The sequence below is a fragment of the Muntiacus reevesi genome, chromosome 1 (assembly GCF_963930625.1).
Source record: "Muntiacus reevesi chromosome 1, mMunRee1.1, whole genome shotgun sequence".
Classification (NCBI taxonomy): domain Eukaryota; kingdom Metazoa; phylum Chordata; class Mammalia; order Artiodactyla; family Cervidae; genus Muntiacus; species Muntiacus reevesi.
In genome coordinates, this window is record NC_089249.1 from 20602636 (window position 1) to 20737836 (window position 135201).

Here is a 135201-nt window from a genome sequence, read left to right on the forward strand (position 1 = left end):
CTCTAGGGCTCAATAGTTGTGATGCACCAGCTTAGTGGCTTCACAGTGTGTGGGATCTTCCCAGATCAGGTACTGAACCTGTGTCTCCTGCATTGGCAGGCAGATTCTTTACCACTGAGCCACTCTCTATGATGAGCATAGAGAGTCAAGGGAGGGACCCATAGGATTTGACCCCACACTCCAGCTTTCTTTTGCTTTCCATTTGCATGGAATACCTTTTTCCATCCCCTCACTTTCAGTCTATATGTATGTGTCTGTAGATCTGACATCGGTCTCTTATAGACAGCATAAATATGGGTCTTATTTTTTAATCCATTCAGCCAATCTGTGTCTATTGGTGGAGCATTTAATCGGTTTACATTCAAGGTAATTATTGAGATGAGCATTCCTATTTTGTTGTTTTGAATTTAATAGGTCTTTCTTTCCCCTTTTCCTCTTTTGTTCTCTTATGATTTGATGACTATCTTCAGTGTTATGTTTTGATTCTTTTTTCTTTTTTGTGTGTAAACTCATTATAGATTTTTGATTTGTTACCCTTAGGTTTTGGTATAACAGTCTATATATATATAGAATCATTTTAAGGTGGTCTCTTAATTTCAAATTCATTTAAATACCTTGCATTTGTACCCTTCTCCTATCATGATTATTTGTTTTGATATCATATTTGTATGTGAATAGTTTCCTGCCTTTACGGTATTTTGGCAGTTACCAGTGAGCTTTTCCATTTCATATTTTTTCTTGATTCTTAATTGTGGTCTTTTTTTTTTTCCCTTGAGAAATTCTTTAGTATTTGTTGTAAAGCTGGATTGTTGGTATAAATCCTTTTAGCTTTTGCTTGTTTGTGAAGATTTTTACTTCTCCAACAAATCTGAATCCGAGCCTTGCTGGGAGGAGTATCCTTGGTTGTAGGTTTTCCCTATCATAACTTTAAATATACAGTGCCACTCCCATCTGGCCTGTAGGGTGTCTGCTAAAATATTAGCTGATAGTCTTATGAATATTCCCTAGTATACACATATTCTTTCTCATAGTGATGCATCCTGAAACAGGTCTGTCTCTCCCCTGTGGCTCCTTGACAGCGGGGCTGTGCTTTCTTTTTTAAACTTTATTATTGTTGTTGTTTTGGCTGCACTGGGTCTTTGTTGTTGCGTGCAGGCTTTCTCCAGTCGCAGCGAGAAGGGCTACTCTCCATTGTGGTGTGTGGGCTTCCCATCGCCGTGGCTTCTATTGTTGCAGAGCGCGGGCTGAGTGCTTGTGGGGCACGGGCTCAGTGCCTCACAGCAAGTGGAATCTTCCCAGATCGGGGATTGAATCCACGTCCCCTGCATGGGAAAGCAGATACCAAACTATGGAACCATCGGGGATGTCCTCCTTGTGTATTATTTGTAGCTTTTAATATTTTCTCTTTGTTTTTCATTTTTTTCAGTGTAACTATTATGTGTCTCAGCATGTTCCTCCTTGGTTAATCCTGTATGGGACTGTCTATTTCTAAATTTCTGAAATTTGTATTTTTATGTATATAGTGGGTGACTTATGTTTCACTCTGAACTTGAGTAACTGTTACCTTTCCCATGTTAGGGAAGTTTTCAGCTGTTATCTCTTCAAATATTTTCTGAGGCCCTTTCTCTTCTCCTTCTGGGACCCTACAATGCAAATGTCGGTCCATCTGATATGGTCCTAAAAGTCCATTAAACTCTCATTTCTTTTCATTCTTTATTCTGCTTCACAACAGGGTTTCTACCACTCTTCCAGCTCACTGATTCATTTTTTTTTGCCTTATTCTGCTATTGATTCTTTCTAGTGTATTTTTCATTTCAGCTATCTTATTCTTCAACTCTGGTTGTTTTTTATCTTTTCTAATTCTTTGCTAAAAATTTCTTGTAACTTCTCATTCTCTTCATCCATTTTTTTCCCCAAGTTCTTGGATCATCTTTACAATCATCACCCTGAACTCTTTCTTGGATGGATTGCCTATCTTCACATCACTTCGTTCTTCTGGGATTTTATCTTGTTCCTTCATCTGGAACGTATTTCTTTGCCATCTCATTTTGTTTCAATTTCTACTTGTATGTAGTGGGTGAGTTATGCTTCTCAGCTTTGGAGAATTGGCCCTTTGAGGATGTCCGGAGTCCCAGCAGTACACTCCCCTCTCGTCACCCAAGGGCCAGGAACCAGTTGGTGCAGGTAGTTCTGACCTGCGTTTGCACACTCACTTACAAGATCTGTTTTCTTGCTTCTGGTGTCTGCCCCCTGGTGGGTGAGGCTTGTGCAGGGTTCTTGCAGGGAGGGGCCAGTGTCTGCCCCCTGATGAGTGGAGCCGGGTCTAGGCCCTCCGGTGGGCAGGGCTGTGTCAAGAGGTGGCTGTGGGCTCAGGAAGTCTGGGAAACCTATGTGCTGATGGGTGGGCCTGTGTTCCCACCCTATTGGTTGTCTGGCCTGATGATTTCTAGTAGCAGGGTAAGATCAGGTGCCAAGGACCCAAGATACCTGCCTGCAGCGAGTTCACATAGGTGAACACTCCCTGCTATGTGCACCACCAGATTTTATGACCCCAGAGAGAGCCACAACTTCCCCCACCTCCCCAGGAGATCCTCCAAGATCAGCAGGTAGGTCTGGCCCAGGCTCCTATGGAGTCACTGCTTTTGCCCTGGGTCCTGGTGTGTGACATCTTGTGTGCATCCTCCAAGAGTGGAGTCTTTCCCTCAGTCCTGTGGAGCTCCTACAATCAAGCCCCACTGACCTTGAAAGCCAAAAGATCTGGAGGTTCTTCCTCCTGATGCCAGACCCCCATGCTGGGGAGACTGGTGTAGGGCTCAGAGCTCTCGCTCCTGTAGGAGGACTTCTCCAATATAATTACTCTCCAGTTTGTGACGTGCTCACCTGGGTGAGATGGGATTTGACTATATTGTAAGTGCACACCTTCTACTGTCTCGTGATTTCTCCTAATTTAGGTCTTTGGGTGTATAATTTTTTTTTTTTTCTGGTAGATTCCAGTCTTTTTTTTATCAATAGTTGTTCAGCAGTTAGACGTGATTTTTGGTGTGCTCCTGAGAGGAGGTGAGTTCAAGGTCATTCTACTTTACCAACTTGTCTCCCTTCCAGCGGTTCATCGATTTTAATTATCCACATGCCCATCCTTTCATTTCCATTAGTAGTCAAGATTTAACTGATAAACTAATTTCCAAAAACAGATTCTTCCAATACCAGAAATCACCAGTATCACTGGAAAAGCCCACTAGGGTCCCCAGGAAAAATAAGATGGAATCTAGGTGATAAGGTCTACCGTCTTCTTTTGTGATTCGTGGTTTCACTTGTGTGCAGAGGGCCCGGTGCAGTGTATTGCACTTAACACATTGGATTCACATTCTCAGCACAGAACCACTGAGCCAGACACTTGCCAGCCATGTGCAGAAGCCGGCTTTTGTGCTCATAACCATAGTCAGGATGCAAGATCTGGAATTTTCTGGAAAAAATAAGCAACTGAGCAGAGTTAGGGATGAAGTCTCTAACACCAGCAGAGACCAGTGGGAAAGTTGATGGATCAGTGGAGGCAAATGAAGAGGTGAGCACTTGTGGGAACCAGGGTGGACGGTCCACTTCAAGGGCCAGCAGTGAGGAGGGATGCGCAGGGGGAACAAGAGAGGCTGGATGAGGGGCGGCATTAGCATGCTTTAGGCTCCACAGACACACGTGCATGCCTGGAGAGGGAGCAAGGACCCCTCCCTTCCACAGGGGACTTTGGAATCTGTAGACCCTGGGCTCTCATGCTCGGGCATGGGTGGTCAGGCAGCCCTGGGGCCTGCTCCCTCCCCTTGATGTGCAGAGGAGGGCACCATCCAGTACTTCCCATGCACAAGGAGAACAGCCAATCCACAGGACCTTAAGGGGAGAACTAACATTTGTGGGTCCTGTAGTGAGTTACATGGCGGCTCCCCAAAAAGTATGTCCACGACCTAATCTCTGCAACTGTGTATTGACCTTAGGTGGAAAAAGGTCTCTGAAAATCCTTTAGGTGAAATATCTTGAGATCAACATTGATTACCTAAATCCAGTAACTAGCATCCTTATAAGAGACACAAAGAGTCAGTGGAGAAGGCCATGAACAGACAGGGGTAGGATGGAGGCGTGCAGCCACAGCCAAGGAACGCTGCAGCCTCCACAAGCTGGGAGAGGCAGGGAGGAACCCCAGAACTTCTATGGAAGTGGGCCCCGCTGACAGGAAGGGCCCCAGACACCAGTGCTGGCCCCCACCCACCTCTCCCGTCACCTCCTGCCACTCCCTTCCCAGGGCCTGAAAGTACACCTGCTCAGAGGCTGGACAGGTCAGCTGCTGGAGGCCTAGCAAGCATCCGGTCTAGGAGCCTGCAGCTCTCCTGAGCAACCAGGCCGGCCAAACAGTGACCTGGGTTGGGGGAGAGAGGGGGCCTGCATGCAGATAGGCTGCTAGAGTCCACACCTTAAATCAAGTGCAAGCCCAATCCCTTCTCTAAGGAGAGCCTTTTTCTCCCTCCCCTCTTGCCTGCAACTGCAGGGACATCTGTCTTTACTGCCCTCACACTCCCAGTGCCTGGTGACGGGCCTGGTTTATACCCAGCCTTTGTTGAAAGAATGAAGGAACAAAAGCTTCAGTCCTATGGATAGCCTCTGCCCCAGCACCCACAGGCTTAGGCACCAACTCCCTCATTTCTGCTTCTACAGCCCCCAGGACGAACCTCCAAAGGGCAGGCTTTGCCTTGTCTGATGACTAAGGAACCTCCTAGAAGCTGGCATCTCTATCCCCTGAGGCAGCTCAGTGTCCAGCACATAGTAGGTGCTTAGTAACTGAAAGGAGCCAAGATTTATAAGACATTCGTAGCATCCTTGAATCTGGCCAGCCTGCCTTTCTGCATGACCACTACCCCCTACCGTGCTGCACTCCTGGAAGCTTCCAGAAATTGCACAAAGGAGGTTACCTGCTGCAGAACCAAAGCATAGTCCCCCCAGGGGCCCAGACACAGTGCCTTCTAGGCCACCTGCTCCGGCGCACAGACAGCCCCCAGACACGTGGCTCGTAGCACAAGGATCTCTTTATTGTGACGCTCAGTGGAAAACATCTGTAAACCAGCTCACTGTAGTGGTGACAGCTGCAACCATGCTAAGGCACTTTCATTATATAAAAAAGGGCGGGGGTGGGAGTTCTGTCCACTCCTTTGTGACAGCGACTGGGACCTGAATTCAGAGCTTTTTAGGCATATGTAGCTTTAATATATCTTCATGATTTCTTGAGAGTTTGTTTCCTTAAAAGAAAAAAAAAAAAAAAAAATGCCTTCTTTGCCATAAGTCTAAATGCAGCATATACAAAATAGTTAGGAATACAAGGAAATTCAGCCACCAGTGTAGACCAGTGTAGGACAAGCTATTCTCTTCTAGACGTGCTTCTGAAGGAAAGGCAGTGATAAAGATTGGGAATTTTATCACTTATTACAGTGAGAGGGAGAAGAGACAACAATGTTTTCTTTCTCTTTTAAAAATGTCTGTGCAGACGGCAGCGTCTTGAGTTATACTGAGTCAACGGTGCTGATCAACTACCCTCGGGCCCAGTCCTGGCCCTTTCCACTGCTCTGGCTGTCAGACTCGGGACAAGTCCCTTAACCATTAAATATATTTGGTCCCCAAGAGTGTTGGGAGAGGCCACTGCTGGCCTTTCCAGCCTGGCCCCTAGGCCCTGCCTGCTCGGCCCAACAGCCCCGCTGCGGCAGGGATGGCTTGCCCCGGGCCAAGGAGGGGAAGGGGTCATCATTGCACTTGAGACGTTAGAGAAGCAGGAAGGGGACAGTGGTGCTGCCCGGCGGGGTGGGGAGGAAGGCCCTTCGCTCCCCGCCCCCGGCATCCTTGCCCTGCACAGAGGTGGGCCCCCTGGGTCCGCTCATGTTGGACCACCCAGAGTCCACGGGAGCAGGGGGCCGGTGGGGCAGAGGGTGTGAGGTCACCGAGTGTGATTGCCAACAGCAAAGGAGAGAGGGGAGAGCTGGTGGCGGAGGCGGCGGGAGGTGACAACTCTTCTGGGGCGCTGGGCTAGCAAAACTCCTTAGTCTGAAGAAAAATAGATTCATAGAAAACTCTCTTGCCCATCCCCGGAGGCCTGCTCCTGCCCTCCTCGCCTCACCATCCCGTGCTCTGTGGCGAGAGGGCGGGAGATCCGGCTGGTCGCTCTGTCCCTGGGCCCGGGCCCAGGACCCTGACTCTTTGGTATCAGATTCGGGGCGGGGGTGGGAGGGGAGCAGGGGGGGCTGCAGCAGAGGAGGCCGAACGCCCTCAGGGAGGCCTGGGGGACGGGCGGGGTGGCGAGGTGGGCCTGAGGTCCCCGGCCTGGGGGGACGAGGTGGGGTCACAGTCACAGCAGTCCCGAGAGGGAGGAGGGGGTGCTGTGGGGGCTGAGGAGGGGAGGAGGAGTCGCTGATGTCCGTCTCCGGGCAGCAGGAGGAGAAGAGCCGGTTACTCGGCAGCTCTGGCCTCGGCAGCTTTGGCCTCAGCCCCGTCGGCTTTGCCATCCACCTCATCGTCCGAGCAGTCGCTGGCACCTTTCCGGGCCATTCGGCGGGGCACAACGAATGGCAGGTCCCCACGCCTGGGGGCAGAAGCAGAGGTTAGCAGGGCCGGCCTGGCGGCCACAGCACAACTCATGTGTTGCAAAGCAACCTCAGATGAAGACTAGCTCCTGACATCCCACGGGGAGAAGCAATGGGGGGCCTCGGGGGCGGGGCAAGAGGGCTCATGATAAGGGGGTGACTGAAGCTTCCTGCTTTCAGCCCAAACACCAGCAAAAAACTGTCAGGTAGTAAAGGCTGATTAAAAGGAGGCACAGTGGTAAAGAATCCATCTGCCAATGCAGGAAATATGGGAGACACGGGTTGGATCCCTGGATGGGGAAGATTCCCCGGAGAAGGAAATGGCAACCCTCTCCAGCATTCTTGCCTGGAGAATCCCACGGACAGAGGAGCCTGGTGGGCTACAGTCCATGGGGTCACAAAGAGTCGGGCACGACTGAGTGACTGAACAACAGAAGGAGGCGCAAGAGCAGACGGAGCCAGCTCTGCAAAACACCACCCCTGGTCACACTTGGTACCAAACAGGGGAGACCAGGAGCCACTGGCTGACAGTGCAATGTATACAAGCAGGCATCTCCTCCAGTCCCAGACAGGAGAACCAGCAACATACACACAGACTAGACTGTTGCTTTTATGTTTTAAAAAAAAAGAAAGGATCACTGGGAAAAGGAGGTCAGCAATGAGAATCTCGACCAAAAAGGCCCTCTGCCTCAGCCATTTCATGCTGCCTGATCAGGACACTCCTTGGAGAAGCGCCAAGCAGCCCTCTCCACCTGATCAGGGTTGGAAGATTGACCTGAGCTGTACCAGGGACGAGCTGGGTGGCCTTGAGCAACTTCTAGTTCACAAAACCTGAGAATGTTCTCATCGGGTTTAAGGACTGTGACAGGAGCAGACTTTTCAGACAGGATGGGAATCAATCACCCAGAGAGATTATTAAAAAGGCTGGGCTGCAGCCTAGGAGGCCAGAGAACCAGGAAGGGCTCTCTGCAAAGCACCTTTCTGGCGTCACAAAGTGCCCTGCCCACTGACAGGGCTGAGAAAGGGGACTGAGTTTACAAGAGCCTCATGGTCAGAATTCTGCTTCTCAGGACAAAGGAACTTTTTGGAGGAGAAAAGGTCACGTGGCAGGATGGGTGTGGGTGAGGGGGGTGGGACGGGGAGCGGTTGGCGGGGCTCACCTGAGCTTGTTCTTGAGGGAGCTGACCTCGCGGTTCATGGCATCCGCTGTCTCAGTGGCATCTTCCAGCTCACGCTGCAGTTTCCGGCGGGAGGCGTTGGCCCGCTGGGCCTCCTCCTCCGCCTCCTCCAGCTGCCGCTTGAGCTGTTTCAGGCGGGTGGACGCCTTGTCCGCCTGGGGAGATGCAAGGCCAGGGGCCCAGGTCAGGACTCCACATACCGGTGGCATATCCCGCTCTTAGCTGCCTCGGGGCAGGGCCCTGCTCCACCCCAGCTCACCTGGTCCTTATACTGCTCGGCATTCCTCCGCTCGTCATCCACCTGCAGCAGCACATCCTTCAGCTTCTTCTCGGCCCGACGCACCTGCTTGCAGGCTGCCTGGCGCTCCCTGCAAGGCACGAATACAGTGACTCAGGGGGACACGCTCTTTTGGAGGGTCTGGTGTACAAATCCACAAACTGGGCCACCCATGTCTGGGTCTCACTGGCCTGTCCCCTGTAGGGAGGCCCCGATCACTGCTCTTATAAAGGCATTAGAATTAGCCCCATTTCACAGATGAGGAGGAAACTGAGGTTCAAGAAAGTGACACATCTCAGAAAGCATATATAAAGCTAGAAAAAAAGAATGACGCCCATTATGACCCGGGTTCGATCCCTGGGTTGGGAAGGTCCCTTGGAGAAGGGAATGGCAACCCACTCCAATATTCTTGCCTGGAGAATCCCATGGACAGAAGAGCCTGGTGGGCTACAATCCATGGGGTCGCAAAGGGTCGGACACGACTGAGCGACTTTCACTTCCCCTCTAAAGAAGTCTGTCTTGCTGAGCCCATAGGTGGGCTGCCCAGGGAGTGAGAACCACCACCTCTCTCTGATTCAGCCCTGAGAGAGTCACCAGGCCCAACTTTAGAAATGGGTCATGGGCTCCTCTTCAAACTCCAAAGCCCTAGCAAAAGGCCCCAGGGAAAAAGATGAGAGCCCTGTTAGGATGGGGGGAAACAGCGTCAGGGATGGACACACAGAGGGCCCGCAGATGGTGCTGGGTGGGGGGCGAGGGGCACCCACTTGGTCTCGTTGTCCAACTGTTCCTCCAGCTGTGCGATCTTGGCCTCCAGGGCAGCGATGGAGGCCTTGTACTTGGACTTGACGGTGCCCTCCATCTCCTGCAGCTTGACCTTGAGTTCCTTGTTCTGGCGCTCCAACTGCTGCCTCGCGTTCTCGTTCTTCTGGGTGTGGCTGCGCTCCAGGTTCAGGTCGGTGTTGAGCTGGTCGATCTGTGGGAAGAAGGGCTGGTGACCTCAAGGAAGGCGGGGACCCTCATCACCAGACCCTCCTGGAAGAGGGAGCTGCCCAGCGGGAAGGGTTCAGAAGCATCGGATGGCTTCTGCTGGGGGGCCCGTGTGGAGTGAGGCCTGGCTGCCCACCTGCAGGTTCGCCTTCTTCAGCCTGTCGTTCACCAGCTCCGTGTTGCCCTGCTCCTCCTCCAGCTCCTCCTCCAGCTGTGCGATGCGGGCCTCCAGCCGCCGCTTCTCCTCCAACGCCAGGGCACTGGGGAGGGTGGAGAAAGGTAAGAGTGGCTAAGCTAGAGCAGGGAGCCCCCACACCCGCCACCTGCCCCAGTGGAACACGCCACGCTTGCCCCGGCTCACCCCTTGCCGCTGCTGTTGGCTATCTCGTCGGCCAGCTCGTCCCGTTCCTGCTGGGCTTGGCGCTTGGCGCGCTCGGCGGCTGCCAGCTCCTGCCGTGGGAACCCGGAACGTGACCCACGGGGGCCCCCACAGCCGACAGCGCCCCCTCTCCGTTCCCAGTACTGAGCCCCTGGCCTCCTCTTCTCAAACCTCTTTCCCAGGCCTGCCTCCTCCATGACGCCCATTCTCATGAGCCCCTCGCCCCTCTGAAGTCACAGCTTAGGCACCATATGTTTACACAGCCCCCATATCTAAGGCTAAAAACTAAGCCAGAGGTGTTGTAGTAAATAAGAAATCACCCTGGCCTGATGGAATGCTAGTCCCTCTGCTTTCCGAGACAGGAAGCAGGGGCAACAGGACAGAGACGTGAGTTAAGGCCAGGGAGCCAGGGCTCTGAAAGCCAGAAGGGGAGAGGGCTTCACCCTGAGGCTGAGGCGGCCTCGCCAGAAACCCACATGTGCAGGAGGGCACAGCCAGTCGTGACAGGAAGCCTGGCTACCTGGCCCAGCCAGGAGCAGAACTCAGTTGCCAGCACCCTCTCTGCAGAAGACGGCATAGAGCCTGGGGAATGCTTTCACAACCAGCCTCGCATGAGGCAAGAGGCCGCCAGGGGACGTTCAGTGCAGCAAGCCTCTGGGAGGGCCCCCTGCTCGCCAGGCGCCAGGTCAGAGTGGGCAGAGGCGGTTACCACAGAGCCCCGTCTTGTGCAAGGGAGTCGGCCCCAAATGGTGACAGTTTAATTCACACACAATTTAATCCCACCAGGGAGCCTTCCAACTTAATGAAACCTTGCAGGGCTACCTTTCAGAAAACAAGAACCAGCCCTGCCCACGCCTGGAGCTTGGCACAGGCCTTCCCGGGTGACTCGGGCTGGTGCGTGGAGGCTCTGGGCTGCCCCCTGCTGGTCAGAGGGCGCACTGCACCCGGCCCACCTCCTGCAGCTGGATCATCTCGGCCTCCATGCCCTTCAGCTTCTTCTCGTTCTCCTTGGCCTGCGCCAGAATCTCCTCGCGGGAGGCACGTGTGTCGTCCAGCTCCCGCATGTAGTCCTTCATCTGGGCCTGGGGGCGGGAAGGAGAGGCTTGGCACCACCCCCCACACACCAGAGGATGCCACACCAGCAGGGACTGGGGGCTGGTTCTCGGCCTGCGCCCACATTCAGCTCAGTTATCACAGGGCAGGATGAAGACAAAGCGTCTCTGTCCTACACCACTGACAGTATTCCGATCGTTAGGATTTACAAAGGACACCTGTGGCAGCGTCAGGCCCTGGGTGTGTGTTAGTCCAGCTGCATTCCTGTTTACTTTCTCCACTTCTGGTTGACTTGGATCCCAAGCTCCAGGTCAAGGGCCGCCTGCCAGATTAGCCCCAACCACAAGACATAAGCCTATGTCCTTTGTTCTCCTGTGATTCATTTTAACTCTAAAGATCTTGGGAAATACTTTTCCCCTCCTCCTTTTCTTTTGTAGGTAAATCCCAAACTGGGATTCCCCAGGCCCAAGGGTACAAGCCTTGTTGTGTGTGGCCAGGTGGTATGAGCTAAACTACCACCACTAATGCATCTATGGCCCACCGCCTTGCCAGCACCAGATGCTGACATGTGTTATTGTTGCTGGTTTGCGGGGTATAATGAGGCATCTCAGAGTTGGTTGCTTTTTTTTTTTTAACTTGTTATTTTTAATTACTGACAAGGCCAAGCAGGTGTTCTGTTTCTGGACTGCTGCACTGATTCATCAGCTTGGAACCTTCTGTCACTGTCCATTAAGGCTGGACTGAGTCATGTTTGGCTTATTCTAGAAAACTGCCACTAAGTTACTAAGTGACTATAACGCCATTGCACTTTTAGCTTCACATTTGTTTCTTCGTTTAAGGTGAAGTCAACAATCTTTGACTACTGCAAGTATGCTTCTGATTATAATATTTTGTCTCCACTCAGCCTCTGGTTCTCCATCTGCGTAGTAGCAGTAGTGTTAGCCTCTCAGTCGTGTCCGACTCTTTGTGACCCCATGGACTGTAGCCCGCCAGGCTCCTCTGTCCATGGAATTCTCCAGGCAAGAATACTGCAGTGGGTAGCCATTCCCTTCTCCAGAGGATCTTTCCCACCCAGGGATCGAACACAGGTCTCCCGCCTTGCAGGCAGATTCATTGCTCCACACTTCAAGGTGGCACTTCCCAGCACTCACAGGCCAGCCCAGCAGCGTCCAGCCCCGTGCTGGGCCCAATGCTGCCGCATGTGGCTGGATCAGACCAGCCTGAGCTCACCTGCAGCTTCCGCAGCTGCTTGATGGCTTCGTCCCGGTTCTTGTTGGCCGAGTCAATGTGGGCCTCCAGGTCCTTCAAGTCCAACTCCAGCTTCTTCCGAGCGGCCACAGCTATCGAGCGCTGCTTCCTCTCATCCTCCAGCTCGGCCTCCATCTCCCGCACCTGGGGAGGTGCTGACAGCTCAGGGGGCCGGATGGACCCAAAGATACCGCCTTAGCTCGGGGCCCAGGTGGGGCTTGGTCCAGTCCCAGGGAGTCCACAGGGCCTCCAAGGAAAGTGAGGATTACTGACCAAAAAACCCTGGTAGAGGGGGGTCACCAACCTCCAGGCAGAGAATTAGGACTCGAGGACGTGGAGGACACTCCCACAGACCAGTGGAAGGAGAAAGGAGCCCCCAAACTCTGGGGCACTCCTGCCCGCTTCTGCCCAGGGAGTGGGCAGGCCCTCCGCACCTGTTTGACCAGCTGCTTTTTCTTCTCCTCGCTCTGCTCGTCACGGCCCTGCAGGTCCCGCTCGAACTGGGCCTTCATGGCCTGCAGGTTGACCTCCAGCCGAAGCTTGGCATCCTCGGTGGCCTGCAGCTCGTCCTCCAGTTCCTCAAGCTGCGTCTTCATCTCCTCCACCTGCTGCTCCAGGGCCCGCTTGGACTTCTCCAGCTCATGGACCTGTCACCAGGGGCCCCGGTCAGGACCAGAGGAGTGCGAGGCCCCTAGGTCCCCAGCTCCAGTGTCTGTGAAGCCCTAACTCTTGGTATTCAGAGGCCGCCCCCCACCCCAAGAGCCGGCCGCAGGCTTTGGGACTCACGCTCTTGCCCACGTCATCCTTGGAGCTCATGAGGTCTTCCATCTCGGCGCGGAACTGCTTGTTGAGCCGCTCCAGTTCTGCCTTCTGCTCCATGGCCTCCTCCAGCGCCCGGGCCAGAGACAGTGCCTTGGTCTCCTTCTCCCGGGCCTCCGCCTCCGCCCGGTCACGCTCCTCCGCATACTTGGCAGAGATGGTCTTCTCCTCGGCCAGGAGCTGGGGGGACAGGCGGGCACCATGAGTGCAAGCAATGGGCTCCCGGAAAGGGTCAGAGCCTGACAGACAACAGCCTCTGCCCGAGGCAGGGCGTCTGCAGATTGACGGGAGGATGGACGGATGTGCTGATGACTGGCACCCACCTGGTCGAACTTCTTCTGCTTCTTCTCCAGGTTGGAGACGCTCTGCCGCTGGTGGTCGAGATCCACGAGCAGGTCGTCCAGCTCCTGCTGCAGCCGCGTCTTGGTCTTCTCCAGCTTGTCGTAGGCAGCCACCTTCTCCTCGTAGCGCTGGCTCAGCCCCTCCAGGTCCTTCTGCAGCTTCCTCTTGGCCTCCTCCGCCGTCTCCAGGCACCCCACGCTGTCATCCATCTTCTTCCTCATGTCGGTGACCTGGGTGGGAGCAAGGAGTAAGGAGGACCCAGTTGGCACCTGCTCCGGGAGCTGGGCTGCCACTGCGAGCAGAGTTATGGGGTGCCAACTCAGTTATGGAAACAGCTTCCCAGCCGCTTCTCTATTCCTCTGGGGCCAGGGAAATGGGACATTCCACAGAGCGCAGGTGTCTAGCACACGGAGTCCAAGGCAGGTAGACGTCGCAGGTCAGCTTGCAAAGGCCACCCAACCCTGACCTGACCAGTCACTTGTACCAAGACTGAGGCCCAGAGTAGGGAGCCTCCACCCGTCCCCTCTCCCAGGCAGCAGCCTGGCATCCCCCACCCACAGGGGTCCACCCTGCAGCCCCCTCCTCCCACCTGCCGCCGCAGAAACCTGCTCCCCGTCCCCACCCAGGTGTGGACCCGACTCCGCGCCCTCCCCTGAGCTGGTGCAGATCTTCGGCACATTTAAGTCCTAAGACAGAATCCCCAAGAGGGCTCTCTATCTATCTTTGGCCCCAGATCCTTTCAGGGTCTAGAAAAGACCATGGCCTCCTTTCCATGAGGATGTTTTAACAAGCATAAAGCAAAATATGTAGGACTACCAAGAAACCACTGTAACAGAGAACAGTTGTCAGGTGTTTTTTTAAGACCAGTGTGCTTCTTTAGCGCAGCAGAGAGCAGGCTCTTGAGTAGCGAGGAGCACAGTGACCTTCCCAAAGCCTGGCCTCAGCTCAGACACAATGACCAGCGGTTTCCACTGAATAGGCCACAGGCACTGCTACCATCACGGCTTGTTGCCTACATTCATAAGGGAACAGAATGCTGAGGGTCAGCTGGAGACTGGAGAAATGAAGAGGAACTCCAGCCAAGTTCATGGATCCCTGAATTCTCCTCGGGGACCCCAGGAGTAAGCCCTGTTCTGGAGAGGGCAGGAGCTCTCTGAGGGAGGGCAGCCAGTTCGGGAAGGCCTGGCTGTGCTTCCAGGTCCAGGTGGCTACCCAGCCAGAAGCTCCCCAGCCCACAGGCTCTGACCACCGTTTCTGGGGTGATCTGAGGATGCTCCAAACCTGGGCATGGAGGGTGGAGATCTGCTTCTCCAGGTTCCGCTTGGCCTCCTCCTCCTCCTCCAGCTGCTCCTTGAGAGAGTTCTTCTCATCCTCCACCTGCTTTAGCTTGGTGCTCAGACTCAGCTTCTGCCGGTTCTCCTCCTGCAGCAGCTCCTGCTCAGCAGACAAGGGGGGCCAGGGCTCAGGACCCACACTGTCGAGGCTTTGTGGTCCCCATGCTCTCAGTGGGAGAGAGGAACAGGCCCCAGATTCAGGGGGCAGCTGGCAAAGATCTGGCGGGGAGTCAGGAGGTCCCAGAGAGCCTGGGGAGGACACTGTGAGGAAGACCCAGAGGCCTGGCAGCTAACGCCGTGTGGGCACAAGGTCCTCCCGGGATAGGAACAGCTGCAGGGGGCCCATCGCTCCCTTACCTGTGTGTCCTGCAGCTGTGACTCCAGAGCAGAGAAGTCCTTGGTGAGCTTGCTAGACTTGCTGTCCGACTGGGTGAGAAGACCCGTCACATTGTCCAGCTCGACCTGCGCGTGGACGGGAGACAAAGCCCCGTGAGTTTGACCAGGATTGCTCGGGGCCCACCTCAGCTCTCTCAGCCATGCTGGACCTGAGCCACAGGCTGAACCTGGGGGGACTCACAGATGAGCTGGGTCATGGAGAGAGAGAGAGAGAGAGAAGAGCAGGGGCCCTGGCAGCAGGGGCCAGGACCCAGGCAGTCCAGTGGGGGCCTCACCTGCAGCTTGGAGACCTTGTCAGCGAGCTCCGTGCGCACGCGCTCCCCCTCAGTGAACTTGACCTGCAGCTCCTGCAGCTGGGCCTCCACCTTCTTACGCTTGTGCTCCGTGTCCGCTTTGCCCTGTTGCAGCACCTTCACCTCGTTGGCCAGCTCCCCTCGCTCATTCTCCAGGGTCTGCTTGGCCTTCTCAAGGTTGGCTTTCACCTGAGGAGCAGAAAGCAAAGACATGAAAGGGGGAGCCTGGGACGTGAGGCTGGTTTTCTCAACATCATCAAAGAGCCGGTGGAGCCAGTCCCAGAATCTGCTGCCCTGCAGCAAAAGTGACACCGGGCAAGTCCGGGGGCAGCGAGCTGGCGAGGGTCATGGACTTGGAGGGCTCAGGCCTGATGTGGACTCATCACCCAGCTGGAACAGGATGCCTGGTGCATGGCCTCACCTCTGAGGACCACGGCTCCCCTGGCTCTCAAACCATCCCTGCCTGGCCTCCTGCACAGGGTGCACGGAATGTCCAAGGGCAAGACATCGTCATTGCTGATGTTAAGATTTTAGCATTATTAATATAGGCTGAGGGAAATTATAAGTGTCCATAGTTAGACTATATAAGTCCATATAAGTCCAAGTTAGACTTCCAGGAAAGCCTCTTAGAAATTTGATGTTCACCATAACACTGAAATGTTCTTCCAAAAAATATAAAAGCCAAGTTTACAGAACAAACACAATCCCAATCTATTCTATATCAAGTCAGTCACAATATCGAAGATAAGTTCAAGGGTAAACCGGACCCTGAGTGCATGCAAAAGCTCTTTGGGTGAAAAACGCTAGAGGAACAGGCAAGGCTTCAATCTGCCTAGAACCAGAAGGAAGTCAAAGGGAAACAGAAGGACAGGCATGTTTCTGAAAATATTGTACAGGCTGCCACGCAGAAGAGCCTCTCTCCTCTCGGGCTGCCAACAAGGGTGGCCGTGAGCTGGAAACCACAGGAGGCAGGACTGGTCTTGCTCAGTAACTGCCTGATCACAGTCCCCTGGCTGAGAAACCAGTCAGGTCAACATCCCCAGGGTTCTCCCCAAAGATTCCAGCTGACCATGTGTTGGAGGTGTTCTAGAGAAGGGCTGGGCTTCAGGAAAGGGACCCAGTGGCCCTCTGAAACTTCAGTTTCAGAGTCACTCCAATTCCATGAAACATTCTGGTCTGGCAGGTTGTTGAACAGGATAATAATGGAGATAATAAGACTAGAACAACTCACTGAGCCCTTACTGACTATGCACTGTCACAAGTTACCAACTCAACTCTCACGTAATTGTGTGCAACAGACTCTCACTAGCCTCCCTCACAGAAGAGGACACTGGAGCACAGATGGACCTGTACGCTCCCCCAAAGTCACAGTCAGGAAGGGCTGGAGCCTGGACTACGCGAGGGTCCCCCAGCCCTCCCGCCGGCCCACAGTGGCTGAGCCTCGCGGAGCCAGTCCCGGGGTGGGGGGCCACACACCCGTTTCGTCTGCTCCAGTTGCTCAGCCAGCTCCTCCACGGCCTGCGAGTGCTTCTGCCTCATGTCCTGGATCTGGGCCTCATGGGTCCTGGCCTCCTCCTCTAGGGTCTTCTTCAGGATGTTCACTTCTTGTTCACGTTTGGACCTGAACAGAGAAACGCCTTCAGAAGGGAGGCCAGGGCCCAGGAGCAACGCTGCCCTGGTGGCACAGAGTCTGGTGGGGAGCCCTGGCCACCCCAGGCAGCCTTCTGCCTGCTGGCTTCCCTCCTCAGCTGTCCATCCTAGAGCACAGGCTCACAGACACACCTTTTTTCCTCTCCTTTAAAAAAAGTAACATAGGCCTTTTAGCCAAGGAATTGAGTTTTATTCTAAATATGGGGAGCCAGGAGTAATTTGTAAGATTTTTATTTTTTTGGCTGCACCACAAAGCATTCTGGATCTTAGTTCCCCTACCAGGGATTGAACCCATGCCCCTCTGCAGTGGAAGCACTGAGCCCTAACCACTAGAGAGCCAGGAAGTCCCCACAGACATGCCTTGTAGGGACTTCTGTAGCCTTTCAGCCTTAAAGCACACCCTTGCCTCAGCCCAACTCCAAGCCAGGTTCTTCAACCCTAGGGAGAAGCTGCTGAGGCACCATCAGCTTCCATCTGTTCTTGTTCAGTCACTAAGTCGTGTCTGACTCTTTGCAACTACATGGACTGTGTCACACCAGGCCTCCCTGTCCCTCACTATCTCCCGGAGCTTCCAAGCTCCATGACAACAGGCCACACTGTGTGGCCTGTGGTGGTCCGCCCCCCCCCCCCCCCCACCCAGGCCAGAGCCTCTGTCTCCCTGCAGCACCCCGCCCTCCTCAGTGACCAGGCGGTCAGCCACCAGGCACACCTGAGCTCCTGCTGTGCAGCCGTGGAATCCAGGGTGTCCTCTAGCTCCGTTTTCAGAGCCTCCAGCTCCTCCCCGAGGTCTCGTTTCTGCTTCTCGGCTTTATTCCTAGCAGCACGCTCAGACTCCAGGTCTTCTTGGAGTTCCGAAATCTGAGATTCCAGCTCCCGGATCTTCTTCAGGGCCATGTTCTTCTGGGTGGTTTCTTCTTCCACTCTGCCAAAGAGAGCACCAACGTCAGGATGAGGTCTCTGTCACCTTCAGAGAGCAGGGTCTGCAGAAAAGGCTTAGAGAGGTGCGGCCAAAGCCACTCCTGGTGGTGACAATCACAGCCCCTTAGGAGCTCTTCTTGGCACAGACACTGAGGCATCTGGAAGACTTAAGGGCTATTCCACTTGGAGAATTCAAAAACCTCATAGAGGAAAAATTTTGTTTTCCAAATTAGGCTTCAGTGCTTTAAACATTTTTTAAAAATTGAAATGTTAAATTAAAAAAAAAAAGGAAATAAAATGCTATAGTCCATGATTACAACAACAAAGTAGAAACACAAAGGTGCTCTGGACTTACTGTGATAAATGAACTTCACAGCAGATTCATGAGTTGTAACAAATGTATCACTCTTGTGGGGGCAGTTGCTAATGGCGGGTTCTTGGGAAATCACTACAACTTTTGCTCAATTTTCTTATGAATTTAAAAATGCAACCCCAAATAAAATCTATTTTTAAAAAGCATACTTGTAGCCATGAAATTTTATAAAAGAAAGAACTACTGTGATTGGATGACTAGGCTTGTAGATGACTTCTGGGAGGGATTACAGATGACCAAGAAGCCCAGACCGCACTTTCAGGGAACAGGAAACACTTTGCTATAAACTAGCTTCCCAGACAACAGTGGAGCGCATGCCCGAAGTTAACTGACGCACCAAGAACCACAGCAGGAAGCCTGCCGAGAATGCAGGCGTTGGCCATCCGGCCTGACGCTCTGACCCTCACCTGGCCAGGGCGGCCTGGAGCTCCTCCTCCTTCTTGGCCAGCTGCATCTTGAGCTCGGCGATCTGAGCCTGCAGCTCGGCGATCTGGTCATTGAGGTCGGTGGAGTCTCCTTCCAGCTTCCGGCGGGTCTTCTCCAGCTCCTGGCGCTGCTTCTCCTCTCTTCGCAGGCGTTCTGAGAAGGAAGAGTGGAGAGATGCCAACAGAGTCCTCAGTGGCTTCTCTTTGTCTTCAATCTTACATAAAATACCAGGCTTCAGAGGGAGCGGCTGCCGTGTCTCAGGTCTGGAGGGCAGTGGCTGGATGCCACAGGCCCCGGGAGACCTGCTCGCCACCCCAGCTCCTGGCAGCGAGGCCCATGCTGGTCCTCGAGCGGTGGGTGCCCCAGCAACCCCAAGTCCAACAGTCCCTGTGCCCCGCCTTTACCCTCCAGGTCGGTGATCATCGCCTCATGCTTGTTCTTGAGTTTGGCGAGGCTCTTCGATTTCTCCTCCTCTTCCATGAGGTTGGTGGTGAACTCGGCTATTCTGTCTTCCAGCAGCTTCTTCTCCTGGGGGGCGAGGTTGGGTCAGAGCTAGAAGTTAGTTGAATGCAGAAGGCACTGGGTCTCCTCAAGCACGACTCTCCCAGACACTGAGGTCTGGATGGAGGGGTAGGACCTTAAACACCTGGTCAAGTGCATTAGGATTTCCCAGATCAAAGGGGTCATTGTGAAAGTCACTAGCTCCTCTGAAACAGCTGGGTAAGCTTCCTTGGGACCCATAAACAGGGTGTCCAAGCCCTTTCCTAGGTCTGCATTATCCCTTTCTGCTCAGGTAAAAAGACCTTCCAGGTGATGGTGAGCATCAGTGAGAGAATTGGGGGAGGAAGGTGCTACCTTCTCTATGCCTGTGACCTCACCCTTCCTCATCCCCTAAAGTGACCCTGCTCTTCTCACTTTCTGCTTTGTGTGGCCACCACTGGAGTCCTGATTCCACAACAGCGACCACAGAGCCCGCTTACTCCCCACGTCGCAGGCTTCCAGACAGCCGTCCTGCCCTGCAAAGCTGGCCACCCCATCCTCCAGAGATGAAGGTCAGCATCCCGACGGTGTCTCTCCCACTCCTCTAACGTGATTCCCAGCTCTCATCTGTGGCCTGGCAGACGCTGACAGGGGCCCGGCCACCGGCCTCACCTTGGCCAGCTTGCAGTTCTGGTCCTCCATGATGATCTGGTCCTCCTCCAGCTTCTTCAGCTTGGCCTCGGTGGTCACCTTCTCCAGTTGAAGCTTCTGCCGGGCGCTCTCCTCCTCCTCCAGCTGCTCCTCCAGCTCCTGCCGTGAAGCCAGGGCGACCGTGAGCAGACGGGACAGGGCCCAGTGCCCACGTGTAGGGTCATATATTTAAAACTGGGGTGCAGGGATGAGAATCCCAGGTCCTGGTTCCAACACAGGGTCATGTGTTCTGAGGGGCCTCCTCTAGTGAGAGTTCACCCTCCGCTCCTCAGACCAGCCGGAGTGATCACAGAGGAGGGGAATTAAATCGGATTCAATGCTCAGCGGAGCAGGGCTCACGGACACCTGACATGTGTGTCAGAAATAATGAGCCAGGGAATTCCCTGGCGGTCCAGTGGTTAGAACTCTAAGCTCACTGCCAAGCGCCAGGGTTCAATCCCTGGTCAGGGAACTAAGATCTCACAAGCCACAGAGCATAGCAAACAAACAAACAAAATGCCTCAAAAATAACACCTCCCCAAGGCTGCCCCCAGGACAGAAACTGTCCTCCCACAGCACTTGGGATGTCCCTGCTCCCCGTCCGCCCCATCCCCCCTCCCCTCCTGGGTCCGGCCCGGCCCCTCCTCTGGGCACCTGGATGTTCTGCTGCATCTTTTTCTTCTCGGCCTGCAGGTGCTGGCAGCGCTCCTCCTCCTCCTCCACCCGAGCCTCCAGGTCATGGCAGATCTCTTCCAGCTCCTGCTTCTTGGCCGTCAGACGGGCGCGGAGCTCCTCAGCCTCAGCACACAGTTCCGTTTCTGCCTGGAGCTGCTCTTGGAGCTGCAGCTTCTCAGCCATGAGCTGCGGGAACACGGGGGAAATGTGAACCCTGACAGCTGCTTGCGGGCTGCCTGTCCCCATGGGAGAGCTGGTCCCCAGCGAAGGCTCCATCTCAGCATACTTAAGCTGCCAGGCATGTCTAAACATCACATCCTGCATCGAGGAAATTACCCCCCAATTTTCCTTCCCCCCAATGCCAAGTTTATGCTTTGTCTACTGGGGCTTCCCTGGTGGCTCAGTGATAAAGAATCTGCCTGCAATGCAGGAAACCCGGGTTCGAGTCCTCGGTTGGGAAGATCCCCTGGAGGAGGGCATGGCAACCCACTCTGGTATTCTTGCTCAGAGAATCCCATGGACAGAGGAGTCTGGCAGGCTGTAGTCCGTAGGGTTGCACAGAGTCAGACACAAATGAAGCGACTAAGCAGCAGCCCCGGTGGCCAGCAGGAGGCAGCACCGCACAGGCAGAGTCTGCAGGCACTCACCTGGGACTGGAGGGTCTCCATCTCTGAGAGCCTGTTCTCAGCAGCCAGCTGCTTCTCCCGCACCTTCACCAGCTCCTCCTCCTTGGCCATCATCTCCTCCTCCTGTCGGCTCACCTGCAGCAGCGGTTTGACCTAGGAGAGGAGGTGGAGGAGACAGCTCAGGGAAAGAGGCCAGTCCAGGCTGAGAGTTGGGGGTTTTCCCCTCACTTGGGGAAGCACCAGGGCACAAGAGCGAGGGGCAGGCAGGACACCGGGCAGAGCAGGTGCCCCCAGGTACAGCTTTTCAGGAAATCAATCTGGTGCTGTGCGCCATAGGCCACTGACCCACTAATTACATTTCGGGAAAACTAGCCCTGTATGTGCATGAAGACATTCAAGACAGCATTGTTTACAACAGTGAAAATTTAGCAAAGAGATAAAGATCCACCGCCCAAAAAGTAGCTAGATAAGTTATGAAACATCTCTAGGGAACAGTATGCTGACTTTTAAAAAATTATGCTTATGAAAAAATTTTAAATGGAAAATGCAAAAAAAAAAAAGACTGTTTACACAAGTCAAAAAGCTCAGCTATGTAAGAAGGTGTATGGTTTACATAGCAGAGATTTAATGGGAGTGTTTAAAAAAAAACGGAATAAATATTGAAACATCTATTCAATATTGATGCTGGCTCAAGGTTGAAGGGATTATAGGTGAATTTTTACTTTCTTATTTATCCTTTTTGTTAGTATAGTGTTTTGCAGTTACCACAAATTACATACCATAAACAAAAGTAGCTTGACCAACTTTAAAATACAAGAGAATTTTTTTGTAAAGGCTAGGGAGGATGGAGCCACCGGGTACAGACCGCAGTCTCCTGGGTGGGCGGCACTGCTATCACATGGGACCGTGGTGGGCAGGCGGGGCCCTGACATCCCAGAGCTGCCCTCGGAGCCGCCCCAGCCCAGCCCCACAGCACCTCGGCCGTCCACACTGGACACACGCCCCAGCTCACACCCCTCGAGACCCCTCAGGGCAGGACCATCCCCGGCTCAAGTTCTGGGCCCGGGGACACAGGGGCAAAGTGCCAACCCGGGGCCCGAGCCCCGCAGGAGGCCGGCGTGCGGCCCGCTGGTCCCTCTGCTGCACGGAGCCCCCCCAGACCCACCTTGGTGAAGAGCCGCCACCACTGCCAGTTGCGCAGCTTGAGGTAGGCGGCGCAGTTCCTCTGCAGGACCTTCATGGCCGTCAGCTGCTGTTGCCTCTTGGCGAAGGCCCTGTGGGGCGAGGGTCACGGTCAGCGCCTCCAGGCGGGGCGGGCCGGCCAGCCTCCCTGCCCGCAGTCCAGACCTCGCTCCTGAGGGCTTTACTGGAGGGACCGACCCCTGCTGGGAGCACTTCAAAACAGATGTGGGGGGAAGGAGGCCGGCTTGGGGTTGAGTCCTACAGGTGAGCTCGCAGAGGTGACCAGGACAAGGTCACAACCACCTTTCTTCACTAAAGGGTGAGTGAGGTCGCTACAGAGTCAAGTGTAACCCCTGGTCATTAAGGCCACCTGTCAACTGCTGCTCCCCACCCTCATGCCACCCACAATCTTGGGGCTTTTGTTGGGGGGAGAACGTCAGCAGCTCATGTCCTACAAACGTCCATCTATCCAAACACTCATGCTCTTCCCACAACGCTCAGAACTCAGGCTGGAACAGAAGCCCCAGAGCCCAGACACAGAGGAGTCAAGGGGCAAATGTGTAGCTGCCCCGCCCACTGTCCTGCACAAGCCTGCCCCTGACCCCACAGGAGCTGCTGGGACTCAAGGGCGCCTCCTCCCCGGAGTTCAGGGTCCTCTGGGTGTTACCCCTACAGGAGGGACACAGGGAGGAACAGTGGGAGGCAGGGGTTTCCTTGGAGGGAAAATCTGAACACAGTCACCCCTCCCGCCTACTCACTTTAAACCTCAGGCAGAAATCCAGGAAGCAGGGGGCAGGGAAAGCCACGTGGCCTCCCCAGGGGACACCTGCCGGCATGAGGGCACTCAGGCCCTGCTTTCTCAGTGCCCTCTGCTACAGGAGAGCTGGGGGATCCCGAGCAAGGTGTGGGCATTCCAGGACTCACTTCCTAGCCAGGTAGCCCCTGCAGCAGGCCTGGAAGCCGATGATGACGTCCGTGATCTTCAGGTCCCGCTCCTCCTCCAGGTGGGCCAGCACGCCGGCCCGGAAGAAGACCTTGCTCTGGCCGATCCGGTACAGGTTGCTGTCAAGCTCCAGGGCTTTGATCTGGAGGACGAGAGCCGGCAGCTGACCATGGGGCACCCTGGCCACCACAGAGCCCTGGAGCAAGGCCAAGGCCGGGGGAGGGGCCTGGAGCCAGGATCTGCCCTGCTGCTCCGCGGGCAGCCTTCTGCTGGTGCAGGGAGAGTGGGGCTGGGGAAATGCCGGGCGAGGGCAGGTGGGGGCCAGCAAGGGGCACGTAAGGAATCAGACTTGCAGAGAAACACAGGATCTCAGCCCTGAGGGGACCCTGTAGGTCTCCTCTTTCTTCTCTGCCCGACCCCCTCACTACAGGTGCCTGTTCTACAGGCACCCAGTCAGGTCACCCTCTTAGCAGAGGTGGTCATGCATCACTGCTTTGTCCAAGCCCAGCACCAACTCCAGCTCAGACCAGGATCAAATACTGACTAGGTTACCCCAGGCCTTAACCTCTGTGGGCCCACGTTTCCTGGGCTGTAAAACGGAAATAATGGTTTCTTTAACTAAAAGGTAAGTTAACAAAGCAAATAAATAGCACTTCCTTCCTAGCAGAGCTGTGGGAATGAACCAGAGAAGGCACAGAAGGCGCTGAGCATGGGTCACACGTGGGACCACTGCTGAATGAGCTTTAGGCAACATGTCATTACCGTCCCAGGGCTGTTTCGGTACAGTACCAAGGCTCTCTTATTAAGCCCACTGGCAAGGGTCTGTCTGTCCATCTGTCTGCCTGGGAGAGGGGGGATTTAGAACAAGCTCCAAGAGGCAGAGCCTTGAATAGGGTAGAGGAATCTAGGGCCCTTGATGCCCAATGAAAGGCCCTGCAGGTCTGGGAAGAGGCCCTGGGAGAAGGGCAGGCCAGGGAGGGCAGAGCCATCGCCGGTGCCCCACCTCCCGTCATGACGAGCCTGGCCAACGGTCTTCCCTACAGGGCTGGACGGAGGGGACCTGCTTATGTCTAAAGGAGGGACAGCCCTCACTGGCCAGCAGCTGAGTCTCCGGACAAACAGTGGCCCAGACATGAGCTAGGGGCGCACCTCTGTCCTTCACACCTCCCTTCCACCGGGTGACAAGCATCGCAGAGCAGGGACCCGTGTCTCCTCCCTCCTTCTCTAGGCTCCACCTCCCTGTCCCTTACAGGGCAGCTCTGACCAAGGGTGGTATTGAATTATTCTTCCCTTTTCTCTTTCCTCCCTGATGCCCACCCCAGCCCATCCTCTGCTGACTCTGGCAAAGATGCAAAGTATAGAAAGCAAGGGGCGCTGGCTGCTGACATGAGACCCAGCTGGATGTCTGTCTGCAAAGCAGAAAAATGACCAAATGGGCATAGCCCCAGCGTGGCCACCTCGGGGCCTTCATTCACTAAGCACAATCCAGGGCCCATTGCCCGTCAAACACTGGCCAGTGGTGGGAAAGAGAGAAAAGGGCCAGAAACTCGGCCTCTGCTAGCTTTGGGCCGGTCGTGGGGCCCTGGCGGTGAGCTGCCCCATGTGAAGGTGAGAGGAGATGGGAGCAACAAAGAACCAGATGTGGCCAGAAGGAAGGGTCTCTGCCTCACACCACAGCCTTGCTATCTGAGCCCTGGCCTCCTCCTCCCCACACACCATCCTGACCACCTGATGCTCAGTGCCCCTGGCAGAACCAGAACAGGCTCACTGGAGGAACAGGAGAGCACAGGCATTGACAGATCCAAAGGGGCCTGACCAGGCACGTGGGCGCTGGCCCCTCGGGTATGCAGACCAGCCACACGTCACCCACCAAAACAGCCCACTCACCATGAGCACACACGCCTGCTTCCCGTCCATGAAGCCCTTAGGAATGGAATTTGGAGTCAGGATCTCGTATCTGAGGAGGAAAAGGGCGGCAGGTCAGTACAGCCCTCGTTCGGATTCTACGTGGCCTGGAATATCCCGTGAGACGAGGGCCATCCCTACAGTGGAGCAGGTGTAGGATTCTTTCCACAGAGTGTCCGAGGGAAAGGGGACACTCGGTGAATCACATCCTGCTCTTTCCTGAGGCTGAATGGCATGAGGAAGGCCTGACGTTTTCCAGAAAGTGAATGGAAGCTTGTGTCAGACTGTTTCATTCACTTATGGGTGAGCTCTGAAGTAGGCTTACTAACTGCTAACCAGCACCTGCGTCCTTAGCCCCAGAAGTTTTTTAAATTAAATGTCTAGTTTTACAAATGTCATCTGATACAAATCAGAAAATGTCTCATGACCTCATGATTAGAAAGATGTGTGGAGTTCAGGCATTATTAGAAAAAAAATCAAGTCATGATATGTCTAAAGCCACTGTTTCCCACTTCCAAACATGTCCTCCATATTTGTTACCAAAAAAAAAAAAAAAAAAAACCGAAATAAATGGCATATATTGAGTACAAAGAGAAAACCATTTGCTACAGAACGTTTTCCTAACAATCTCTATGTAACAGACCACAACTGGTGAACACAGCCAGGCCCGTCTCTGCTGAGATGCTGCAGAGAACCACTAATCAATGGGGTGGTACAAGAAATTAACCAGAGTGCTGCGATAGACAGCAACCAGGGCTAAACACGTCATTAGGTAAATAGGCCGGTGTCACGACTGTCCCCCCTCTGCACACACAGCAGACATCCAATTCCGCTGACTTTTTTAATACTCGAGGCTCCAGCTGATCCTCCTTTAATGTCTTTTCAGAGCTCCTCTAATTATAGCAAACAGCACCAGGCCCCCACAGTGACTGGGAATAGAAGCCAACAAGATAACTTTCATTTTAGCAACAAAACAGGAAGTCCTTCCTCATGTGGAGGGTGGCACAGAGGACCCCAGCTCAGTGTGGATGAGGAAATGGCTCCCCCACTAAAGGCTCTGCACTCACCTCTGACGGAACTCCTGGAAGACCACGCGGTTGGGGAAGCCCTGGCGGCAGATCCGGATGCCTTCGAGAACCCCGTTGCAACGCAGCTGATCCAGCACCAGATGGGGGTCCAGCTTGCCAGCCTAGGGAAGAAATCCATGCATGTGCTCTTCCTGTATGCCCAGGGACTGATGGAGAGAGGGCGGGCCCCTCTGGATGCAACAGGGCAAACACCCGCCCAAGAAGGAGCAGTCACTGCCCGCCCACCCCTAGTACTGACAGCTCAGTTACATGATAGAGGTCTGAGAGGCAGAAACGGAGGCTACATGGGCAGGCTGAACAATAAGAGTGCCTGAACCACCCTGCAGGGTGACTGAACCACGGGCTCTGTGTGCCACGGGCGAGGGGTTTCCGCTCAGGGAGACAGACAAGGCCTGGGCGGCCTGCGTCCCACTACCGAGCAGCCGCACCTTCTTCTCGTGGTTGGGGATGATGCAGCGGACGAAGTTGGGGTTGGTGTTCCTCAGCGTGGCCATGAGTTTGGCCAGCTGCTCCTTGTACAGCTGGCCCACCGTGCGGAACATGCCCTTGCGCGTCTTGAAGGCCCCGGGCATTGCCGTCTCTGACATGCCAGCCACTTGGTCCAGGCCGATGATGCGGTCCACTGGAGAGAGCAGGCAAGAGCACGTGAGTACCCGGCAGTCCGGGCCAGGGCAGAGGGGCGGGACAGACAGACAGGCCAATCTGGTCAGAAAAAGAGGAGACTACAGAATGCAGACCGTTTCTACTTGGAGCATACATACAAAGCAGGCTAAGGTCATTTCCAAGGGTTGGCAGCAAAGGTGACCTTGTGAGCAGGGAGGAGGGAGGAGGAAAAGGTTTGGAAAGATTGCAGAGCCACGAAGTGGGGAAGCACATTCGTGAAGGCTGGCTCCCCGTTGTCACTTATCTCAGCCACCCTGGGACGCTCCTAACCCAGAGACACAAGAGCTGACAATGCCTCCTGGAGGAGCGAGCTGAGCTGGTCCACTAGCCTGGCTCTGAGGAGGTGTTCAGACTTGACTGACAGGAACCCGATAGTCCATTCAGTCATTGAAAAAAGCAGACCAGTATCCTGAACTCACACTGACCATTACCTGAAAGCACTGGGCTAGGTCAGAAGGCAGGAGCTCTAAAGCTACTCGGCCACCACCTGCAGGAGTCTGGCCCACGCTCTCTCTGTCAGCAATCCCCCCATGCAGAGCTCTCTACATCAGGGGCCTAGAGCAACATGCACGGTGCCAGGGCAGAGTTCCAGAGAACCACCACTACCCATAGCTACCCCGAAGGCTGAGGATCCTTCTCCCTCTCCGGTCTCGCTTGGTCTCCAAGATCACAGGTCTTTCTCATCTAAACCAACCCTCCACGGAAGCAGCCCTCATCACCGTGACTCCCGCCCAGAACAATGAAATGAACCTCCTCCTCCCAGGCAAAAAGCAAATGATGAACAAGCCCAACCTAAGTGGCCAGTGATCTGAGGTCAGGCTTACACCAGAGCCAGTATTAAACTTGAAGACTTCCATCGCTGGATGCAAAAGTTAAGAATTCTACGACAAAGTCAGGTTCTTGTTCCTTTGTGGCCAGACCTCTCTTATTTATTTGAAAGCCACAGAAAAGATAGCTGCTCAAGAGGGAAGCCAAGAGTGAGGATAGACCCAATGAACCCCTCAGTTAAAACGGGAGGCAACTATAGCTCTTGCAGCCCCCACAGGGCCCCTCTGGCCACCAAAGGTGTCCTGGGACTGGGTGGCTTGTGAAAGTCACTCACGTTGCCCAAGGGAAGGTTGAACATGCCCCAAAACAACTGGTCATTTCATGTGAGGGGATCCTGGCCCCAGAAAACCCTGCCCAGGAGGAGAGGTAACTGCTGCATAGACACACAGGTGCCCTTGTCAGCACTGAAGTGTCTGGGCCCACACACGCACACGCACACACACGGCAGTGCACACAGCCCCCTGTGCTGGGACACAGCAGCCATCACACACATGCACGCATGCACACGCACACACACACATGCACACACGCACGCACATACACACAGCAGTGCACACAGCACCCTGTGCTGGGACACAGCAGCCATCACACGCACGCACACACATGCACACACGCACACACACACACACACAGCAGTGCACACAGCACCCTGTGCTGAGACACAGCAGGCATCACACACACACACACACACACACACACACACACACACACACACACGCACGCACACACACACACAGCAGTGCACACAGCACCTTGTGCTGAAACATAGCAGTCATCACACACACACACACGCATGCACACATGCACACACACAGCAGTGCACACAGCACCTTGTGCTGAGACACAGCAGCCATCACACACACGCATGCACACACATGCACACACACAGCACCCTCTGCTGAGACACAGCAGCCATCACATACACATGCACGCACACACACGCACACACACGCACGCTCGCACACACACAGCAGTGCACACAGCACCCTGTGCTGAGACACAGCAGCCATCACACACACGCATGCACACACACACACGCATGCTCGCACACACACAGCAGTGCACACAGCACCCTGTGCTGAGACACAGCAGGCATCCAAGCGGTGAGATGCCGCCTTCACAAGGGGAGTTCTGAAGGGGACATGGACTGTGAAACAATTTTTTTTTCTCCTTTTAAGATCTATAACATGAAGCTGTCAATATCAAACCACAGCCCAGTTGTGCCTGGCTTTCTACTGGAGGCCTGTGATGGGGAGGGGACCGGAGCCTGCACATAAGCCCAGGGCAGAGACCAGGGAAGGAGCACAGGCAGGCAGGAGCAGCCAGGCAGAGCAGGCAAGCTCAGCAGAAGCACCAGTCACGCAGCCCGGGGTGCAGCACACATTGGCGCCGCGCCAGGCGGCCAGTCACCTGGTTCTAGGTGGAGGATAGGAAAGCGCTGATAGAAATAGGCTCTCTGGGTGCTCTGCATCTCTGCAACAGAGAGGTTAAAGCAAAACCCAGGCAGAGAGAAGGAGAAACTGACAGAAACAAGGAAAAGAACAGCTTCCAGAGGTACTGGCTATCAAGGAGATGCAAGAAGGCAGTGAGGAGTTGGACAGAACCCGGGTGGCCTGGTGCTGGGCCACCACACCACCCCCTACAAGGGAAAGGTCTGTGGCCTCAGAGCCTGGAGAAGCCTCTGCCCCAGAGGAAGTGACTGTGTGCCATGTTCAAAGGATGCTTGGGGCTCATGCACACCAGGATTCAGGGACAGGGTGACCCTCGGGGCTGGAGGAGCCCACGCTCCTGGGAGCCAAGTGGACACAAACCCTCTGGCCTGAGCCCTGCCCTCAGCCAGTGGCCAGGAAGGGAAGGGGCCTAGCTGTGGGCACGGGGAGGCAGGCTGAGGGCCAAGGGCGTACCATCCTTCCACAGCTCCGAGACAAACTTGTCAGAGGACTGGTGCAGCAGCGTGGCGATGTTGTCGTTCAGCGGGTCCATGTTCTTCATCAGCCACTCATCGGCTTTGTAATCCACCTGTAAGATCGGGCCTTGAGTCACAGGCTGCTCAGGGCACACTGGTGCACGCAGCCTCTATGGCAGCAGGCTGACCCCATGGGCGGAAACATCAAAAACAGCGAAGACCCTCAATCTGCTATTTTCATCCCCAAGAAGGAAATAACGAGTGACCAGGGTGGAAACCTCCACGAGATGTTCTCTGCAGAGTTACGTGACGGCAAAATATTTAAACGGCACCAACGTCTGGCTGCAGGGAACAGGCTAAGAATTAAGTTGCAGCTACATAGTAGAATATTCTGTTTTTAAAGATGTTTAAGGTAATATGAACATTGGGGGGAAAATCCTAATAATTCTTTTTAGCAACAGGACAAGTAGTTTTTGTTAGTTTTTTTTTTCCAGGATATTCAGGTTTTCTCACAGCATATATTCTTCTCACCTTTTTTGAAATATGTTCTCAATAACAAGAGTAATAAAACATCATATATTGTAACAATACAAACAGAGCGACTGGCCACCACAGCCTGCTTCTTAACCAACACAGCGTAACTCAGCCCATGATTCCCTCCTGGCCCCCTTCTGCAGGTTTCCCCACATGCAAGGCTGTCAATGATGAGGTGCAAGATGGTGGCGTCTTTCTCCCTAGAGGCAGAATGACCTCCTGGGAGAGGACAAACCCTAGAGTTGGGTGTCTTGGCATCTGTCTCCCTCGGCACGACCAGCATCCTTGTCCTCTGAGCTGCTGCAGTGCAGGCTGGATGAGGACGCACAAAGGCAGTTTCACCATTCAGCCCTTCATGGGCTTGCAAGGGTGCCCAGGTTTTGCATCACCTACAACAGTGCAACAAAAGCCTGCCTGCGTTTCTAACAAAGGTGGCGGGAGACATCAGCATTCGGGGGGGCATGACCTTAGGTAACTAGAGAAAAAGAGATCTCCCTAACAATTAGTTTAAAATCAAGAGTGGCTTCAACAGCCTTAGGAGACAAAGGAGATAAGCAGGGGAGGCCGAACAGTACAGGGCCACGTGCAGAAGGGTGGGAGAGGACCACGGGTGGCTTGGGAGCACCACTGTGACAGCACAAGTTTCTCATCACCAATCCTCACTGATGGCGAGGCTGAGGACCAGCTCACCACACATCCAAGTCAGACATTCTGTGCAAGCAATACAACTTCCTGAGAAGAACCAGCTTTAGTCTAAGCTTGGACCTCTGCAGACTCAGGACACCCCTGTTCGTCCGAGCCCTGGGATCAAGCCAACTGGAGGATGTCTGACAGCTGGAATGAAGACAGCTCTGCTACTTCCTGGCTGTTGATCTTGGCAATAACAAAGCCAACAACACCTACAGGCATGGCTCTCACCCAGGGGACAATGTTACCCTCCAATCCCACCCAGCAGATGTTCCAGGATGTTTGGAGACACTTCTGGTCGTCACATGTAGGAAGGGCGCTACTGACCTCTGGTGGGGAGAAGATAGGTCTGCTGCTAAATATCCTACAAGAAGCAGGAGTGTCCCTGACAATAAAGACTGACCTGGCCACTGAGGTAGGCAGTGTGGAAGCTGAGAGGCCCTGCCCCAGAGCACTGACTGCCCAGCACTGGGCTTTGTGAGCTCCTTTAACACACATTCCCCAGGACAGTGGTGGTCACGCCCATTTTCCAGATGAGGCAACCAAGGCTCAGAGAGGTGAAGTAACTGGCCCAAAGCCACACAGGAGCAGAGCTCTAATTCAGACTGCAGAGTCCATGACTTTAGCACAAACAGCATGTCTACGCCTGGAAAACGCACTCAATAATAACACACCGCATGACACCAGGGTGTGCGCTCCTCACCTTGCCAGCGTAGTGGATGATGCAGAAATCTGCCTTGTCCTTCAGCTGCTTGGGCTTCTGGAACTTGGGGTGGGTGCCCTGCTCCTGCATCACCTTCTCCACAAAACTCTTGTCCGTGGCTTTGGGGAACCAGCACTCCTCGTCCAGCAGGGCCAGGATGCCAGGAGGGCCTGCCTGGAGGGAGCACAGCATCGCGCGGGTCAGCTTGACCTGGAAACCCACCAACTCTCACCCTCGTAAAGTCACAGCCTGGTTTTCAGAAACTCAAGAATCTCACCAGAAGATGGACAGTGCTTTCCTCACACAAGAAAAAAATAAGGAGCATGACTGAAAGCACTCCAATTACAAGTTCTAGCTGAAAAAGAATTTCTGAGGTCTAGGCTATGTGGAACACACCTTAACCCAACGATCCATTGCAAGATTCTCCCATGAGAACAATGGAAATCAGCTGGTGGCTTGATGGGCCATGCAGACCCCTGACCCACGTCCAGAGGATGCCCCTCAACAGGGGTCCTAGCCCCTGGAGCCCCTCTCGGACCCCACTCGACACACAGTGTGTCCACACAACGATGTGGTGAGTGGGGACATTTAGGATAAGGTTCCTGAGGAAGAGGAAGCACCCAAGAGCCCCAAAGCCTTCCGAACACTGAGTTTATAAGACAGCAGACTCGGCCACTGTAGGACTGGTTGACAGGCCTGGGAACCAAACACCATCTTATTTGTTGGAAAACAAAACTGATTTAAACAAAAAACTCATCATCAAAGTAAAACATTCGGTATGAGGATCACAGATGGTTCCATCCCCAGAGGGGTGGAGCGAGGGGTGGGGCGAGGGGCGGGGCGAAGGGCGGGGCGAGGGGCAGAGCGAGGCGAAGCCACGGGGCTCTTACCGGCTTCTCGATGAGGTCGATGCAGGGTTGCAGGTCGAGGCCGAAGTCGATGAAGTTCCACTCGATGCCCTCGCGCTGGTACTCCTCCTGCTCCAGGATGAACATCGTGTGGTTGAAGAGCTGCTGCAGCTTCTCGTTGGTGTAGTTGATGCAGAGTTGCTCGAAGGAGTTCAGCTGCAAGAGGGAGATGGGGTCAGACAGATCCCTGTTGCTGCCGGCAAGCCCCCAGGAAGGACCGGAGGGGTGTTTGGGCGGAATCTCCTGGGGCCCCACCGTGACGCCCTCTGTGGGCCTTCCCTCATCACACCCACAGCAGGGGCTGCACTGCTGGGGCCTGCGGACCCCGCCAGCAGTCTGGTGGAGCCTCTGTATCAAGATGATGTTTTCAAATGCACAAAATTGATCAAAAGAGAAAGAAGTTATCTTGAAATGTAATTATCAAACATGGTAACATAGAAATCCATAGTGCTTCTTAATTAACAAGCACAAGTTCAAGCTGTCGGCTTTGTAACACCTAGAATCTGAAGTAGAGGTGAATGCAACCAGTATGCATTTATGCCAAGTTGCTCAGTCATGTCCGACTCTTTGCGACCCCATGGGCTGTAGCCCACCAGGTTCCTCTGTCCATAGGATTCTCCAGGCAAGCATACTGGAGTGGGTTGCCATTCCCTTCTCCAGGGTAACTTTCCTAACCAGGGATCAAAACATCTCTTAAGCCTCCTGCGTTGGCAGGCAGGCTCTTTACCACTAGTGCCACCTGGGAACCAAAGAATACAACAACACGCAATGACTGCTATGACGTGAAAATATCTGATTTCTACTAGAGACAGAACAGCCGTAGTTGGTGTACTCTGCTGAATACACGACTGAAAAAACTGCATCATATAATGAGAGGTTAGTGAAAATAAAGAGGTAATTCTTCCCCCACCCAAGTTCACGGCTCCTCTGAAAACAGCCATGGACCCTACGTTGAAGAATATCTGAGCTCCTGTAATTACCAGTTTTTGCTACCTGATCTCAAAGTCTTTATGGGCAGGGACAAAGTCATGTCACAATGAGAAAACATAAACAATAAATGAACAGGAAGCCCCTGCCTGTGAGGCCTCCTAGAACACCATCTAGATGGTACCAGTCTCACCAGCATTTCTCGTTGGGAAAGGGCACTTTGTTTAAGCTTTAAATGCACTCAACTCTTGTCTCCACACAAGCAAGGAGGTTGCCAGCTCAAATGGCTGTGGGACCAGGTGAGACAGGACCCCGGCCCAAGGAGACCCCGGAGGCTCGGGAGGTGGGAGGGGGCTCGAGGGAGAAGCTCACATCAAAGATCTCGAAGCCAGCGATGTCCAGGATCCCGATGAACGAGGCGCCCTGCCTCTTGGTCTTGTCCAGAGCTTTGTTGATGCGCAGGACCAGCCAGCGGAACATGCGCTCGTAGGTGGCCTTGGCCAAGGCCTCGATGGCAAAGTCAGCCTGCGGGGACACGGGGTGGGGCGGGGGGAAGGTCAGACACAGGAAGCCTTTAAGCTCTCATTCCCTTTACCCCAACAATGTCACCTGCAGGGCCCACCCCCAGAAAAACAGCCCCAAAGATGAGGAAAAACCTTCAAGCACAGATATGTTCACTGCAGTGTTATTATAATGAAGGAAGTTGCAAGAACCTAAACTTTCAACATTACATGCCAAATGAACTTGTGTGCGTGCATGCTAAGTCGCTTCAGTTGTGTCTGACTCTTTGCAACCCAACGGACTATGCCCTGCCAGGTTCCTTTGTGCATGGCAGGAATACCTGAGCGGGTTGCCATGTCCTCCTCTAGGGGATCTTCCCCACTCAGGGATCAAACCTGGGTCTCCTGCATTGGCATGCATGTTCTTTGTCACTAGTGCTACCTGGGAAGCCCCAGAATGAACTTAGAGCTTTGCAAAGACTTAAATAAATGGATATGAACTGAGGTATCTACAGAAGAAATGACATCTGAGATGTACTTCAAATAACACAGCTAGGGGTGTGGAGACCAGACTAACCAGGAGCCAAGACCAGCCATGAGTCAGTGACTCCTGAAGCCTGGACCCTGGGCCCAGCTTCCTCCTGCTCTCAGTGGGGGTGACACCACCTGCTCTCCAGGGTACCGTGAGGACTCAGAGAGGTGACAGTGCTGATACAGGGGACGTCCCAGGGCAGGCCTCAGCGTGGCCTCTGCAATAGTCCTCTCCAAGGAGGTGGCCCAACCCCCCAGCCGGAGGGCTCACCTGCTCCTTCGTCTGCGCCTTCTGGACGTAATCCCGTCCCACCTTGATGCGCGGGGTGAGGATTCCTCGGGTGAAATCGGTCACATTGATACCCAACAGGTGGGATACTTTCTGGGCAGCTAATATTTTTCAAAGAGTAAGGAAGGAAGGGGTAAAAAGGTTTTAATTAAACCCAAGAGAACAAGTCCCTCTGCTCAACCTACGAAAGGTGTGGTAACTGAGTGATCGTTACCAGGACAATCAACCCAGGCCCAGCCCTTCCTCCACAGGGCACAGAACAGTCGGCTCTCCCCTTAGACAGGCCAGCAGGCATGGCTCCCAACTCAGGGCCCCACATCGGGACCTCTGCACACCCTTGGCCACATCCTGAGTGTGAAAGAGGGTCCTGAACACAAACAGCACCGCCCTAGACATAGGGACAGAACAGGACAACTCACAGACCCATGCATTAAATTCTTTTGAAAGCCCCTCAGAAGCACATGTTGAGGCTAACTTAAGGAGGGCTGCTTGCAATAACCTGAGAATTAGCAATGGCTGAAGAGCTAGGGTGAGGACAGTGTTTCATGTCCTCCCAAGTTCACAGGCAAGTTGAAAGACAGCAGAAATGACTGTTTTACAAACGGAGACAATCAGTCTGGTCTCAGCATAAATGAGAGAAACTCGGGGCCACAGATCATGGGTTTTCTAGCTCATTCTGACACTCACTCCGTCAAGGAGCAGCAGGGTCATGTTCACGAGAGTTTTACAAAAATACGGAGTGACAGGCAGCCACAAACACATGTGCAGTAAAAAAGAAGAGTGTCTAAGATCTCTCCAAGACTCCTTCTCCTGAGCCATCCCACCCAGGCCCCTACCCGCATAGTCAGGTGAGAGGCCCACGGGGTTACCTGTGTTGTCGGGCATGGAGGCCTGGTCGCTGTTACGCTCCTTCTTGAAGACAATGTTGCCGAGCTGGAGGACCCCCGAGATGACTCGCAGCAAGCCTTGGGGTGCAATGAAAGGCAGCTCAGAACCAGTTGGGGTGTCACCCGTCAGAGGCCCTCACGTAAGACAGCCATGTGAGGCACCAGGCCTTGGCCTAAACCACATCTCCAGGGCCTCTGGTCAACCTCCACTGGGGCAGTCTTGTGCTTAGATACAAGCTCTGTTAATGCTTCTAAGTTCAGATGTGCCTCTACCTAGAGCCCTCTGTCTGTTTTTATAAATAAAGTTTTATTGGAACACAGCCAGGCCTGTCCATGAACATGCTGTCAGTGGGAGAGCAAAAGTGACCCTGACTCTAATGCTGGAGAAGAGGGTACACATGCCCCAGCCCCTAATCTTCCTGAAATACAGCAGCAAGGCCCCCCTCACCTCCCTCTAGAGAAACGAGAAGACACAGGCAAGCTCCACACCACTGTCACCCTGGGCGTCACCAGTGCAGAAACCCCAGCCCCTTCCACACTCCGCTCAGACAAAGCAGGAATATTCCACTTCCAGCAAATGGCAAGGACAGGAGCAGTAGACCCAGGCCCTGGGCATTTAGGAACCTGTCCTCTGTCCTCGTATGTCCCCAGGCGATATGACCAGGAAGAAATAACCCTGAACCTCAAACCTGCGGGCCCACCTCCCACCACGCAGCCTTCCTTCGGTCTCTATGAACTACCTAACGGCCAGTGCCAACAGGAAGTCCTCCCCAGCCTCCCCGGGAAGGGCCGGCCCATACCCATCTGCTCTTCCTCTGGGATGCCCATAATCCGAAAAGCCTCCATGGTCTCCTGGAACATGTCCTTGTCCTGTTGCCCGGGAATGGTGACATGCCCGTTGGACAGGAAGCGGTATTTGTTGTATGACTCCAGCAGGAGATCAGCTGTAGAGGGCAGAGGGCAAAGTTCAGTGAGGGTCAGGAGGCTCCAGTCAACCCTGTGACCTCAAAGGTATGGGAGATGGGGAAGCATCCCAAAACACCCCAGGAATGCTGACTCTCCCCAGCATGTGAGACGGGCACACACAGAGGCCCCCACCCAAGAGCATCAAGGCCCAGAAGTCTGCAGCTGCAGTGACCTGCCCAGGCTCCCTCTGGCCTAGTTGGAAATAGGGGCCAAGCCCGCAGCCGGCCCAGGAACAGAAGTCAGGCTTGCCTTGCCTGCCCCCAGGCCGAGATTTCATTTCCCGACTGCAGTGTGTGGCCTGACTGCAGGGGGATCCCCTAGGTGGGCCCACGACTCACACTTGAGGTGCTCCCCAGCCCCAGACAGCAGGTAGTAGAAGATGTGGAAGGTCCGCTCTTCCTTGGCTTGGCGGATGGCACGAGATTTCTCCAGGAGATCTTCAAGAACATTAAGGAACTGTGCATACTGTTGGGAAGGCAGCCCCCCACATTCCCCCATTCAAAAGCCATGGAACTTCACCAGCAGAAAACGGCAAAACAAAACAAAGGCAAACTACCCCGGCTGTGTCCCTCATGGCGTGCAGCCTGTCCAAACAGCAGCCCCCACACATAGGAGCCAACACCTCCCCAGGCTATTAACATAAAGGAGCATCCACTCAACTCTACCCTCAGGGAACCACACTGGATGACCTTCTATAGCTCCATCCTATTCGAAGATCAACTTTGCACGCATGCTCAGTCGTGTCCAACCCCCTGGACTGTAGCCTGCCAGGCTCCTCTGTCCATGGAATTCTCCAGGCAAGAATACTGGAGTGGGTTGCCATTTCCTTCTCCAGGGGATCTTTCCAACTCAGGGATCAAACTCATGTCTCCTATGTCTCCTGCATTGGCAGGCGGATACTTTACCACTGAGCCACCTGGGAAAACCCTAAGCTCAACTTTATCCCTCCTATGAAGAAAAATCAACTTATCCTGGTCCTCTCCCTGGTGCCATAGACGAGGTGTCGTAAGAGGCCAGTAAAAGGGAAACCGCAGGAATCAGGGAGCAGCCTCTTCTCCATCAAGGTCACTTCCCCCACCCCCAGACCCAGAACACTTTTTACAGTTAACCACAAGGATACAAGTCTCAATGTTGGCTCCCACGATGTAGCCATTGACATCAAAGTTGATGCGGATGAACTTGCCCTGAGGAAAGACGGATGAAGAGATGAGATCCCCATCGTCCAGCCCCTCCCCCAGTGGCACAGCCTGGAGGCAGGAAACCAAGAGACTGAGCCTGCATCTGGCAGCCAGGGACCCGGCACCCCAACTGCACAGGAACTCAGGACTCAGAAGGGCCACACAGCTAAGCCTGAGCCAGGACCAGCCCCAAGGATGCCCAAATTCCTCCAGAGGGGAGGAGAGAAGCATTTATCTGGAGGCGCTCCTCCTGTTTGGTCTGACTGGGTTCTAACTGGCTGGGGTTACAGCCCGACAAGCAGGGGACCGGTAGGGACTCCCCGCTGCCTGTCTTCGTCACCTGAGCTAAGGAAGCTCCTTACGCAGGTACGTGACCCCGTCTGCTGCCTGCAACAGGCCCAGAGACACCAAGTCTGACCCTTCTCTGCGTCTGGGGAACCCAGTGGGAAGGTGCCCGTGAGCACCACCACTCACAAATCGAGAGGAGTTGTCGTTCTTGACAGTCTTGGCATTCCCGAAGGCCTCCAGGATGGGGTTGGCCTGCAGCAGCTGCCGCTCCAGCTCACCCTGGAAAGAAACCCAGAGGCATGGTGAGGGCCAGGCAGTGGCACGGCTGCCAGACCTGCTCTGCCAGGCGGAGGGGAGGCGGCAGAACCGTGTCCACACGCCCCACGTGCCAGGGATGGGGGCTTCTGGACTCTGACCACGCTGGCCTTGGCCTGGTCCCCATCGTCACTCCAGAGCAACTTTCCTGCCAGACGTCTGGAAACGCTGCCTGACTTGAACTTGCTTCCTGAGCTAACCAACCAGCGGCCCTAGAGAGAGAAAGGAGGCTGCCCATCCAGCTCGGGGACCTGACGGGACGGCCTGGATCAGCCCTGGAGGATGCACTGGAAGCAGCACTTGAAACAAGAGATACAGAGGCATCAATCCTTCCCCTGGATCATGTCCATCCAGGACGCCGCCCTTCCTCTGCCCCCCGGGCCTCTGCTCCCCACCCAACAGCCCACAAAAAAATTTTCCCTCTTCATAGGACAAGGAGAGAGGGAACTAGATCCGCAAGACACCACCTTGTCACATCTGTGTCCTCATAAACTCTGCATTTTCCCTGCGGGTCCCCTGTCCTGCGGGTCCCCTGTCCTGCGGGTCCCCCGTCCTGCCGCTCCCCAAGCCACCCCCACCCCCCTAAACCTGCTCCCAGCAAGTCAGGTGTCTGAGCATGGGATCAGCAAGGCCCACTTTGAGTTCTAATTATTCACTGATAACATCAATAAGCCCTACTACAGTCTCATGATACTGGGTGGTTGGCAAAAATGTCCTCTTATTTACGCCCTCTTATCCCTGGGTCCTCGTGATATTTAGAGTAGGAAAGACAAGAGTAGCCCCATTTCCGAGAAGAGAAAACTGAAGTTGAGGGGAGGGGAATGAATTGCCCGGGGTCATGGAATCCAAGGCTTCTACCTCACACCTGTCAGTCACACTGTCTCTCGCCACGCCCCAGCCCTACCTGGGGCTCCCTGCCAGCAGGTGGGCAGGCCTTCGGAAGCAGTTATCATCCTCCTGGCAGGCCAGGTAATAACTGACGCTGCCTGAGGAAAAGACGGCGCTTGTTCACCTTACTACCTGGGCACTCTAGGGAGACAGACAGCACACAAGGGCCAGGTGGGGTTTTCTATTTATCGGCAGGGCTGGAGTCAAGCCAGGACTTTCTGAGAATAAAGGCTGCCTGTAATCTGTGATGAAAGGGAGAACAGGCGGCAGGCGCTCCACAAAGGCCAAGAACTGCAGCCTCCCAAGGACGCCTGCGGCACACAAGGCCGCTCAGGCACACCATTCTGTACGTAAGTCTACAGAACACCAAGGATGCTCCCGGGTCTGGAAAGGCCCCCAGAGACTGGAGGCGCCCCACGACAGCCATCCCTGGTCAGGGATCCTCGCAGGGCTGGAGAGTCTTGACTTTGGACTGTAGAGATTAAGTGGAGGAGGGTCAGTGCAGCCAGGTCAAGGGGCAGAGGTCAAGCCCACAGTGCAGGCCCTACAGGGGTGCAGGGCACCAGCAGTCACAGGACATTGGCATCCATCCCCCAGGCTCAGACGGGCTGGGAAGACAGCGAGCAGCCCACCGACCCAGAGTTGGTTGAGCGCTGCTCCCCCACCCACTAAAACACCTTCTCCAGGCACAGGCCAGGCTGCCAGGCTGGCCGAGCCACTCCTGTCCCCACAGTCAGATGGGAGCTGGGTCCCCACCAGAGCAGGCAGCCTGCTTAGAGGCAAAGCTAAGGCCTCTGTTGGGAACACAGGCTGCTGCCGTGGAAACGTAGGGCCACCAGGCCAACCCAGGAGCAACCAGCTCAGATTCCCGAGCTGAACTCAGCTGAACCGAGTGATGGCAGCTAACCTACAGGTTTCTCTTCACTGACGCCTAACTAGGCACAGGAGAGACCTTTATTTGTCAATGAAACCTGCATACCGTGAAATTACGAGGCACTGCTATAGGCAGCGTGTGCTCGTGAGATTTGGGATTATCTGTGTGGTCTCTGAAGGGCTTCCCTGGGTGGAATTTTTGCCAGGGGCTTCCAACCAGTACACAAAAACCAGAGTGAGGAAGAGCATCAGAGCTCACTGTTCAGACTCTGGAAGTCCATCTGAAAAGACCCTTCACTCAGCGCCGCTTTGCCAACTTGCCGTCTGGCCAAAGCCTGGCCCCCCTTAAGGTGAGGTTTGGAGTATCCCAATGGGGGGTCTTGGGATGAGCACTTGGGTCCTTGCGGGGAGTGAGCTCCCCAGCGAATGCAGTGACAGGCCTAGAACACAAGGCACAAACCAAATTCAAGAGTGTCTCGTGGCCTAGCTGTGTGTGGAAAATCACTGCAGAGCTTCAGGCAAGGAAATCAAACAAACCGGTCAGTAGCCTGTACAACTGAGGGCCTGGACGGTCGTGGGAAGCCAAGGGCAGCCTATTCAATCATTCGAGTTGAACTTGGAGCTGGGTACCGGGTGCCCATCACACAGTAGCCTGAGAAATAGGACGTGACAAGTTGGCCTCCACTTGTCACAGCTCTCACATGCCGTCCTGAGTGCTGGGGGCCTGCCTCTCCCCACACCTGCAGATGGATCAGCCCCAGACATAACGCACGTGGGTCAACGTCACTGCTCTCTAACTGTGGTTCCCTCTCCTGTCCTACAGGGCAAGGACACCAAGGCCACCCTCTGGAGATCCAGACACATACTAGGCATTCAACCAGTAGTTGGGAAATGGATTTTCCTGCAAACCCAGAGATGGAAAACCGCAGTGAGAGAACTCCTAACCTCCCCAGCCCTGTTTTTAAAATAGGTCCCTTAAAAAGAATGGAAAATGGGGGAAGGGGTGCGTAGAGAGAGAGAGCAAAAGAAAACTTTACTCGTTTCTAAATATAACTCCTGACACCCCTTGGAAAAAGATTCAGAGTGTCTGGTGAAGTCTGGTGCATGAAAAGTTACTTCTGGTTTGATTCCAGAAGACTATACTCTTTAGAACATTCTGCAGGACACACCCCCGGGTCTGCATGCAAGAAGACACACACCGCTACTTACTTACATACGCTGCACACGGCGCCCTGGGGGGGCGCCCAGATGGCTGCAGGGGACACCAGTGGCACTTAGATTTCATAGGGAAATTCAAGAGTGTGTACTTGAGAGACAGAGAGAGAGCACCACACGGGCATGCTTCAGACTAACCACACCCCGCTCTGGGGAAGCCCAGTGAGCAGATTCCTGGCACGGCTTCCGGCCAGTGCGGTAAAGGCCGCCCACCCCACCTGGTCCAGGACGCTGAGCGTGTGGGGGTCTGGTCAGGCAGACACTCACTCCGCTGTGCCTCGGTCAGGGCTCCGCACGGGGACTTCTGGCCCTCATGCGCATGGGAACTCTGAGCTTCTGACAACAGCTAGGTGGTGAGAATGGTCCCCTTCCTGCCGGGGCGTCATTGCAGAGTGCCCGTGAGATCACCATGTGTCACAACCCAGCCCCTCCTCCCAAGACAGTCAGTGAACCGAGCCTATAAGAAGAGGTCTAGCTGCAGAGAGTGACCAATGGTGTGGAGTGAAAAGCTGCTTAGAGAAAAATCGTAATTCAAGGGCACACGATGGGCAGAACACGCATTCCTGGTGTGCAACGTGCAGTAAACGTGCAGCTCACCTAGCGAGGACACTGCTGGGTTCGACCACAGGCCACCAAGGGGGAGAGGGGGAGAAAAAGGGAAGTGAGATGACTTTGCAGCTGCCTGTTTTCTCTTCGCTGGGGGCTGTCCACCCAGAGGCATGAAAACACCAGGGAACAGAAGCAGGGGTTCCAGTGCCGGCCTGCCCGAGATCGTTCAAGTCTCCGTTGACTTGAGAGCCAAGCTTTGGAATCTGCCTTCCAACCTCAGAGGTTGAAGCCATACAGCACAGGCTGCAAACTTCCGGCAGTCTCCAGTTTCCACAGCAACGCAGAGTTAGGGCCGGTCAAGCAGGAAATGGGCTGGCTAGCGCCAGACCCACTCCCAGGATGGCCAGGACGCAGTCTCAAGGAAAGTGGGCCTGGCCTCTACTTCAGTCCCCCAAACGCCAAGCCATGGATCACTAAGTGCTCTTCCTTGGGGAGACCAGGCACGTCGTGGGGAGGAAGGTCACACTCACCTGGTCCTTCTTGCTCTTGTGTGATGAGGCCACGTGAGCCAGGTACTGAATGACTTTCTTGGTGTTCTCCGTCTTGCCAGCTCCAGACTCACCCCTGCCAGGAGAGCCAGAGATATTCTCAGGGGAAAAGTGGCCAAATCTTTGGTGTCTCCCCTTTCCCACTGCAGGCTCTACTGTCTCCCATTCTGTGGGTGCCCATGCGGGACACCCCACCCCGACAACAGCCCGTGGCAGGAAAGGGACAGGTTAAACTCTGGACTCCTCACTGGGGCCCTTTCCCACAGCCCTGCAGAGGCGTGACGAGAGTAAACTTCAGTCCATTGCCTGCCCTGGTCACTGGGCAGCCTTTGCTTCCAAAAGTCTCAGGAGTCAGTTTGCAGCAGCTGTTGACTCAGGGGTCAAAGGCACTTATACATCTTCCCTTGAAACTTCACTCGAAGGAATGTTCTGTACCGTTAACTTCCTCGGCAGTGGGTTGATTTATCAGCTCCTGGTTAGGTCCAGAGGACGGAGGTGAGAAGCCCAAGTAAAGAAAGCTAAGGTTCAAAGCAGGAGAATGCATTCTGGGGGCCATCAGCTCCCAACCCTGCCTTGTTGAGAAAATGCTTGCTTTTCTTCTTGGCTATAAATCCCAGCTCCTCCCCCTCCTTTGAGGAAGGAGATTAAAGAAGGAGATTGAAGAAGGAGATTGGCCATGAAATAAAGCTCATTCATACTGTGGGACCACTGAGTAGCAAACATTAAGCCTGTTCCTTGGGGAAGTGGGGGCTTCCCTCGTGGCTCAGACAGTAAAGAATCTGCCTGCAATGCAGGAGACCGGGGTTCAATCCCTGGGTCAGGAAGATCCCCTGGAGAAGGCAAGGGCAACCCACTCCAATATGCTTGCTTGAAGAATTCCATGGACAGAGGAGCCTAGCAGGCTACAGTCCATGGGGTCACAAAGAGTCAGACATGACTGAGCAACTAACTTTCACTTTTCACTTTTTGAGGAAGGGGTAGGGGATTGACTTGGGAATGGATCTCATGGACCGAGGTTTTGGTAGGAGTTCCCCAAGAGTAAGAACAGAACAGAGTGACCAAGGCCCCACCACCCAGACAGAAACACTTACGTGCACAAAATGGACTGGTCCTCTCGGTCTGAAACAAGAGAGATATGAGGTTAACCTCCAGGACACATAAAGCATCCCCCTCCAGTTTCTGAAGAGCTGCCCACTGCCCCCACTCCCACCTTCCAGAAGCAGAAAGCCTCAGACACTGGCCTTGCAGGGGGATTGGGGGTTCCACACCATCAACACACGCTGACCCCCTGCCTCAATGCGAGGAGGGACATTCCCCGGTGGCAGCTGCTCCCTCCTCCAGGGGCTCAGACTGCCCACCCTGACTGTCCACCCAGCCCCAGTTCCGTCTGTCCACCTCTGAGGAAGCCAACCTCTGGAAGGCTCCCTGGAAATCTACTTTCCTGAGTGCTAAGGTGGGGCCTGCCCTGTGCATTTCTAACTTGGGGTCGTTGGAAACAAGGTCTGCGGCAGATGTTTAAAACACTGTCCCCATCCAGGAAAGAGGCACAAGAAAGATGCTGGGTAAAAGGTGGGGTCAAGACTGGCTTTGCAGTGAGACAGCCCTGGGCTAAGATGCTGCCTTGCCATGGCCTTCCCAGAGCCCAGCCTCCAACCATGATGGGGGATAAGAGTGTATGTGGAAATTACATGCGTGAAAGCATCAGTGTGGTGTCTGGCATGGGGAAAGTGCTCAGTAATGTGAGTTCAGAGGCAGGTCGGAAAGAACAGAAGCTCTTCAGAATCAGCTCCTAACCAGTTTCTGTGACAACTGGGGTCTCCCCGCCTGGGGGTCAGGAACTCTCAGCCACTCTCCTAGCTCTGTGAGCAACTCAGCCAGCCAGGATGTAAACAATGCTCTCCCCTTGGGGGCAGGCAGAACAGTAATGTTCAGCTCTGAAAGCAAAGTTTGACAGAAATGCTTTATTTAAGTTATCAGGGTTGGCCTGGCTCAGTCCTGAGTGTGCAATTTTAAGCAACAGCTAAAAATAAAAACTTTTTTTTTCCCATTTTATCCCATCGCAAGGAACACCCCACCCACCTCCTTGAGGTCAAGTCAGCCTGAATCCAGGACCAGGCTACTAACAGACACTTGGCCGCAGTGAGGTCTGTGGTTCCCAAGTCCTGGTTTCCTCATCCATCCGTAAACATGCTACTAACTCCCTGACAGGATTAGTTTGAAAAACAGAAAGAATGTGCAAAGGACCCAGCCTGGAAGCCTGCGCAAGGAATGGACTCCACAGGCAGTTGCTGTCCATCTACGTCCCCATCAAGAAGCCACCATGATGGGTGGTGCTGACTCGGTCAGGGAGGTGGAAGAGCTTGTTGAGAAGTAACCAGGGTTCCAGCAGTTGTCAGTAGTGCTGGAGAGAAACTGACATCAGCCATCTGGAAGAACACCCCCACAGGCTCGACTGCCCAGCCAGGACCCTGCAGGACAGGGCATCTCGAGGCAGACTCAGGGCGGCCTGTGTGTTTGGCCTGGAGAGATGGATTTAGCTGTTGGGGACCAGCAGATACTGCGCAGCGAGGTCACCTGCCTCTCCGCGAGGGGACCCTCCTGCATGCTGATCCCAACAGCCCACTCGGCTGCTCATTTCTGACGACCACCTCTTCTCCTGTCTCGGGAGGGAGAAAAGGAGTCCAGCCAGGGAGGAGCAACAAGAAAGCTCGCATCCAACACAAGCTGCAGCTGCCCCTCCAGCCCTGAGAAATATCAGCAGTACGGGGGTGTGGAAGGAACCCGGCCACTCACATGGACACAGCCCGCACCCCGCCCCCCACTGGGCAAGGGTTCAGAGCAGACCCGGAGGGTGACCTTGCTTCCAGCTCTCGACTTTCCCAAAGAACAGGGTCCTTCAAGGCTGCGCAGCAGGGTCTGAGACAGACCCGGCAGGGTCCCCGATAAGGCATCAGGGAAGGGAAGGCAGGGGGAGGGGCGGGAGGGAGGTGCTAAAGGTGGGAGAAGCCAGGGCAGAATAAGAGAATAAGGGGGCTGGGAGGGTGGCACAGAACAGAAAAAACACAGCTGTGATGGGGTCAGGCCTCCCTCCCCCAACCCCCGCTGCATCTCAGAGGTTGCCCAGCAGCTAGCTTGTTCGGTCCCGCTCCCTGGGAGCAGGCAAGAATGTACCTGCACGGCGCGGCAAGTCGGCAGGCAGTGGCGGCTGAGGCTACCATAAAAGGAAACATTCCCATCCCTTCCAGCGGAACCGTTTTCCCAGGGCTGTCCAGGCCTGGTTCCTGGGACGGCTGGAATTCCTCTGATTGTGTAAGGGGGAGTCAGACGCTGAACGGCTGAACAACAGGAAGCAGAGGCCCCAAACACACACGTGTGGGCACGCACACACAGTCACACTGTGCACACTGACCCACACGCACACACACAGGGCTCTGGACGAGCTGCATGTGGACACGCATACACATGAATGCAGAGACCAGACGCGCCTGGGCGCACGTGCAGGGCCATGAGTGTGCACACAGGCACACGTACACGTAGACGTGCACAGCCGTGGGTGCACACACACAGACAGAGGTAATCACACAGAGGCCTGCACACACTTCACATCCCACTCCCAGAAACAAATGCTTCATGGCTTCATCCGCTCCCCCGTCTCCAGCTCTCCCTGCTCGCTGACCTTTCACCTCCAACTCCTGAAGCCAAGGTACCACTGTCAACACAGCCTAAAAGGAAACCCTCCAATCCTCGAATTTTACACTTTAAAGAAATCTTAATTTCCTTCACCAGAACATTCGCTGAGGCAAATACTTTTGCAGAGGAAACCTGACAGGAGGCGTTTCTGACTTCCTCAACTCTTGCCACTAAATCCACCTGCCCATCATCCCCCAGAACCTGTCGATTTCTCTCTTTTTACAAAAGAGAAAGGTCTGCAGAAGAGGCAGGTGAGGTAGGCAAGCCTGTCTTACCACATTTGGCTCTGTTGCGGCACTCAGAAGCATCTCTTCTGGGTAGGGCTATTGTTTCTGTTTAGTCACTTCTGTTTAGTCGTGCCCAACTCTTTGCGACTCTCTGGACCATAGCCCACCAGGCTCCTCTGTCCGTGGGATTTTCCAGGCAAGAATACTGGAGTATTCTGGAATACTGGAATGCCATTTCCTTCTCCAGGGGATCTTCCTGAGCCAGAGATCAAACCCAGGGCTACTGCATTGGCAGACAGATTCTTTACTGCTGAGCCACCAGGGGTCGGGCAGGAGATGGGGGAAGTGGAAGGAATTCTCAGCGGCTCTCCCCCTGGCTCAGTTTACTGTGCCAGAGATCCAGTGCATTCCGGACAGAACCCTCCTGAACACACACTCCATAAGCTCTCCCCATACGGTCCTCTCTAGGGACACGGACCCTTGAGAGTCCAGCCCACTCCATTGTTTGCTCAAGTCTCTATTTGAGCCTATGTGGAATGAAGGCTTATTTGAAAACACCCTTCCTTCCTCCACTACAGAGACAGACAGACAGACAGACAGATAGGAATCCGACAGCCCAGAACCAGGGAAGTGAATCCACCAGAGAAAATCCTGTTCTGGGAAACAGGCTCCCACAGGATGAAGACAGTAGCCTGACTTAGGGCCCCTGAACCCCTCCTGCCCTGGTCCTGCCTCGGCAGGAACGGGGTAGAGGCAGGAACACGAATCTCTGCAGTGATTTTCAACTCTCTTAAAAGCCACAGCAGGGACTTTCCTGGCGATCAAGTGGTGAGACTCTGCCTTCCAATGCAGGGGTTTCTGGTTCAATCCCTGGTGAAGAGTTAGGATCTCACATACCAAAAAGCCAAAATGTTGAAACAATATTGTAACAAATTCAATACAGACTTTAAAAGCAGCAGCAGCCTTTCCTCAGAAAAAAAAAATCTCCCTGAGTCCCCCATATGAAAAGTAGGAGATAACAACCAGAGCTGCTTGGGAGGTGGAGACAGGGTTCCTGGGAACACACTTTACAACTACTGGTCCATGTGTCTGGAGCCACAGGAGAGAGAAGAAAGCCGCTGGCTGGGTGCCCTAGAGGCCGGGGCAGCACCTTCGTTCTGCACGTCCCCATGGGATGCCTGGCCCCCAGCCTCCGGGCAATCGGAGGGCAGGGTTCCCTGGCAGCACCGCTCCAAGGATCAAATGAGGCGGGTGCCTAAAGCCGGAAACACAGGGCAGGGTTTGGAGACTGACCGCAATGACCCCCGTCCTCTGCACCTCCCGGCTCTCCCAAATGCATGGTGTCCTCACAACAACAACAATGAGAAAGGTTTTAAGTTACATATCCATTATGAGGCCAGTCCCTCCCCAGATTTTATTTTAAACCCCAAATGCCCTGAGGCCTTTTGGAGCCGATTCTGATGTGCACATGCACAGGTGTTTCCAGCCAGCTCAGGAGGTCCCGGCGCAGGTGGGCGGTGGGGGGGAAGCCCCAACCACAGGTATTTCAGACCAGGTAGATGCTTTGCAGGCTTCTGTGAGGGGCCTTCTCGCTCACTTCCTCTGAAAGAGGAGCTGCCGATTCTTGTCCATAAAAGGCCACGCGGCTCGCTCAGCCGTGATGTGACATCAGCCCCAACAGGAAGTACGGGAGGAAGGGAACAGGTCTGGTTCACCCACTGCGGGCTGCCCGGGGCTGACTCATCCGACGCTCACTCAGATAACGCCTGCTGGCCTTCCGCGGGGCTGCCCCCTGGGGACACCTGGAACAGGTTTCTGCCTGCAGGGCCCATCTTCAGATCAACAGGGTTTTTCTCCAGAACCGACTGAGATGCAGATACAGCCCAAGCAAAAGTGAATGCACAGGGCAACTGCAGCTTGAGACAGCCCAGCTGAATGGGTGAGAGATGGCACAGCCAGTGGGCCTGCAACTGTCCACACCAAGGGGGCTGGTTTTGCTAAAACTGCATAGCAGACCCCCGTGTTGCCCGCTGTTGGACCCCTGCTCGGAGTTGCCTGGGACAGAAGCCTCGAGATGCAGGGACAAATTCCAGGGCTGCAGGTTACTTCTCCCGAGACCCTCTCAGGGACAGCATTTTGGTCCCAGTGGGTGAAAACACCAGGCACTCTGCCAGGTGTAAAATGTGGAGAGACTTGTGGGTTTGAGCTCAGACGTGGGGGCTGGGAAGGTTCTAGACAACAGGTGGTTCCATCACCTGCATCTAGAAGTCAGGACACCGAGTCCTGAGAAACCCAACGACTTGGTCAAAGCACGTAAGCTGGGCCAAGAAGCCAGGCCTCCAGATTCTTCCCCATGCTGCTCCCATAGGCCAGAACCTCAGAGCTGCACGTGACGGGATATTCCCACTCACGAAGGGTCATGCCAGCCTTGCAAGCTGTCTGCTACTTTTTCGAAAGCCAGCCCAAGTCATGAGCTTGGGTTATTTAAGTGCATGGGAAGCAGACAGAGGTGAGGAAGAGAGGGGGCAAAATAATGCCTCCTGTTAACTGGTTACTGCCAAGCCTCGGCGGCCTTGCATCATGGCACCCAGGGGAACCTACCTGCACCCCACTGCAGTCAGTGAGCAGGAAAAAAACCCACTGGTGGCTCCCAAGCACATGGCAGTGCCACCAGCCGTGTTCTCTCCAGGAACAAAGGTGGGCCCAGACCAAGCAGACACTCAAACCAGAAGCCAGGGGACCCCCCCCCCCAGTGCCTCTGCCCAGGCTCTCCCCCTGTAGGGTCGGGGTGTGAACCCTGCAGAGGCCCTAGTCCCCAGGCACAGGGGCAGAGGTCTGGTAGGCCTCCCCCACCAGCACCCCTGTCAATTAGGAAGAAACTCAAGGGACTGCTCTTTCATTCTGTTAGGAGGCCCCAGACAAGCCCCCTCTTGGTCAAAATGCATCCGGTGGTTCACGCAGGTAAGCTCCTAGTGCACAGATAAACCTGCCAAAACCACTGCTTCTGGCGGGCAGGGCTGGGAGCAAGAACTTCTCAGAGTGGGGCTGCTGCTGAGGCAGCTCTCAAGGGTCTGCCAGGATGGAGGGAGACTCAAAAGCCACATGTGGGTACAGACGGCCCACAGCAAAGGTCATGAAGACATCTGGAGAGACCTAACAACCCCTGAGGCCAGTTTTACCCTCTGAAATAACCCCTCATGGAAAAGGAAAGAAGGCAGGAGTCCTGGACAGAGAGCACTAAGCCACGGGTCACAGCTCGGCCGCCGAGAGGACAGGCGGGAAAGACAAAGGGACAGAGACAGGGGATGAGATGGACACCACTAGGCAAGCTCAGGACAAACCCGGCTTCAAGTTGGAGCACAAACACCCCTCCCAGGAGACAGTGGGCTTTGCGAATGTCCCATTGATGGGTTCGGTCCAACTTAGAGAACCAGGAACACCAGTGCCAGGGAGACAAACCGCAGTGGCACATGAAGATGCGCCCCGCAGAAGCCAGGGGATAAAATGTCTCGAGAAGGACAATCAAATGAAATAAAAGATGGGCTGGGACTGTGGGGCCAGCACTTGCCCCCAGAACATGGCTTCTGCACTTGGCTTTCAGTTTAGAGGTCTGCCCTATTGTGTTTGCAGTCCATCTTGGGTTGGAGAGACCAGCTCTTCAATAAGAGTTAGGAAGTCCAGTTGGAATGACACCTGAGCCCCAATCAGCACCAACTGTTTGCCAGAAGCACGGGGTTATTACAAAGGTCGACACTGGGCCATTAGCCTTGGTCAAGACTAGAGGAATTTTACAGAAGCCACTGAAGTTATCCTGAGTTTTATGCCTGCAGACTCTCGGCTCCCTTATCTCTTTAGTTTGGAGGAATTTATCTTGTTCTCCTCTGATAGCTTAATTCCAGAAATCAGGCAGGCAAAGGAAAGCAATCCTCTCTCCAAGCGCACCAGGGTCCACCCCTGACATATCAGGACACATTCTCTCAAGTTAAGAATTTGAGAAAACAGTAACAACGAGCTTGTAGGCAGCGGAGAGGTTAAAAGCACAATGCAGGTTAGCCATTAGAGACGCTGCAGGTGAGTTTTTGTTGTTTGCATGTTGCGGGGAGGGAGATGTGAAGGAACAGAGATATGGGGCCAAGTTCTCGGCCACCCGCAAAGTTTCAGGTTCCAAGAGGTCACTTTTTTCTTCTCTCCCACTTCAGTCGGCCCAGAGCAAAGCAAAGTCAGGCTGCTGGGTTGAATCAAAAACAAAACAAAAAAGCAAGCCAAGAGCTGAATCCTTGAAAAGGACCCATTAACCACAGATTCCTCTTCTAGAAAGAACATTTTATAGAAATGAGACTGACAGGCGTGACCACATTGTAAGTAGGCAGCCTCATTCCAGGAGCTGACTTTCCTTCTGGGGGGCCTGACCAAGCAGCCTCTATGTGGGGACTCTGGTGTTGGGGTGGCAGGCCCAGGGCTGCCTGTTACGATGCCCCTCTGGTAGCTCCCCAGCACATAAACAGAGAATTGCTCCAGAGCCAGGGAGGAACTGCCTCTCGTGTGCACAACACCCTCCTGAAGACCCATCCTCAAGGCCTTGCCAACCCCAAGGCCCAAGGACCAGGTCAGACAAGCCGGAGGCTGCGTCTGCCAGCACACGCCTGTGAGTCACGTGGTGGCTGCGGGGATGGCAGCTAGATGAGCCACTTCCTTTGTGTGCCGGTCCCCAGAGCCTAGCCCCTCGGAGGAGGCTCACCGAGGAGACTTTAAGAAGCCATCTGAGGAAGCCTTTGCTTATCACCTTCTTCAAGCAAGTGGGAGAGTGTGTGATGAGCAGTTCTCACAGAAGGCAGGGACTGCTCATTCAAGACATGGCATCTCCAGGCCCCACTGCTACCTTCTATCAGACATTCGTCACAGGACACGGTGTCTTGTTTGATCCTTGGGGTAACTCTGCCAAGTTCGTTCATCCAGTCAAGAGGCAGACTAGAAAATGAAGGCCCAGAATCGACCCCGGTCGGTCAGGACACAACAGGGCCAGACTCCAACTAGTCCAAACCCCGTGCTCTCTTCTCCACACACCTTCTGCTCAGAAGGTAAGTATCTCCTTCAAGCTGAGGCCAAGAGAGACCCAGCAGACTAGACCCCCCCCCCCCATGACCTGCTCCAGAAGCGCTGTGTCATCTGTCAAAGCTGGACCCCCCCCACCCTCCTGCTGTGGTGTATCTGCCAGCCTCTCAGGCCACCAACCCCAGCAGGGCTGCATCCAACACAGCCGGCTGGCAGGGGTGACCGTATGGCGGCAGGGGCGACAGAGTGCGGCCCTAGGGTAAGCCGCTGCCTCCGGGCCTCCCTGCAGACAGCAGGGCCTTTGTGTGCAGCCGGCTGGCGGGGCTCCCTGGCGGGCCCGAGCCTCCTGGCCGGCACATTCCTGCCTAAGTGGAATCGTCATATCTGCGGCTTCCTAGGCTGCCTGTCCTGTAGAAGTCTGCTTTATGCAGGGGCCACTGAAGCACTTCTGAGCGCCTCCCCGACACAGCGCTTTCCCTCTGGAAGACCTTAGAGGGTAGACAGCTTCACGGGAACAACAGTCACCAAGGCCAGGTAAAGGTGGAGAGAGGGTCCTAACCAGCCAAGCCAACAGGGAGCATCCCTCCAACTCCAGCCAGGGAGGAGGACCAGCGGTGAGCCCTGGAGGACGGGCACCAGGGTGGGAGTGGGAGAACTGGTTTCTGGGGCTGGTCTCTGGGGGCCTTTGGACAACAGTCAGTTAACATTTCTGGGCCTGTCCTTCTACTTGTGAGGCAGGAGGATCATCCTCAAATGTGAAGAGAATGATCAAATTCGACCCTTCTTTGCTTACCCAGAAAGGCTACTCAAGCCCCGAGAGGCAGGTGGACACTCACCCAGCCCTTGGTGACCAGCCACCCTGGGGCAGCCAGCACTGAGCAGCAGAGGTGGGACTAACGTGGAGCAAAGGGTTAAATCGTTCTCGGATTAGTTCAGGTCTGGAAAGAGAGCAGACCCTGCTGCCCCTCCCCCAGCAACACTGGGAGCTCATTAAAATACCAGAGTCACCAAAAGTGAACCAAACCTGGTATTCTAACTAATTAACATAGAAGAGAGTCCTTTTCTTCTCCTAGGGGAGATAACTGGCTCTCTAACTGGCTGGGTCTCCTGTGAAAATATAGGCAGTCTTTCCCACAGAGGGAGACCCCCAAATTCCCTGGGGCAGCCCCTGGTACCCTGTCCCCGAGAGCGGACACATGCCTTCAGTCTTCTGTCATCTTCCCAGCCTCAGATCATTCAGAGCCTTCTGCTTTTCACAGAATCCTTAGGAATGCGTCAACCACAAGGTAGGAAGACCCAGTAATGCCCAGGACAACAAATTAACCCAACGGGAAAGCCACGGTTGGGAGGGTGAACCTACCAAGTCACCACAACTTTAATTAAACCCAAGGCTGAGGATTAACACAAACAAAACTGGGCCCGGCAGTCTGGGCTGTGCCATAACCGTTTATTGACACACACCTGCCGTTTCCACAGGATTCGACCTCCGCAGGCTGTTCCGCGGCGACTTTCTACCACCCCAGGCCCCGGGGGCAACACCTTCTTCTAAACTCTCAAGACACCTGACACTTGCTGCAGTCATGTTGACACCAGGTATAGGTGGCATCTCATCCTGTTACACAGCTTTGGCCACAGATCTCTGTCTACAAACATGTCTGTCTCTCCACCCAGATTGTCAGCGCTTCCAGTGCCGGAGTAAGGTACTCAAGTATTCTGGCACTTTCCTTCTCCTACCTCCACAGCCTCATCTTGTGCCCATGGCCGACAGCGCTAATCTATCCCAGCATTCTCTGGCACAGACTTTCACATCCTTGCCAACACAGAGCTAGGCAAGGCAGTACTGATTGATCGGAGCTGACACTTAGAATAAAACCCATCTGCAATACTTAGTCCAATCGTTCTGAAGTAAGTGGGGGCACTTTTGCCCCCCAGGGAACATTCAGTAGCAATGTCTGGGGGCATTTTTGATTGTCACAACTGGAGAGGGAGGGTGCTATTGGAGTCGAGTGGGCAGAAGCCAGGATGCTGCTAAGCATCCCATAATAGTCAGGATATTATACTCAGGTCCCATCCCCACCCAGCCTGCAACAACAGAGTATCCAGCCCAAATGTCAGTGGTGCCAGTTTGAGAAACGCTGGCTTAGTCTAACAAATAGACAGAGAAACCATATAATTTATCATCCAAACTGGGGAGTTTCTGAAAGTAAGAGAGCAGTGTCAATACTAACTGCAAGACAGCAGGCATAAATCAGGACTTACAGGCAGACCAGAGCATTTAAGAGATGAAAGCAAGGGAGGCCCCCAGGAGAAGTCAAAGAGCTCCTCTCATAAAAGTCCCCAGACAAAGCCACCAACTCCCCTATTTGGCAGAATAAATGCCAGTATGTCAAAAGCCACAGCCAGCTCAGGGACGAAATCTTTTTCTAGTTCTCATTTAAAGAAAAAGCAAAAAGGAACCGTCTGGCTGTGTCTTTTAGGATGTGTGTGTCAGAGAACAGATTTGTGTTTCTCAAAGCCAGTGGGGCTGCGTGTACTAAGTAGAACACTCTCTCCAAAAGAGAGAAGCTGATTCTAACAACCTGAGGACCCCAGTGCTCCACTGTTATTACCTGACTTAGGGCAAGAACCAAAGACTCCTCCTGGGAACTTTCTTTACTGGTGAACCATCTTGTCATAACAGGGCTACTTCTGTTAATTAACTTCCTCCCTGTTGTCTCAAGAATGAGAAATCTGTTGCCAATTGCTTTGCTGGTCAACTATGTGCAACAAGACGGAACTTGGAAATGTCCCTGGTTAACATGGGGACTGAAGAGCTGCACCGAGTCCAGCATGAGGCAGAGAGTGGGTGAACACTTCTCAGTTTGAGGTTCAGAAAATACACGGACCCAGCACCTACACAGATCATTAAAGAGAAGCACTAAGACCCTAGGTTCCTCGTGCCTGCAGATGTATTTCCTATCCCTGTTCTCCAAAAGATGAAAACACCCACCCGTTTGCCCTCATAATTTGAGGCAGCTCCTTGGTTCCTGTCAAGGCCATTTCATTACAGCCAAGACTTCCTGCTCAACACAAAGGAAAGCTCCAGTCCTCTGCAAGTTCCCTTTTCCTTTTTCCCCCAACTGTCTCCAACCTATAGAGCTGACTTTTGTCCCTCAAAATTATCATGGTTGAACACATATAACTTGGGCAAATCTCTTTGGGAAGAAGTCCCACAGGTTGTTAGAAAAAAGGCTAGCAGTCTAATTTCAGAAATTCCAATTCCTGGAGCCATGCTATGGTATATCACTACGTTGTTCTTATCATAATGGCTTGATGAGAAGTGAAAAAGCCCACTTGCTAGAAAAAAACCTTTTGGGTTCAGGATCCAAGTGTGGGAACAGCTCTAAGCAGTGCAGAGCTCAAGAAGACTCCAGCCTGCAAGAGGCCAATTATGAGAGCCAGGAGAAAACTGACTCATAACCTCTGGAGACAGACTCAGGCTCTTCTGGAATCCCACAGAATGTTCTCCCACCAGACTCTTCTAGTTAGCACTCTGAAACCGACATCCTACTTTAAAACTAAAAGGCTGGCTTCCTCAAGGAATTTTGATAGACGTGAACAAGAGCCAAAGGGGAGGTCAAACTTGTACATCCTACATAATTCACCAAGTTTGGGGATGAAACACGTTCCACAGCACTGTGTGGAGGGTACAAGACAGGCCCACATGTTGCCATTTTAAACCACTAAACCAGGGATAAAGTTAATGCAAGACTTATCACCACCACTGCCTGGATTGACTATTAAGTTTAAAGAAAAAAAAAAAAAAAAACAGGATGCCCATGTAATAAGACATGAAAAACCACTATCAATATAAGATATGAGAACATAACCCTATGCTAAATAGTTGACTAAGCTTTGAGAATATAAAAGCAACATGAGCCTGGTTCACACCTGGTAATAACAAAGTATTACCAGGGTTAGCCCAGACATCCTCCCTAGCTGGCAGTAACACTTCAGTCACATCTTTAACAAAAGAGTAGAAACTGGTCAGCTATTGCAAGGCAGATGAAACAGGCATGGTGATTTGAATCAAAAAGGTCTATTGGAGAAATATAAGGAGTTCCATGCAGCCAAGAAGTTGGAGAGGTAGGCAGCAGGCCAATTAAAAAAGGGACAGTGTAAGATGACTCAGGTTCCAGGCTTGGGTGATTGGGTGGATGGAGAAATACCATCTGGGAGCAGTGGGCTGGCGGCAATCAACTAAGAGAGCTGGTCCTCAGCTGGAAAGTGATGGCAAAGCCACTCAAGTGGGTGGGGCCACAGTACAGAGGATGAGACCTTGAGGAGCAACAGGTGTTAACAGGGGAGAAGACGTGAATGGGGCTGAAGAGATTAGGGAACCATAAAATCACAGGAAGGAAGGGCTTTCAAAAGGAAGTGGTCAAGACTGTCCAATCCTAGGAGAAGTTAAGTAAGATAAGAACCCAGAGCTCCACAGAAGGGAGGGTGGCCTTTACCAGACAGTCTGGGCGGGCAGCAAATGATGCGCAGGGGCAGGAGTATCGCTAAGAAGTGCTTAATGGAGGCAGGGAGCGTGGATACTTCCTCTAAAGAGTTTCACTGTGACGGAGGAGAGCAGAGACAACCCACAGAGGGCACAGAATCCAGAAGAGACTTTGTTTTTTTTCAAAGATGTAAAAACTCACACATGTTTCCAAATTGTGGAGATGAGAGTAAGAGGTTAAAATCATGGAGGAAAGGGAATAACAGGTAGAAGAGGCAGCCTGGAAGCCAGAGGATGGGCACAGGAGCTCTTGATCAGAATGAGAAGTTGGGAAAATAATTAGGAAAGGCACTTTTTTTTTTTTAAAGCTTCTACAATATTCTATCAACATATAAACATCTCCTTTGACAGTCACCAGCCTTGGCTCTCATGAAATGGCTTACAGACTTTGATGCACAGCCCCCTCACCAGTACCACTGATACCAATCCACAGGATCACCAGGGCAATGAACATGAAGGAGCACCTGCAAAGTTACCAATGAGGCTGCAGCTAAGGACAGACCCTTGGAAGGCTGAGGGACTCACCTTGCATCATACTCCTATAGGCGGTGTCTGTGATAGCGTAAATGTGGGGGGGCATCTCATGCCTCTTCTTGCCCTTGTACATTTCCACGATCTCTTCAGAATAGATGGGCAGGTTCTTATAGGGGTTGATGACCACACAGAACAGGCCTGAATAGGTCTGAAAAGAGTGACAAATGGGAATGGGTTAGGAAGTTTAACTCACAAAGTCATGGAAACTGTGGCAAAATGCCTGCTGCCTCCAAGGATCCCAAGTCAGCCTGATGTGAAAGCACCTCCTGGAGCCCCTGGTTTTCCAGGTCCTGCTCCAGCAGACCTGCTGAGGCATGGGGGCACCACCAGCATTTCTGCTCTTTCAGTGGGGGGCCTCCCCTGACTGCAAGACTGCTGCCAGCCGTGTGTGTCAACAAGCATGGGCTTTGGGCAAGATACGGGGCGAGCTCCATGGACAGTAAGAGTCCAGTCATGAAACTGAGATGTAAGGACAATAAGAGCCGTGTCTGCCTTCATGAGAAAGGGAAAAGGATGAAGGGGAAAAGGATGAAAGGGAAAAGGATGCGGCTGCAGCAAGCCCACTGTGTGAAGATACAAATTATTCCATCCTGAAGGACTTTCCAAGATAGTCAAGCCGAAACTTTTCCAGCATTGGGAAAGACTCATTATGCTCCTCAACCATCTACATCCTTTGTGGGAGAGTAGATCACTGATAGATACCCCCTCCCTGGAATCTTCCAGAGACACTCACATGAAGATCTCTTTAAAAAAAAACACCAAAACTTAAAGACCACCGTCCTACTGTTCGCCATGAGCTTTCTCCAAGACTCGGGTCTCCTCTGAAGAGGAACTCAATTCGTCAGCGCTCACAGTGAGACTCCTGGGAACACACCTGACACCCCAAGTCTGAGTTCACCATGTTAAATCAGACCCCAGAGTCAAATCCCAACAAAGGCAAGTTTCTTAACTGCCCCCTCCACTTCTCAATCTGTAAGATGGGCACATGCAGGCTCGCTGATCCTCATTGTGTGAGGGGCTCAGAATAGTTCAGGGAAGCAGTTTCCAGTGGCAACAGTCTAGGCAGACCTGTCTTTCTTTGTTGTCTTCTTTTTCTAGTAATTTCCCTGCTATTTTTTTTTCTTCCAGGACCCCCCCCCCCTCACTCCCTGCAAAACACACACAAAAAAGTATTCTAATACCTGGATAAGACTCCCAAGACCACCTAGGGGACATGGGTACTCACTGAGGGACACAGCTCTCTTTAGGCAGCTGGACCAACACAAGCACCTTCTCCCAAGAAAAACAGGCCAGAGGTCCCAAAGAAGCCAGACGAAGCGAGGTCCACAAGCCATGACTCACACACACCTGCAGCCCCCGACTCTGTTGAGTGACAGCTGAAGACCGCGGGGCAGGTTCCCGGCAGAGTTGGGAGCAGACCCAGGTCCCACAACCCCCCTCCCCACCCCCAGCCAGTGCAGACCTCCTTGGCTGTGGAGGCCAACTCTCCAAGCTCCTCATATCTTTTTGTTTCCCTCGCTACAAGTGCCCTTGACCCTCACTGTCCACAGTGTTGCCTCTGGATCCACAGCAGCCCACATCCGAGGGGCTGTGGATGTATCAGTCCATTCCCTTCCACTCCTGCCTTCTCCAGTCTCGCCAAAAATGAGAGTGGATCTTGTAGCTAAATCCAAACACAGGATCCACATGGGAACGGGTCGTGAGGACAAAGCCCGTTCCCAGCACTGGCCAAGGGCTACAGGTCTTGAACTTTCCAAGCAGCAGTTAGGCTGAAAGCAGAACTCCAGAGGGACCCAACAACCTCGCGCTGGCCCGCATGCAAAAGAGCAGCTGAGCTTGGGACATGAACAAGTGTGTTTGGCTGCCTCTTCTGCTTGGAGGAGGGGATGCAACGCCCTTAATTTCCTTTCTTCCTGGGATAATCAGTCAATTGTTTTCCTTCCAACTACTCTTTTCAGGAGGGACCAGGAAAGCTCTAAAGAAAAGCCGTCTGCACATGGTATCAGCAAGCTCTGGCTCGGGTACTACGAGAAGACAGGAGTGCCTTGGGGAACCTCTGGTTTTCCCTCCACTACTGTTGGGTGGGGAGGAGATGGCAGACCAGGCAGCAGCCAAGTCATCCCAGGAGCTCAGAAACAAGTGCGCTTTGTTCCTGGGGTTTGAGAAAACCCACACTCTAGGAAATCCAGCCTGATGAAAGTGAAGGACACGTGGCCACACATTTAGGGCACGCCATGGGGCCAGATGTTTGAAAACAGCTGGTGGTGACAGCAGAAGGAGCCTGGGGTTTACTAGGACAAGTCGTTCTGACAGCTGGGTGGGCAGATGGTCCTGAGGGGGGTTCAAGAGGACCTCAAAATTCTCAGGGCTAATCCCATCAAATCAGTGAACTATCAAACTAAGCCCCATGGAATGAGCACTGCTGCTCAGGTGGGAGGCAGGGGGCTGTACCTCGAGCCCATGGCTCTGGTAGCCCGTGGAGGCAGACATTGAGCAAGTGGCTCTGTTCCCACCCGGCCACGCCAGGGAGCTGCTCCATTCACGAGCCACAGAGGCTCTTTGTGCCCAACCGCCCCCTGTCCCCAGGCCTCCCCCCACTGAAGAAACAGACAGAGCAGCTGTGGCGCAGAATTACCCCACGCCGCCCACAACGCCAGGCAAACACACCACACAAAGGCTCCCAGGGTCGCAATTTGGAACCTTGTGTGCAGGGGGCGGGGGGGGGGGGGGGGGGGGGGGGGGGGCGGGCCTGTGAATGAGGTGGCGCCCCCTTGCCCAGGCAGCCCACCAAGCAGCTTTGATCTTCCCGAAAGCCTGCACCTGCTGGAGTCTCCATTAGGGCAAATGCACAGACAATCAGCTTCCTTCTGGTGAGGATGCTGAGGAGGAGGCCAGCCAGATGGAGGCAGGAGGGTCTGTGCCCGGGAGAGGCCAGCAAAGATGCAAAAATAGGAGTTAACGCCTGATGCCTACAACTGAAGAGTTTCAGAAAAAAGGCTCAGATTCTACTCCTGAGCTTATAGACGTGGGTCCATGCCTGCCTAGAGAGCAAAACACATGCTCTGGGAGATGAAGCAACTAACATACTTTCATAACTAATGTTCCCATTTGCAGTATGCTGATAGGCAAGTGAGGCCACCAATTTGTTTCATACTCAGCGGTTCTCTAACAGGACCCAAGCTTAACTGCAACACACAAAAGGCCAAGCAGAGGGTCGGAGTTACCTTCGCCTACAACAAATGGCAGCAGCTACAGAGCCCAAGCCAGAATGAGCCCAGGATTGGCTGGTGCTTTACAACATTCTCACAACTCCTTGCAGGTGGGGAAGTGAGGGCCCACATAGCCATGTCAAATGTTTGGGGAGGGCCAAGATGCAAACCATGTCCTCGAGGCTCCAATTCGCATGACTTGAATCACTCTGCTTTACTGAGTAGGACCACTTCTTAGAGGCCAGCAGAGTGGTTCTAACATAAGTCACCAAGGATACCAAACGGAGAGTCCCCTGCCCAGACAATAGCACTTATTCCCATCCTCCCTCCATAGACAAGGAATGCTTCCTTAAGGCCATTTGTTTCTCTGCAAGTCACTAATTCTGAATTTCAACATTAATACCCCAAGAGAAGGGGGCTTTAATTTGGTCCATACAATATTTTCATCAAGAACTCCTGACTTCCAATCTCAGGTCTGCCAACACCTGGCCGTGTGTGTAAATCCCTTGCCCTCTCTAGGCCTCAATCCTTCCCACCTGCCATATTACATATTAGAAAGCTGGGAGAAGCTGGTCCATTAAGGACTTTTCCACTTAGACAGGTCAATGTATCTCCTTATCCTACCAACTGCGAACACTGCCCGCTAATGTAGATAAGTCCTGGAACCACCCACTCGTGCAGAGCCCCCGCCTACTTATGTAGATAATCCTGGGACCGCCCACCCACGCAGAGCCCCGCCCACTTACGTAGATGAGCCCTGAGTAGTAGCGCTCCTTGAGGTTGTGAAGCACGGAGGCTTCGTTGAGGCACGTGAGCTCCGCCATGTCTTCCACTTTGGAGAACTTGGGTGGATTCATCTTCTGGATATCATCCTTGTTTACCTTCACCTTCTTCCCGTTCTCCACCAGCTCCACAATGGCCTCCTCACCCATCTCTTCCTTGAGGCTGGCGGGCTCAAAGCCACTCTTGTCAGAAGGCACCCATACCAACTTCTTGGCAGCCCAGTCGGCTTGGGCCAGGGGGTTATTGATGAAGTTTTTATCCACATAGAGATACTTATCGGCAGCTTGCTGCGCCATGGTGACTTACAGCCAGGACCTAAGGGAGAAAAAAAGGATAAAAGGTTAGCTGTGCACCACACCAGCCACATAAAGATTACTCATCTCATATCTTTGCAAACTGTACAGCATTATAATAAGTAAATTATAGATAACCAGGTTGTACAATTTGTCAAAATTTTCTCACTCTCTACTTGGCTGGAGAAAGATGTATGTTGCTAAAGAAAAAAGTGATCAAGGATTCTGTAAGGAATTAATGGTAAGATGTATCCTAGGGTAAATGCATAATCAAATCTATAAACAATTGTGCCAAACGATGAGCATAATAAGAATCTTGGACATATGTAATTATAGTCACACTAGGCTACACCTACTAAGGCCAGGAAAGTGACCACACAGTTTAAGAAGACTTCCAACAACAACAGATTTCTAGTTAGCCCAAAACATACAACTGACTCCAAGTGCACAGAGTGTAAGTCTCCAGTTTAAAAAACTTTCTTATTTCATGGAGTCAACCAAGAGAAGAAAACACAACACCAGTATATTGCCAACAGATTTTAATTCCATTGCCCCAAGAAATAAGGTGAAAAGGAAAGAAGTCAGGTTCCAGGAAACGTGGAGAGTAAGTAACGACTGCTTCCCTTTTGGGGCCTAATGTGAAAACTTAACCCTCACAAATTCATAGCCCAGGAGAACTTAAGCCCATGTATGTTTGCTTTTTCTGAAGCTCATTTGCAAAACAAAGAAGATAAAATAAGAACCCCTCACATCTGAGTGGTTTTATAGTTTATGAAATACTATCACACACACTTCTCTATCTCAGAAGATCCTCATCCTAACAACTCTGTAAGCTGGATAAGGTAAGTGTTATTATCCCATTTTACAGATGGGGAAACACAAGCTCTGGAGGTAAGGGGCTTTGTGCAAAGTTACCTAGGAAGGACTCATGCTCCCTGGTCTAACTCCTGCTTCCCACGGCCTAACCACAGTACTTATTCCTGCTCAGAGGCTCAGCTGGGATCAGCTGGGAGGACAGCTGTTTTGAGTGAATCAAAAACAGGACTTAGAAGCCCTGATCTAGAACAGAACCACCTGAGGAATAGCCCAGAAGCTCACTGCCTAGCTTACTACACAGATAGGTTTTTCCCTTGTGAGATCAAGACCCCCACCCCAGGTCTAGGAAGCCAGGAGGACCCCAGATCCACATCTAGAGTCACACAGTCTTTCATGCTTCCAGGTCTCAGCAGGAACTGGAATGCCAGGGAGGCTTGAAATGGAGAAAACAAAAGGAAAAGTCTGGGCCATCCAGGCCTTCTTATCTGGGCTCATTAAATGGTTTCCAGATCAAGGCTGAGGGGCTCCCTTGGACTTGCTCCAGGAGAGGCTGTTTTCCAGGAAATCTGCTAGCTCCCCACCACCCCCACCCCCAACAAAGAGAAGACAAGTCCAAGGAGCAGAGCCTGGCAACCTCCCCAGCAAGCTCAGTCAGTGGCTTTGTTTACATTCCCAGCAAACCCCGGCAGCCCCTCTCAGGGGACCAAGGGGCACCATCCACCTGCAAGGACCACCCCCAGAAGAAGCAAGCAGAGCCCAGAGTTAGGCAGCAGCGAACAATGCAGGAATGGGAGGACTGCAAACCACCTGGCTAGCCTCATCTTGTCTGTGGGGCTGGAGGATGGGGGGCTGACAGGCCCACTTCCAGCTGTCCTTGCTTCTACACTGGCCAGTCCATTCAAGCAAATCAGAGGTTTCTCTCTGCCAGAGCAAATACCAATTGTCCTCTGCCTCTCTGCTGTCCATCTGACCACAGGCCAGTCGTCCTCCACAAAACCCTAGCAATCAGCCTCCCCAAACCAACCTCCCCATCACATCACCATGAGGCTCAAGAACCTGCAACAATCACTGGGCACAGGCCTCACTGGCTGCTGGTTCTTAGCCTTTTCTCAGCCCTCAAATAGGTAAGGGATGAGACTGTCTCCCACCAATATGCAAACAGGGATTCACTTCAACCCTTTCCCCCCAACCCCAAGCCCACTGCTTGTTAAAGAGTTCCACCAATCCAGCCCAGTGAAGGGGGAACCATTAAGTACCTACCCACCAACATCGAGCTCAGTTTATTCACAACCTCACTTAACCATCAATCACCCTGGGGAAAAAAAACCTCTTAGTACCCCCATTTTACAAATGAGGAAACAGCCCAGAGAGGGCAAGTCACTCACCCACAGTTGCCCAACCTCATCATGAGCTAACCCAGATCCGCCTGATCCCTAGGTTTGGGCTCTTCCCAATACACTTGTGCTTGGGGTCTTGCAAAAGAAATCCGTCCAACATTTTAGTGGGGCTAAAACTGGCAGTAAATTAAGTAGAATACCAGGAGTACAGGGGGACACATTCCACAACATTCATCAGATATCTACTGGGCGTTAGCAGGCAGGTGGGGAGGCTGAGAATGAGCCTTCCTATGTGGACCGTGTAGCCTGTCAAAAACAGAGCAGGTTGAAACAGCATTCTCGTTCCCTAGGCCTGTGACTTTCAACAGCCAGCAGCCCATCAGTGATGGCAGAATGACTCCTGGCTCTCATCAAACTCCAGTTCACCCCAGCAATTCCAACCCTGGGGCAGCAACAAGCCAGCTACCTAGGCTGCAGGCTGTGGGCACATGACCTTCCCTGGGAATGTGGGTAAACTGGCCTTTCTTCAGTGAGCCTGGAGGCCACGAACTTACAGCAGGCAGCAGAGAACGACTCCACCCAACCCCTCCACCTTAAGCTCCTGGTTCTGCCCTACCTTCAGGCCTCAGTGGGAGGGCAGGGGGCAGGTATAGGTTTGCACTGTCTACCTCTGACAGCCATCAGAGACCTGCAGGCCAAGCATACACTTCCTGTAAGAGAGAGGGGTACACCCCGCGCCCTCAGACCTCAGCCTCCAAGGGGGGCCAAGCCCCCATGAATGGTGAGCTTGAGGAGGCCCCACTGGCCTCAGCACCTCAGAAGTTTTTATCACTCCTGCTTGGCCAGGCCAAGGACAGAGCTGTTTGGTTTCAGCAACTCTGCTGGAATGATATGCATTACCAGCAGAGCCAAGATCAATACATGGGCCTGACCGGTGGGGAGGGCCGCAGAGGTCATGATAAACAATGGAGTTTCTATTCAAGCCCTCCCACTTAGACCTGGAAGGGAACCTGCACATCTGAGGATTTAGGGGGGGATGGGACTGCAGCTGAGCTCCTGTTTTCACCTGTGTTAGGTGGAGGCTCCTGGGCCCCAGTGCCCAGAGGGGGAGCCAGCTGCAGACAGGTTAACACTCACCTCTAAGGATGCAGCTGGAGCAAGCCACCCCTGTCCAGAGCCATGAGCAGTGAAATAAGGACTGTTACAGAAAGGACGCTAGGGAGGGACTGCCTCATGGCAGCAGCCAGCACACTGCCATTTATTTCTCCCTGCCCTGTCCTGGGACCATGCTAAATGACCTCTGAAATTTTTTTAAAACTCCATGGAACAGAACAGTTTACAGAATGAAAGAAAAATATATCCCTTCCCCCACTTAAATTCCTGACATTGTCCCCACAAAAATTAGTTTTCTGTTTTAATGGTCCCTTCTAGTCCTGGTTCACAGAAACACTTGGTTTTTAATTGTCACAGGCAGAGCAGGGAATTCCACATTTTGTATTTTCCCTTCTGACTCTGACCACTTCCCCACAGCGCCCCACAGAGCCTGCTTGTTGATGACTTTTATCCAAATGCTTCATTGTTACAGGTGATGACACAGAAGCTCTGAGAGGGAAGTAACCACCCCTTCACACAGCTGGGGGAGTAAGGACTTGGACTTAGGACCTCTGACTCCAAAGCCTTACTGGCAACACTTTTAATGGCTGCATAATATTTCAAAGTGGTGGGGGGGGGGGGGTTGTTGTTGTTGTTTTTAAGGAAAAAAAGAAAACCACCACTTACTAGGTTTTTCCTCTTATCTATTGGACCACCTTGAGATAAATTCTCAAATGGACTTATGTGAGCCGAGGAACATCCAAGTGTTTTTATGGTCGCCAGATGTATTATCAACATGTTTTCCACAAGAGTAGACTGATGTGCTCGGCCACTTAGGGTACTCACACGCAGCATGCACACCAGCGCTAAGAGAACTGTCTGCAGGAAAGAGTCAGATTAGGGAACCTAAGAAGTCCTGGGAAGCAGCAGGACCAGGCCAGCAAGGGGTTAAGGAGAAAGGAGGCGGCTCTGGCGCACTGCGGATCGGATCAGGCCGAGGCCAGCCCTTCCCAGGCCGGCTTCCTGCGGGTGCCAGTCCAGCTCCAAGAAACCCAAGGAGTTGCCTTTTTAGGCCATAATCGAGAGGACACAACCAGAGGCTAAATTAGGATTCTCAGGAAATGATGAAACTGAAAGTAAATAGGTTGACCAAAAACCTCTGCTTTCAACCCAAAATGTCATTCCTCGATTATTTGCCTTCTCCCCTTCCCCCTAAAGACCCATTTGGATCTATTACTCCTTCCTGTTTTCCCAAGGAACCCTTTCTCTCCCTCCTTCCCTCCCTCCCTCCAGCTGGTTCTCTTTTTGTTTTACTTGTTTGTGTGTTTGCTAGGAAAAGAAACTGCCTGCCCCTTGAAGACAGAATTTATTGTACTAGGACAGATCAGTGGTCCAAACACAGTGAACTTTTCCATTCCTAGACAGTAGGATTTATGTAAGCCTTCCATGGACCAAGTTCTAGGCTTGAGCTTTCAAAGTCATCGCAATTCATCTGAAAGCTACCATCTTAACTCACTGTAAAGTACTGCAGGCCTGCTACTAAGGTCTTCATTTTCTCAAGCCTCATAATCATTTCATAAGGGGTATGTTACCATAGGGCTTCCCAGGTGGTGCTAGTGGTGAAGAATCCATCTCCAATGCAGGAGAGAGTCGGGTTTGGTCCCTGGGTCGGAAAGACACCCTAGAGGAGGGCATGGCAACCCACTCCAGTATTCTTGCCTGGAGAACTCCATGGACAGAGGAGCCTGGTGGGCTACAGTCCATGGGGTCACAAAGAGCCGGACACGACTGAAGCGACTGAACACACACGCATGTGCATCATAATGGTCATTTGATGGTGGGGGAAGTGAGGTTGAGACAAGGCACAAAACCCAAGTTCAAACTCAGAGCCACTCAGCAGCAATGCCCTGCTCAGCTGCTACTCAGACTGCCCCTCCCGGGAGCTCTCTGGGGAGAACATGACCTGAGAACCCACCCTGGGGAAGCAAACCAGTAAAACAGACATTATTACCAACTCAAGGCTGCAAGCCCCATCTCTCCCACCTTAAATTGGTGGAGCTAAAAGTAAGATGAAGGCCTTGGAGGAGCCATTCAAATTCTCTAAGCCAAGGTTCCAGTTCAGAGACCCAGGCAGCCTCAACCCAGACCAGAGTCCTGTTCCAGCTTAGTCACCGATGTCTGCAAGCAGGCCCCTTGGATTTCTTTCAATCCCCACCCACATCCCAGAGAACACCGGTAAACAGGCCCCTTCTCTTTCTCCTTATAGCCACTGCTGAGTGAAGGAAGGGTCTGTGAAAGTAGCTGCTGAAATAATACAGAAATTTTCCAACCCACGAGATTTATTCAATCAACTAATACATACTGAGGCTCTACGTGCAAAAATATTGTGACAAAGGTGCAAAGGACCCAAGGAGCTTTAATGTAGTGAGATGACAGGACAGACATGTACCACTCGGAACAGTGCCAATCTGAGACTTTACAGAGTACAGAGTGGATAGACAGTGAGCTCCCTGGTTTTCTCTCCCTTTCACTGCTGTGATGACGTCACTCAGCCGTGTCCGACTCTTTGCGACCCCGTAGATTGTAGCCTACCATGCTCCTCCGTCCATGGGATTTTCCAGGCAAGAGTACTGCAGTGGGTTGCCATCTCCTTCTCCAGAGGATCTTCCCAACCCAGGGATTGAACCCATGTCTCCCGCATCGTAGGCAGACACTTTACCGTCTGAGCTACGAGGGAAGTCCAGCATCAAATATGGTGATCGTCTAAAAGACAGGTTGGTCATATGGATGAAGAGGACGTAGAGCCAGTCCTCTGAATCTGCGGATTCCACCACCATGGATCAAGACTCCGTGAAGGAAGACAGAGGAACAGCAACTTGTTTACAGGAAAAGAGAAAGAGGTAAGTCATTGGAAAACTTGGAAGCTCAAGGGAGTTTCATGGAGGAGATAACATTCAAGCTGGATTGTGGCAGATGGGTAAAATATTGATGGGGGAGGGGAGAGGTCAGAAAGTATTCCAGGCCAAGGGAGAAGAAGGTATAGTTTCACATGAACTGTGAAATTATGTGACCACATAAGGCAGGGCTTCTCAGCCTCAGGACTGTGAACATTTTGGGCCCGATAATTCTTTGCTGCGAGGGCTGTCCTGTGCATTGGAAGATGTTTAGTAGCATCTATGACCTATACACACTAGATGCCAGGGGAACTTGGTCCCCAGTTTTGACACCAAAGATATCTCCAGACATTGCCAAAGGTAGGGAGCGGTGGAGGGGGACTACCCCCAGTTGAGAACTGCTGAGTTAAGGGATAAACATGAATAAATGTTGCATCAAGGACCCAGACCTCTCCTTGGTAAACTTTCTCCCAACTCTTAAGTGCACAAGCCAACTTTTCCTTGAAACTGAAGTCCTCAGCAAAATGATTCCCAGGATCCAAACAATTACCATCATAGATGGCATCATCACCAAGGAAGGACGGTCCCTTTTAATACACTGTAAATTAAGGGATATGACCACTACTGGACTGTACTTTAAAGGCTCCTAAATGCCCAATTAAAAAAAGAAAAAACTCAGGCAACAGAGGCTGAGGTGTCAGTACCCACCCTGGCAGGACACAAATCTCCCTTGGAGTCTCCAGCATGGCAGTTCAGCCCGTGACTCATAAGCAAAGTTCACCAGCATCAGGAGGCCCAGGTAATTAACAGAAGACAGGAAGCCAGCCATGCTGGGGAGCGCTCCCAGGGCTGGGCCAGCTCACTCCATCACATCCTGGGAAATCCACCAAATGCTATTTATTGGATGGTTTTGGCAAATCAGGATCAGTCCCAGGGATGATACCCAGGGTGAATGTTTCCCACCCACCACAGGGATATCTCCACCTGGAGGAACCACAACCATCATCACACCTGAACTCTCCCCAAATCTGCACTCCCTTCTGGGTCTCCATCTCTGGGTAAGACGCTGGCCCTCTGGCCACCCAAGACAGTCACTGTAAACTCTTCCCTGGTGGATGAGCAGGCCCTCTGCCAACCTCATGACCGGCACCCCTTCCTTCCAGACCGTGCCTGCCTCCCCTCCTTTCTGGGCTGTCATAGCCGCCTCCTTACTGGCTCTTCTTCCCCTGAGTCTTCTACCTCCTTCAAATCCAGCCTCCTCACTGCCTTCATGATGACTCAGCAGCTCCATCTCTATGCATGCTCCCTTCTTATTTTATTGATATTACTCGCCCATTCAAAATAGTTCAAGACTTTCCTAGAATCTAATCATCTTTGCACAGTGAGTAGACCCCTTGTGATCCCCATTAATCTCCCCCATGCTCCCAGCCCTTCTCCCCCATATGCCCTTTCTCACTCAGCCTAAGCCATTCCCAGCTCCTCAGAAACAATTCCTACACATCCCACTCAGCTTACGCCTCCAGGCCTTTGAAGAAGAGGTGCCCTCTGCACCAGGAACCCTCTCTCAAATAGCTCCATGCTCCGTTCTCTGCTGAGATATACTTCCCTCGTGTCCCTCCTTTCTGGGCTCTGTCCCTGTCTCCACTGCAGTAAACAAGCAGCTAGACCATCATGAGGATGGGGACCAGCTTTCGTTCATCTCAATTTCAAACAGCGCAAGGCCCAATTCTGGGCAGGTGCTCAATTAAAGTTTCCAGAATGAATGAACATGAAACAAGGTGAAGAGGAGGCAGGAGTAATGGGGAAGGTTTCAAGGTGGCTGGAGAATCCCCTTGAGCTGTGTAAAGAAGCCAGAGAGTAAGAGAGCTGAAGTGACAGGGAAAGCCAAGCTGCAAGCACACATCAGGGTCACAGCTACCTAATCTGTTACAAAACCCAAGCCATTTGTGGACTAATTTTTATATTCTTCCCAAACAAAAAGGGAAAGAAAGCATTTCAGGGCTTTCAGTCCACAAAGAGAGAGTACTAAAGCTAAGTTACTGTTCCCCAAGAAGCTCTGCATACAGTTGAATAAACCATCACAGTTTTCTGGAACCACGTAGCACCCCCTGATTAACCAAAGTGGAGGTGCCTACCATCTACCACCAGAGGTAGCAGAAAGGACTTCAGTTGGGGTGGCGTGGCCTCTACCCTCATGGGGACCCAGGAAAAGGCCTGAGTCACCCTTCCTGCCTCTCTCGGCCCTCGGTCTGCATCTGCTGAGCAAACGCTGTAGGCATGTTCTCTGGTACCAATTCAGACAGAGACAGGACTTGGAGAAACCACTGCCACGCAGGGCACCAACTCTGCAGATCCTGAGATGTGTTTATAATGCACTGTGATGGAATGCACTGGAATGGGCGCGAACTTGGAGCCAGATAGCCCTGGGTCTGAATCCTCCAGTTGTCACTCCTGTGATCTTGAAGCTGTGAACACCTCAATTTCCTCACTTTAGAAAGAGGAAAAATATACTGACCATGGACAATTGGAGGAACTGTAACTCAACTCCCGAGCAAAGAAAACACTCTGACACTTACTAGGAACTCCCCTCCTAACTCCTCTATCTTGTCCTCTTGATCTGATTAATCCTAATCCTTCCTGGAAAGATATCGGGGCTTACGAAAACCTTGCAGAAGCTTGGTGACTCTCTCTGGGTTACGCTAGTCCACAGAGAACATAGTACAATCTGGTGACCCCCAGACAGTGACTGCATGAGGGGACCGGGCAGGTTGGAAATGCTCCGCCCCATGGCCCTCCTGCTGAGAGGCATTGGACACCCAGATTCTGAGATGCCTGCAGTAAGGAAGCCCACTGCATTTTGTCCCCTCGGGCTTTGTTGTTATTGCTGTTGTTGTTTAGTCCTGTATCCTTCAAGAAAAATATGTCTCAGTGCTGGCCTGGGATATGCTGGTCTGGGGGGATGTGTGCACGAGGCAGGTGGCAGAAGAGCTGGCCTTTGAGTCTGGCGTGGCCCTGACCAGCTGGGTGTGACCCTGTGGACATCACTTTGCTGGGCAGCTGTGATCAGGCTCAAACAAGATAGTGGACACAGAAGCCTCCCAGTATAAACAGGGCAATTCAGCCTCTCCGCCACCCAGGGCCACCCTCACAGCAGCCCCCCACCCTGAGGTGCCTGCTCACTCTCCCCAGGCTATGAAGTGGGGAGGGGCCCCTCCCCTCCCCGCCTCAGGAATGTTGTTTGCTTACAGAAGAAGCTGGGACTTGTTTCCATTAGCAGTATTCCAAGCCAGGCCTGTGTTGATGCTCAGCAGATAAGAAAACCAGACCAGAGACAGGCCAGAGAGGAATTTAGCACCAGAGCCCCAGAACCCTCCCCCTTTGACCTTCTCTCCTCAGAGGCCATCTGGAGGGGACTCCCAGGACTCCTGAGTTCCCCAGGGAACACCAAGACGCAGGGCCTGCACCCAAGGGACCCAGACCCTCAACAGTGGCACCAGAAAGGAGTATGTAGATGCCCTCCTCCTGAGTGAGGAAAGGGGGTGGGGGCGGGGGCGGGGGAGGGAGTAGAGATAGGCAGTGGGGGCAGGGGATGCACAGTTGCTCACCAGTATCTTATCAGCCATTGAGGAATGTGGACTTTATTCTAGAGCAAGGGGAAGCGGGAGAGGGTGACATCATCAGATTTGTATTTTAAAGAGATCACCTTCCCTGACCTCCATTTAAGAGGGCAGCAAGAGAAGTCAGCAGTTGAAAAAATGCCATGGACCAGCCAGGAGAGGGGCTTCCAACCTGAGAGAAGGCTGGGGAGAAAGGGACCCCAGGCCACATGAGGGGGACAAAGGGAGGTGACCTCACCCTGTGAGCTACCACTTGGAACAGCCCGGCTGGGGGGGGCGGGGGGACCTTGGCAGCCCTGCCCAGCTCCATCAGTTCGTCCTAAGTGAGAGGTGGCCCAGAATCCCAGGATCTCTGCAGTGAGTGTTACTAAAGTATCCTGGGCATAGATCTGTATCAGGTGTCACAGAGACCAATGCAACCAGGTGAGTCTCCACCGAGATCCCATCCTGTCCTCAGGGCCATGAGGTCCATTTTTAATGAATGAATCAAACGGCTAATCAGGGCAGAAGCAGTTGGTGCTTAAAGACAACTCCACTGTTAAGAATCTCAGGGACTGCCCTGGTGGTCCAGTGGCTAAGACGCCAAGCTCGCAATGCAAGGGGCCTGGGTTTGATCCCTGGTCAGGGAACCAGATCCCACATCAGTTCAGTTCAGTTCAGTCGCTCATGCTGCAACTTAAATAAAATAAAAAGAATTTCCACCATTCAGAATGACAGCCCTTCTCACCTAAAGAGAAAGATCCCCATGACCTTGACAGCTTAACCAACTCCCTCAACCAATGCCTCCATTTTTCCAGCCCCATCTGTCTTGTCCCCTGCCAGACACTCATTCTAACCATGGCTCCCCAGAGGACAGTCTTCGCACCATCACAACCCTCCACTCACCCAAGTAGCCTTTCCTAACACCCATACATTGCTGCTCTTTCTCCTCTCCCCAGGCCTGCTCCAGCACAGCCTGCCTTATTCTGGAACCGCCAGAACCTCTCTCTGCCTGCCGCCGCTGTCCCCAGAACTCCTTCAGGCGCTGACTGAACCCAAGGTTCAGACAGCGAGTCCTCCCCAGTCAGTCAGCGCTTGTGGACATGACCTTGGCTCTTCAGAAGGCTTGGGTTTACAGTCCACATTATGTCTTCCGGAACCTGGCTGTCCAGGAGAATAACCATTCCCTCCTAACCCCTTCTGTCTGGTGTCAAGGGAGGGAAGCAGACACATCAGCAATGTAGCTCTTACTCAAAGGTAAGAGGCCGGGCGTGCACACCACCGGCTAAGTCGTCAGCACTGGACCTTGACTCTGCTTTTAATTGGTTCAATATTTGTGTAGTGAGATCACACATGAGCCTCTCCTGCTCAGTAATGAGCTTCTGTTTGGCTGCCCAGGAGAAACTGCAGAGAAGCAAGTTGTTCCAGACATGGGGGTGGGGTCCCCTCCCAAACAGCAAGGCGCAAGTGACACCCCTAGACATGCCCCTAGGTTTGACAAGGTTGACAGAATTGCCTGGCCTACTTCTGTCGGGAACTGTGCACGGAACACACCACCCTGCCCTCCTGCGGACAGCACCTCTGAGCCTCGAGAGCTCCCCACTCACACGAGGGGGCAACTCTGACCTTTGGATTCCTGCAGTGAAGTTATTCCTTCCCTTTGGTTCTGCTGATCATAGCATGGTTTTTCTTTCCCCAAGACTGCGAGCACAGTTTGCTGAAACCCAACACAGAAAAAAAAAACATACTGAGAAGATGTAATTATATAGCTGCAGTCTCAATGGGAAAGTGCAGCAGGCTGGATTCTGGAGCCCACATCAGGAACAGCTGAGAAGCCCAACCCACGATCAGAAACGAAAGACAATTTTGAAGACCACTCAATCCAGGACCCACCAGGCCTTCTTCGGCAGGTTGTTATTCTGATTGATGTTTAAATGACACCAAAAACAGACAAAATCCCTGAATATCACAGCCTCTACTACCAACAGCCATCCTGATCCCATTGCTGCCAGGCTCAGAGCTCTAAGGCCACAATGGGGCCCAGGCACCCCTGGGTCCCTGATGACCAATCTGCATAGATGTTGAGTAATCCCTGATGAATGGGAAGGTTCCAGTCTCCTAAAAGGTCCAAACTCCAAGGACCAAGCCCAACTGACTCTGCCACCCATCCTTACAGGACCCTAAGGACAACCCCCATAATCTCACATCTTCTTTTCCAAACCTCAGTGACTCTCTTTAGTAGATGAGGCAGGAAAGGCCCACAATGAGCTGATCTGTGGCCATTCAGGATCATATCAACGTCCTCATTCTTCTCCATCCCCCTTCCAGCTAAATCTGATGTACACTAATCTCCATGTTGTTTCTAAGAGACACATGACTAGTTAACAGTTATCTTCCTGAATTGATCAGGCGGTCACTTAAGACTCCAAGAGAGACCTTCCAAATGATTAATAACATATTCATGACCTTTATGAGGAAGGCATCTTAGAAAGAATCAGACTCAGGAGGCAGCCAGACAGGCCAGGGAAATACAGACCCATCGCTTTACTAACAGGACAAACTGGGCCAGGCCGACAGGGCCCCTGGGCCTCAGTTTCTCCGTCTATAAACTGGAGATGCCACGAACTGTCTCAAAGGACAGGAAGGCTCCCCCAGTGGAGCGAGCTGACAGCCCACAGCCCCGACTCTGCGATGCAGTCAGAGCCCGGCTCGACTCACAGGGCTATTGTGAGGACCCAAATGAACTCAGGCAGGAGTGGTGCTTGGTGGCGACCCAGGCCTGCTGGCTCCCTGCCCACAGTTTTGCCTCTTCTCTCAAGGAGTCGGTGTCGCTGAGCTCGCTCATAATGAGTCAGTCACAGCACTGCCCTCACAGAGCCCACTCTGGAGGGGTTTGAAGTCACATCCTGCCTCGCCTCACTCGACATGATTTATTCCACCCCAGGAATGCAGCTCATTTCCCAGAATTTTGTAAAGAACTTTAAAGAGTTTGATCTCGCAGGGAGCTCCATTTACGGCTCAGCTCTCGGGGGATGGGGACCTCAGCTCTGCCCAGACCTATGGGTGGGAACCATACAAGTCAGCGCTGAAAGACTGCCCCTCCATCAAAGAAGCACCTCATCCCAAGGGCACCATTTTTTTTTTTAATCTCAAGCCACAACAGAAAAAAATTAATTTAAAAGCTTTATCATAAATATGCAAACATGTCAAACAAAAGCCTCACAAAATGATGTATACACCCTAGACACTCTGATATTTTCCATTCGAATCTACTTAATTTCTAAGACTACTGGTTGCCACCAATAAGCTCAGACCCACCAGTGGGTCTCAGTTGATAGCCTGAAAAACACCCATCCGACTCAGCCTTCTCTGGGTGGATGAGTCTCAGACTCAGCCAGCAGCTTGCCCAAGATCACACAGTGAAGTTCACAAGAAGTTCAAGTCCAAAGCCAAAGCAAGGTTCTGGAACTGTCAAACCTCAGGCAGGTAAGACAGCAGCTGTAGCAGCCCAGTCACCTGACATGGGTTGGACAGTTGGTCTCCGGCTGCTCCCATCCTTTGATCCAGACAACCTCAGTAAAGCCACAGCAGGTATGCTAAGGCCTCTGCCGCATTCCCTGCTCCCCACCACCTCCCTTAAAAAAGAAAGAGGCTGACACTCAGGGAGATGAAGTGACCTAACTGGATCTGGGGGTTTAGGAAGTGTTCTTTGAGGATCTGGAGTCTGGCTGAAAGATCACAAGGACAGAAAGAAAGAGACCAGTTTCCTCTGTATGCAGAGTACACAACTGATCAAATCCACTACATTCAAAACCTCACCACGCAAAGCTCAAGGCCTGGCCCCACAAGCAAGAGACACCCAGAAGTGCTATGATATTAAAGGCTTGATACAGATCAGATGGGAGAGGAAGGCCACTGCCCCAGGAAAGTGCTCTGCACACATTACATCTTAGGACAGTGTCACCTAACCCCATAGTGAGCAGACCCTCCTGCCTGAGCGCGCGCGTGTGTGTGTGTGTGTGTGTGTGTGTGTGTGTGTTTGTGTAAAGAGATATGCAGAGACATATGTTTATACACATACACACATTCTATAAACAGGAAACCCTAAGTCCCCATCTCTCTAGATAAGTGGTTTTGAACACTTTCAGCCATCAAAGACCCCTTTGAGAATTGGTTGAAGGCCATGAACCCTTTGTGTACCATCTTAGAGGTACATCTACAGAGACCCTCAAGCACAGTCCTGGGACTTTTAGGAGCCCTCTGGTTACCAGCTCAAAGGCAAAGGGGCATTGGAGTGGCCTCCTTCTCCACCAAGGCAATGTGAACTGATTTGAAAGGATTTTCTTCCTTCATTTTCCTCCAGGAGGTTAAGCAGGATCTTACAGAAGAGGTCCAAGGAAGCAGAGCTGTGGTCAGGACAACCCAAGAGTGAGAGTCCCCGTGAGAAGCAGAGGACCTGGGATGGTGGGGGCAGGAGGCCGTCTCCCCTGGGGTGCGCTCATCAATCTGGACAGCAGAAACAAAAAATCCAAGACTGAACAGCAAACTGTCTCTCTCCTCTGTTTGCATCCCTTGGGCCTGCTCTCCACTGGGCCAACCATGTGCCAGCCCTGGGCACACCGGCTGCAGGGCCAGCAGAGTCACACTCTCCAGAGAACCCAGGATGGACAAGCGGGATCCCAGGGCCTGTGGCCTCCTTGGGGGAAATGACTCAAATAGGAGCCACGCACAGGATGAAGATAAAACCTGCATATTTCACACTTTACACAAAAATGAACTAACAGTTCCTAGAACAAGTCGTGGGAGCATCTGTGTCTCAGAGTCTGGCCGGTATGAGCAGGCAGCCTGGCCGCAGGGATGAGCCCACCACATCCGTCACCAGAAACCTAGGCGCTGCTTATTTTACCGCTTGCCGAGAATCACTGCTTTGCCTGGGCCACAAGCTGGCCCTAGGGGAGCCAACGCTGATGAGAGAACTAGCCGCGGCCCCTACCTTAGGGAAAAGCCAGATTCAGTCACCCCAGCCTGCCCAGGGCGGAGCCTCCCCTCCCCCCAAGCAGACATGAGCATGCACACACACACACACACACACACACACACACAGTGCGGGATCAGCGCAGGGTGGGACACCTCAGGCCAACCTGGATGTGGCCACTGGAGTCTCCATATCCAGGGACCCCGGGAACATAATTTAACCATTCTGCAGCTCCCTTTCTTCGTCTGTACCCCAGGAATCACAAAGCCCATGGCATAGAACCATGCTTCTCACAGTAGACCTCACGACCACACACGACAACCCAGACCTGGTGGCAGGTTCCATGAGTGTCCTGCTTTGCAAAGCCAAAGCCCAGGAGATGTTAGTGACTTGCTTCACGGCAGAGAGAGTAGTAGCTGTCGGTGCCCCGGAGCAGCCAGCCAAGTTGGTAAGAAGACCTGGTGAGCAGCAGTGAGTGATGGGTCAGGAACAGGAGGGAGCCTGGGACGACCCACAGGCTTCCTTGCCCTCCAGAACCTCCAGAAGCAGAGCGGCAGATGCAGTCCTCCTGGCTGCCACCGACCCCCTGGGCCCAACCCCTTGCAAACTCCTTTAACCGGAGTGTGTAAGAGGAGTGTGTTGGGAGGGGGGTTTCTCCCCCAGCCCCTCCCAGCTGCCCCAGAGGATCCCACTGAGGAGGCAAGAATGTAATGCGCCTGCTGACCACAACCACTATGGAATGCCCCAGGTCCAAGAGCACAAAGGCCGCCTGCTAAAGCCCGGAAGGGCCTAGAATCCTGCCCCAGCCCCTTATCCCTGATCCTTGCTCAGGTCCAAAACAGAGTATCACATTCTTCAGATTCTTGTCTGAAAGCCAGAAAGGCGGGTGGGTGGGGGCGGGGGTGGGGGGGGTGGGGGGCTCTCTGCCATCTCAACCCAAGGATAATTAAAACCTGCAACTTGCTTTATAGGGGAAGAGTCACCATTTTTCAGCCTCTAACACACGGATCTGTCTCAGGTGTGTAGGGAAGAAGGCTGGAGGTGTGAAGCCACAACAAGGATGGGGCCTGATGAATTCCACCATGCTCGGCGGCCAGTAATTAATCCCATGATGAGGCATTCTTCATGAGCACTTGGCAAGGCGCAGCTACCTCCTCCTCACCCTGGCAAGCACAGGAGACGGTTGGTGGGTGGCAGGCCCAGCTCTGGGCAGAAGGCAGGCTGAGAATAGCAGGCTGATGGGCTCGGAGGCGGCCAGGAGATGGCTAGGAGGTGGTAGCAGTGCTGGAAGGCTGAGGGGGAAGCAGCTATGGATCCATACAGAAGCCAGGCTGTGCCCAGGTCACACACTGGCCTTCCACCCCCACCTGTTGCCCACTGCCCTGTCTTAGATGGGTTCTTTACACCTGACACCAGAAGCCAGGGAGTCACCAGGCCAACAGCCACTGTATACAAAAGCCTGAATGTCTACAAGCCCCTAGCTTCACAAACACTTGTAGGGTCAAGTAGGCCAACAGGGCAGGAAAGGCAATGGAAGCAGATATAGAAAATGATTGGCCTGAAAATTAGAGGAGCAGGGAGAAGACTTGGGATCTCTCACCTGCTGCCTGGGTCAAGGCACTTAGCTTCTCTGAGCCTCAATTCCCCCAGTTCTAAAATGGCAACAATAACCTCAGATAAGCAGATGACAACACCCTTATGGCAGAAAGCGAAAAGGAACTAAGAGGAGAGTGAAAAAGTTGGCTTGAACTCAACATTCAAAAACTAAGATCATGGCATCTGGTCCCATCACTTCATGGCAAATAGATGGGGAAATAATGGAAACAATGACAGACTTTATTTTCTTGGGCTCCAAAAATTACTGTAGATGATTGACTGCAGCCATGAAATTAAAAGACACTTGCTCCTTGGAAGCTATGACAAAACCTAGACACCAGATTAAAAAGCAAAGACATTGCCAACAAAGGTCCATCTAGTCAAAGCTACGTTTTTTCCGGTAGTCATGTATGGATGTGAGAGTTGGACCATAAAGAAGGCTGAATGTCAAAGAATTGATGCTTTTGAACTGTGGTGCTGGAGAAGACTCTTCAGAGTCCCTTGGATTGCAAGGAGATCTACCTAAAGGAAATCAATCCTGAATATTAATTGGGAGGACTGATGCTAAAGCTGAAGCTGAAGCTCCAATACTTTCCAAGATGTGACTCATTAGACAAGACCCTGATGCTGGGAAAGACTGAAGGCAAGAGGAGAAGGGGCTGACAGGACGAGATGGTTGGATGGCATCACCCACTCAATGGACAGGAGTTTGAGCAAGCTCCGGGAGATGGTGAAGGACAGGGAAGCCTGGTGTGCTACAGTCCATGGGGTCGCAAAAGTTGGACACTACTGAGCAACTGAACAACAACAAAATGGGAACATTAATACCATCACTTTGGTGGGATTGGGAGACTTCATATGCAATAACCTGAGTGTGACTTCAACCTTCATAGTGATTTAAAAAAAAAAAAAAAAGATTTGGGACTTCCCTCATGGTCCAGTAGAAGTTGGTTCACATTCCCAACTCAGGGAGCCTGGGTTTGATCCCTAGTTGGGAAACTAGATCCAACATGCTGCCACTAAGACCCAGCACAGCCAAACAAATAAATAATAAATAAAATAAATACCTTTTTAAAAAATAGATGAAAATTGACTTGTTAAAAATGGACAAAATGAAAGACATCCAGCTGTTTCTTGGGCATGTACTAAGTGCTTATCATGGGCCACGTGCACTGCTAAGGGTCCCAGAGGCAACTCCTGTAACAGAGGCAGGGACACCAGCAAGTGTGGTCAAGAAAGGCTAAGACGGAGACCAGCGCGGGGAGGCAGGGGCACTGCCAGAGCAAGGGAAGCTCTCCCGGCAGCCATCCAACACCTCGGCCAGCAACTGGGACTCTAGATTTATAGTTCTGCACCAGTTTACCACAAGCCTTTCCCCTTCCTCACATAAAAGCAGTGTGTATGGCTCATCAGAGGGGAGGTCATCTCCAAGAATGCTTGGTCCACAAGAAGGGGCAGGGTGTTGGGGCAGCGGGGGGGGGGGGGGGGCGGGGGCGGCGGGAGGCGGGGTGCCATCACTATAAGGAAGGCAGAGAGACCTAGAAACTGGTCCATCCCCGGTCCATTCCGTGGGCCCAGTTACTGAAGCACTTTGATGACAACAAGTAGAACTCCAGAGAGGATGAAAGCGGACAGAAGGAAAAGGGAAGGCAGGAGAGGGTGTGGGGACACATTTGCTGGGGTCCCCCACAAATCAGACAGTGCACAGAGTGCCTTCCACACTTTAGCTGCCCAAGGACACCAAGAGATGGGTTTATCAGTATTAACCAGATTTTACAGATGAGCAAACTGGGGTTCAAAGCAGTTAAAGAAACAACTGGTAAAGCAGAGAAAAGTTTTGAGTCTCCATCAGTGGTCCCTAGGTTAGAGAGGCCTCCTCTGACACACACACTCCCACTACCTTCTCCCCTCTTATGGACTGTTCTGTGCTCCCCCTCAAACTCACCTGTTGCAGCCTTAACCCCCAGGACCTCAGAATGTGGTTGCATTTGGACAGAGGGTCTTTAAAGACGTATTAGGTGAAAAGGAGACAGTAAGAGTGGGCCCTAATCCAATCTGACTGGTGTCCTAAGAAAAGGAGGAGGTTCAGACACAGGGACACAGCAGGGACGAGGGCTGACTGCAAGCCAAGGAGAGAGACCTCAGTGGAAACCAACCCTACAGGCACTTTAATCTTGAACTTGCAGCCTCTGGAACTGTGAGAGGTAAATTTCTGTTGTTTAAGTTACCAGGTCTGTGATTCTTCCTACATGCCTTCACCTGATCATCATTCTCCACAGCATAATGACCTGCCACAGTGAGCCTGTCTGTCTGGCTGCCATCTGCTCTTCCCCACTGGAATGTCAAAGGCACGCTTTGGTTACTTCTATCCTATCATGCATCCACAGAACGGAAACAGTCTCCAGCACACAGCCAGCATTTGATACATATTTAATGAATAAATAAACTGAGTGAAATGGGATTTAAACCCAGCTGCTACTTCTAGAGTCACCCACTCCCTTCCCCATGCCCCACTGCTGCCTTCTGCTTTATCTAATTCTCTATTCCTGTACCCACCTCTCCTCCTCCAATATAAAAGCCAGTAAATAATTTAAAATAGTATAAATTCAAAGGTAATCTCTAGCCTATAATCACTACCAAACAGTAGTGTAAACAAGGTGACAGGAGATGTAAAAAAGATACACAATGGACCTCATCTCAACCACTAAGGAACATTACAATCTACTAAGTGCTGAAATCCCCAGCCAATGTGTTGTTCTTATTAGAAATTTTAAGTCAATATGTAAAAAATAGGTTAGGTTTAGAGTTTGTTTTTGGTTTTCTGAGTGTGTATTTAATGGCGGGGGCGGGGAGGGGAGGGAATTGAGATCCACGACAGAGCTCTTCTACTCAAACTTCAACTCTACAGACCTAGTACTGATCCAAAACCCCACTGCAGCCTACAGTGGGGACCCGATGAGGTTGGGAAAACCTGCAACAGGACCACAGAAGTGTCCAAGTGACCATGTCCCACCCTGGCCTTCTCACTCCCCGGGTAGGGGGTTCTTTCCTGCTCTCTAAGAAGATAGCAGAATTCTTGCCAAGCGGCTCCCTTGAGCTGGGAGTTGGGGCTGGGGGGACCAGTACAGCAATGAGATGGAAAGAGTGAAGAAATGGCAGCAAGGAAGTCATTTATCTGGAATGGAAGAGAATGCCAGAGCAAAGACACAGCATTCCAGTTTCCAGGCCCTTAACCACCCATCTTTTCCACTTGCATGGAGCGGCAAATAGCTCCTTCACGGTTGTAAACATCTTCCTGCTCACAAGCAGCCACTGGGATTCTGAAACTTCCTCTTTACAACAAAACTACACTGTTGCAACTTGTTGCTGCAACTGGTTCCTTCCCCTGAGGCAGGAGCCACAGCAGAGCCCAGGTGGCCTGCCTGGCTTTGGACAGTTCACAGACATCCCACCCCACCCTCACTGCCCCTACTCTCAGCTGCCTGCCACTCATGGTCACCAAGGCCTCCCTCCGGAAGGCCAGGGGCTAGTTCCCCAGCCTCTCCGTTGACAAGGTCCCTTGGAGGCTGTCCCTCACTCCTCCCAATCCCACCCCAACTCCCCATGTGTCTTCTGGCCCAGACCTGTATGAACCACTCAGGTAGTGGGGGGGATGTGAGGATATCCCTCCAGTGAGCCCAGAAAGCTCTACCAAGTCCAAGTTCCTGTGCTTTCTCATCGCTGATGGCAAAGCGGTTTTACCTGTTTTTCATCAACTCAACCTGGGCGTCTAAGCAGCCACTTTCTCCCATGCTCATCCCCATCACAACCCACAACAGCCAAGTGAGGTGATTCTTCCCTGGGTGTAGACTGTGAGCCCCTTGAGGGCAGAGCCTGGAATGTCTCATCCTAAGCACCTAGCAGTTTCTTTCCTAAAACAGATGCTCAGGATACATTTACTGAATGAATGAATTTCCAAGAGACTCAATAAAACCATGGAACTTTCTGGCAAAGTCAGTAATGGTTCTTTCCCACAGTAGACCATAACATAGCCATTAAAATATTAATTGTGGAGCCTGTTGCAACATAGGAAACTTTATATTACAGCACTAAGTTAGAACACACAACAATATCTAATGTAATATTTAATTTTAGTATTTAATTTTGCAAAGTATGCATGTCTATGGACAGGAAACCCAGAAAGATGCAAAGGGTGGACAGGGTGAGGTGCAAATCTGTTTCTTGCTAGTTTTGCTGCTACATTATTTGTGCTATAAACAAACCTCCACCCCCTTTTCTTTTTCTTTAAAAAAGGAACTGATTCCAGTAACAATTATGTCTCTCTCAACACTCCATGAAAAAATCTCCCAAGTCCTTCAGCTGGCTGACCACATAACCAGAGGGCACAGGCAGAATTCCCAGCAGGCATCCAGAGGTTAAGGCCCTGGGAATGGAATCCTGCACCCCCACATTTCCCAGGAAAGGGCATAGGGGAGCAAGCCTTAATGGGCCATTGGGGCTGCTTAAGGGGCTTCGAGATGGGGCTGGGGCCCAGAGCCACTTAAGAGGAGAGGAAATCTCTTACTAGCCCAGAGTGACTCAGAGGGCCTTGGCGACCTGAATCACCCTTGCACAAAGCTCCGCTGAAGTCTGAGCAACTGCACAAGGTCCCAGCCCTGTTCCCTGGACATGCTGTGCCACATCCCCACCTTCCAAACCAGCTCAGATGCCACCTTCTCCAGGAAGCTTTCTCAGATCCCCCTGGGCCCGCAGCCTTCTAGTGGGACACTAAGAGCTCCTGGAAACGAGAGTCCCTGATTCCTTCCCCTCCTTATTTCCAGAGCCCAGGAGCACCCCGCACACAGTGTAATGCTCTCAGGAGCGGTCACTAAATGAGCAGACAGACAGAGAGACAGACACATGAAGCAGGAAGGAATGCACTCTGCCAGTGGACTGAGGTCAAGAAGCACCCACTATGGAGATGGTGGCGGGCTCTCTGGCTGGCCGGCTCCCGGTGACCAGCCAGGGCCCCTCCAATGGCAGGCAGGCCCAGCAGCCAGGGCTCACCACACACACTTGAAAAATGGCCGGTTGAGGTTAAAGGTGAGGTCAGCAGCCAAGGCAGCACTATCAGCCTCGCCCGGGTCTGCCGCAGCTCCAAAAGTTCTGCTCCTCTCATTAGTTCCTGGCCATGGGGGAGGGAGGAGGCTTGGGAACCAGTCCAACCCCTCACTGTCAAGTGACAACAGGTAAGCCCAGGAATGACGGGCATCTGCAAGGTCACACAGGGGTCAGAGCACATGAGTGTGAATCAGGCTCAGTCTCCTCATCTGTAAAATGGGGGCAAACTTCCTACCTCCCAGAAATGAGGGAAGAATTAAATGAGAGAATCATGTAAAAACACTAACACAGTACCTGGTACATAACAAGTGGTCAATAAAACTTAACTCTTATTATTATTACCGTTATTGGTAGAGCTGGACTTGGACTTCAGCCCAGACATCCTGATTCCCAGCCAGCACCCTCCCACCAGAGCTCCTTCCTTCCTTCCCCATCTTCCCTCCTCCCCACCAGGCAATTCTAGCCTCCAGGAAGCTCAAGATGCCCAGAAATCCCCACTCACTCAAGAAGACAGAAGCCGCCTTATGTCCCAAGTTTCTGTCCCCATGTCCCACCTGCCTAGTAGAGAGTCAGGCTCCTGAGCCAGAGGCAGGCTCTCTGCCCTTGTTCCCACTAAAGCCCAGCAAGTCCAGCACAGGGCAGGTCATGCAGCAGGAAGGAGTCCAAGGTGTCTTTGATGATTGACTTGGCCCAGAAATTTGGGATCACCATACCCAATAGCTGACTCTTCAATACTGAAAAATAGACAAAACTTTAAAAGAGCTCTCTGCAACAAGAAAAAAAGAAAAAGAGCTCCCTGCTACCAACTTTCCTATCCCAGGAATTTTCAGATAAGTACTGAGCACCGCCTTTTGTGAGAGAGATCACTAAGTGGCATTCTAGAGCTTCGGCTGCCCAGGCCTTCACATCCCAAGCTTACAGATAAGTACCAGTGAGACTTGAACTCCACTCGTGCAACAAGGACGAGGGGTCAAGTCCATGCAGGGCGCTGGTGAGGACTTGGGGATAAAGAGATGAAACAAGACCCTACTTCTGACCTCCCAGTTTAGCCTTTGCCCCCATTTCAGCTCAGTTAGATTAAGTCACCCGAATGGTTCCAAATGCCTCTTTATGTTTATCAGACAGGAAGCTGCCTTCTCCAGCCCAGGGCGTTATGTAAAACACAGGAAACTCAGTGGCTTTTGAACACCAGACAACTCGAAATAAAGGTGCCTCGGCAGCCTTGTAACAGCTTTTTTTAAAATGCTTAAACCAGTTCAGATCTGCGTCACCAGCTGAACTGTGTGATCTGGGAAGAAGAATGCAGAGGTCATAGGCTTGGAAAACCTCAGTCTCTATAAGCTCAAGGAATCTTCCCACAGGTTCTTCAGTCATCTCACCATGCCTTATCATTAAGGGACAGGCTTAATCTAAAATCTTTAAAACCTGAACATGCATCTCCTACCACCCAGGTGACAGCCTGAAAAGGGGAGGAAGAAGAGGAAAGAAGTGAGCTACCTGGTGCGTCTCTATGCAAGTTACAACAAGCCCATAAAAGTGGCATCTCCATGTGGCCAATGAGGAAACTGAGGCTCCAGCCTAACAGTTAGCAGGAGCAAAGGCAGGGGTCCCAGCTCTGCCAGAGCCCAAAGCCCTGGTGTGGTTCCCTCTACATGGGTTTTTTTATCGAAAATACAACTAATCCACCACCCAAGACCTTAAGTGACTTAAAATTACTAGAAACCAGGACTGGCTGCAGGGCAGTGGAAAGCTGATGTGGCTCTGAGTGGCCCACCCGCCGCCTGGCGCTGCCCCATGTGAAATATTGATTTTTGAGCCACAGGAACTTCCAGCCCAAGTGGAACTGTCCAACTGGAAGAAGTTCAAAGAAACTCAAACCACTTCCCACCCCATTTCTTAACTCTTGGGCCCCTCCCCCCCCCCCCAGCCCCCAAAAGAAAACGATTAAGGGTGTGGAAGAACAGACTTAAGGGAAGATGAAAGGAGCTAAGTACGTGTTGCTGGGCTGAACAGTGTGTAAAGGCGAGGAAAGGCATGATAACAGCTCAGAAACACTTTTAAATGAGGCCATGTGATTCTGAAAGGCACTGGGGTTGAGGGAAACCAGGGGCCAGAGCTTTCTATTAACTCAGAATGAGCTTGACTCGACCCTCTCATGGGTGGGGCCACAGCAGTGGGAGGACTGAAAATTACAGTATCCCTAAGATCTCTTCTGAGCTTCCCAGGGGGCTCAGTGGTAAAGAATTCACCTGTCAATGCAGGAAACAGAGGTTCGATCCCTGACTGGGGAAGATCCCCTAGAGAAGGAAATGGCAAACCCCTCCAGTATTCTTGCCTGGAAAATCCCATGGACAGAGAGGCCTGGCAGGCTATGGTCCATGGGGCCGCAGAGTCAGACACGACTATGCAACTGAGCACATACACACAGGATCCCTTCCATCTCAGACACTCTACAATCCTAAGTAAATTCAGTAGGGAGGATTGTACTGTCACTGCTGATTTCTCTCTCTTTTTTTTTTCGGCGTATGGGATCTTAGTTCCTGGACCAGGGATGGAATCTATGCCCCCTGCAGTGGCAGTCTGGACCACCTGATGGCCAGGGAAGTCCCTGTTGATTTTTCTTTTAAGCCGGGCATCATTCAGAATTAGAGTTAAATGAAAGAAAAAGGAAACATGAGATGGAAGTTTCCAAAATAATGTCCATGGAGGTAACAGAGGGACCTGCCTCCCAGAGGCCCCCTTTTCCTCTGGGCAGCAGGGTAAGAACCATAAGGACCAAGAGGCACCAAGGAAGTGAGAGGCACCCTAAGAGGCACCAAGGAAGTGAGAGGCACCCTAAGAGGCACCAAGGAAGTGACCTTCGAGAGGGAAGGGAGGGGAAGCTCAAGAGCCCTTCAACTTCCCTGCAGGCTGCAGCCCCACCTGCCCAGGCAGGAAGCCACACCCTTCAGTGGCAACTTCCAGAAGACCCTGCAAGGGTCTGTCCAGCTGCAGAGGAAGGCTTCCCCACCCAGGGCTGCAGATGAAGACAGTTGCTGAGGGCACTGTCGTGAGAACTCCCTAGATGGCCAGGCCCTCAGCCAAAGGCTGGCCGGAGCCTTTTCTGGGCCTACCTGCCTAGGCCTGGGTGTGTTGTGTTCACCCCGGGTGCTCGGGCCAGAGACACCAGTCAGCAGAACAGGGGCCTGAGGCTTTCTGACAGCAGCCGGCCTGCCTCAGCTACTTTTTAAAGAGACCTGCATCAGACAAAGGGGGCAGCTCCCCAAGTATCTGGTGCCATCAAAGCCTGAGGGGCAGGTGGGGGCAGATAGAAGGGGGCAGATACAGGCTGGCATCCTGCCTTCAAACCACCTGCCCATGGAGTGGCAGGCCCATTTTAGATCCAGGCTCACTGTGCATACTCATGCGTGACTCACATCACCTTGCAGGAGGCCGAGAGCTGCCTGGCAGGGGCACAGGCCTGCCTGTGACCCTAAAGGGGTCTGTCACCAGCTGTGCTACAGAAAAGAGCCAGCTTGGGAGTGAGCAGAGCCTGAGTCTTCTCCGGGGCCCACACTGTGCAAGGTTATGGCAGTCCTCCTTGAGAAGGGGATCAGGGCTCTCCAATTCAAAACCCCCCTCTGATCACATTTTCCTGACAGTTTGGGCTTTTCCAATGTTATTAATACATAAAGACCACAGGCTGGATCTCTGAGGGACAACTGGAGATGGGGTGGGTTGCAATGACCCCAAGTTTACAAATGAGGAAGACTTAAGAGAATAAAGGTCTGTTCTGGCCTCCTGGTCAGGATGGGCTCCTCAGAAAAGGACAAGTGGACAGCGTGGAGCCAGGGGGATTGTGGGAAAGCTGGCAAAAGGACTTCCCAGAATACATTCCAGACGCGTCCCGCGGGTTTCCTTTTCTCATACAGCAAAGAAAAAGCAATCAAGGCATCCACCATTCTCCAGAAACCAAGGGAAAGGATCAGAGAAGACATTTGTTTAAAGGGGTTACTCTGGTGATAATATGACGTCATGGAGAAGAAAACAGGCCCCAAAATGTTCCAACCACAGAGCAATTCAGTCCATTTTTAAGACCCTTCCTCCTCCCCTGCACGCGGCAGGCACTCAGTATGCAATCTGGGATCTCAAGCAATGCATTTTAAAAGCAGAGACCCCCAAGACTGGCCAGCCAACCACTTATTTTTGTTGCTAATAAAACTAACAAAATTTTCAATTTCTGACTATTTAAATAGTCAATACATGTAAAAAGGTATTTAGTGGAAAAAGCAATGCTCACCCCAGGCTCTGGCTTCCTGGGCCTTTTCTAGAGGCAACCACTGTTACTTGGGTTTCTGTAGCTTTCCATGCACAGAGCGGAGGCATCATACCATGATTCGCACAGGAGGGAGCAACATGTATCCCACTTTGTATCAAGTTGTATCCACTTAAAATATATCTTGGAGAGCATGCCCAATCAGTGCCTATAGGTTGGTCTCAGTTTTTTTTAAGGGCTTTAAGGATTCCCACTGTGCAGCTGTACCATGATTTATCTGACCTTCTTAATAGGCAGTTAGCTTATTTCCTGTCTTTCTCTAGACAATGCTACAAAGAATATCCTTGGACATTTTCTTTTGCATGTTTGAGTTTATCTGCCAGTGAGTTCCTAGAAATCAATCAGAAGGACTATGCTTTGACAGATATTGCCCAGCTACCTTCTATAAAGAGAGCTGTTACAACTTAGACCCCATCAGTAGGGCGTGAGGGCCCCTAAGAAACTGGGGCATCGTGGAGAAATTTAAATTCCTGTCTGTCTCAACTTCCCAAGCATTCTTGGGTGTGGCAGACACATAAACTGGCATGGTGTCTCTGTGAAGCAGTACGCACCTTCTAGCAAAATCAAATGTACCCCCAACCAGGGCCAGAGCCGGAAGCCAGGCCTCCAGACACTAAGTCCAATGTTCCTCCATGTCACCCCTGATCTCTCCCCTAGACCACGGAAGCTGTGTCTGAGAACTAAAACGCAGTGAGTTTGTGTATCTTCTGCCTGAGCCGGGGCCCTGCAACAAGGCTAGCGAGCACAAGCTCATCACCAAGGGCATCCAAGAGCATCAGCAGATGGGCCTGGGAACCACCTGTGTTTTTACCACTCAAGCTTTGTGGTCCATGAGCAACACACACACACACGCAACACACATCATTTTTAGAAGCAGGAAGAGCATTGAGCTAGGAGCCAGGAGAACCATCTACCCCTCCTAGCCTGTCTCCTTACCTGACAACCCAGGGAATGAAGACTGATCACATATATTTTCTTAAAAATGTACACAGTCACTATGTCTCAGGCCCTGTACATACTTAATTTCTTTTAGTTCTCACATCTAACCCCATAGGATGGGTATCATGACTCCTGTATTACAGATAAGGACACTGAGGTTTGGGGGGTTAAGTGACTTGCCTACAGTCATAAGTGGCAAGATCAGGATCTGAACGCTATCTAGTGCCAAAACTCAGGACTCCACCCTTCCCAGCTCTAATGAAGAACCGGAGCCCGTTAAGTCACAAGCCTACTGCTTCCCAGGGGGCAGCCGGGGTTCCACTCCATTGTCACCAGAGGGCTTAAGCCCAGGGACTCAGCACACCAAGGGTTAAAGCCGAGAGGCAGTGACTCTCTGGGGCTGCACAAAGGGAAAATGCACTTCCTGCCCCTGTGGGCAGAGATGCTGTTTTATGCTCAGCAAATTAGGACGTTTGTTTAATTAAGACGACACACAGATTTTGTTATTCTAAATATTTTTGGAACATGATGCTTTGGAGGAAGCTGTCAAGGCCTGGATTTTTGTTTTTTCTTTTTTTCCTTTGCCTGGGGTTTCTCTCCGCTGCCCCCCACCCCCCTCCAAGAGAAGGGTAGGGCCAGGCTCAGAGGAAAACAACAGCCAACCCCTCCTCTCCTTTTGAAATAAAGATGTCAAGCTGGTAAGGGCTGTCTTAAGTACTTGATGGGAGGATTAGCTAGAAGAGGAAGTGAAGAAAGCACAGTTAGCCTGGCTTCTAGCAATACCCTCCACCAGGCGACACAACAATGCAGCATTTTTTGAGTGTGCTTTTCTCCTTTTAAAAAGCTAACAGATCCGTGTTTTGTTTTTTTCTGGAGCAAGAACGAGCAAGAGAGAGGCAGGCTGTGATTAACATGCGTCCTTCATCCAGTGAGAGGGAAGTTGTCCCATCTCCAACCCCTTAGGTTAAAAGTTTAAAAATAAAAAATAAAAGTCAGAAAGCCCTGCCCCTCTCTTTTTCTCTACCCTCACCTGCCCTTCAGACAAGGAGCCCCACAGAACACACCTCTGGGGGTTGCCCTTCCCCAAACACTGCCTGCCAATCCGAGCACCTGGATCTGCCATGGCACTGCCGGGACTTGCTGAATCTGAAGAACAGAGCTTTTTTGATGTCACCCTGCAGCCATCTGGGGGGCACAGCGGCTCTCAAATTACACTGAGCAATCTCTTGACGTTTTTAATTACACCTCAATTATCGTAAATGAGTCCTCACTTTCCAACACTGAATGCTTGCCTTGGTTTGGCAAACCTGCCATGTCCTCCTTCCTCGAGGCAGCATCCCTTCTCATCCCAGACAGAAGCGGCCCCTCTCAGAATTACTCGAGTCCTTTGTCTGAGGCCTGTTGGAGACACTCATCACAGGCAGCTTCTGCGTCTCAGTCACTGGGCCTCTATTTCCCCTTGAGGACTGTAAACTCCCCCAAGGCAGAGGCCTCTGGGCCCCCTGTAGGACAGGCTGGCTCCCTTCTCCCAATCCCATGACTCACAGCACCCTTCTAGGGTCTCTATCATCTTCGGCTCACCTTAGAGTCATCTACGGATTTGTCTTGGCTCTTCCCTAAATGCCCTAGGGCACAGGCCAGGTCTTACTCAACTTCACACCCCCACCACCTGGCAGAGTCTCTGGCACAGAGGAGCCAGTTAAAATATTTGCTCAGTTACACATCTGTGTACCCTCCCCCCACTCCCAGCAGCCTTGTATATAAATTGACTAATATTAATCAAGTGACTGTCTAAATAGGCCTTAAAGCAGCCTCCCTCCTTACCATAAAGGGAATAAACCACCCGGTGAGGTTACAGGCTCAGACAGCACTCAGAAATGGTCACAGTGTTGCAGGAAGGCGCTACGGTTCCTCCCGTTCAACAGTTACTCAACAGTTACTTTGCAATCCTGTTAAGCCCAGGAAAGGGTGCAGTGAACCCAGAAGCGGCTGGGTCTCTCAACTGCCCAACGGAGAGAGATCCGCCGGTGTCCTAGGACCTGGGACTTCCCGGGAACCTTTTCCCCACACCGGTTGGGTGGGGCCGCAGATAGCAGCCCGGGCGCTCAACCTGCCCCCACCTCAAGACAACCTGCAACCTGGTCCAGGAAGATACTCCGTCTCTGAGACACTTGGGCTCTTGGGGGGGCCGGGGGTGGGGGTGGGGGAGGGGGGCCGGGGGGAAAGCGCAGGGGGGTGGGGGGTGCAGTCCTGGCCTGGGCGTGGCCCATGGACAGCATGAGATCGGGACCCTGCACGGAGACACTTGGGGGGAGGTGGGAGCGGTAAGTAGAAAACCCTGGATCTGGCCCAAACGGGCACGATGCAATAGCCCAGGCCGGATCCTCGAGGAGCAGGGCCCAGCTTTCCCCGCCCCCGCCCTGCTGGGGCGGGCCCGCAGGTGCGCTGGAATCAGGTGCGCGCCAGGGTCGCGGAGATTGGTGCTGGCCTTCCCCGGCCTCCCTCTCCCCGGAAGCAGAGGCCAAAAGTCAAAGGATGCGGATCTGTGAGGAAGGGGGAAGTCTTCCCTGCCTCGAGCCGGGATCCCCGCCGGGTCCCTTTCCCAAGCACCCGGCCGCACCTCTCCCGGTCCCCCTCCTCCGCCCAGCCGATCGCACCCGGGCGAATGAGGAAGTCGGGAGCCGAGGGCGGAAATCGAGCCGAGCGCAATGTCTGCTGCAGGACCGTCCGATTCTGACTCAGGAGGACGCCCTGACAGCTGCCAAACGGTCCCCGCCTGCCCGCTACCTCCGTTTCGAAAACGCCCGGAAACTTCCCAAGGAGCCGCCGCCCCGAGCCCCCCACCTGAACCTCGCCCGAGCGGCTGGGTCCAAGGGACAGAAGCTGCCCGGAAGGGGTTAAAAAGTTTGCCCAACTTGGGCACTGGGCGAGGCGAGGGCGGGGCGCGTGCCCCGGCGGCAGGGGGAGGTCGAGGCTCCCGGGTGCCCGGCCGGCGGGGTGCGCCGGCGGGAGGGCGGGTAGGGGGTACGGAGGGTTTCCGGGAAGCGCCCGGCCCCATGCCTTCCTCGGCTCCCCAGTCTCGCTTCCGTCAGCGTCTTCACCGAGCATCCGCGCGAGGGTCCCGGGGCCCCTCCGTGAAGGGTGCCCAGCCCGCTCTCCCCCGCCCACGCCTGGTCGCCGGCCGCGAGGAGGCCGAGAACCACTCATCGGCCCTCTCGCCCAGACTCCGCGCGTCCGGTCCCCGCCACCCCCGCTCCTCCGCTCGGGGCGGGACCCGCCGGTGGGGTTCGCTCACCTGAACCTGGATCTGCCCCGGGGAACAGGCGCTGCTTCTCCCGAGAGGGCTTCCTCGAGCGCTCGGGCGACTGCGGGGTGGGGCGAGCGCGCGAGGCGGGAGCTGCAGCAGGTCAGCCTCGCTCAGCCTTCAGTGCCCTGCCCAGGAACAGCTAGGATCTGCGCGCCTCACCGCACCCTGCGCGGCTCCTCGCCGCCCTCCCGCCCCGCCCCTCTCAGAGCGCGCCCACTCCGAGCCCGGCGCCGGTTGCGGGGCGGAGCCTGAAGGGACGAGCCCGCCCCCGAGCTGTCTCACCCACTCCAACCAGCTGCTGGTCCTGATGAACAGACAGCTTGACCTGTGGAAAGGCAGCGGGTGGAGCCTATGGGCCCAGAGGGGTGGGAATACTTTTCCCCCTCCGCCCCCATCTCCACCCTCTCCACCTTCCCCCGCTCTTCCTAGGCGGGAGCCCCGCCCCTTAGGGCGGTCGCAGCGAACCGCCAGGTTCCAGGAGAAGGATTGACACAAAGAGAATCCAACCGGGAGGGGTAGAGTCTCGGCGGACTCCCGGCAGGGATTTTGGTGCATTGCCTGATTCCGGGCGAGGCCCGGCGGGAGCCGACTGGGAAAGTCCGCGCTGCTGACACTCCGCCCCGCGAGCTGTTTTCCCTGACCCATGTCATTCTGTTGATGCCAGAACAGATATTAAGTACCATATATGGGAAAAGTGCTATTTTACAATGCAGATGGCCTGTGGGGGCGGACCTGGACTCAAGCCCCGGCTCCGTTGTGGGCGCCCTGAGTTCCATTTTTGACCCTGTCTTTGGAGTGCGCACGCTGCAGTCTCAGCCTCCAGACCCCTGCGCCGGTGGGTTCCTTCAACCTGAAGTGCCCTTCCGAGCCTCTCTTTACCTCCACGTGGTTAACTCGCACACTTCCTTTCAGATATTTGTTGCAAAATGTTTTCTTGGGGTTCTTCAGGCTGGCAAAGCGCACTGTGTGTGTGTGTCTGTGTGTGTGTGTGTGTTACTGCCCACAACAAGAGGATTACAGATTTTTTTTTAATTTTTAAAAGATTTTGTTACATTTTTAATCCATCTGGAATTCATTTTAATTTTGGAGTGGGAAAGAAATTGAATATAATTTTTGTAATAGCCAGCTGTCCACACACCATCATCACCTACCAACTCATATATTCTTGGATCTGTTTCTGAGATGTATCCATTCGTCTTTCTGTGTGTTCCTGTGCCAGTTCCACAATACTTTAAGGATGGTAGCTTTATAACACATTTTATATCTAGAAGGGAAAATTTCTCATTACTCTTTACTTTTGGAATGTTCTTCCTACTGTGACTAAACCAGTCTTCCAAATGAGCTTCAAAAGAAGTATGATCTATAGGCAAGACAAAACTGGAAAAAAGATTTTGCAACTCTGTGACAAAGAATTATCAACAATATGTGAATATCAACAATATGCGTCCATAAGGTAAACCCCAAATGTTTTAAAAATGGTCCAAAAAGGAACAGTCTATTTAAAAAGAAGAAATAAAAATGGCCAGTAATTATGAAAAAATGAGTCATCTGAATGCAAACAAAACTACATGGAATGCCATTTTTCACCTATGAAGTTTTTTAAAAAAGAATAAAAATGTCCACCATCAGCCAGGTTTAGAGATTACAGGTGAGAAAGTAAGTTGATCAATTTTTCTGATAATTAATCATAAGGTAATAATTGGAAAAGCACACTAAGATGAGTTTAATAGTTCTTCTTTGCAGCATATATAACTTGCATAATTTTTCTAAAACTTGGACTCACTCCAACATCATCTTACATTCATCTCTTATAGGACTAACACACTAGATTTTTTAAAATATTTTTTACTTTATTTAATTGGATAATTACAATATTGTGATGGTTTTTGCCATATATCAATATGAATTTGTCGCAGGCATACACGTGTCCCCCTCCATCCTGAACCCCCCCTCCCACCTCTCTCTCTACTCTGTCCCTCTAGGTTGTTCCAGAGCACCAGCTTTGGGTGCCCTGCTTCAAGCGTCAAACTCACACTGGTTATCTATTTTACATGAGGTAATGTATATGTTTCAATGCTGTTCTCTCAAATCATCCCACCCTCTCCTTCTCCCACCAGTCCAAAAGTCTGTTCTTTATACCTGTGTCTCCTTTGCTCCCTGTAAATAGGATCATCAGTACCATCTTTTTAGATTCCATATATATGTGTTAATATACAGTATTTGTCTTTCTCTTTCTGACTTACTTCACTCTGTATAATAGACTAGGGGTTCATCCACCTCATTAGAACTGACTCAAATGCATTCCTTTTTGTAGCTGAGTAATATTCTGTTGAGCACTGTTACATTAGCTTTTAACTGTCCATATACTTACTGTTTCCTCTGCCTGAACTAGGAGCTGCCGGAGAGCAGATAGGAAATATGCTGTAAATGTCTCTGTGGACCCAGAACTGACACAAGGCTTGACATAAAATGTTCTTTAGTGGATGCTTGAACAAGACTCAGAGAGCATCCATTTCCTTATCCATAAAATGGGTGTAATCACAGGGCCTTGCCTGCAGGACTGTTGGGGAGAACATAGGAGAAGTGGGCCTGTAAGTGTATTATAAACTGCTAAGCAGTGTGTACTTAACAACAGAGCATTATCGATGATGATCATATCCATTTTCCTCACCTTCAACCTCCTACACCACCTTCTCCAGAAACTGAGGTCCCTAAGAAGATGGAAGGCCTGTCAGCTGAGCTCTGAATTCTCTCCTCATCTACTAGCCTGGATGCCTTCCTACTTCAGGAAGCCCTCCTGCTTACTGTCCAACCTAACCCTTCCTCTGTCTCCTAGAACCTCCACCCTGGTGGTATTTTAGAAAAATATTTTACCTATTTTGTCTGAGTATTAAAATAGTATTATGGTTGGTGTACATGCGTGCTAAGTTGCTTCAGTTGTGTCCAACTCTTTGCGACCCTATATACAGACTGTGACCTGCCAGCTCCTCTGTCCATGGGATCTCCCAGACAAGAATACTGGAGTGGATTGCCATTTCCTCCTCCAGGGGATCTTCCCAACCCAGGGATTGAACTCTTACATCTCCTGCAATGACAGGCACGTTCATTACCACTGGCACCACCCGGGAAGCCAGCCCATGGTTGGTAGAGAAAATACTAAAAAATAAATCAGAAGTATCTACAACCTTACAAACTCACTATAGCAACTACTAACAAATCTTATTTCCTTCAAATCTTTCTACACATACATATTTAAAATAAAATTGACAGATCAACATATATATGGTCATCTGATTTATTATAAAGGTGCCACTGTAAATAAGGGGAAAAGATGGTCTTTTTTTCATTTTATTTATTCTGTTTTTTTGTTTTGTTTTGTTTTGTTTTGTTTTCTCCAACCAGAAATAGAACCCACACCCTCAGGATTGGGAGCACAGAGTTTCAACCACTGGACCACCAGGGCAATCCCAAAGATGATCTTTTTAATAAATGGTGCTAGATCAACTACCTATCTACACGTTGAAATAGATTTTTTTTCTCCTTCTCTTATACCATTGAGACGAAAAGCTTAGGTCTAAGACCTAAATCTGAGACCTAAATGTAAAAATTAAACAGTGAAACTTCTAGAAGAAAGTTCTTCATGACTTTGAAGTAGGCTAAAATAATTTTAAGACACAAAAAGTATAAATGATAGGAAAAGATTGTTAAATTGAACTTTGTTAAAATAAAGAACTTTCATCCATTAAAAGATACATTTAAGAGAGTGAAAAATCAGACCACAGACTGGGAGAAAATATTTACAATACGTATACACAAAGCAAGGGTGTTATCCAGAATTTATCAAGAACATCTATGTTATGAAAAAGACAGACAACCCAACTTTTTTTTTTTTTTTTTTTTTCTGTTTTAATGGGCAGACTTGAATGAGTACTACATGAGACAGGATAACTAGCCAGGAAGCAAATTGAAAAGGTGCTAACCCTCATTAGTTATCACAAAATGCAAGCTGAAACCACAATGAGTTAGCACCACTCCAGCTAGAATGGATGAAATTAACATATCATGTGTTGGCGAAGATGGGACTTCCTGAATCTCTCATAAATTGCTGATGGGAATGTAAGTTTCTATAACCACTTTGGGAAAGTGTTTGGCTGTATTTTCTAAAATTGAATATACTTGTATAGGCGTTTACCTGGTGGCTCAGATGGTAAAGAATCTGCCTGCAATGCAGGAGACCTGGGTTCGATCCCTGGGTTGGGCAGATCCCCCTGGAGAAGGGAATGGCAACCCATTCCAATATTCTTTCCTGGAGAATTCCATTGACAGAGGAACCTTGCGGGCTACACTCTACGGGATCACGAAAAGTCAGACCCGACTGAGCGACTAACACACTATACCTATATAACCTGTGATCCACAATTCCACTCTTAACTACATACCCAACAGAAGTGAGTGCTCACACCTGACAAAGACATATACAAAAATGTTCATAGCAGCTTAACATGGCCACGAACCAGGAAGAGAAAAGCCTACCAACAGTACAAAGGATAAACTGAGAATGTTCATACAATGGACTACTATACAGAAATAAAAAGGAACAAATTAGTATTATGTGTGAAAAAACACAGTGACTTGGATATCCATGAACTGAGTGGATGAACAGAACTGTGGTATGTTCCTACAATGGCATGTTACTCAGCAACAAAAAGGAATGACACATTAACCCATGCTACAACATAGATAAACCTTAACAACATCATGCTAAGCAAAAGAAGCCGGTCACAAGAGACCACATAGTATACAATTTCATGTGTATGAAATGTCTAGAATAGGCAAATCTTTAGAGATAGGAGATAGATTAGTGGTTGCCACAGGTTGGGGAAAGGAAACAATAGAAATTTACTGCTAATGGGTACGATGAGGTTTGTGTGGTTGTTTTTTTTTTTTTTTTTTTTTTTTGAGACAATGAAAATAGTCTGAAATAAGATAGTGGGGGTGGTTGCACAACTCTCTGATACACTAAATTGAGAAATTAGACAAATTGCGAAAGTAGCATGGAAACATGTATGTCACCATATGTAAAATGGATAGCAAGTGGAAATTTGCTGTATGATGCAGGGAGCTCAGTCAGGCTCTCTGTGACAAACTAGAGATGTGGGGTGGGGTGGGAGGTGGGAGGTGAGAGGGAGGTTCAAGAGGGAGGGGACATATGTATACCTATGATTGATTCATGTTGATGTATGGCAGAGACCAACACAGTATTGTAAAGCAATTATCCTCCAATTAAAAATAAATTTTAAAAAAAGGAAAAAAACAACTGAATTGTTTACTTTAAGAGGATGAACTTTATGGTATGTAACTTATATCTTAAGCTGTTATTATTTTTTTTAATGAATGACTTTCACAGGCATACTGCTAAGGGAGAGTTTAGACACACACTCACACAAGTAGATATTGTATGATTCCATTTTTGTGAAGTTCTATAACAGGCAAAATCAAACTCTAGTAAAATAATCCAGAATAGAGGTTTTTCTTTGAAGAGAGTTAGTGAATGGGAGAGGACCCAAAGGAAACTTCTGAAATACTGGAATGTTCTGTGTCTCAATCTGGTTGGTGGTTCCAGCTGGGTCTCCACATGTAAAATTCATTGCTTTGTACACTTAAGACTTGTGTGCCGTACTGATCCTAAATTTGTACTTCAATAAAAAAGGAAGATAATAAAGTAAAATTGAAGCAAACTATAAACAATGGGCAAAGATGGATAAAAGGTATATGGGAGTCCTTTGTCCTAGTCCTACAATTTTCTTTAAGTTTGTGACTATATAAAATTAAAAGTTACAAGAAAAGAAAAAAAGTAAAAAAAAAAAAAAATTAAAAGTTACAAATAACGTGAAAGTGAAAGGCACTCATCTCCGACTCTTTGTGACTCCATAGACCTTACAGTCCATGGAATTCTCCAGGCCAGAACACTGGAGTGGGTAGCCTTTCCCTTCTCCAGGGGATCTTCCCAACCCAGGGATTGAACCCAGGTCTCCCACATTGCAGGTGGATTCTTTACCAGCTGAGCCACAAGGGAAGTCCAAGAATACTGGAGTGGGTAGCCTATCCTTTCTCCAGTGGATCTTCCTGACCCAGAAATCAAATCAGGGTCTCCTGCATTGCAGGTGGATTCTTTACCAACTGAGCTATCAGGGAAGCCCTGATAACATATAACATAAATAACATATATATGTTATTTATATTAACAATAACAACTGATAACAAATAACATAAAAAAGTACAATTCAAGTCATACTGTATACATAGTTTATGTTCCTGCTAGTTCTTTTTCTCTTCAACATCTTGGCAGCTCATCTGCCTGTAACCATACTTGGGGATTTCTCTGTCTTAAAAACAAGTCAGAAAAAGGATTACTATCCAAAATATTCAAAGAATTTCTTAAAACTCAACAAGAAGAAAACAAACCACATGATTTTAAAAAAAAAAAAAAAAGACAAAAAAAAAAAAAAAACCCTTAACAGGAAAATTATATACAGAGGGCAAATAAGCATATGAAAAGATGTTCAACATCATATATAATGAGAAAAAAGCAAATGCAAACAGCGAGCCTCCACTACACACCTGTTAGAATGGCCAGAATCTGGAACACTGAGAACACCAAATGCAGGTGAGGATCTGGAGCAACTGGAACTCTTATTGATTGCTGGTGGGCATGCAAAGTCACTTTGGAAGCCAGTGTTGTGGTTTCCAACAAAACTAAACATACTCTTACCATATCATCCAGCAATTCTTCTCAGTGTTTATACAGAGGAGTTGAAAACATGTGCACCTCCAAACCTGCACATAGGTGTTTCCAGTTGCTTTATTCATAATTGCCCAAACCTGGAAGCAACCAAGATGTCCTTCTGTGGGCAAATGGATAAACAAACTGTTCCACATCCTGAAAATGAAATATTAATGCTAAAAAATATGAACTCTGGAGATATGAAAAGACATGGAGGAAGCTTAAACATATTATTAAATGAAAGACTCAATACGAAAAAAACTGCCTGTTATATGATTCCAACTATATGACATTATGAAAAAAGGCAAAACTATGGAGAAAAAAGATGAGTAGTTTTTGAGGGGTTGTAGAAGGGGGAGGGGAGAAGGAAATGGCAACCCACTCCAGTATTCTTGCCTGGAGAATTCTGTGAACAGAGGAGCCTGGTGGGCTGCCGTCCATGGGGTCACACAGAGTCGGACACAACTGAAGCGACTCAGCAGCAGCAGCAGCAGCAGAAGGGGGAGAACCAAACAGGCAGAGCACAGAGAGCTTTTAGAGCAGTGAAAATATTCTAGTGACCTCCCTGGTGGTTCAGTGGTTGAGAATCCACCTTCCGATGCAGGGAACAGGGGTTCAAACCTGGTGAGGGAACTAAGATTTCATATGCCCTGAGGCAACTAAGTCCATGCACCATCATTAGAGAGCCCCTCCTGCTGCAGCTACTGAGCCCACATGCTCTAGAGTCCTTGCTCCACAATAAGAGAAGCCCACAGGCCACAACTAGAGAAAGTCCCTGAGCCACAAGGAAGACCCAACACAGCCAAAAAAAATTTAAATTTAAAATTTTTTTAATTTTTTAATTAATTAATTTAAATTTTAATTAATTAATTTAAATTAATTAATTTAAAAAATACTCTCAAAAAAAAAAAACTCTCATGAGTGATGTATTCCATGTTCTCCCCTACATCTCATCATCAGGTTTATCCAGAAAGTAAGCCTTAACTCACAGCATCAGGCCCTCAGATACCTCACATTGCTCTCACCCTCTCTCTGAATCCGCTCTTCCGATGTCCACAAGCCCAAAGCCTCACTGAGGTCTTGCCTTCCTAGGTGGCATTTGAAACTGCTCAACATCCCCTCCTCCCAACACAGACTTTCTAGAAACTCCTGAGAAGGGCTGGTTGCTTTCCCTGTTCTCCCTTCCATGATTGCTTCCTAGTCCAGGGTGGACACGCAGCTGGAATGCACCGGTTTGAGCTATAACTGTTTGTGGAAGGTGGTGTTTCTTTCCACTGGCTGGCACCTGGTTTATATTGACGCTTCAGTATTTTTAATAGCATTTCTGCCAGAGGCTCCCATTTACTGAGTGATTACCATGTGGCAGGCATGGTGCCAAGTGCTTTGGTTAAACATCATCTCATTTAATCCTCACAAGGACACTAGAAGGTTAGAGATGAACATTGTCCCCATTTTACAGATGAGGAAACAGAGGCTCAGAGAACTTAGATTGACTTGGTAAATTCACACAGTGCTGGGGCCAGAGTTCGGCCCATGTCGGTGGAGCTTCAGAGCCCAGGTGCTACATAGTACTACACAGAGATGCCCACTATTTTCAGCTCTCTTCTCTCTTCTCCTCCCTCTTAGATCTGGCTTCTAACCTGCTCCCCTGCTTTCAAATATTATATTCATATGTGGTGGCTTAGTTGCTAAATCATCCCTGACTGTTGCAACCTCATAGACTGTAGCTTGCCAGGCTCCTCTGTCCAGGGGATTCTCCAGGCAAAAATATTGGAGTATATTCATGTGAGTGACTTTCAAATCCATATCTCCAACCCCAGCCTTTTCCTGATGTTCAGTCTCTCTTTTTTTTTCAATTTGTTTATTGTGGTTAAAATACATACATAACATAATACGTGCCGTCTTAATCATGCTTGAGTGTATGCTTCAGTGGCATTAAGGACACGTACTGTTGTGCAACCGTCACCACTGTCCTGCTCCAAAATCCTTTTCATCTTGCAAAGCTGAAACTCTATACCCACTCAACAAACAATACCTCCCCATCCTCCTTTCCTGCTCCACCCCACCTCCTGGAAAACCACAGGTCCACTTTCTGTCTCTATGAGTTTGACTATTTTAGGTCCTTCTCTCATGTGAGTGGACTTAAACAGCATTTGCCTTTTTGTGACTGGCTTATTCACTTAGCATATTGTCCTGAACTTTCATCCATGTTGTAGCACGCATCAGAATCTCCTTCTTAATGCTGAATAACATTCTGCTGTATGTACATACCACATTTTGCTTATTCTTTAACCCATTGTTGAATATTTGGGTTGCTTCCACAGTTATTGTGTCTAATACTGCTATGAACATAGATGCACAAACATCTCTTCTGTTTTCAATTTTGGGGAGTATATGCTCAGAGTATAATCACTGGATCATAAAAGGTAATTCTGTTTTTGATTTTTTAGGAATATCATACTGTTTCACAGAAGCTGTATTTCACCTTCTTACCAACAGTGTGAAAGGTTTCCAGTTTTGTCCACATCCCTTCTTCTGTTTATTTATCATAATAAAAAATATTGTTAACAAAGAAGATACATACAACAGGAAAATAGGTGAAAAGCTTTCGGTTTTGGATAGTAGCCATTTTAATGGATATAAAGTGATATCTCATTGTGGTTTTGATTTGCATTTCCGTGATGATTAGTGATGTCGAGGATCTTTTCATGTATGTATCAGCCATTTGTATGTCTTCTTTGGATAAATGTCTATTCAAGTCCTTTGCCCATTTTGGAATCATATTGTTTGGGAATTTTTGTTGATGAACTAAGGGAGTTCCCTGTATATTCTGGATATTAATCCCTTATCAGATGTATGATTTGCAAGTACTTCCCTCTAGTCTCTGGGTTATTATTTTACCCTGTTGATATTGTTTTCTGATGCATAAAATCTTTTTTTCATGAAGTGCAATTTGCCTATTTTTTTTCTTTTGTTGCATGTGCCCTTCAGTCTTTTTTTTAATCCATATAATATTTTATGCTAAAATAATACATCTTAGACTAAACAGAATATCTTTGGAAGGATATATAAGAAGTAAGTTAACACTAGCTATTCTTAGAAGAACTGGGTGATGGGGAAATAAGAGTGGGAGAATTTTCACTGAAAAAAAAACTTTCTCTTAAATTTATATTCATATAAATACATTACCTATTTAAATAAAAATCAAATTTAAATATAAAAATATATGCTACAAATTAAAATATAGATATAATACATTCTCATTTTTTTAACCTAGAAAAAAAATTAAGCATTAAAAAAAACATGTAAATCACCTGCAGTTATATTACCCAAGATTCTCAGTGCGTTTACCTATTGTTCAGTTGTCTAATGATTTGGTTCTTGCCAAACCTGTCTGCAAGCCTGACTCCCAACTCTGCTCACATTCCCAGCTTCTCAATTCCAGCTAGACTCAACCCAGAGGCCCACCCCCCCTTACTCCTCTGTCCTTTTTCTCCCCTGACTCCAAGGAGACTTCACTCCTCACTTCCCTCACCCTCACAAGCTCCTCACCCAGCATTCCTTTCCTTCTCCTCAGCATCTCCTTACTCTCTGGCACTTTCCCTCCCCTCCTCCTCTCCAGACCATGACCTGAGCTTCCCAGCAGGGCCCTCCCCCACCACCTCTTCCCACTTCCACTGGTACTTTTCCCATCCCAAGATCAGTGTCCTGAAGCCCAGCTTGTTGTTGTTGTTTATTTGGTAAGTCGTGTCCGACTCTTTGAGACCCCATGGACTGTAGCTTACCAGGCTTCTCTGTCCATGTCATTTCCCAGGCAAGAATACTGGAGTGGGTTGCCATTTCCTTCTCCAGGGGATCTTCCCAACTCAGAGACTGAACCCACGTCTCCTGATTAGCAGGCGAATTCTTTACCAATGAGCCACCAGTGAATCCCAGCTTAGCACAAACTTACTTTCACGTGCCAGGTGTGGAGTTATGCACTTGGCACATTGCCTTATTAAATCCTCATCTGAGTCTTTTGATGTGGGTACTATTATTCTACTCCATCTCACAGATGAGGAAACTGAGGCTCAGGGGAGTTAAATAATTTGCCCAAGATAAGACTAGATTTCTCTGATCATGATAACAACATTATGATTATCATTTGTTTATTACTCTCAACATCCCAATTGTCATTACTTTTTCTGAAGCACAGAACATTAAGTAACTTGATAAAGATTATTCAGCTAGTAGGTAGAAAGGCTAAGATTTGAACCTAGATATTGGGAAGATCCCCTGGAGAAGGAAATGGAAACCCACTCCAGTATTCTTGCCTGGGAAATTCCATGGACAGGAGGAGCCTGGTGGGCTAAAGTCCATGGGGGTCACAAAGAGTCGGACAGGACAAAGCATGCATGCAGTTCTATCACTTATGCTCATTGCACAAAATCCAAAACCTCTCACCTTGATGCTCTGCCATTCATAGACACTACCCTGGACCTTAAAGAGCCTGGAGTACATCTTGCTCTTCTCCTGCCAAAAGTCATTTCAGCATTTGCCTTGTGAAACCCAAACTCCTAGCCTGGTATCCTGAAAAGTAAAAGTGTTAGTCCGTCAGTCATGTCCAACTCTTTGCAGCCCATGGAATGTAGCCTACCAGGCTCCTCTGTCCATGGAATTTCCCAGGCAAGAATACTGGAGTGGGTAGCCACCCCCTTCTCCAGAGGATCTTCTCAACTGAAGGATCAAACTTGGGTATCCTGCATTATAGGCAGTTTCTTTACTGTCTGAGCCAACGGGGAAGCCTGGCATCCTGGGCTGCAGGCAATTATCTCTAATTACTTGATAAGACCTATCACCCCCTGGCCTTCTGCAGGGACTTATAACAGAAGCAGCAGCTGACTGAACCTGCCCATTCTCCGAGTCCACCACGGTCACACACCACTGCTTTCGTACTTTCTCCAACAGTTCTGCCCACTGGCCCCTGCCCATCCATCCAGACACCAGCCCCCCTCTAGAAAACAACCTCTCTGTCTGCCTCACCTGTAGGCTCCTCTGAGGGCACTTCTCCCTCTCTGTCGTGTGCCTGTCTTTCACTGCCTAGATCACAATTCAGACTCTGCCACCTACTGTGCCTCAGTATCCTTGTTTGGAAAATGAGGAGGGTGATAGTCCTTTCATCATCATCAGGTTGTTGTGAGGGTGAAATGACATCATCCATGTCAGATACCACCAAGAGCCAGCACAGAGTAAGGGCCAAAGAGCGTTTGCTGGGATTTGGCGTTGGACAGTCTGAAGTCTCTGCTCTGATGATGCCTTCACAGGTGCTAACAGAATAACCTAGTGAAGGCTGCAAAGAATAAATGCTGTAGGGATGCTGTGGGTACAGAAGGGGGGTAGGCATTTAGGGGAAAGGGGAGGAGAAGCTTATTCCAGACCAGACAGTGGGGTATGAGGTCCAGTGAGGAGAAGACAGACTGCAGGACTCAGCAGCTTGCTGTTCAGGTGGGAAGTATCAAGGAGGCAGGAGGGGTAGGAAGGGGCAAGGACCTGCCACAGAAACTGGGGCCCTCGGACCAACAGCATGGCTGCACCAGCCTCACCTGGGAGCCGGTTAGAAATGCTGGGTCTTAGGATCCAGCCCAGACCCACAGAATCGAAATCTGCTTGTTAACAAGCCCCCATTGTCAAGTGGGGCAAACCCTGGCCTTAATCTGGTGTCCTGTGGTCCTGCTAAGGAGCTTTCACACCATTGCACGCTGGAATTCCGGGGGAGGTTTTCCTGAACTCAGAATCTCAGGCATCGGGTCCTGAGTACCCTTACTTTATAAATGTATTGTTTATTCAACAAATGACTACTGGGCACAGGACCATGCCTTCTCTCTCCCTGGAATGGCACACAGGGCCTCTCTTTTAGCATGCACTCAACAAACATCATCCCCTGAAGAAGGAAATGGCAACCCACTTCCATATTCTTGCCTGGGAAGTCTCTGGGACAGAGGAGCCTGGCAGGCTACAGTTCCTGGGGTCGCAAAGAATCGACATGACTGAGCAACCAGCCACAACACACATCATGCCAGTCATCCAGGCCTGGGCTCCCTTGCCCAATGTACATTTTCTGTCTAGGGCCACCCAGGTCTCCCTGGCATCCACCTTCCTCTTGAGCCTTTGAGTGGGCTGACGCCTTAGATCCTCCCGCTCTGGTATGGAGATCCTCCCCCTCTGGTATGGAGATCCTCCCTCGTGCTTCCATAACACCCTGAGCTTGTTTCTGTCATAGCATCCCTGTGCTGTCAGCCTGCCTGCCTCCACTCCTGGAGCCAGGAGCTTCCCATGCACAGATCAGTGCTCTGTTTGTGCCTGCATCCCCAGGACCTGGCATGGTTAAGTGTTTGTAGAGTGAATGAACAAACAAATAATCTAATAAAAATTAAAATAGACACACTACTATATAGATGTAAATAGCCAACAAGGCCCTACTGTATAGAACAGAGTACCTTATTCAATATCTTGTAATAACCTATAATGGAAAAGAATCTGAACAAGAATATACATATATGTATATGTATAACTGAATCACTTTTCTGTATACCTGAAACTAACACAACATTGTAATCAACTATATTTCAATAAAAAAAGAAAAAGAACAGATGTGAAAGCATGACATCAATCCAATGCTAGATAATACAGTTATTCATTTGTGTTTGTCCCAGGGTGTTTTTCCACAGATGGGTGCTACAGAATAAATAACTATGCTTTCTGTTTTTCTTAAGAGCTTTCCTGAGATATAATTCACATACCTTTCACCCATGTAAAGTGTACAGTTCAGTGGTTTTGAATCTAGTCACAGTTATGCAACCATCAACACTATTTAATTGGAGAACATTTTTCATCACTCCAAAGAAGCCCCATATCTGTTAGCAGTCACTCCCCATTTCCCCCCAACTTCCTCCTCCTGCCTGAGGCAACCACCAGTCTACTGCCTGTCTCTAGAGATGTGCCTTTTATGGACATTTCATGTAAACAGAATATACAACATGCAGTCCTCTGCATCTAGTTTCTTTCACCAAGCGTGAGTGTTCCAGATCCATTTATGCGGTACTTGTACTAGTACTTCATTCCTTCTATCACTGAGTGATCATCCCTTGTATAGGCTTCCCTCATGGCTCAGATGGTAAAGAATCCACCTGCAAGGCAGGAGACCTGGGTTCGATCCCTGGGTTGGGAAGACCCCCTGGAGGAGGGCATGGCAACCCACTCCAGTACTCTTGCCTGGAGAATCCCCATGGACAGAGGAGTCTGGTGGGCTGCATACAGCCCATGGGGTTGCAAAGAGTTGGACACAATAGCTGACTAAGCACAGCACAGCATCCCCTTGTATGGATGTACCATATTCTGTGTATCCACTCATCAGATGACAATAGTCAGCTTTCCTGCAAGTTTATAACATTTAGTTTTTGCGATTGCATTCTCATCCCACCCCACTACATCTTGACATTTACTGTTTGAGGAAGATTTTGTTTACCCCAGGTGGTTCAGTGGTAAAGAATCCATCTGCCAATGCAGGAAACACAAGAGACTCAAGTTCAATCACCGGATTGGGATGATCCCCTGGCGTAGGAAATGGCAACCCACTCCTGGTGGGCTATAGTCCATGGGGTCACAAAGAGTCGGATACGACTGAGCATGCAAGCGCTGAGGCAAACTGAGGCTAGAATGAGCAGGTATGACCTGCCAGAGATCACAGGCTATGAAAAGGCACAGTCATAATCTGAAGCCCTTTTCTCTGTGCTGTTCTGCCCCCCGCCCAGCCCATTTTCTGTCACAAGTCCCTTTTCCCTTTATATTAATGACTGTGCTCCTCACGGTGTCCACTGTGCCCCAGGCTACTGTGCCTTGGATACACAGAGGTTGGATGTGTGCTCAGAGAGGGCATTAAGTCTGTATCTGATCTGGATTTATAAGCCAAAGATTTGCCATCCTTCCAGCCTCTGTGTAGACGGGCTGCTTCTGGGTCCTGGGTGTGGGGGCGGGGGTAGCCCAGAGGAGGCCGAGTTTCAGGAGGACATGACCCCACCATCCATGACCCCTCTGCAGAAAGAGGCGTCCCCAACCTGTTCCAGTGCCACCCAGATCTTCCTGTGGCCACTTCCTTCTGCCTGCCGTACCCCTTCCTCTCTAACCACAGAGAACATTAACACACCTCTTGGTTACACTGGTCACAATTCTTAATTTGTCTGCTCCTCCAAACCTGGGAGCGCAGATCTGAAAATCAACTTAGTGTCACAGCAGCTGATACTTACTGGGATCTGGGTCAATGTTGGTGGAATGAATGGGTCTTCCTTTTTTTTTTTTTGGCTGCTCTGGGTCTTCTTTGCTGCACAAGGGATTTCTCTAGTTGCAGCAGTGAGTGAGGGCTACTTTCCATTGCTGTGTTCGGGCTTCTCATTGCAGTGGCTTCTCTTGTTGTGGAACAGGGCATTTGAGTTTCAGTAGTTGCAGCACGCAGGTTCCATAGTTTCAACTTGAGGGTTCTAGAGTGTGGGCCCAGTAATTGTCACACATGGGCTTAGTTGCTCTGTGGCAGGGGGTTCTTCTTGGACCAGGGATTGAACCTGTGTCCCCTGCCTCAGCAGGTGGATTCTTATCCACTACACCACCAGGGAAGTCCTGGTCTTCCCTGTTTTAATAATGGTGCCTATTGGGGATTCTGGGCAGTTCAGTGATTAGGACTCGGCACTTTCACTGCTGAGGGCCGTTTCGATCCCTGGTCAGGGAACTAAGATTCTGCAAGTCATGTGGCATAGCTAATAAAAAGTGAATTACTTAATTTAAAAAATAGTATCTATCATCTATTGCATGCTGACCATAAGACGTTTATCCTGACAACAACCCTCGGATATGGCGTCTTCTCTCCTTTTCACAGAGGAAGTGGGGACTCAGAAAGGTAAAGTTTACAAGCCCAAGGCCTCATAGACAATAAGAGACAAAGCAGGGATTTAAATCTACACCTATTTGTCTTGGGACTTCCCTGCTGGCCCAGTGGTTAAGACTCTGAGCTCCCAATGCAGGGGGCCCAGGTTCGATCCTTGGTCAGGGAACTAGATCCCACATGCTGCAACTACGACCTGGTGCAGTCAAATAAATGAATAAAAAAAAAAAAAAAAAAACAATGTTTAAATCTACACCTATTTGTCTTGCAATATGCTGGTTTTACCACCAGTGGACCCCTCTTACAGCAAGTGTGAATTTAGAATCAGGACTTTGGAAGTGAATAATATATATAAAAAAGAGACAGAGAGAGACAAATTTCAACATGAATCAACTATACCTCAATTAAAAAATAAAATATCCATCACATTAAAAAATAAGTAAATAAAGCACAAGGTTGCCCATAGCTTCTCAAACTCTTGCCTGTGATCTCTACTATTAGATCTCACTTCTGGTCTCAAGAGAGAAAAACAGCTCAGAGAGGTTAAGTGACTTCCAAAAACACACAGCTCAGTAGGAAGACCAGCCTTCAAGGCCAAGCCTGCTTGTTTCCAAGGGCAAACTTGCATCAGCACAGCACAACTGCTGGGTGTTTATTCCACACCGCATTGCCCAATGAGTCTCAGTTTCCATTGAGAAGCTTTACAAGGAAATAAGTAAATGCAAATATTGGAGAAATTGGTACCCTGATGTCTCCCTGGTGGGACTATAAAATGGTGCAGCCACTTTGGAAAACAACGTGGCAAGTGCCTCAAAGTACTAATCATGGAGTTACCAGCTGACCTAGAAATTCCACCTCTAAGTATCCACCTAAGAGAAATGAAACAACTGTACACAAAAATGTGTACAGGAAATGTGTATGCATGTTCATAGCAGCATGGTACATAATAGCCAAGAAAAGGAAGCAGTTCAAATGCCCATGAACTGATAAACAGATAAACAAAATGTGGCATTCTGTATAATGGCCTGTTGTTTGACAATAAAGAGAAATGAAGTTCTGATACGTGGTACAACATGGATGAACCCTGGAAACATCATGCTCAGTGAAAAAAACCAAACACAAAAGGTTACATATTGTATGATTCCATTTCTATGAAATGTCCAGAATAGGCAAATCTATGGAGTGGGAAAATAGATTAGTGGTTGCCGGGGGCTGAGGTGAGGGGAGGAGGGAAAGGGGCGTGACTACTCATGGGTACGGAATTTCTTTGGGGATGACGAAAATGTTCTGGAATTGGTGGTGGTTACCCAACGCTGTGACTACACTAAAAACCACTGAATTGTACACTTTAAAAGGGCGAATTTTATGGTACGTGAATTATATACCTATAAAATTATAAAAGGAGAAAAAAAAATGGTTTCTGCCTTTTCCAAGTTTCACGGAAATAGGTATTTGAAGGTGCCCTCGTCCCACATCCACGCTGTACAGAGCATGGCCTCTGCTCCCTGGCCCAGTATAGCACCCACCGCCAAGTGTGGCCTGTTTGACTTGGTGTGAGGGTGTCTCTGAGCCTCTCTTCCCTTTGAAGGTGCGCTCTTAACATTGGGCCTTCTCTCTGTGGCAAAGGACTTTACAGTCATAACAGATCCCTTGCTGGGAGGTCAGGCCACGTGGTGTGAACTCCAAGATGGAAAAGCTGTGGCAGCTGTCCAGCCCAGCCAGGTAGTGATGGAGTCAAGTGATGTCATAGGATGTCAGTGATTTGGAGCCAATGATTTGACCTCCAGGGTGAAGCAGCTGGGATATAAAGGCTGGCATCCTGGATCTGGCACCTGAATGCCTGGGTTTGAATCTCAGCTCTATCACCTGCTAGCTGGGTGGTCTACAGCTGACTCTTAACCACCTGGAGCCAACACTCACTCACCTAAAAGGATGAGGGGGATGATCTCTAGCTCCAAGGATGCTGAGAGGACCCTGGCTACTCAAAGTATAAGTCTACTGAACCCAACAGCTTCACTATCCCCTGGGAATTTTTTTAGAAATGCAGAAGTTCAGGTCCCACTCCGACCTGCTGGATCAGAATCTGCATCCCACCTACGGGATTCAGATACATGGTAAAATCTGAGAAGCACTGGGGAGAATTAAATGAGATTATGCAGGTAAAAACTTGCCACAGTGCCTGGCACCCCATAGGTGCCACACACATGAATTTTGGTGTTTTATTGTTACTTAGAAAGAGGGCTGAACTGGTCCCAGCTCTGCCACCACCTCACTGTGTGATCTTAAACTAGTCCCTTGACTATGCTGGGGGCTTGGGGTTTCCATCTTCCATTTATCTAACAAAACTTAATGTGGCTCATTTGATAAAAATGTATGAGAACCCGCTTTACAAATGCAAAAGGCCTAAGTGTGGGCATGGTTCTCCTGGCCAAAGTGGAGAGAGGGTGACTGGCGAGATTCTGGAGATAAGATAGGGTTTGAAGTAGTGGAGGGGCATCGGGGTTTAAAGACCCTGGCAAGCAGAGAAGAGTGATTGAGGAAGCACTGCTCTTGCCCAAGAGAAGCCCCTGCACCTCAAAGACATTTAACCAAAGGAAATGGAGAAAAAAACCACAAAGTGCTTGGGTAAGATAGGGAGGTGCCAGCGAAGGACCGTGCAGTGGAGGCTCACAGCTGGTGCCTCCTTGTAAACAGAGGGCAAAGGCTCGAGCTACTAGAAGCACCCGTGCAGGGGGCAGATGGCAGTGTCTGGATTTAAGGCGGCCTCCAGGGGGTTGGAAATTCCTCCTCTGCTTGCAGTCCCTCCATTGGTGGCATCCCATGGCCTTTAGGAGAGTAACCGCTAGTGTTTATATGTCATGGACATTTTCTGAGAACATTTTGTATATTCCCTCCCATGATGCTCCCAAGAGCCCTCTGAGGTGGGTCTCTTTAGATTCCCCCCATTACAAATGAGGCCACTGAAGAACAGAGAGATTGAATGCCTTGCTCAGTATCACAGCTAATAAGTGATGGAGTCAGGCTTCCAGCCCAGGACATCTGACTCTAGGGTCCTAGTTCTTAGTAACCCTTCTCCTGACCCTGTTTTAAAAACTGATCTTAATTTTTAGAGCATCACTAAGTTCATAGAAAAGCCAAGGGGAAGGTACAGAGATTTCCCATATACCCTTTGCCCCCACATATGCAGAGCCTCCCCATTATCGACATCCCCCATGAGACTTATTGAGATACTGTGGTTTATAAGAAACGTGAATTTGGTCATTCAGATAATCAAAATATACTTTTCATGTATATATTTGGCCTTCATCCACAGCTCCTGGCTCACAACTCTTAAAACTCTTGGAATTTCCTAAGAGAGCAGAAAAGTTTTGTCATAACTTCTGGACTCCACTTAAGGATGGGACTGGTTGGAACTTCCCTGGTGTTCCAGTGGCTGAGACTCCACCCTCCCAATGCAAGGGGCCTGTGTTTGACTGCTGGTCAGGGAGGTAGAGTCCATGTGCCACAACTAAAAATCGAAGATCATAAAAGGATGGGACCAGCTGTCAGTGGAGTGAACCTTGTAATTAGAGGGGAGGGAGAGGGACTAGAGGCGGAACCAGGCCAGTGAGTTAATCAAGCAAGCTTCTGCAAGGAAGCCTCCATAAAAACCCTAAAGAACTGGGTTCAGACAGCTTCCAGGTTGGGAAACACATGGAGGGTGGTGTGCTCAGAGAAAGCATGGGAGTGACACTCCCTTCCCCATATCCAGCCCTATGCATCTCTTCCATCTGGCCGTTCCTGACTTACATCCTTTTATAACAAATCAGTGATCTAGTGAGTAAACGGGTTTCCTGAGTTTGAAATTAATTGAACCTAAGGAGGGGGTCATTGGAACCTCCAGTTGAGGATGACCAACTAGCTAGTCAGAAGCACAGGCAGCAATCTGGAGTTGTGACTGGCATCCAGAGTTAGGGAAGGGGATAGTTGTGTAAGACTGAACCCTTAACCTGTGGGATCTGACACTATCTCCAAGTAGATAGTGCCAGAATTGGGTTGAAATGTAGGGTATCCAGCTGGTATCCAAGGCAGTGCTTATTGATGTAGGGAAACACACATATACATACATATACACACAGAGGAATTGGTGACTTGAACCCTATTTATTAGTGGTACATTTGTTACAACTGATGAACCCACACTGATACCTTCTAATCACCCAAAATCCACACTTCACTCTTGAACACTCGGGGTTCAGTCTTGCTCTTGTACATTCTGTGGGTTCAGACAAACGTGTAATGACATGTATCCTTCATTATAGTATTCTGCAGTTTTGTCACTGCCCAAAAATTCCCTTGTGCTCCACCAATTTATCCCTCTCTCCCCCTATTTTACCCAGGTCCCAGCAACCACTGATCTTTTTACTGTCTTCATAGTTTTGCCTTTTTCAGAATGTTATATAGCTGGAGTTATACAGAATGTAGCCTTTTCAGATTAGGTTCTTTTACTTAGTAATAATGCATTTAACGTTCCTCCATGTCTTCCTATGTCTTGAGAGCTCATTTCATCCTGGCACTGAATAATATTCCATGGTCTGGAGGTTTATTTATCTGTTCACCTGTTGAAGGACGTAATGATTGCTTCCAAGTTTTGGAAACTATGAATAAAGCTGCAGTAAACATCTATGAGCAGGTTTTTCTGTAAAAATAATTTTCACTTATATTGTTTTTTAGTCTGGAGATGGGGACAGTGGTTAGAGGCTGGCCTGAGAGTCCCCAACAGAGGGATCAGACTGGGTATGGTCTTCTAGGACCTTCATCATCATCACCATCATGAAGCTGTAATAAGAACTAGGAATCCAGGACTTCTCTGGTGGATAAGAATCTGCCTGTCAAGGCAGGGGACATGGGTTTTGATCCCTGGTCCAGGAAGATTCCACATGCCACGGAGCAACTAAAGCCTGGGGGCCACAACTACTGAGCCCACGTGCCTAGAGCCTCTGCTCTGCAGTGAGAGAAGCCACCAAAATAAGAGAAGCCTGCACTTCACAACAAAGACTAGTCCCCAGTTACTGCAACTAGAAAAAGCCCATGCACAGCAATGAAGACCCAGTGCAACCAATACATGAAAAGAAAAAAAAAAAAAATATATATATATATATATATGTATATATATATATACACACACGTGTGTGTGTGTGTATAAAGAACTGTGAATCCTCTGAATCCAGCAGTGTTGTTAGCATCTGTCCACCATGGAGTTCCCAGGATCCAGGATCACTGAGCAGTTTCAGGTGTGCTGCTTAACTCAATCCCATAGCAACCCTGCATGGAGCAAATCCTACATTTCAGATGCCCATGTTTTGCACAAGGTTGAGTTTTTATTTTTTACCCCCAGCCCACTATAAGAAATATATTTTATAATACAAAGAGCCCCAAATAAATGAAACAAGTGTCCCCCCAATACTCTAGTATCTTCTAATCTTTTTCATTTTTGAAAATACTAGTCATGACACTGACTTCATGACACATTTGTGGAATTCTATCTATGCTGCAGATTCTGGCAAATTACTGAACCTCTGCAAGCCACCTGGCACATCTCAAAATGTTTTTGTGAGTAGTAAATGAGATAAGATATGTGAACAGTAACACAGGACCTAGTTTATGGGTTAGGAAGGAAGAAATGGAAGACTATAATACAAGATGGATGGATGTTATCGCTTTACTGATAGGATAGAAAGTGAGGCTTAAGGAGATTAAGTGGTTCCTAAGGTCTCACAGACAAGGGCCAAAACCAGGATTGAACTCAGAATCAGGCTCTTTTTTCTGCAATTCTAAGCTGCCTTCCTAGAGAAGCTTAACTTGCTGGGTGTGGCTTCCAAAGGTTGTACTACTGGTTACAGCTCAGTCACCTGGGTAGAGGCCCAGTTCACCTCTCCTGGAGGATATAAGAAGTTGCTCCTACTCTCTCCTGAGCTCATGACTGTCTTCTCTCCCCCTGCTCCATCGTCCAGTTTAATATCCATTTGCTGGGCACTGATTGGTCACATGGCCATTCCCTCTCTCAGCCTGGAACACTACTGATACTGCCCTCCCTACCTCATTCAAGTCACCCCTAATATGTCACCTCCATACTATTATCCCTAAACCCCTAATCTGAATGAGAACAAACACCCCCTCTTCAGGACCGCCCCTTTCTCCTGCTTTAGCTCCTTTCATGAGTGTGTTTTGGCCTGACAAGTTATATGTTATCTTGGTTTATCCATTAACTCTTGTCTTCACTAAGGCTTCCCTGGTAGCTCAGATGGTAAAGCGTCCACCTACAATGTGGGAGACTCAGGTTCGATCCCTGGGTCGGGAAGATCCCCTGGAGAAGGAAATAGCAACCCACTCTAGTATTCATCCCTGGAAAATCCTATGGAACGAGGAGCCTGTGGAGCTACAATCCATGGGGTCACAAAGAGTCCAACACAACTGAGCGATTTCACTTTCACTTTTGTCTTCGCAAAAACATAAACTCCAGGAGAGTAGGAACTATTAGAGTTGAATCTCTGATCTGTCCCTAGTGCCTAGAACAGTAAGTGGCACAGAGGAGGTACTCAGTAAATGTTTGTCGAATCAGTCAATGACTTTGGACTCAGACTGGAGAGCTGGGTTTATAAACCAATGCAGACCATAGTGAGCCGTTTTGGTGGACATTCTAACAAATGGACTCAGACAAGCACAAAGGGAGCTCCCTGGAAGCACAAAGGAGGCAAGGATCCATTCTGATTGTGGATCAGGGAGGAGGAGGTCTCTGAGTGATCCCTGAAGCTGGGTGCAACTGCAAACATGGAGACAGCATCCCACGTGGAGGAAAAAGCAAGAGCGAATACGCAGGGGCGGAAAGGTGGGTCGGCACATAGAACAATCCACGGGGCCTGTAGGTTTGGGCTCAGGATTGATGGGCAGGTGGGAAGATGGCTAGGGTGGGTTGCTGAGGGAGTTGAATGCCAGGTGAAGAAGTTTGGAGTTTTCAAGACTCTGACAGTGTCTTAAAGTGATCCATCCATCTATTATCTTTATCTATATCCATCTAGATATATCTGATTCCTATCTATCTGCACACACATATTTGGAACACATATGTGGAACACATGCTGCTGCTGCTGCTAAATCACTGCAGTCATGTCTGACTCTGTGCGACCCCATAGATGGCAGCCCACCAGGCTCCCCGTCCCTGGGATTCTCCAGGCAAGAACACTGGAGTGGGCTGCCATTTCCTTCTCCAATGCATGAAAGTGAAAAGTGAAAGTGAAGCTGCTCAGTCGTGTACGACTCTTAGCGACCCCATGGACTGCAGCCCACCAGGCTCCTCCGTCCATGGGATTTCCTAGGCAAGAGTACTGGAGTGGGGTGCCATTGCCTTCTCCCTTACACATGCTATAGGAGCCTATTAAAATATACACGTAAAATAAAAATTAAATATAAAATTAAAATTATATACATACTGCACATACAAAAAAATCACACATATACGTACTTGCACACATGTATGTGTATGAAGAATTTTTAGTTTTATATTTAATTTTTATTAAATATATGTATATGTGTTTTAATAGGCTCCCAAGATTCACAGTTTGGGCATAGAAGGTTTTGCGATGAAACTCTCCCTCCCGCTTCTGTCCTCCCCTAATGTTACTGTATTGTGTGTCTTGCCCCAGCAGATTCACATTTACTGCAAGGCCACACTAGCAGAGCGGCTGTAAACCGGGTGCAGGCGTTCTCACCTCTGACCCACAAACAGGGCGTGCCCTCTCTCACCGCGGCCCGGGTGGATCTTCCACTGGCTCCGGACCGGAAATCCTGCGCGCTCCACCCTCTGCCAGGTGGATGGATTGAGCCCGCCCACTTTTGTCACATGAACCAATCGAGCACGTTTATGCAAATCGAGATCCATTCCCTGCCCCCGCAAGGCAACCAACGGTTGCGGAGGTGTAACAGGCTCACCAGGTTCCTGTTCTGACCGAGCTCAGAGAAGTCTGTAAAATTTCTGCCAAAGGCAAAAACCACTTGGAAACTTCGGGAGCTGGAGACATGGGGCATAAATGGAATGCCGCGGTAAGACCAATGGCACTGAATCACAGAAACTGAGGCTTGAAGGCTTGCTGGAGGTCATTTTGTCTGACTTCTGGACTTTCTGCCTCACTCCGCGTGATTCCTGTCAGGTACTCACAGGCTCTGGTGAAATCACTACCTGCAGATATGACCCAGCTGACGAGAAAGAGCACGTCCCAGATCTGGCTATTCAGTTCAATTCAATTCAGGGGCTCAGTCGTGTCCTACTCTGTGACCCCGTGGACTGCTGCACGCCAGGCTTCCCTGTCCTTCACCAACTCCCAGAGCTTGCTCAAACTCATGTCCATCGTGTCAGTGATGCCATTCAACCATCTCATCCTCTGTCGTCCCCTTCTCCTCCTGACTTCAATCTTCCCCAGCATCAGGGTCTTTTCCAATGAGTCACTTCTTCGCATCAGGTGACCAAAGTACTGGAGTTTCACCTTCAGCATCAGTCCTTCCAATGAACACCCAGGACCAATCTCCTTTAGGATGGACTGGTTGGATCTCCTTGCAGTCCAAGGGACTCTCAAGAGTCTTCTCCAACACCACGGTTCAAAAGCATCAATTCTTTGGTGCTCAGCTTTCTTCACAGTCCAACTCTCACATCCATACATGACCACTGGAAAAACCATAGCTTTGACTAGACGGACCTTTGTTGGCAAAGTAATGTCTTTGTTTTTTATGCTGCCTAGGTTGGTCATAGCTTTTCTTCCAAGGAGCAAGCGTCTTTTAATTTCATGACTGCAGTCACCATCTGCAGATTTTGGAGCCCCACAAACAAAGCTACAGGGAAAAGCCCTGTGGAGAATCAGAAGTGATCTCAAATACTGCTGTTGTATCTTTGCTGTGTGACTGTGGCACTCCACCTCAACTCTCTGAGCCTCAGTTTCCACACCTGGAAATAATAACACTATCCTCCTGGCTACTAATAACACTATCCTCCTTGATGTGAGGATTGATGGGCTAGTCCAATGGACAATGCAAGGCGTTTCCATCTCTGCAAGTCATAGTGCTTTATAATTTAAAAAGTATCGCTTTGGGGTTAGACAGACCAGGGCTTAAATTCTGGTTGTCCCAGTTGCTTGTGATACCTGCCTTAGGAAAGTCACTTTTACCTCTCTGACTCTCACTTTATTCAGTTTTAAGGTTAAAAATTTCATGGGCTGTTTACAGGATTAAACGAGTTCAGGTTTATAAGGCACTTGGCACAGGGCTGAACCACTTGTGGTGGCTAGAACCAAAGCACCTCCTGGATCCTCCGTTTCAGCATCTGTCTTCTGGGTGCAATCATCATGTTCCCCGTATGCCTCAAAGGATTGTTCTGAAGCTTAAATATCTTGTGACACAGTTTATAAATAGAAAAACGTCACACCAATGTTAATTAGTGTCATACTGCAAGGCAGTCAGCACATTGGAAAAAAGCCTGACCTTGACCCTGGCTCTACCTTTCATTCTCTGTGTGTCCTTGGACAAGTGACTTCCCCTGTAAAGGGTCAGTTTCCTTGCCTGCTATAGACCATCTATATGGGCCATCTTGGACATTGGTAAGATGGACTATGGAAAGTACCTACTATAAAACTTGCACACAACAAATTTTAATAAGTGGTTCCTATTATTACTAGCAAGTTTTTCTTTAAATTTCCCTAATTCTGCTGATTCATATCAATGTATGACAAAACCCACTGAAAAATAAAATAAATAAATAAATAAATTTCCCTAATTCTGTTTCTGGAACAGAGAGAAATAGGGTGAAAACACAACTTGTTTCTCACAGTACATTACTGTGTATCTTTTGACTTGTATTATGGGAATGTATTGGTTTTTTAATAAATAAAATTTAAATTTATAATATTACATATTATATATAATATATTGTATAATTATATAATATATTATAATGTATACAATAATATATTATATATAATATATAATATAAATTTAAATTTTATTTAAATATAAAATTTTGTACTTTATATAAAATATAAAATTTATTTGTATATTATTGTATATATTATTATATATTATATGTTATATATATTATATTTATAATATAATTCTATAATATACAATAACAAAACATAATAAACTAAAATTTAAAACTGAATTTTAATCTCATGGGTAGAGGCCTTGTCTGGGGTAAGAAGATACCCAAATGCAAAGTATAACCTGGTACCCACACATGCCAGAATGTACCATGGAAAGGCAGAGTCATGTTTTTTTTTTCTAAGATCACAGGGAAAATTGCCAAATCCAACAAGGGGTCACCTCTGAAGGGACTGACCGTCCATTGGTGTAAACATTCTCCAAGCCACTTGAAGTCATGTTCTATGGAAGGAAATGACCTCGATTTGGAAACCCTCAGGATGGATTTCCCTCTGCATCAGAGGTGTTCAGGACTCGGTGACTCACTCCTCCCTGCTGGGCTTGCCCTCCAACCCCAATAAGGTTGAACACCTCATCTGGAACAACGACCCTAAGGCCTTACATGGATATCAGCTAGCTCTGGGCCATCTACCCAATCCACAGCCAGACTTCTCTAGTGTCCTAGGATGCCGCTGGCCTTGGACAGCCTCCCTGTCCCTTTCTCCCCTGGGGCCCTAGTCTGAACTGATCACCACTGCTGTTCACTGGCGTCTCCCATGCAGCTGAGAATGAAGGGCAGATAGAACATCACAAGCCAAGCCCACATTTTCCGCTATGTCTACCATCACGTCTTTGCTCTGTGTGGCAGTGACCTGGCAGTTTAGGTTCTGCTTCACAGATGATCAAGGCAGGCAGAAGAAAGACTGAGGTTTAGGGCCGGGGCTTTAACTGCCTCGTCCTGAATTTACATGTCACTTTCACACATCTCATTGGCCAGGACTAGTCACAGGTCCTGCCCTTTCACTTAGGGAGTGACTGGAGTATTCAGGAAGCATTGCTGTGTCTGCTACATTCTTCATACTCAGTCTTCTGGCCAATAGTAATTGGCTCTAGACTCAGAGGACACTAGAATGGGAGAGACCTTGGGACTCATCTCATCCAGAAGCAAATCAGAATCCTCTGAGGTTTTTGTCCGAAATGCAGAGTCCTTGGTCCTCCTCCAGGCCTGCTGAATCAGAACAGTCTGGAGCCTGGGAACCCACACTGTTTTTCTTTTAAATTAATTTATTTTTGGCTGCGCTGGGCATTCGTTGCTATGCATGGGCTTTTCTCTAGTTGTGAAGAGCAGGGACTACTTTGTAGTTGCAGAGCACTGGCTTCTCATTGCAGTGGCTTCTCTTGTTGCAGAACATGGGCTCAGGAGTTGTGGTACACGAGCTTAGTTGCCTGGAGACTTGTGGAATCTTCCCAGACCAGAGATCCAACCCACATCCCCTGCACTGGCAAGCAGATTCTTAACCACTAGGCCACCAGGCAAGTCCAGAATCTACATTTTTAAAAGCTCACTGGGAGATTCCAGCAGTAATCAGGCTGGAAGTTCACTGATGGACTTAAACCCCCTTTTATAGATGAGGAAACCGAGGCTGGGAAGGACAGTGACTCTCCAGGCCACACAAGAAGTAAACGATTAATCTTAGACCAGAATCTAGGCTTCCTGGCCGTTGCTTGTAGCACCTGTATTTGTAACCTGTGGTCTCTGCCTGCCCTGGCTTCTGATAACAGCATTTTAATTCTCTTTTGTGGAGACAGGGTTCACAGTTGAAGTTCCCAGGGTTCAAGTGGGGCTGACCCACCCAAGCTTGGAATGGGTACGTGACATAGAACTAACCAATCAGAATCCCGGCCTCAGGATGTTTGCTAGAACTATTCAGGGAAAGAAACTCTCTTTTCACTTAGGTTGTTCCCTGGTCTGCTGTGAGCCTGGAGCAGCTGGCTGTCTTTGCTGTTATGAAGGGACAGCGCCCGGAAATAAGCCCTGAACAGAGAAAAGCAGAGATAAGGGAAGGAGGAGGGACCTGATAGCATCCTCAGATGCCTGCATCCAGCTTTGGCTGGACTTTTCCCTGAGCCAGTAAATTCCATTTCAATTCCTGGAGTTTGAGGTTCTGCCCTTATAGATCCAAATAAATGACTGAAGACAGAGCCCTGCGGGCCAGAAGCACCACATCCAGTTGACAAGCATCTATTGAGGGACTTTGGGGAGCGTCGAGTGTGAGGTACTGTCCCTGCCCCTCACAAACCAGGACACAGGACCAACACACGAAGCAGTTGGTGTGTCCAAGACAGTGAGGTGCCTAGAATGGCATCACAGACATCCAGGGTCTCATGTGATCTCCTCCCCAGGAGTTAAGCAAGGGAAGCATAATCATCTTGGAATGATGAGGAAACGGAGGCTCAGAGAGATGAAGTCACTTGCCCAAGGTCACATCGGAAGTGGCAGAGCTGAGGCTTAGCCCAGGTGTTTCCACCTTTAGCCCAAGTGCTTGGTGCTCCACTGGGCTTCACTCGGCCTGGAATTACTTGCCAGCATCATCTGAATGCCTGCCATGAGCAAGACACTGTTGTGAGTACTTCCCATGTTTTGCTTATTCGGTCTATACGACAAGGTACTGGTGAGTATGATGATGGTGATGATGACATTGCGAAGCTAGACAAATAAGGGGGCTTGGGAATTTAGCCAAGGTCTGAGGGTTGGGCAGCATCAAGGTCTGATTGTAGCCCAGGGAGTCTGGCTCCTGAGCCCTCTGTGGCTGGAAGTTCACTCACTTTCCTTGCTACACCACATCTAAGCAGACGGCTCCCTAGCTTCTTGTCACCTTTATGAGAGTGGCTGATTAGAAACCAACCTGGGGAGGTGGTGGGGAAGCGAGGGAGAATGGATGGGAGCCATCTTCTCTGATCACATTGACATTCCTGAAATGGCCCCAGCCAGAGTCACTTCTGGGAGGCCTCGAGCAAGGTCCATGGGGATTCTGTTAAGAGACAGGGAGTAAAGAGTTGTCTCCAGACTCCTATATACACAAAATAGTTGAAAGCAAGGTCTCAAAGAGACATTTGTAAACATAGACATCTATAGCAGCAGTATTCACTGTAGCCAAAATGTAGAAGCAACCCAGTGTCCATTAACAGATGAGTGGATAAACAAAATCTGATATATGTCTGTTTGTGTGTGTGCTAAGTCACTTCAGTCGTGTCTGGCAGTTTGCCACCTCATGCACTGTAGACCACCAGGATCCTCTGTCCATGGGATTCTCCAGGCAAGAACACTGGAGTGGATTGCCATGCCCTACTCCAGGGGATCTTCCCTACCCAGGGATCGAACCCACATCTCTTATGTCTCCTGCATTGGTAAAGAACCTTTACCACTAACACCACTTAGGACGCCATATATAGGAAATTCTGAGACAACATGGATGAAAACATTGCTGCAAAATGGATGAAAACATTCTACTTTGTGAAATAAGCCAGACACTAAAAGATAAAAACTGTATGATTACACCTATATGAGCTACCTGGACCCATCAGATTCATAGAGGCAAAAACTAAAATGCTGCTTGCCAAAGATTGAGGGGAAGGGCAAATGGGGAGTTATTGCTGAATGAGGGCAGGGTTTTAGTTTTGTGGAAGAAAGTTCTGGAGATGGATGGTGACACAATGTAAATGTACTTAATGCCACAGAATTATACACTTTTTTTTTTCTTTTTCTTTATTTTTTTAATATATTTTTTCTTTTTTTTTGAGAACTATAAAGTTTTTAAACACATATTTATTTATTTTTGACTGGGCTGGGTCTTCATTGCTGCGTGTGGGCTTTCTCTAGTTGTGGTGAGTGGGGGCTACTCTTTACTGCAGAAAGTGGGCTTCTCATTGTTGTGGCTTCTATTATTGCAGAGCACGGGCTCTAGGGTGCACAGGATTCAGTAGTTGCAGTGGGTGGGCTCGGTAGTTGTGGCTCCCGGACTCCAGAGTACAGGTTCGTTAGTTGTGGTCCATGGGCTAGTTGCCGGGTGGCATGTGGGATCTTCCCAGAAACCAGGGATGGAACCAGTATCCTCTGCATTGCAAAGAGGACTCTTAACCACTGGACCACCAGGGAAGCCCAGACCTATACACTTGAAGATGGTTTAAATGGCAAATTTTATATTATTGCTTTTTACCACAATTAATAATTAATTAATTAAGGGGAAAAGAAGAGTAGTCTCCAAAGACAGCCCACTCTCAAATCCCAGTTCTGCCACTCATGTGCTGTGTGACCTTGGGTAAGTTGCTTTCCCTCTCTGTGCCTCAGTTTCCTTGCCTATCAAATAAGGATCAAAGTAGCTAGCTCAACAGAATTTGTAGTGAGATTTAAAGCACTTCATACCACTAAAGTCCTCAGAGCTGTGCCTGGAACACTGTAAGCACTCAGTAAGGTTAGCTATTATTATTTTCATACAGTTACTTAGGACTGAGACTAAATGAGAGAAGAAAAATGATGATTCTTTCTTCTGTACAATCCCTGTCTCTTTCCCCAGTTTTCACCAGGCTAAAGACACTAGATTGGGAAATCACTGGTGGTCCAGTGCTTAAGACTTTGTGCTTTCACTGCTAAAAGCCTGAGTTCCATCCCTAGTCAGGGAACTAGGATCCCACAAGCCTCAAGCCATGACCAATTAAAAAAAAAGACACTGGACTGTGCTCTCAGCCACAGGGTGAACTTGTGGGAAAAATGAATGTCATAGTCAGTCAGCAGAAGATTTCAACCCAGCCCTTCCATGTGCTGCTGTGCAACCTTTGGCCAGCTCACTGACCTCTCTGTGTCAGATTTTTCTCTTCTATGAAATGGGTAAATGACTGCCTGTCTCACACATGAAGTGAGGATTAAGAGAAAGAATGGACCACCCCACATATGTCCATCCCTCCCTTCTTCCTGGATTCATGGCGGCGGGTGCAGCTCTGTGTTCCCTCACTTCCCAGGCTGCTCCTGGTTTGTAAAGAACCAGAGAAATGTTGTCTCCAAGGACTGGAACTTCAGTCCACATGACCAGGACAGGCATCAACAACAAAAGGCCACCCACCCTCCAAGGTCTGCAAAAGAGCCCTCTTCCTCCTTTTAGGCCTTCAAATGTGGGCCAGGGAGATGCCCAGGATGATAAATAAAGAAAAAGCAAAAATAAAACCCCCAATGTGTTTATTTTGGGATAAGAGTACATTGCTAAACACAAGCCGCAAAGACTTGTGTACAAAAACCACAAGCCAGGGTGCTGAGCAATGTCCCAGGCTGCAGGGCTGTGAGGAGGGGCTGGGCCGGAGCAGCTGGGCTGGGCCCAGGAGGCAGGACCAGGCCCCGGCCGTGGCAGCCCTCCAGGGCACCCTGGTACCTTGACATCCGGGAGCTCGAGATTTCTCACACTCCAGACCACACAGCCTGGCAAACTGCATGGACACTTGTGGTGCCCCCTCGCCACTGTTCCTGCCTTGGCCCCTCTCCTCTGAGGGCCCCCTCTGCCCACCCCACCCGCCTTAGTCCCACTAACTCCAGCTCATCTGCTGTGTTTAGACACCATCTCCGTGTTTAGACACCATCTCTGCTGGCAAACCGTGAGTGACCCCACCACCACCACCACCCAGACTCCATAACCCCAGCGTTCATCTCTATCACAGCTCTTCTATGATGTGTTGCAATTTTTGTGTACGTGCTTTTCTACTAAGCTGCAAGCACTTAAGCGTAGGAATAGTGTAATGGTTAGGGACATGGATTTGAACCCAAATTGCCATGGCTTGAATTCTAGCTTTCCAGCCCTGTAACCTTGGATTTTTGAATCAATCTCCTATGCCTCAGTATTTCCTTCTCTAAGTTGGAGATGATAATGACAGTGCCTGCCTTATGGAGATTCTGCTGATTGCTGAGTATGTCTGTTCCAGTTTTGCATTCCAGAACTGGGAAAACAACAACAGGATGGGTTTCTGGGACCCATTTAGCCAAGCATGGAACAAACCTGAACAAACCTCCATTGATCACTATAAGCCCTTACCCTGGTGGTGGACCGTTGTGACATTTTGGGGCTCCTGGAATTAGGGTCAATTCAGAGCCAAAAAGTCTGATTATTTCCCTCTCCTTAACCCACTGTCACCCTGGTCAATGTCTGGAAGTCCCTTTGGGGGAAGGCTGGGAGAAAGATAAAGAGGGTAACTCTTTGATAGTGTAGTGGGGTCCCTCCTTAAGGTGAACTGGTACCCTCTTCATTCCAGCTGTCTGGGTCTGTAAACTGGTTCAAGGCCGGGAGTTGGTCGAGGGTGACAATTGTTTTGGTGACTTGCGTTAGACTGTGTTCACTTGAGCAGGAATTCTGCCACTTATATAGATCAAGCAACATTTAGTAGACTGCCCATCCATTATTTCTAGGGATGCGGTGATCAACTAGCCAAGGCCACAAGTCTCTGCGAGTTTAATTGGATTTGAATGGATTGATGTAAGTGAAGCACTAGGATGGTGCCTGCCTGCCATGCTGCATGCAGAATAGAAGCCCTCCTTATCATTGCCAGTCATCTTTATGCTCCCTGTGCCTGGCAGCAAGCAGACACCTGGCCAATGACTACAGAATAGGGTGAGGAGTGAATGGGTCCATGGTCCAAGGGCAGCTGGAGTCTCCACTCAAGACATAAGCTGACTTGGCCTATGATTCAGGTAAGACTGGAGGTTCTGGGGCATCCAACATGGTCCCACCTGCATGGGTCCCAGAGGAGTTCTGGGAAAGAACTCACTAGCAGATAAAAGAGAGTCCAAGGACTTCCCTGGACATCCAGTGGTTAAGACTTTGCCTTCCAGTGCAGGGGATGCAGGTTCAATCCCTGGTCAGGGAACTCAGATCCCACAGACCTCGGGCCAAAAAACCAAAAACATAAAACAGAAGCAGTATTGTAACAAATTCAAAAAAGACTTTTTAAATGCTTTATATGTTTTTTAAAAATCTAGGGGAAAAAAAAAAGAGTCCAAACATGGAAGGCTGGTTTGAGGGCATCAGGCCAAGGTCAGAAGGGAGAATTAGGAACACAGAGCAGCCTGGGGTGTGACTCCCAGATGATCTCTACTAGACTTAGTTATTTGTTTTTATTTAGCTTCTATGGACCACCAGCTACATGGTGTTGACATACTTTCAGGGTGTAGCAATTCATCTCTGGTAGTTTATTTAAGACTCCTTTCTTATTCATTTTATATTTTCTTTCTTCCCTGATTTACCCTCCCATTCACTTTCCCCAAATATGTATCAGTCTTGTAAATTTCCTTGTAAGGGTTTCTTGCATGCATTTTAATTTTCAGAAATGACATTTTGGTGTCTTTACTACTTTATGGTCTACCTCTCAGCAAGGTTGTATGTACACTAGACGGTGTTTCTTGCTGCTGCTCCAACATCCCCAGCCTGGATCTGCTATATTTTGCTACTAGTTAAGGCTGCCATGAACATCCCAACCCAACTTCTCTTAGGGATTTTTAGGAGAGTTTCTCTGAGATAATTACCCAGAAATAAGATGTCTGAGTGACAAGGTGTGCTTGGATTTAATTTTGCCAAATATTGCCTGGTATTTCCAGAGTGGCTGCCTGAATTCACATGTCCACAGTGGTACTTGGGGTCTCCCAATTCCTCACATTGTCACCAATATTGAGCATATTGACCTTTCTGATCTGTGGTGTGTGCAAAAGTGATATCTCACTATTTTAAAGTTTTTTTTTTTTTTTTTTCTGGCCAAGCTGTGCAGCATGTGGGATTCTAGCTCCTCAACCAAGAATAGACCCCATGCTCCCTGCTTTAGAAGCTCAGAGTCCAAACCACTGGACTGCCAGGGAAGTCACTATATCTCACTGTTTTAATCATTGTTAACTTAGAATCTGTCTTCTCTGCTGAACTGTAAGTCCGTGAGGGTGGCAGGCCCACACAGAAGGTATATCTGTGGCCTTAGCATCCTGACCAGCCTGCCATGTATGAGACACTTCGATTTCTACCTTTGAACAGATGAATGGATTACTACCACATACAGCCCTCCTGAGCTCAAGCTTGATTCCTGGGGACGGGAGAGGGGTGACTGAGCCAAACAGGAAGAGCTGTTTATTGAAGTCTCAGAAGTCACTGGCCAAAAGGAAATTCCCTTGAGACTCCCATACACAGCTGGAGGAATGCAAAAGAGCGAACGTTCCCACAGAGCCAAAGAAAAGCCAGAGGTTGTGGAGAGTAGTGTCTCTGTTCATCGAGAAAACACAGGCTCTGCTGAGATCCCAGAAGACTCTGGCAGGAGCTGCCAGGGCAGAGTCCCCACAGACAGAACTGAATGTCAGAGAAAAACAGGACGTTTGCTGCTGGGTGGTTGGAGTAAAGGGGACTTCTCTTATGTGTTGTTATTATTATTTTTAAAATTTGAGATGAAAAGGAAGTCACATGCTTTTGAGCTGTTTGGACCAAAAGTCTCCCTGTAGGGCCTGCATAGACCACCATCCTATCCTGAGTCTAGGAGATGCTTTTCTGCTGGAAGCCTCAGTTTCCTCATTTGTAAAGTGGGTACAATAATGGAGCTCACCTTGTAATAAGTCTGGCTTTGGGAGATTTCTCTAAGGCTCACATTTGGCACTAATGAGGGCCAGGAGCATGGCAAAAGGCATGCAGCCTGGCCTCCCTATGGCCTCACTTTTCTGGCTCCCTCTTGTGACTTCTGTATCTACATAATGCTCACTCATTCAGTTGGCAAACTCCCACAGGAGCACTGAGGACGCAGTGACAAACCAGACCCACTCCCGCCCTGGAGAGGCCTGCAAACACAGCGCAGAGCGATGACATTGTGATGAAGGACCACACAAACATCCACTCTGTCCCTTTTAGTTCTGTTGGACCATCACTTTTCTCACCGACAAAATGGGACTCACAGAGTTGTTTACAGGTTCAAATAAGATAATGGACCAGTGGGAAAGAAACTTCCAGACTGCTAATGCTTCTAAACAGATGGCCCAGACTGTATTAGGAAAGCAGAGATCTACTTACAGAGTGTTGCTCAAGATTTGTGTGTTCTCTCTCCTGGGCACTTTAAAATCTAACAGCTGAAAGAAGCTTTCAAGGAAAGGAATGATGCTCTTAGCTGATCCCGGGGTGGGGGCAGTGGGGAGTGGAGGACGGGGCTCCAGTTTGGTTGCTCATCCTTGCTACTATTGGTTATCTAGTCACTAAGTCATGTCTGACTCTTTGCAACCCCATGGACTATAGCCCGCCAAGCTCCTCTGTCCATGGGATTTCCCAGGCAAGAATCCTGGAGTAGATTGCCATTTCCTTCTCTGGGGAATCTTGCTGACCCAGGGATCGATCCAGTGTCTCCTGCATTGGCAGACGGATTCTTTACCGCTTTCCACCAGGAGAGCCCTTGGTTGCTCCTTTTGTTTTTGAAACTGACAGGACCCGTCTGAGTGATGGGAGGGTCAGGAGCAGAAGCTGGTGGAACCCAATTATTATCTTCCTCTCTCAGCCCAGAGGTCAGGGAGCTGAGGGGGGCGGGGACATAAAGCTCACTGTGTCAGCAAAGGAACCTTGTTAGTGAGAGGACAGCAAAGAGCGTGGAAAACATTGTTGCTTTGAGATGACAGAGATGTATTTCCTTCTCACATAACGGTCCTGGGAGGTGGTCCAAGGCTGGCACTGCTGGGCACCCAGGCTCCTTCTACTTTGTTGCTCAGCCATGCCCCGGGGCTTTGCATTATTCATGCAGGTTTGACTTCAAAATGGTAATCCGCTTGTCATTCCAGATTAAGGGAAGAGAGGCAGAGGGGAGGGGCTGTCACATTCCTTTCCTATTAAGGGCATGTGGAGCCAGACTCCAAGATTCTCACCATGATCTCTGCTTCTGCTGTGAGTGCTTCTGAGTACACGTCGAACAGGAATGACCTCTGTAACTAACAGGATATCATGGAAACATGGAATATGACTTTTCAGACAAGGTTATAAAAGACACTGCAGCTTCCACCTTGTTCTCTCTCAGATCACTCTCTCTGGGGGAAGCCAGCAGCTGTGTCCTTTGGAGAGGCTCACAAGGTGAGGAACCGAGGCCTTCCACCAACAGCAGCATGAGGGAAGCATCTTGTAATTAGATCCTCCAACTCCTGAGAAGCCCACTGCAGACTCAGCCAACACCTTGACAGCAACTTCATAAGAGGCTCTGAGCCAGGATCTTGCAGCTAAGCCATTAATAAACTGACTCACAAGAACTGTATGGGATAATAAATGTCTACTGTTTTAAACTGCCAAGAGTAGGAGAAATTTGTTACTCAGTACAAGCTAACTAGGGCTTCCCTGAACTTATATGCAGGGTACAGCATGTGAAATGCTGGGCTGGATGAAGCATAAGCTGAATCAAGATTGCCAGCAGAAATATCAATACCCTCAAATATGCAGATGACACCACTCTTATGGCAGAAAGCAAAGAGGAACTAAAGAGCCTCTTGATGAAGGTGAAAGAGGAAAGTGAAAAGGCTAGCCTAAAACTCAACTTTCAAAAAACTAAGATCATGGAATCTGGTCTCATTACTTCAAGGCAAATAGATGGAGAAACAATGGAAACAGTGACAGACTTTGTTTTCTTGAGCTCCATAATCACTGTAGATGGTGACTTCAGTCATGAAATTAAAAAACACTTGCTCCTTGGAAGAAAAGCTATGACCAACCTAGATAGCATATTAAAAAGCAGAGACAAGCTTTTCCGTTAAGTGGCCTGAGGTGACCTCTAAAATTCGTGTGCTATTCCCTCGTACCAGAAAACCCCACAAAATCATGCAAATCAAGAAGTTCAAATCTTCATGTTCACTTTAAGACAAATCTTCATGTTCACTTTAAGAACACTCGTGAAACTGCCCAGGCCATAAAGGGTATGCATATCTGAAAAGCCAGCAAACATCTGAAGGATGTCACTTTAAAGAAGCAATGTGTGCCATGCCATCGTTACAACAGTGGAGTTGGTAGGTGTGCACAGGCCAGTGGGGCTGGATGCAGGGTCACTGGCCCAAAAAGACTGCTGAATTTTTACTGCACATGCTCAAAACTGCAGAGAGTAATGTTGGACTTAAGGTTTAGATGTAGATTCTCTGGCCATTGAGCACATCCAGGTGAACAAACCCCCAAGATGCCGTCCAGGACTTACAGAGCTCATGGTCAGATCAACCCCTACATGAGCTCTCCCTGCCACATTGAGATGATCCTTACTTTAGATTTTCATAAACCAGAAGAGGAGGTGGCACAGAAGAAAAAGATATCCCAGAAGAAACTGAATCAACAAAAACTTAAGGCCTGGGAATAAATGCCACAAAGAAACAAATGCAAATAAAAGTTTAAAAAAAAGCAGAGACATTACTTTGCCAACAAAGGTCCATTTAGTCAAAGCTATGGGTTTTCCAGTTGCTATGTATGGATGTGAGAGTTGGACCATAAAGAAGGCTGAACGTCAAACAACTGATGCTTTAAACTGCGGTGTTAGAGAAGACTCTTGAGAGTCCCTTGGACTACAAGGAGATCAAACCAGTCAATCCTAAAGGAAATCAGTCCTGAATATTAATTGGGAAGACTAATGCTGAAACTGAAGCTCCAATACCTTGGCCACCTGATACGAAGAGTTGACTTACTAGAAAAGACCCTGATGCTGGGAAAGATTGAAGGCAGGAGGAGAAGGTGCAAGAGAGAATGAGCTGGTTAGATGACATCACCAACTCAATGGGCATGAGTTTGAGCCAACTCTAGGAGATGGTAAAGGACAGGGAATCCTGGTGTGCTGCAGTCCATGGGGTCTCAGAGTCGGACACAACTTAGTGACTGAACAACGACAACTAGCTAACTAGTGTAAGTTCCCACCAGAAGTTACACTCATCATTTTCACTCACACCTATTGGCCTTAACCTAGCTATGTGGTCAGGTGTAACTGCAAGGGAGTCTGAGAAATCAGCATAGCTGTGTGTCCAGTTAAGACTTTGATGACTTAGGTCCTTAACTTAATCACATCTGTCAAGGTCCTCTTGCCATGTAAGGTCACATATTCACAAGTTCCAGAGATAAGGACATAGGCATCTCTGGGAAACATTATTCCACCTCCCACAAGGCAGAAGCTTGTATGTGAGTATTCACAGCAGCAGTTTTATTCATGATAGTCCAAAAATGACCAAATGTCCTTCCATGGATATGTGTGCTGCTTGATTCCAATTATATGATACCAGGGAATGAAAATCACTCTAGTGATGGAGCATGAAGGTTGCCAGGGGGTAGAAATGAGCGGTAGTGGTGGCTGTAAAGGTGAGTCATGTGGTGATGGTACAGTTAAGTATATATTTAAAAAATATTTATCTGTTTATTTTTGACTGTGCTGGGTCTCTATAGTTGCATCGTGCAGAAACTACTCTCCAGTTGAGGCACACGGACTTCTCTTGTTGCAGAGCATGGGATCTAGGGCTTGTGGACTTCAGTGGTTGCAGCATTCAGACTTAGTTGCCCTGAGTCATGTGAGATCTTTCTGGACCAGGGATCGAACCCACGTCCCTTGCATTTTCAGGCAGATTCCTTACCACTGGACCACCAGAGAAGTCAACAATTAAGCATCTTGATTGTGGTGGTGGCTGCATGAAACTCCACCTGCGAAAAATTGCAGACAGTTATACACAGTGGGCCGCCCTGTTGGCTCAGACAGTAAAGAGTCTGTAATGCATGAGACTCGGGTTCGATCCCTGGATCGGGAAGGTCCCTTGAAGAAGGAAATGGCAATCCCCTCCAGTACTCTTGCCTGGAAAATCCCATGAATGGAGGTGCCTGGAAGGCTACAGTCCATGGGGTCTCTAAGAATCGGACACGACTGAGCAACTAACACTTTCACATACATGAATGCATGTCAAATCTGAATAAACTCTGTGGATTGTAGTAACGTCAGCTTCCTGGTTTTGATAATATACTCTAGTTATGCAAGATCTTAGCGAGGGGGGAGGCTGGGTGAATCTCTAATTATTTCAAAATTCAACGTTAAAGAAAAAAGAGTATGGGACTTCCAGACCAGAGACCTGGTTTCTGGGTTCTCATCCTGGTTCTTTCCTTCTTGTGCTTTAGGCCAATCCCTTACCATCTCGAGGACTCTATCAGCCCATCTGTGAAACGGGGGTTTGGCTTACATTTTACAAAGTTTTCTGTTTCATAGAAAACCCTTTGTTCCAGAAGATCTGACACTGTGGCAGGCACCCTGAACACCCCAATATTGTGAACTCCAGTGGGATTTACTTACTACCTGTAAATTCCACTGCAAGGCTCCCCTGAGCTCAGGGTAAGGCTGGAAGTGCCAATAAATGAATGCCCTCTGATGGGAATTAGTAGTTAAACAGTCCAGCCCCCTGAGTTCTTGGAAGGCTGGCTGGGAGGTCCTCATTCTACACTGGCACCTGGTGATCCCCAGTTGCCTGGCTTGATAGCAGGTACTTTATAGTTTGTCTTGTCTTCTCTGGGCTTCCTTTGTGGCTCAGCTGGTAAAGAATTCACCTGCAATGTGGGAGACCTGGGTTCAGTCCCTGGGTGGGGAAGATCCCTTGGAGAAGGAAATGGCAACCCACTCCAGTATTCTTGCCTGGAAAATCCCCTGGATGGAGGAGCCTGGTAGGCTACAGTCCATGGGGTCGCAAATAGTCAGACATGACTGAGCGACTTCACTCTGTCTTCTCTGTCTCACTCTCACCCAAGTTGCCTGGGAACACAATCCAAGCAACTGATGGGTATTCAGATCCTCATCTCAGCATCTCCACCTGCTTCCAACCAAGTCAGGATCCCACAGAGGCAAAGCAATAAGACCTGAGTGTGAGGGAGAGCAGTGTCCTGGGGAGACCTCCATGGAGGGGTGGGCCTGCACCTGGATCTTGTGGGAGAGTTGAAAAGGGAACCCCTGGAACCATGGTGGCAGAAGGTGGGGCCTGTGATAATAACTTGCTGTGCCATCCTCCGAGCTGACCGAGTCACTTGGGGCAGTTCTCGCCGTATCTTTCCTTTTCACAGGACCATGTTCCTCTTTTGACCAAGAAATTGACCCAAAAAGGACTGTGGTCACTTTCTTATCAGGCCTGTGGTAGAGGCCCAGGACGCCCACATCAACCCCTTCCCCAGCTCCCATGGCTTCAAGCACCTTCTCCAAGGAGGATACCCAACCCCACTCGGGGCCACCAAAGAGCACCCAAAAAACTTTAAGCCAGATGCAGGAGCCTTAGGTGGTGCCCTGAGGTTGGGTCCCAAGGCCTGCAGTGTTGGGAGAGAATACTCCCAGGTCTGCAGCTGGGAGGCAGTCCAGCTGGGAGGGAGTCCAGCTGCTGACTTGCAAAGCAGCCTCTCACTAGTGTCTTCATCCTTCTGAGTCTCTGTCTCGCCAACAGCATCCACACAGCAGGGTCACAGGACAGATATGTGAAAGGGTTTCAGAAACCAGAGACCAGGAACTTCCCTGGAGGTCCAGTGGTTGGGACTCTGTGCAAAGGGCATGGGCTCAATCCCCGGTCGGGGAACTAAGGTCCCACATGCTGAGGGCCACCATGAAGACCTAGCACAGCCAAAAGTTTTTTAAAGAATTCTTTTAAAAAAGAGGATTAACTGGCATTTTTGTTCAATTTCCTGCCTCTGTGCACTGTGACTCTTCTTAACGGCCGCACAAAAACTTCAGTAAAGTCATCACTCACTAAAATCTCGCGGAGCTGTTTGTTCCTGTGGGAGGAGACAGGAGACCCCTGAAAGCTCCTTCCAGGTCAGCACACAGATGAGAGCAATATCTCCCTGGGGCTCAGTCACATTCAGGAGAGCAAAGTTCAGAGAGGGGCAGTCATCTGCCTGAGGTCACCCAGCAAGTACATTCCTTAGGGTCTGGATTTGAACCTGGCTACAGTCCATGGGGTTGCAAAGAGTGAGCACAACTGAGCGATTAAGCGCAGTGACTTGCCCTCAAAGCCCAGACTCTTTCCACAGCAAAGCCTGAATGGTTGGTTTATATACACATTCTTTTAAAAATTATTTTCTGTTCTGCTTTATCACAGGATACTGGCTACAGTTCCCTGTGCTATACTGTAGGGCTTTGTTATTTATCCGTTCTCTGTATACTGGTCTTTATACCTGCTAATCGCACACTCCCAGTTCATCCCTCCCCTACAGCCCCTCCCTCCTGACCACTATGAGTGTTCTCTGTGTCTGTGGGTTGGTTTCCATCTTGCAAATAAATTTATTTGTGTCATATTTTAGAGTCCACATATAAATAATATCATATATTTGTCTTTCTCTGAGTTCACTTAATATGATAATCTCTAAGTCCATCCATGTTACAAATGTCATGATTTCACTTTTAATGGCTGAGTAGTATTCCATTGTGCGTGTGTGTGTGTGTGTGTGTGTGTGTGTGTGTGTGTGTGTGTGTGTGTGTGTGTGTATAATTTATGGTTATATAACTTATGGTTAACTTATGGTTAGGACTTCCCTGGTGGCTCAGATGGTAAAGCATCTGTCTACAATGTGGGAGACCCCGGGTTCAATCCCTGGGTCGGGAAGATCCCCTGGAGAAGGAAATGGCAACCCACTCCAGTACTATTGGCTGGAAAATCCAATGGATGAAGGAGCCTGGTAGGCTACAGTCCATGGGGTCACAAAGAGTCATACACGACTGAGTGATTAAACTGAACTTATTACCAAAGGTGAAGGGGCATGGAGGGATAAATTAGGAGTTTGGGATTAGCAGACACACACTACTATACATAAAAGAGAGAAACAACAGTCTTGCTGTATAGCACAGGGAACTATATTTAATTCTTGTAATAAACTATAATGGAGGAAAAAAATTTCTGGATGTGCTTGGGGAAGGGTGGGTAGGGGCTTTCCCAATGGTCTGTTACAAGTCAGAGCCCCAGGGGCACACTTCCCCATGGCTTGTGAGAGCTGACCACTTCCCCCGGGGCCCAGCTAGCTTCTTCCAGGCTCTATGACTGGACTGGTACTGACCAGGCCATCAGTGGCCGTGATGATGATGTTTATTGGTCAGCTTGATGTGGTGCTAACCCTAGGCCTGAAGTCTCACAGCAAAGACACAAAGAAAACCCAAAAGAAAATCTGCAAGGCTGGAGGGATTCAGCTGTTTTCTCCAGGCTTCGCCTGCTGGGTCTGTTTCTCTGGAGGTTTCTGTCTGTCTCTTTGTCTCTCTTTTTCTCACACCTCTTAACACTTTGTGTCTCACTTGCTTTCCCTCTTCTGTCTCTCTCTCCTCTCGCATCTTCCTCCCTGCATCTCACACTCTCCCACCTCCTGTCACTTCTGTCTCTGGTTCTCTCCTCCTCCTTCTTTTCTCTTTCCCTCTCCTGAGTCCCTCCACCTCCCTTCCCTCTGTCCCATCCTCCCCTCCTCACTGCCCCTTGTCCTCTCTCTCCCCCTGTGCTCCTCCTGCTCCTTCCTCCCCCTCTGCGTCCCCTCCCCCCCTAGACCCGGGCAGCCTCTCGAGGCTCCCCAGGGGCCCAGCAGGAAGCAGAGTTTCCCCTCTGACCCTGTCAGCTGGCCTTGGGGGCTGTAATGTCCCTCCTATCCGCTCCACTCAGGCAGCCTGAGCAGGCTCCCGGGGCTCAGGATGGACGATCTCACTTTTGAGTGGCTCAGAAGACAACCTTTACCAGGAAACGTAGAGAGCAGGGGGCTAGGCTGGGGCTGGGGGATCTGGGGAAGAACTCCAAGTTCCCTGAGCACCTCCTGGGTGTTGGCACTGCACTGGGTCCTGAGGGCGGGAGAGCATCAAAGGTCACAGTCTCCTTCCAGGAAGACAGAGGACACTTAAGGACAAGGGGCTAGAGGGCAGGGTGGCAAGAATCGATCAAAGCCTGAGGGGAAAGAGCAATCTCTGCAGAGGTGGGGGCTTCCAGGCCAGCTGGAGGGGAATAGAACCACTCCCACAGATTTACACAGTATATTTTTAGATCCATTGGATGACCGTTAGGAGAGGTGGTGTGCTGTGTTAGAAAGTATCCAGGGGTCAGAGGTCTGGTTTCCAATTTAATTTCCAGCTTGCTGCATGCATGACCTTGGACATGCCCCATAACCTCTCCCAGCGTGCTTTCTTCATGTATGAAGTTGGTGCAAAAGACCTGCTCACCGCAGTGTTAACGCAGTAGGTAGGGGATTAAAGGAGAGGTTATTGGAGAGAGCTCAGGGCCTTGACCCTTAAACCTTGACCCTGAAACCACTTCTTCTTTGCCTCCTGGGTACCCTCTGTCCAACCGTGGTGACAAGGCTGTGAAGTCCCTGCAAAATATCGCTTGTATTTGCTGTCTTTCCTAGGCTCTGCTCTGCATCTGCCCCCTTCCCTGATCTCCTTGTTTCATAGAGACCTTTTAAAAAAAACTATTTTATTGAAGTATAGTTGATTTACAATTTGTGTTAATTTCTGCTGGACAGCAAAGTGATTGTTTTATTCATACACACACACACACATATTCTTTCTCATATTCTTATCCATGATGGTTCATCACAGGATACTGAGTACAGTTCCCTGCATCATACAGTAGGGCCTTGATGTTTATCCATTCTCTACATACACACTTGTGTCTGCTAATTCCAAACTCCCAATCCATCCCTCCCCCATCCCACTTCCCCCACACTCTGGGCAACACAAATCTGTTCTCAGAGGGATCTTTTATGCGGGAGCAGCACAAGCAGCATCAGGACCACCTGGGAACTTGTCAGGGCACTTAGTTACTTAGCCAGTTAGGTCCCTCCCCAGACTAACTAAGGCAGAAACTCTAGGTGAGCACCTTCAGGTTTTAAGGAGCCTTCAAGGGGCTTCTAATGTTCGGGCAAGTTTGAGAACTCTGGGATGGAGCTTCTTCTCAAGGACCTCCACCTCAAGGTAGATCTGGTAATAGTTCCCCCGTGGCCCGGGTGAACTTGTGAGGCTCAGGGAGGCAACTGGCTCACCTAAGGTCACACAGGTAGATGATAGAGCTCAGGTTGGAATCCGAGAAAAGTCAATACTCTTTCCACATCACCCTGCACCTCCACCCTGGACACCTCCCTTCCCAGTGCCACTTGGACACAGTGCCCAGGGCTCAGGTACTTTTGGGGGGAGCTCCACCCAGCCACTCTCTAGGCATAGCCCTGCCCAGGGACCTCTCCTTCACCTGTTACTTGGTGCAGGGCCCTGCATTCTCAGGGTCTGATAACTAATTTATACTCAAGTAGAAATGACTGATAATGCCTGCAGAGGTACCTCCTGCTTTTTAGGGGATGCTCCTGGTAACCAGCAGGAAAGAAAGCTCATGGGGGGCTTCCAGGTTCCTTGTTAGAAACATGTGTATGTTTCGGTGGGAGGGCCGTGGACCCCTAAGCACAGGCCGAGTGGTGTCCTGGAAACAGCACAGGCCCTGCCATTGCTGGGTCATCACTGCCTACGGGCCTTGGGCATTTCCTTAAACCTTCATTTGCTTACTTGTAAACAGGCAGGAGTCCTACCTCCTGCTCCCTTGGGAGGGCCCATGAGATAGCCTTTATCAGGTGGCCCTCCCTTCCCCAGGTTGCCCTGGCAGGCTGCTGTGAGTGGAGCCCAACCAGGGTGGGGCACCTCAGGTTATAAAGTAGGGACCCTTCCTGGGACAGCAGTTAGTACCACCCGTCTGCACTCCCTGCCAAAGGACTGCCTGGGGTCTGAGTGCCTGCAATCCCTGTTTCTGGAAGCCTTCCCCAGTGCCAGCCTGAGCTGCAGCCCTGTGGGAGGCAGTGCGGACTGCCGAGAGGGCCCTGGGCTGGGAGTCAGGGGCCCGCAGCCTGGCTGTGGCTTTGCTGGCAACTCTCTGTGTGACCTGGACAATTCCCTGTCTCTCTCTGGGCCTGAAACCTCATCTGAAAAATGAGAGTGAGAAAAAAAAAAAAAAATGAGAGTGAGCTGTAAGGATGCATAAAGACCCTTCCCACGTAGGCTGTGTAACCATTCCCTAGGCGCCCTGCCTGTGCCCTAGGCAGGGTCATGAGCAGAGCCTCCCACGCAGCCTCTGTGAGATGTGCTATTTTCTCCCCTGTGTAAGTGCTTTGAGGGAAGGCCCCTGTGTTTGTGATCTGCCTTCTTTGATCTGCCTTCACCCTTGCACTTAGCTCTGAGCTCTGTACATCACTTTGCTCACTAAGGAC

At 50.3% G+C, this 135201-nt stretch overlaps 1 protein-coding gene across 1 annotated transcript; it reads right to left on the reverse strand.

Annotated features, from left to right (window-relative positions):
• Positions 1-5048: 5048 nt before the first annotated feature.
• MYH9 (myosin heavy chain 9) lies at positions 5049-90524 on the reverse strand. Its single transcript, XM_065939141.1, has 41 exons — positions 90340-90524; positions 60055-60406; positions 56091-56247; positions 43145-43172; positions 42036-42129; positions 37852-37944; positions 37320-37383; positions 36538-36636; positions 36034-36177; positions 35216-35311; positions 34329-34447; positions 33399-33551; positions 32082-32255; positions 31192-31365; positions 29266-29380; positions 26299-26492; positions 25850-25971; positions 24765-24834; positions 22859-23019; positions 21918-22026; positions 20774-20905; positions 20106-20312; positions 19434-19571; positions 18686-18809; positions 18263-18434; positions 17274-17486; positions 16391-16535; positions 14897-15103; positions 14583-14687; positions 14173-14325; positions 12873-13121; positions 12517-12729; positions 12165-12377; positions 11713-11874; positions 10383-10511; positions 9412-9500; positions 9187-9310; positions 8828-9036; positions 8046-8154; positions 7769-7941; positions 5049-6607 (listed from the first exon to the last, which is right to left on the reverse strand). Exons 2-41 carry the CDS (start codon positions 60385-60387, stop codon positions 6475-6477), a joined length of 5898 nt encoding a protein of 1965 aa, XP_065795213.1. The 5' UTR covers positions 60388-60406; positions 90340-90524; the 3' UTR covers positions 5049-6474.
• Positions 90525-135201: the final 44677 nt, after the last annotated feature.

What these genes read in the sequence shown, in the direction of transcription:
- MYH9 (XM_065939141.1), bottom strand. Translation starts at nt 60,387, where the DNA reads ATGGCGCAGCAAGCTGCCGATAAGTATCTCTATGTGGATAAAAACTTC. An exon ending in GACCAGTCCATTTTGTGCAC is followed by an intron (nt 42,130 to 43,144) that starts GTAAGTGTTTCT and finishes CTCTCCTGGCAG; the next exon opens with GGGTGAGTCTGGAGCTGGCA. An exon ending in AGCAGAAGAAGTTCGACCAG is followed by an intron (nt 12,730 to 12,872) that starts GTGGGTGCCAGT and finishes CTGTCCCCCCAG; the next exon opens with CTCCTGGCCGAGGAGAAGAC.